This window comes from Hermetia illucens, chromosome 1 (assembly GCF_905115235.1).
Source record: "Hermetia illucens chromosome 1, iHerIll2.2.curated.20191125, whole genome shotgun sequence".
In the NCBI taxonomy this organism is placed as follows: Eukaryota; Metazoa; Arthropoda; class Insecta; order Diptera; family Stratiomyidae; genus Hermetia; species Hermetia illucens.
The window spans coordinates 10,010,576-10,138,522 of NC_051849.1; the positions used below are offsets into that span (position 1 = coordinate 10,010,576).

The 127,947-nt window shown below is 45.8% G+C and overlaps 4 protein-coding genes across 4 annotated transcripts; all 4 read right to left on the reverse strand.

The window, feature by feature from the left end:
- Positions 1-3,018: 3,018 nt before the first annotated feature.
- On the reverse strand, positions 3,019-16,846 carry LOC119661250 (endoplasmic reticulum junction formation protein lunapark-B). Its single transcript, XM_038070498.1, has 8 exons — positions 16,278-16,846; positions 16,072-16,107; positions 5,393-5,622; positions 5,197-5,329; positions 5,070-5,133; positions 4,579-5,010; positions 4,310-4,510; positions 3,019-4,244 (listed from the first exon to the last, which is right to left on the reverse strand). Exons 2-8 carry the CDS (start codon positions 16,096-16,098, stop codon positions 4,060-4,062), a joined length of 1,272 nt encoding a protein of 423 aa, XP_037926426.1. The 5' UTR covers positions 16,099-16,107; positions 16,278-16,846; the 3' UTR covers positions 3,019-4,059.
- An 11,822-nt stretch (positions 16,847-28,668) lies between these two features.
- On the reverse strand, positions 28,669-56,233 carry LOC119660598 (angiotensin-converting enzyme-like). Its single transcript, XM_038069278.1, has 7 exons — positions 55,989-56,233; positions 46,854-47,344; positions 46,661-46,794; positions 39,033-39,492; positions 29,602-29,726; positions 29,075-29,546; positions 28,669-28,975 (listed from the first exon to the last, which is right to left on the reverse strand). Exons 1-7 carry the CDS (start codon positions 56,070-56,072, stop codon positions 28,690-28,692), a joined length of 2,052 nt encoding a protein of 683 aa, XP_037925206.1. The 5' UTR covers positions 56,073-56,233; the 3' UTR covers positions 28,669-28,689.
- A 12,916-nt stretch (positions 56,234-69,149) lies between these two features.
- Positions 69,150-70,278, reverse strand: LOC119655834 (cdc42 effector protein 1-like). Its single transcript, XM_038061944.1, has 2 exons — positions 70,123-70,278; positions 69,150-69,913 (listed from the first exon to the last, which is right to left on the reverse strand). The coding sequence occupies exons 1-2, from the start codon at positions 70,135-70,137 to the stop codon at positions 69,404-69,406; spliced, it is 525 nt and encodes a 174-aa protein (XP_037917872.1). The 5' UTR covers positions 70,138-70,278; the 3' UTR covers positions 69,150-69,403.
- Positions 70,279-95,574: 25,296 nt separating this feature from the next.
- Positions 95,575-96,578, reverse strand: LOC119655507. The gene is made up of 2 exons (XM_038061415.1): positions 96,422-96,578; positions 95,575-96,353 (listed from the first exon to the last, which is right to left on the reverse strand). The coding sequence occupies exons 1-2, from the start codon at positions 96,434-96,436 to the stop codon at positions 95,721-95,723; spliced, it is 648 nt and encodes a 215-aa protein (XP_037917343.1). The 5' UTR covers positions 96,437-96,578; the 3' UTR covers positions 95,575-95,720.
- Positions 96,579-127,947: the final 31,369 nt, after the last annotated feature.

Here is a 127,947-nt window from a genome sequence, read left to right on the forward strand (position 1 = left end):
ACAGGTCGACCTGATGCCGAGAAAGATGCCTTCTGGCAACTTCTCGATGAAAAGACTTGTCACGTGCCTGCTGACGATTACGTAATCATTGCCGGCGACCTTAATGGTCATGTGGGTGAAAAGGCAGACGATAACAGGTGCCATGGGGGAAAGGGGTTCGGAGCGCGCAATGAAGGTGGCGAACGTATAATCGATTTTGCGGACACCCATGACCTTGTACTTATGAATACATGGTTCATCAAACGGTTGTCTCATCTTCCCACATTTTATAGTGGGAACAATAAAACGCAAATCGACTATATTCTCATAAGACGCCAACATTTTACCACTATCACTGATTGCAAAGTCGTTCCCTATGAGACCATCGCACCTCAACATCGGCCGTTGATTGCTGTCCTGCGAATTAAGCCACCGATAAAACAGCGTGAGGAACGCACTGGCCCGCGGCGCATTAAATGGTGGCGATTTGGTGAGAAGAACGAAGAAACGGTCTCACTCATACGATTGCCAACCATTACGAATGTGGAAGAATCATGGAACCAAATGAAAGACACGATCCACAAAGCGGCCTCTGCAACCCTCGGGGTCACCAAGCCGGGTAAGCGGTACATCAACCGAGATACTTGGCTTTGGAGTGATGATGTTGAAATGAAGGTCCGTGAAAAGAAACGCCTGTACCATAAATTTCTCGACGATAGAACGCCTGCTAAGTGGCAAATTTATAAGAATGCCAACCGGGAAGCAAAGAAAGCGGTCGCTGTCACCCGAGCGAACCATTTCAAAAATCTTTACGATAAACTGGACACTCGCGATGGCGAGAGAGATCTGTATCGACTTGCTAAAAGCCGTGATGAACGCACACAGGATATCGAACACTTCTGTTGTGTTAATGACAAGAACGGTACTTTGCTTACCAACCGTCGAGCCGCAACGGATAGATGGCGAGAATACTTCGAGCAGATTTCAACTGAAGAATTTGCTCATCCTCCACTTCCACAATCATTGCCGACATTTGGAGCAGTTCCACCAGTCAGCGCAACTGAAGTCGAGGAGGCAATAAAACAAATGAAATCGGGGAAAGCAACAGGACCTGACGACATCGCATCTGAGCTCTGGAAAGCGAAGAGCTGGGACCCAACACTGTGGCTCAGTGAATTCTTTAACCGGGTTATTCAGGAAGGAAGAACACCATCTGACTGGCAAGAAACTACAACTGTTCCAATATAGAAAAAGAAAGGTAGCCCAGTAGAATGTTCAAATTACCGTCCAATCCGGTTACCGATTCTTGACAACCGTATTCGCGAAATCGTTGAAATAACCGTGAATCAAGCCGGATTTGTCAAGAACTGCGGAACTACTGACGCAATACACGCTGTGGGTTACTCATGGAGAAACACCGTGAGAAGCATCGCCCTCTTTACATTGCCTTTCTGGATCTAGAGAAAGCGTTTGACCGTGTACCACACGAACTCATCTGGTATGCTTTACGACAACATTTCGTGCCAGAAGAACTCGTGCGCTGGATTCAATTGCTCTACCACGATCCGAAAAGTAAAGTTCGAAGTATGGCGGGTGTATCAAAACCGCTTCGTGTCTCTGTTGGAGTTCATCAAGGGAGTGCCCTCTCACCACTCCTCTTTGTGCTTCTTATGGACACCGTCACACGGGATATCCAATGTCCAGCGCCCTACACACTGCTTTATGCAGATGATGTTTTCCTAGCATCTGATAGCAAAAATGATCTCGAGCAATTTGTTCAAAAATGGAATGATCGCCTCATGCAACACGGTCTCAGATTGAATTTAAACAAAACTGAATTTTTGACGACCGATCCCCATGAAACACGCACAATCACTGTCAGCCGCAGTGATTTGCCCAGAACTGAGCGACTTAAATACCTCGGGTCAACGCTATCAGCCAATGGAGAGCTGCGTTATGAAATTGCTTCATGCATTAACGCAACCTGGATGAAGTGGCGTTCCACAACTGGTGTCCTTTGTTTTCGACGTATCAACGAACATCTCAAATCTAAAATTTACCGCAATGTCGTCCGTCCAGTCGCTCTCTATGGTTCTGAGTGTTGGCCGACTATAAAAGACAATGAACGGCGTCTTGCGGTAATGGAGACGAAGATGCTACTTTGGACTAGTGGCATCACACGTTTAGATCACATCCGAAATGAGGATATCCGCGATCGTTATGGTATGTACTCGTATGGTATGGTATGGTCACGCAATTCGTGCAAACGAGAATTCACTTGCAAAGATTGGTCTGAACATCGAAGTCGATGGTAAACGTCCAAAAGGCAGACCTAAGCAACGGTGGTTTGATACGCTGGATGGGGATTTGAAAGCCTCGAGATTGCACCCAGATCAGGCATTCGATAGAGCTAAATGGCGAAGCCGATCACGACGAGCCGACCCCGCTTGTGAACGGGACAAAGGCTGAAGAAAAAGAAGATGATAGAGCATCCCCTTGTCATAGACCGTTGTTGATGTCGAATGGTCCTTCTTGAGAGTGATCCTGCTGCTTTTATCTGGCCTCGCACAGTGGTCAGGGTCAGCCTAGTCAGTCTTATCAATTTCGTCGGGATACCGAATTCTCTCATGACCGTGTACAGTTTTACCCACGTTTAGCTTGCATGTGTTTATTTCGTTAGGTGCACGTGAATCCCCGCGTTTGTTGATGTTTTCTTTGTATCCGATGACACATGAGGGATCGAAGTCTTCAAAGGACTCCCCACATTCCCGAGCCTGGCTAGCACAGAGGCGTGCAAGCAAGTATTTGCGGGCGAATGTTCACGTCAGTTTCGCCATCTTTTTAGGTCTTTGGGATAGCTCTTCCCTCTAGGTCGTCTCCGGCCACTCAGGAGTCATTACAAAATCCATCCAAAATGATTGCGTATTTCTAAAAAGCCACCAGAAAGGAGCTGTAAAGGATAATGTTTCCGGACAGGGGTCTCAAAGGGGTTCAAGAATATTCTCATTTCTACTGAGGTAGAAATAAAAACAAATGCCATTTTCAATTATAAAAAATATATTATTTTAAAAATCGCTTGTTAGCTCAGTCCTAAATAAAATTACTACACATTATATCAACTACATGTATATTCATTCACTTATCTATTCAATTTCTCTCTTTTCACAATTAACAAGTCGAAAAAGGCAATTTTCTTCAACGTTATTATCTACTACTCGTTACGGCTAAATTAAAGCGACAAAAAACAAAACAGTTCAAGCATAATCAGTGTAATAACGATATGACAGTAAGTAAATGTTCTGGTTCGGTCCCTCGAGGGTACATTGGATCGCAATTAACATTACAAATACAAATAAATTCCACTTAAAAATCTATGAAATAAATAAGCATGTGTGAATTTATAAATTTACTTTCGTCTCCTGGTTTCATTGCTGCAACCTCATTGGGGAAAATGCGAGAAAATGCTGCACTCTGGGAATCAATGTGAACTGGAATTTCTTCTGGATTTCAATGTGAATGCTTCTCTTGGCTCTAACTTTCCTTTCTATTTGCAGTAATCATGTCAAGTGCGGGATCAGCCAGCATTAAATGCAATCGCTACAGAGACTAGCGTGGATTCTAACTCAAGTTCAATTCAATTTACTTCTGGTGGTCAAAAATTTACTGAGAACAGGGATCAGCTTAAAGATTAACATTTGTTGAGGTCACTTTTCTCAGAAAAGCAGAGTCAACTTTTCAGTAACAAGAAGCATCAATTAGGGGAGCTGCCTGCAGTGATGATGAGAATGGGCTGAGGTTCTATCAAACAAATTTTACCACCGCGAAGCAATTGTTGCCTAACGCTCTATAACAAAATCCATGAATGGCAAACAGAAAATGTTAGAAAGGAAAGGGATGGGATATGTCTGCAATTAAATAAATTGAAGTCGGACCTGCAATTTCTGTGTTTTTCGATGTTAATATTTTTCATTGAAGAGAGAAGTGTATTGTCTAGCTATGGATGAGAAATTTGTCGATCTAACATATTTTTTCGTGGGAAAAAGAGGGGGTAAAACAAGTGAGCAAAAGAGGTTGATCCGACTAATCATTTTTCTTGTCTTCATCATCTTTCTCAGTCATCGGCTCATCATCTACGCCATTTTCACCAACTGGAGCTTCAGCTGGATTATTATCTGCCAAAACGGTAGCGATATTTTCGGTGCTATTTGATGGCTTGATATCATCGTTCTTTGGCACCCGTCTAGCTTCGTCATCTGTGTCGGGACCTGTAAGGATTACAAATGAATGTGAAGCGGAAAAGATAAGATCATCGAGCCCCAATCCAGCTTACCTGAGTCTTTTTCTGAGGTTGATGTCGATGAGCTTGAACTTTCGCGTCGTCTCTTCATATCATCTCCGCTGGCAATAGCATGCGTTGGGGTAGCCATCGGAAGTTTCGGTGCGATAGGACGTGATTTACGTGATGGGTTCATCGTTCCACAGAAAGCACAGCGGAAGGCTGCATATTCATACTCTTCCTGAAGAGCCATACCTGAAGTTGAACAAAATAGGAAACATCAACCATTTTCCTCTCATGGTGCTAGTATATCCAATCCCTACCGTTATGTCCATAGCATTCCTTACAAATCATTGCAAATCGATTGTGTGGCCCGTCTCCTATTAGATAGTCCACCATCTTCTCAAGAACACCTTTATTGCCTTGATTGATTATGGGATATGGAGTGCGTTTTCGTTGCTGTATTGGCTGAACCTGCAGATTTGTATTTCTTTGTGCAACAATACCCGTTCCTGCCTGTGCGGCTGGGGTTAGATTCCCGCTACTATTAATGGTGTTATTGTTGTTGAATATTGTATTTCGGATTGGTGTCCGAGGGGATATTGACGGGCTAAGATTCGGATTTATGGTCACTTGTTGGATCGTTGTTTTCGGTTGTTGGAATGACGATGGTCCACGATACGTGGTCAATGACTGTGACTGCGCTTGCATTTTTATGGGAGTCGCAGACGTCGTTGTTAAACGAGGGGTAAGGCCTGGATAATATAACACAGTAAGCAACTAATGACTATCGAAAAAACAACATTTTGCTTACTCCCAGGAGATTTCAAATCAGTCTTTGGCACGCCACCGAATCTGTTCAGGATTTCAATTGCAACCTAGAAAATAAAGACGAACCAGGTAAATCAAATTCAAAGGGTTACAGACTACAGGACGCCTACCTTATATGTTTCTGTGTCCAATACTTTTTCAATTATTTTCTTCTTTTCCGCTCGCATCGATGTCAATTTTCTTGAGTTTTTATTCAATTTCCGTTGGAAATACCACGCTACTAATCGTTTTATTAAAAATATTCTGTAATTAGAAGGCATTGTTCATTTTTACCGTACATAATAGCACGCACGGGCTTATACTCACAGTAGAGGTATGATTAACATTGGTACTGAATATGTGATACGTTCCGTCCATGTTGGCGGGAAAAATACAAAATAGAATATGATAAAACCTATCACATAAAGGCCAATGGATATCACAAGAAAATTTCCAACAAAACGTTTTTGTTGTGCCTGCGTACTAACAGAATATTCTTCAATGTCTTTTATGTCCTGTTCGAGCTTCTCTAAAACTTCATATGTTGTTTTCTCTTTCTGAAATTTTTTTTAAAATATCAATTAAATTAGTTAAAATTTGGTGTATTTTAAACAATCTCTCTACACCAGGCGTTCTGCGGGCAGTATTGTTGTGTTAATGCTGTTTGGATTAAGATTAGAGCTACCTGGAAGATGGGACTAGTGGAGGACTTTAAACCTCTTATGGTAATTGTGGACAATTGACTCGACCATATTCACCAATAATCATTAAGAAGTGGAATATAACTTGATCAGAGAAATTTGACGTTAGTTTCCAGCTAACAAGAGTAGTCGCTATTTGGGTCCCGTACAAATGTCGGAAAGTATTTGTATTAAAAATGAAACCGAACATTTTTTCATGAAATTTCTTTCCCTATTTAACATAATCGTTTTTAGGACGCTACACTTTTCCTAAGACTTCAAATCCACCTCCGACTTTTAGTAATCAGGTTGTGGCACGGATTTGGGAGGCCTCACCAGATTCATGCTCCTCCACGGAGAAATCTGTGGGAGACAAACAGGCTCTCCACTTCAGTGGAAAACCTACACATGGTGTATACGGCGCGAGCAGCCAGAAAGCATAGTACAGCAACTCCCTTAATAAGAGCAACTGGAAACCTGACTACGGCCGGCCTGGCGGTGACACTGTTGTCTAACTCTTCCAAAAAAAAAAACGGAGGAGGAAAGCTCGACAGAAGGAAACTTCAGCCGTAAAGGAGAATGGACTACAGACTTGCTTGTCAGAACCTTCTCCTCAGCCTCTACCAGGAAAAAAGGAAGAAAGGGAAGCTGGTGATGTGGACCCATCTGGTGTAATTCCGGTATGTGGAAACAGAGCCATGCAGCCCGGACATCGTAAATCTGGGAGGACTTCCAAGCGACGATAACGGAATGTACTGCGAATGAAGGCGACGTTTTTTGGGTATGAAAACATGAGCGTTGCTGCACCACCAAGTGTGGCGATGTCCACAGAAATCGGACGCAAGAAAGCGGAACTTTCGGCGGAAGGTAAGGACAAGCTGGTAGCCCCGGTGAGATCCACACTGAACGCAGCAGACTTTTCAGTTAGCAGCGGTTTTCATATTAGACTGCACTTATGGCTACAAACATAAGAGTTAGTCAAATCAGCCTGCAGTATGCCAAAGCTTCTTCCTATCTACTGGTGGCAAAACTGGGAAAGTTGCAGGACTGTCCTTATATATTTCTGGTTCAAGAGCCATGAGTTCGTTTTAACAAAATCTGTGACATTGGATCAATCAAGGGGACTAGAATCTTCTTCGATGAAAGATCCCCGTGACCGAGGGCCTGCGTTCTGACGTCAAAAATTAAGTGGATCTACGCTATGCTAACCCAGAGATTGCTGTGTACTAAAGTGGGTGTCGATCGCTACCTAAAAACGGAAGCGACGAAAGTCTGCCCTCAAGAAGGAGTGCTATCGTCACTTCTGTGGAGTATGTTGCAAAATTTGCCAATACGCGCTCAAGATTATGCAGATGACATGGCCGTTCTAGTTGTTGGTCGAAGTCTCGGAACGGTGTGTAGAAATACACAACATGCCGTTGATTTGATTGACAGTTGGTGCCTCAGGCATGGACGTTCAGTAAATTCAACTAAAACTATAATGGTATTATTTACAAAAAGAGTGAAACTGAAGAGATGAGGGGTACAACGCTTCAACTCTCCGAGAAAGTGAAACATCTGGAGAAGAAGCTTACATAAACATGTAGAAGGAAAGATGAAACTTGCTCTCACACTGATGGGCCGTCTAGGCGGATCTTTGCCTCGACATGGGGACTCAAGCCTCATGTGGTAGTAATTAGGATATATGTTGTTATCATTAGGCAGATGTTTGTTTATGAATGCGGAGTGTGGTGAGTTAAGGTGAAACAAAAGAGTTTTCGATGTAAACCAGCCGCACCTCAAAGAACTGTTTGTCTGGGTATCATGGGTGCCATGAGCACAACATACGACGGAGCTCTGAATGCATTACTCAATTTGCAGCCCCTGGGATTTGTTTATTCAGAGCACTGCAATGAGAGCAGCTCATAGAATAATTCGATTTAATCTATGGGAAAACAATGGATATGGGGGGCCCAGAGCATTGGAATAGTTATTGGGAGAACTGAATCCAGTTTTCGGAATTACTTCAGATTCCCATATATGTTTGGTAGAAGATATGAAGTTACCTTGAAACGAAGAGAAAACTGAAACGAACCAGAAGAATGTGTGTCAGGATATACTGACGTGATCTACACCGATGGCTAAAAATTAGAGCAGGGTTCTGGAGCGGGAATCTACCTCTCGAATAAAAACAAGTGGGCTTTTCCCTTAGGACAATATACAACGGTCTTTCAGGCTGAGGTGTATGCGATCCTAAGGGCGGCAATGTGGATGATTGGCGAGCGGTTGAAGGGCAGGCGCAACGCAATCTGTAGCGATGGTCAAGCTGCATTTAGGGCGTTGAACAGTTCTTTGATCCCTTCAAACATGGTTCAGGAATGCAGAAATTGATTGATTGATTGATGATTGATGAAACTACTCTGGGTACCCGGTAATGTGGAATACCACTCGACGCAAAGAACGACGCATACAGACAATATATTCAACGTGCAACCAGAGATAAGAAAGAAAACTATGATGAGCTACGGCGAATTTCGAATACAATAATTATACGTAAGAAACGGAAATATTTTGTCAGCGATGCCAACAGCATCAAAGAACGCTGCGAGTTCTATTTTGAAGAGCTTCTGAATTCGACACCTGGCGTCCCCTACTAATAGCCCAAACCGATGGCGGCATTGGTGATCCTAATCCTACTACACATCCTCCGACAGCAGAAATTCATTTTGCCGTGTGGTCACTGAAATCAAACAAAGCGCTCCACAACCGAGCTGCTTGTTACCGGTAAACTAATTCTGCAAAAGTGCTGGAAATATAACGTTGACGTGTACCAAATCTTTGTCGACACCAAGCAAGCATACGAAAGTATAGATTGTGAAGTACTGCACAACATTACGTCTGACGAAGATGACTATGACCAACTCCATCTCACAGGTCAGGATCCAGAACAGGTTAACTGATCCTTTTGAAATACGTACTGGTTTGAAACATGGCGACGGATTGACAACACAATTGTTAGCGTACGCAGATGACATCAACATCATGTCCCGAAAACTGACCTACGTGGATTTTCATATCAAGTGACGGATACAGCTAGCGAATAAGACGTTCTTCTCGGTCCTTCCCATAATGAAATCGAAGTACGTGCAAAGAAACACGAATGATGGTTTTGTTTACGCGGAGGCGTATACAAAACCATCATACGACCAGTGCTATTTTACGGGTGCAAAACCTGGACCCTAACCAAAGCCTCCGAAAATTTGTTAAACACATGCCACAGAAAAGTCCTCTGGTGAATTTTCGGAGCAGTTCGCGACCGTGTTGGATGGCGAATCCGGTACAATCATGAGTCGTATGATGAACTAGCAATATCGGAACTTAACGCCTACAGTGGGCAGAGCATTTTCAGCGACGACCGCATGCCTAAAAAGGTTATGAATGGATGACGTGTCGACGGCGCGAGACTACCAGGAAGACCGAGAGCACAATATATTTGCATGTCGGGTAACTACTGGGCTTCCAAGATTTGAGGACGCGTTCAAGTGGCCGAGCTAATTGGAGAACAACGATCCAGGCGGAAATGTTTATTCATACACATCATAGACACTAAAACACATGTGATTACTGTCAGATGTTGAGGGCCTATGATGTGTGCGAATAAGCTTTTCCAATACATTCGCAAGTCCGGTCCATTTAGTGTGGGTACTGGATTTCAAAAGAGGAACAAGTAGAGTTGGACTGAAGATGAAAAACAACAAAACAAAGTTTGTCAGCCTGGCGGACGCATTAATGGGCAGAGATCGAGATCCACTAATTTGTATATCTAGGAAAAGTCGTTTGTGCTGGCGTTGGCATCGAAGTGCATGTTGCCCCACGCATCAACAGCGCTAGATATGCGTCGAAAATCTGGAAATGCAGTTATGTCAACATCAGTGTCCTTTCTGCGTTCCTATATGGGAGTGTCATTGGATAGTGAACCCTCTACTATCACGGAAGTCTTCGTGAAAACTCGCGTCATATTATCGAAGTACGCTGGCATGATACTATCTCAAACAAAGAACCTGGTCGGCCCACAGGTCTGGCACCCGTACGCACTGTGATCAGCAAGCGAAAGTGGCAGCAGATAGGTCACATATTGAGAGGTGACAATTGCATTATAATCCACTCTTCCAAGATGGTGGGCGGGTGGGTCGGGCAAGGGCATTTGGTGCAGAGCAATTGTGAAAACTTGCAGGGATCTCAGGAAACCGCGGCGGGAGCTTAACGATATTTCAGGTAACCGCTGCGCAGTGTCGTTCACCCTGTCGCCCTCTATGGCTCTGAGTGTTGGCCAACTATAAAGTATAATGAACGGCGTCTCGTGATAATGGAGACAAAGATGTTGCGTTGGACAAATGGCGTAATCAGATCAGAAATGGGGATATCCCCAGTCGATGTGGGGTTACACCGGTCGTAGTGAAATTGCGAAAGAGGAATATTCGATAATATGGACACGTAATTCGTACTCACTTTCCAAGATTTGTATGAGCATCGAAGTTAATGGGAAACGACCAAAACGTTGGTTGATACGCTAGAAGAGAAGTCTTGAGAGCCTCTCGACCCTATCCAGATCAGGCAAATGGCCGAGAAAAAAGGTATAACCGATCAAGACGAGCCGACTCCATTTCTGAAATTGACAAAGGCTGAAGAATAGAAGGAGTCTGGTTCTACTAAAAAATAATCTTTCTGGAAAAAAGGGCAAGAAAACTGACACAAAAGTCGCATAGCTACACCATTAAAAAGGGTAAGAATGAACCGCCTGATGTAGAGGCTAAGCTGCTTGAAGCACAGATAAATTTATCACATCGTATTGACAATGAACTGTATATAAATTGGAGACAATAACAAAACCTTATTAAAATCGATTCAATGTCTGTCTGTCACACCCGATTACTCCGACACCGCTAAATCGATTGTTACGAAATTTGATGAAAACATTTGGTCTATGTGTCCCTTTACATGCAGCGGCGCCATTTTGTGTTGGGTCTGAAGGGGGCTCCCCATATATGCGAAAGATTGGTGTACAATTGTATGGTCATGTGTAGCATCAAATGAAAGACGGACGACCTGCGCGAGGTGGAACCGAAGGTGATGGCGGCATCGTAGGTTCCGGCACACGTAAATCCTCGAAATTCTGGATCTGCCGTCTTCATTTTACCGAGGCGTTTTGTCTCGTGGTCTAAAATCGCTCACAACTTAACTTGGGCTTACGACGTTCCTTCGTGTTGAGTTTCATCATTGCGGACGTAAGCACCGCCATCATCGGAGCTGGTGCGCTAAAGCAATATGGTTTTCTAGTCGACCTGCGCCACCTCCTAGACGGCCGCACTAGCTTGCGCTTCTGGACCCGCGTCGCAAGTTAGATTAAAATTAGATTTTCGTCTGTAGTGCAGCCTAAAATTAATAGATAAGGAGTAACTTTCTCCAAACTACAAAGCTTTGTACTGTCCCTTAAATTTTCAATGTCAGAATCGCGCACGCTCTCATCCCAGATGGCCCTCTTGCCGAGTTGTACACTCAACTCGCCGGATAATTTCCGGATCCTGTTTGTTCCGATGGACCACTGGTTTTTGTCTAGCCCCGCCTCCTAGCTGCCGAGCGTCTCGCAGCATCTAAACAGGAGTTTGGAATGCTGAGAGGCATTATCAGTTCGTCCTCAAACCAGTGAGCCAGCCCGCTGCACCTAGTGCCTAAGCTGGCGCGTTACTCGTTTAAACAGCTGCACGAAGCCAAACCGTTACCCGCTGCTAGTGCTCGAAAACCTGTTCCAGGATTGCCGGTTTCCTCTGTTCTTGACCTCCATCGCACTTTTTTTCAAATATCGGTCGCATCGGGGGACCTCCAGAAAGTTGCCGTAACACCTTTCGGCCTTTTCGAGTTTGTTGGCATGCCGTTGGGACAATGAATCACTTGCTCCGAAAGCTCTCGGTTGTAAAGTGCTACGAGGAGCATATCCAAGCATCGACAGCAGCGCCGTCAATTGTTTTCCGCGCTGCGTAAAGTGAAGCTCTCCGTTAACTGGGCGTAGTGTCATCTTTTGAAGAACACATTTACCTTCGCTGGATATCAGGTCGACGCGAATGGCGTGCTCCCATCGTCGTTTAAAAGGCAGGCAATAGCTGACTTCGCTAGGCCAGCAGATTCTTGTCAATTATGGCGTTTTCTCGACATGCTCAACTTTTATTGACGTTGCATCCCGAACGCCGCAGACATGCCAGCTCGGTTCACTGGATTTATGAAAGGCTAGTCTTCAAAACGCGCGGCTCTAGCATAAAGGACAACCGTCATTGACGCCTTCCAACGCTATAAAAATAGCATTCCTAACCCCACAGCTACATCTTTTCGCTCCCCGTCAGGCCCCCTCGCCTTTCGAACGGACGCCTCTAGCCACGCCATAGGCCTCCCTTTGGACCAGCGCCGCCCGGATGGAAATTGGGTCCCATTGGGATTCTTTTCTAGAAAGCTATCGACGACAGAACAGGGGTACTCGACGTACGACCGCGAGCTTCTTGCGGGTTTCGCTGCCATTGAACACTTCTAATGTCTCTTGAAAAGTAGGTAGTTTACACTCCTCACTGACCATCCCCAGAGAGGAGAGAAAATGTCGCCACACTACTGGTGACAGCTGGACTACCTCCTACAATTTAACATGAAATTTGCATTCACACCGGTTGCACATAATCTCGTCGCGGACGCGCTCTCGTGAGTTAACACTTTGGAGATACCTACGGGACTGGGCACCAAATGCATTAGTGAGGCGTTAGTTTCGGACGAGCCGCATTTATTAAACAACCAATGTGTCAAGCTGCAGAGACTCGCTTTACTACGTCGTCGGCGATACGCTCAGGTCTTACTTGCCCGCACGCCCTTACCGAAAGGCTTTCGACATCGCTCATTGATCTTCCCACCCTAGCGGCCGAGCGATGGCCACGCAGGTTGAGTTACGTTTTTCCTTGCCAGGGCTCCATAAACACGTCCTTCGTTGGACTAAGCAATGTGTTCCCTGCCAACAAGCCAAAGTACATCGGCACAAGTTTGTAATAATCGACCGCTATGCCGAACATGAAATCCCGCACTTTTACTCGACCTTCGGATTAAGGTCCCAGTTCGAAGCTGATCTTTTCTCAGATCTTGCTCGTTTCGTCTGCGCCACCCACGTTCATACGACACCCTATCATTTTGAGGCGAACGGTATGCTAGAGCGCATGCACCGAACGCTCAACGCCTCGCTCAAATGCTCAACTCCATAGCCACAAGCCCTGCCGGCCGCTCTTTTAGGCCTGCGCATGACTTGGAAGGAGGACCTTGAAGCCTCAACGGCAAAGATGGTCTGTGGTACTTGCTGCTCTTCGACCGTAACTTGTGCTGAGATGGGTTTGTTCGTGCTGCTCCTCGCTGAAGCTGCTGCTCTTCGGCCGGAACTTGTGATGGGCTGTGGCTGGACGTTATCCTGCAAGCGGGCTGCGGAAGACGTAGCACACAATGTAGCAAAATCACGAAATGATTAGCGACTCGAATCCGGAGAGTAACCTCACCACAATATTCACGAACCGTGGCCAGATGGTGACTTCTTTGTGTGAATTTTCACGTTTTCCTTTCAAGGGAAAGCGGGCGCGAGCCGAATTGTGCGACACAATTTGTGCACGAGGTGCTTTCCGTGGTTTTTACTGTTTTACTTCGCTTCCAACCCTTTATTTGGGTTCAGTCTGCAATCAGCACGATCTGCACGGGACGGGAAAGTTTGACGTCCAAGTAGGCGGGTTGTAAGTTCGGCGAAGATCAAAAGTCGGGGACGTTTCGAAGGATCCCCTCGGCGGCGACTCACATGTTCAATTGAACACCAAGCGATCGGTTGGGTTTTTCGTCGGGACTCCTCAGATGAAATTGCGCCGACACACCTAGGAGGTATCGTTCCTTCAATTCAAGAGTGTACGATTGTTCCGCGCGAATCCTGTCGCGACACACTTCGCTGCGAATTCCGAGAGAGCTTGTCTCAATGACAGAGCAACCAACAAAGAGCACTGTTTTCGCGGGGCCCCTGGAAGCCCCATTTTTCTGGACCTCATTGAGTTGTCTGTCGTGGGCATTAACGGCGTTTTTAAGACGCTCTCGACAAACCAGCTGTGCCAGCAGATGCACCACCATCGTCGGCCCTACTTCGAATTCCGCCAACAAGTTCAGCGCCTATTCGCCATCCTCGACGTCGATTCAGGCGGGGACGAGATCGACATGAACTCGTTCTCAATTTAAATATTTTGTTTAGCAATATATGACGGAATATTTGGCACTCTTAGCTATGTATTAATGGAAAACGTGCATAGAGAAATGTCAGGCGATGTCGGCTTTACGGTTTCTTATCAGGGCAGATCGTCAGACTCTGCCTCACATCTCTGTTTGAAGCTTGGGTGCTAAGCGTAAACGAGGGATCCTAAGTCCACATCCACTTGATATCGAATGGGACCAATTGGGGAGCAACTTACTCTCTGTTTTTTTAGTCCACGGAACCCTCGTTTGGGCTTAGCACCCAAACTTTAAACAAAGAGGTGAGGCAGCGTCCGACGATTTGCCTCTGCCCTGGTACGAAACCGTAAAGCCGTCATCGGCTGACATTTTTGTAAAGTTTGGGTGCTAACCCTTAAACGAGGGGTCCGTGGACCAAAAAAAACAGGGAGTAAGTTGCTCCCCATTTGGTCCGGTCCAACATTAAGTTGATGCGGACTTAGGACCCAACAATCCTCAAAAAAAAAAAAGTGCATAGAGAGTTCGTGACATAAGATGGACACAAAACCTTTATAGCTGAAGCGCCGAGCTTCCGATATTCCGACTTCTGTTTTTTTAGTCCAAGCAGAGATAGTTTCTATTTAATTGGTCCAATCCGTCATCAAGTGAATGCGGATTCAGAATTCCAACAAAACACAATATTGGTATCAGAAAAAGTCAATTTCAACACAACTTTTATCGCAGTTTAGATTGATGACTTGATAACCGCTCGCAAAATCGGAATGCCTGCCAACTTCTACAAAAACCGACTCGATGGACGGTTCAATTGAGATGGCATCGTATGTTATTACCCAAAATTAGACTAATACATCTCCTCCAAAATAATCTTCTCAACTCTGCTAATATTTTTCTGCTCTTTTTAAGATTTCTAGTGTTTTCATAACAATTGTGTCCATGAAATTCTCTGACTGCATCGATGCCAAGCAACTGCGTAAAATATGGTAAAATGTTTTCGAAATAGCTCGACTTTGGCATAATAAAATTACACAAAACCAGACCATTCCATTTCGATGAAAACAGACCAAGCGATCGTTTGTCCACTTGAATCCGTAGCGCAAAACCAAGTCTTCTGTGTGAATTTTCATAGACCAATTAGCGATTTATGACTCATTTGGCGTCTCATTCCCCAGCAATGTGTTCACCTCGCCGGCTTCTGCCATGGATATCGTAATTCAACATTGGCCAACTACATCTTCAGCGGCTTTAAATCCGATCGGAACAATGAACTCGGCTAAGTGTAGCACTCAAATGAAAAGTTGCGGCATTAGAGCCGATGGTGAAAGTTGCATATTGCACCTGCGACCGTTTAACCGCTCTGGCCGCCAATTCACGCCATTTAAGGCGAGCAAAGTGAGCAATCCAGTGAAGATTTGCTCCCGCCCAAATATTATTGCCTGTTGTTTGGTTGTAAATCATTTTACAAGGGGTGAGGGTGGGTTCTATTGTTCGATATTTTCATTCCTATGAACTGTGCACTTTCCCGCTGATAAGGAAGCTGCGCATTTTCCATCTGCCCGCAGCAAGGTGTAAATTGCTTTCAGGTGAGCTTGCACTTTTGTGAACTCGGACGTACTTCGAACTGTTGGGCAAATCGGAAGCAATCGTCGTATTTTCTGATATGAGTCTTATGTTACGCATGAAAACTTGTTGGCGTCGAGCAGTGGTTTTGCGGTCGGCCGGGTCGCATTTCAATTGCACACGGCTAACGTCGAGCCACTGCCTTTTGTAACGAAGAGAATTGAGCGAAAGTCAAGCATTGTCCCGTCGCATCTACGTGACTTTCTTTCGAGTTTTTCCCGTTTCACGGTATCAACCCCATCCGCACGCGTGGCGAGATTCCGTTGCTTCACATATCAAAGGAATTTCGATGATAAGCGATGACGTCTGGCGTGGTTGGGACGGACAAACATTTAGTAAACACACTTGCCGGCTAGAATGACAACACGAAGTCGAGAGACTGCCCGCAGAACACCTGCGGCGGCGTGGACCGCACAGTATCACAAACAAAACAATTCTTGTTAGTCTTACCCGAAATTTCGCCAGAATGACACCCATCTTGCTGCCCTAAAATGAGACCAAAAATAAGAAAAAAACACATTTAGAGACTGGGCTGCCAAAAACACATCTGAAGGCATAATTGCGAGCTATTTTTACACCGGGACAGCTGCATGTCTACGTGATTTTGCAATTTACTGACACGTTCGGCAGAATTTAGAATTTCAAATTCAACTAACCTTAAATTGGAGTCACGACGCAGGGAATCTCGCACTGGCCTGCCTTGAACGCCGGCCACAACTTCTTAACGCGGATGTCTCGCGAAACTGGGAAAGCAACTCCGCAGCGATGACACCGTCTTTTGCGCCCCCGGAATCGTCGTTACGCACACACCGATCGCGTCGTCTTCACTCGCCACGATGACGACTCGCATTAGAGAATTAAATTTATTAACAATTCCATTCGCCCGAGGTTTATGGACACGGCCGATGGCGACTCACGGCTTGGATCGCAAATGCCTTGAAGGAAGGAACTGACGACCCTCGACAAGATTCAAAATCGCAATTTCCGCGTCCTTCAATTTGTACACAAAAAGTCCTAGGCACTGCACTTCGGAACTCTAATCGGCCGGGATGTGGACACTCGCAGCACTGACTGCACTTGGTCAACCACCGCTTTCCGTTACCGACTTACAACCCAATTGGCTACCGCTTTTCCCACGCTTTGTGCCGCTTTTCGAGAAAAATTTGCCCTTCTTCGCCGTTGTGGCGATGACGAGATGTTGCTGTTGACAAATATATTTTGAATTCGCTGTGACATTGGCCATCGGCGAAATTGGCTGTTTTGACAGTTGCGATTTGAAGGCAACGAACCGAACGGTTGGTATGGGGTCGGGTTTTGTGTAGACATTTGTAGAATGTGGAACGGAAATGATTTTGAATGAGCAGTTTATAAGAGTTCTCAGTCAAATTTAGGAGCTTGTATTTAACCTTTTATTCTTTTATTATTCGAAATAGGTTTTTGACATATTTTTCGTATGTTGCAAAGTTTAATACACAATTTCAAGAAATTACTCTTATGATAACTCCGCGAGATTAGAAATAATACTGATTTCCGTATGTAACTGTTTTCTTTCTGCACGAAAATCTTTCCTTTTACCGTGACTGCCAACCAACTATCTTTTTTCCTATTTGACGTTTTTCGTCACCTACTCTGTTCTTCACTCTTGTAGCGAGTTCTGAACTGAGTAGAGCGCCGGTGACGTCATCTGTCCGCTGGTATTCGCGACATTCGAAATAAATTTCAAATGCCGCGAATCCTCTCGCACCACATCACTCCGCCCCCAGATGAAACCGAGGGGTTTCAGCGACCGAATCCGGAACTGTGTTCCCCATCAGTCCTTGAAGCGAACGTGCCGTTGTTTAGGGTTGCACACGGGCTTCAGCCTGGACAGGTAGACCGTCTTTTTGTGTCCCCCGATCTCGAGCTGGAAGAAATGTTCTCCACGCTCGAGAACCCGGTACGGGCCTTCGTAAGGAGGCTGCAGCGGTTTCCGGACGGCATCCGTCCTGACCAGGACGTGCGTGCACGTGTCCATTTCCTTGGGCGCACAGACAGATGCGGACGAGTGTTGGGTGGGAGGAGTGGCCTTGATGCGCCGGAGATTGTCTCTCAACAGGCGCACCAACCCCGACTCCGTGAGACCCGATCTCTTGTCGAAGACCGGATCGCTTGGGAGTCTTGGGTTCTCCCCGTATACCAGCTCCGCGGGGCTGGCAGCAAATTCCTCTCGGCGGGTTGTACGTAGGCCGAGTAGGACGAGATGCAAGACTTGAGTCCAGGACGGGTCGTCGCGTGCCATAATGGCGGCTTTCAGCGTCCGGTGCCAACGTTCTAGCATCCCATTGGATTGCGGGTGGTATGCAGTAGTCCGCTGGCGTTTAAAACCCAGGAGTTTGCCTAACTCGGAGAAAAGGGTGGATTCAAATTGCATTCCCTGGTCAGTGATAACCACTGCAGGGACGCCAAAGCGAGGTATCCACTCTCGGCAGAGGGCTTTGGCACAAGATTGTGCCGTAATGTCTTTCAGAGGTATTGCCTCAGGCCACCGCGTGAACCTGTCGATGATTGTGAGGCAATACTTGTAACCGTGCGAGTCTCGCAAAGGCCCTATTATGTCGAGGTGTATCGTGTGGAAACGCTTGGTAGTGCGGAGGAATGAGCCCACTTCTTTCCTTACATCCCTGGAGACTTTACATTTCTGGCATGCGATGCACTCTCTGGCCCAGGAATTGATATCCTTGTTCATGGAGGGCCAGAAGTATTTTCCGGTGACTAACCGGTTTGTTGTCCTGATGCCTGGATGCGCCAAGTCGTGAACTGCGTGGAACACTTCCTTGCGAAATGTGGCCGGAATGTATGGCCGAGGTCACTTTTCCGAGTCTTCGCAGCAGAGCGAGAGGTTTGAGCCGAAGATGGGCAACTCCCGAAATTTGAATTTGGGGTTGGATTTGAGGCTCTGAAGTGCTGCGTCATCCTTCTGCGCCTTGGCAATAGCCGAGAAATCGAGTGAGGCGGAGATGTTAACCTCGGAGACACGAGACAAAGCGTCAGCAACTATGTTGTCCTTGCCGGACACGTGCTGGATGTCTTACGTAAACTGGCTTATGAAGCTCAGGTGTCGAAACTGACGAGGGGACGCTTTGTCGGGCTTCTGTTTCAAAGCATACGTGAGAGGCTTATGATCCGTGAACACTGTGAACGGCCTGCCTACTAGGGAGAAACGGAAGTATTTGATGCTCAAGTACGCGGCGAGCAGTTCGCGATCGTAGGTACTGTAGTTCCGTTGAGCGGAATTCAACTGCTTCGAGAAGAAGCTCAACGGCTGCCAAACTTCATCCACCTTTTGGTGAAGGGCAGCACCTTCTGCGATGTCAGAGGCATCAACAAAAACGGCTAGGGGTGCATCTTGCAGAGGGAATGCCAAGAGTGTAGCGTCGGCCAATTGTTGACGGGATTTGTGAAACGCGCGGATAGCCTCTTCAGACCACACGATCTCTCGTGTGTCCTTAGTTTTGGGGCCAGACAAGTACGCGTTCAAAATGGACTGGTGATGGGCGGCCTTGGGTAGGAAACGACGGTAGAAGTTCAGCATGCCCAAGAACCTCCTCAACTCCCTCACTGTCTTTGGACGCGGGAAGCTTGTTATCGCTTGCACCTTGTCTGGGTCGGGCTGTATTTCTTCAGGGGAAATGAACTGGCCGAGGAATCTCACTTGTTTTTGGAGAAATTTGCATTTCTCAACGTTTAGGATTAAACCGGCCTCAAGGAGACGTTGAAAAATGCACTCGAGATGGGCTAAGTGCTCAGACTCAGTGGAAGAAGCGACCAAAACATCATCCAAATATACGAAACAGAAGTCGAGGTTTCGCAGGACCGAGTGGATGAACCTTTGAAAGGTTTGCGCCGCATTGCACAAGCCGAAAGTCATCCGGGTGAACTCGAAGAGTCCAAAGGGTGTACATATTGCCGTCTTTGTAATGTCTTGAGGAGCTACTGGGATTTGGTGATAAGCATTGGTTAAGTTCAAGTTCGAAAAGATGCGGCAATTCGCGAGGTGATGCGCAAAGTCATGGATGAGTGGAATTGGATATCGGTCAGGAACAGTCTGTGCATTTAGTCTTCTGTAATCCCCACATGGGCGCCATTCGCCGTTTGGATTAGGGACCATATGCAGTGGGGAAGACCAACAGCTGTTTGAGGGCCTGCAGATACCCTGTTGAACGAGTTGTTCAAATTCTTTCCGTGCAATAGCCAGTTTTTGGGATGGTAGAGGTCGCACCTTCGAGAAGATCGGGGAACCAGTAGTGATAATGTGGTGCTGCACATTGTGCTTCACTGGTTTGTAGAGACTACACTCGGTAGTAATCTGTCTGAACTTTTGGAGAAGGGTCCGAACACGAGAGTCGGTAATGTCTTCTAAAAGAACGGAAAGATTATTGCCTGAGTGAGATACCATTTGTCCCGACGAATTAAGGTTGGTCGTGGAATTTATAAGAGACTTGTTTTGCAAGTCTACCAGCAATCCATAGTGACACAGGAAGTCTGCGCCTAGTATGGGGAAGCTGACATCCGCCAGGATAAAACGCCACGAAAATGTCCTATGCAAGCCAAGACTCATGTCCACTTACCTATACCCGTATGTGTTTATGCGGGAGGAATTTGCTGCCGCCAGTTTGAGCGGTTGTGGAAATAGTTGAAGTTGCCGAGGTACGGGAAGAACCGAAACTTCCCCACCATTATCGATAAGGTAGTTGCGCCTGCTGAGAGGGTCGTAAATTGTTAGGCGACGTGGCGCTGCGTTCTGGGTGGCCGTCGCCAGGACCCCCCGCGGACCTAGTTTTTTGCGGCAGGCGTGAATTTGCAAGGGATTGTACACTTGGTGGCTTTATCGCCGAATCTGCAGTGGTACCAGCAAATCCCTCGGTCCGTGGACTGTCCTGACGACCTGCTACCTGATCGCCCTTTTCGGGTGGCAGACCGCGAGTGAACTCGTGATCTGGCGCCCGAACGCTGAGCGTCCAGCGTCGCCCACATCTCAGCCACACTGGGTGTTAAGGCGGCTATTTCGCGCCTTAAGTCGCCCACTTCGTCCGATGGCTGTTGAAAGGCCGCTATGGTCGGGCGTACGTGCACCTCGTGCACTTTGTCGGCCGCAGCTGCCAGTGCCTCCAAGGAACCTGAAACACACGCGAGGACCGCCTGGGTGCCTTCCGGGAGCCGACGCAGCCAAAGGGACTTCATCAACTCGTCGTCGATCTTACTCCCTCCCAATTGCTTCATTTCGCGCAGCAATTGGCTGGGAGTCCGATCTCCCAACGTTAGGCCTGCCAGCAAGTGATCCAGTTTTGCTGACTCACTTACTGACAGGCGCCTGATTAATTCAGTTTTGAGTAGTGAATATGAAGCTGATTTCATTACGTCAGACACGAGCACGATGGACTCCTCGTCCAGGCCGACCACCGCGTGATTAAAACGGGTCGCGTCCGCTGTGATCCCGGACATCTGGAACTGTGCTTCCTAATGCACGAACCACAGTTCGGGGTTCCGCCGTCAAAACTTTATTTTATTGAATCAGTAGAAGTTTCCTAGAAATGGGAGCATTTTTTTCTTACTTTTTAACGACGAGAATCGATTACAAAGTGGGTAAATTTAAACATCTCTAAAAATGCCCTGGAGAAAATCGAGTTCCAACGAACGCTGCTTTGGCATGACACATCTAAATGGAATTATGATTTAAACGCTTTGTTTAATTTAATTTTGATATTTTCGCTGTCAAAAATTGCTTTTCGATGTTGTAACCAACTCAATTCGCATTTGCGTTGTTCGCTCTGCCACAACAGTCCACCCCCAACTGAAATCAAAGGTAAGTTTCAGTGAGGAACTAGACACACAGCTCCCTCAACTCGACTGCCTGTTTCGTACGTTGGCGCCCAACGTGTGGCCCGAAAGGTAGCATTCCCGCTATCTTTTAGGGTTTACGCTCATGGGGATTGTTATTACTAGGGTCGAAGCTTCCTTCGCTTGCGAATACTCTGATGCCTGAACGAACGTACGAGGATTTTGTTCACTAGGTGAACATCCTCTATAAGTTCGAGCTCGGCGCTCAAAAAAGAGCTCTTCCGCGGATTGCTCTCCATAATCGGCTGAAACTATTGTCAAGGTGCCTGAGTAGAGGATATAGAAAGAAGTAGAATGGACTTTGCCCAATCAGAAACTTAGGAACTCCACCTTTTAAATATTTGCCGAGGAGTTAGCTCAAATCAATGATTGAACATTTTAAATTTCATCGTCACATTCTGTTGATTTTGTGGGTGTCCGGTTGGGATCGTGGCTTTCCCCCTCCTCAGTCTGGGAGGGATTTAGGTCTGCGATTCTGGGCAGATTCCTAGCAAAACACAGAGTTTCACAAAAAGCTTTGGGCCCATTAATCTATTTGGTTGGCGGGTGGTCGTGGACTTTCCTCTTCATGGAAGATTTTGCTTATGAGCACTGACGTTTTCTGGGAGTTGGAAAGGAGCATAAATACCGTGAACTATCGCAGCAGATAGATCCTCTGTGCTCATCCAGCAGATCGAGTGGTTACAGGAGGAGAGCCGGGAACTTAGGTTCCCGCCGGAGCACTGCACGGTTCGCTCTTCAGCGATCGTATCCAATGAGGACTCGCCGGGTCGCCAGTCGTACCGGAATACCTCTACTCCTCGAGCTGGAGCATCGCATTTGCAATCTGCGAATTCGGTTGGAAGACCAATCACCGACCTGAACAGATTCTCCAGAGGAGGGAATTACCCGGACGACCACGTAAGAAAGATAGTGTTCGAATGGGGCCTGAAGTTCTTCGGAGTCTCTGACTCCATGCCGATTGACAGTTTCTTGGATCGGGTGGCAATGCTGACGAAAGATACCGTGGGAGAGCAGCTTCACTTCCTGATTCGGCATCTCCACTTATTATTATCAGCACCTGCACTGGAATGGTATTCGCGTTGTCGGCGGAGGGCTGGTCCTCTGCCCTGGATTCTGCTGTGCGACGAACTGCTAGAGAAACCGAACCCTTCACCCCATCCATCCTCGAGGTCTCCAGCTATTCGGAATTTCCACATTCGAGCGTCGAGGATGATAACCAGCTGGAGGCTATAACGCCTTCTCCACTGCGCTGGAACTGTCGAAAGCCTGGCCATCGCCGAAGGCGCCTCGTAGATTATTTTACTACAGACGCTTTTAAACCTGATTGCACTGCGTTTGTATCAAAAAACGATCAGAAGGGGAGCACCCTACCACCAGTGGCTTCCCATCGTCAAGCTGGCGGTGGTCCCAGAACATAGGAGACGCTGTAGTAACTAATTTACAGATTTCGGTCCATAGTGTCTTCCAACGGTAACTTCATAAAAGTTACTCAGATTCGTCGATAAGCATTGCAGCCACCACTGGCAATTTAAATAAACATTCAATAAATTATATTACGCCCGTTAAACCAGCGACGCCTCCAGCAGATTTGTCTGGGGAGGAGACCTATGAACACGTACCTAGACACTGGCCCCCGTACCATATTCAGCTGCGGAGATATCAGGTAGCTCAAGAGCGAATCATGGGCATCTCGGAGCTATATGACACCTAAACGCTTAAGTGTCCCATTCTCCTTGTCCGCGCCTACTGGGCTACACGAAATAGAGCACATCAATTCCTTTCGTTGGTAGTGTTAGCGGACAAGCCGAAGCGAGAATTACGACCATATGCGAACATTACCCTATGAGGTAAGGATGCGCTGGGCTTGGTGGACACCGGAGTTGTATCTCCGCTGAACTGGCTGAGCAAGTCCGACGTGAAAAATTAGTCCCCATTCCATCATTATGCTTGACGTTGAAGACGGCAAATGGGACTCTTCATTCGAAACTAGGAAAGGTTTCCGCTCGGATCATGTTCAGAGGATTTAAAGCTGACCTGGAGTTCTGGATCATCCCCAGCCTAAGTTAAAACATGTTAGGGGAGTTTGGTTAGTTGATAGCCTTGCTGACCGTGTTGGTGCCAAGGCTATGCAACGCTGGATTTTTATCGTAAAAAATTTGGGGTCCAACGTGCAAACGTAACAGTCAAAACGGACCCGTTGCGTGCTTCTAGCCTTGGTCGCGTTTTCTTGCTGGGAGAAGGGCTGTTGCTAGATGATCTCAAACGCGTGATCCCCAGCGAATAAATCTCTGCCAACGAGCCGGTAGTTAAAGATAAGAATAAAATTAGCTTTCTCCCCCCCGATTTTTCTGCATGGATTGACTGCTAGGGCACTGAGCCTTGTTATCAAGAATATCGACAAAGCATTCAAATTTGAGATTACCGACATAGTTTCCGACAGGCTAAAAGTCCGGCTCAATTACCCCAATACCCAGAAGAGACTTCTCCACCTAATCAAGATCATCAAACTGGAAGGTCATTCCTTCACCTTGTTTCCGACAGGCTAAAAGTCCGGCTCAATTACCCCAATACCCAGAAGAGACTTGTCCACTTAATCAAGATCATCAAACTGGAAGGTCATTCCTGCACCATGAAGAGGGAGAGGAAGCCAACCTTCTATCCTCAGAGGAATCTCCTCTCACGAACTCACTCCCAATGACGTGGCAGCGCAAATCAAGGGGGTTAACACACACGTCCCAAGGCTTTCCACTCCGTGGTCACGGGTAAACTATACCAAGTTAGGTCTCTTTCGCGTCATCCTTAATTCCGAGACGGATGCCGCCCTCGTCACTAAATAAAATACCCTACTTCATCAGCGGATCAGCTGGGAGAAAACCAGAAAAGGGGACGTCACCGTTAACTGCTAATAATTTGGCTACGTTTCCTCAAACTGCGATACGACCCCAGATGTGTTAAGTGTGCGAGCCCACACGCCTCTGGGGACTGCCCTCATTCGACTGTACAAGACAACGCCGACAAGGAACTTAGCCCTCATTGCAACTGGACCACCCTTTCTTTCGCTACAGTGGCCAGAGGACAAATAAGGCCTGAAACCCTCACCTCTTCATCGCCCCATCATTGTTCCATTTCAGGGGCTTCTTCATGAAAGCCAGGTCCCTTTCCAAAATGTCATTCTCCTCCCTCTGCAACACACTCCTACCACAAGACAAACAAGCTCCTCGAGGAAACAGATCCCAGTCTCGTTCTCCTAAAAGAAACCAGACTGGGGGAAGCTCCCAACGTAAAACTACATGCTCCCAGTTACATAACATTCCGCAATGACGCGAGCAGAGGCACAGCCATCATAGTCACATCGGGACTAAGGGCAAATATCATCCCGTCGGATGCACTGGCATTAAACTGTCTGTTAATAATGGTCAGACTACCTGTTACGGGCGGAGGCGTCCTCCGAGCCTTATTCGGCTCTTTCTACTTCCCGGGCGGCCCAGGTCGCCACGAACATTGGGAAACCGTGCCCAGTTTCGACGCTTTCATCCTCGGCCGTGACCTCAACGCCAGGCACGTAACTTGGAGCGACTCAGCTAACAAACAAAAGTGCTCTTCGATTGGTTCCAGTCAGGCCCATTCCTTAGCGCGGACATCATTAACTCTGGAGTACCATCCATTTCTCGAGGGGCTTTCTCCCTAGACGGCTTTATAATCTCGACCAATCTCTCAGCATGTATCACTAGCTGCTCCTCTTTGGCAGCCCACGCCGATCACCATGTCCTCAGCCTCTCTTTGCATCTACAGCAAATTCCCCCTTCTCTCCACCATCCGCATAAATGCAGACCCTTCAATCTGATAAACTGGGACGATTTTCAACGCGAATTATCCAATGCATTGAGTCCTCTCTTGCACAAATCCCGTATTCACTCTAATGATGAGCTAGACACTTAAGTCTGGAAATTCAACTCTGCCTCCGAAACTATGTTCAACAAACATGCTTCATCCTGGTTCCCCTTCAATCCTCGTCTTAATCCGTGATAAAAACAGACTACTCCAGGGCAGGAAACAATTATTTCACCGGCTACCGAACAGATGCAACGCTGACCAGCGTCTCCTCTCCAATGGAGTTATGCGGTCCGAACTGAATGCATCCTACAAGAAACTTCTGAAATCCCTCAAACCTGACCCACAAGTTTTCTCAATAATTAATCGATTGGCTGGAAGGGAAAAATCTTCGTTCAACGTCAACTACTCCCCGATAAAAGTCTTTAACCTTGAGTTCCACTCCCCTAAGGGAAAAATATTTCTCTGCGTAGACTACTTCAGCCACTTATTCAGAGCCAAATCCCCCGTGTATCCCATCTGAACGTTCAACTCTTACTTCATCTCCCTAGAAGAAGTCGAAATTTCAATCATCCGGTCCAACAATAAAAAATCATCGGGCCCCGAAAGTATCTTTAACTTTGTCCTGCAGAAGTGTGCGCCTACCATCAGCGAACGTCACGCCATCCTCTTCAACAACTGCCTGAACAACGAACACTTCCCGGTATCATGAAAATCAGCTCTCTTAATATCTATCCCGAAGAAGGGCTGCTCTGGCGATCTCAAAGATATGAGGCCAATCTCTTTTCTTGCCAATATTGAAAAAATCTTCGAACGTATCGTACTAAGTCACCTCAATGGGCACTACTTCTCTATTATTCCACTAAATAAATTCGGCTTCGGAAAGCTTCGGTCCACCGAACAGGCAATCCTGTACCTGCAAGAAGACATCCTAATCACCTGGAAAATAGGCATTGCACCGTAGCCTGCGTCTTAGACCTTGAAAAGGCATTCGATTCAGGTTGAAAAGACGGCTTGCTCTACAAACTAATTCAGACCAATTGCCCCCCCCCACCATTTTTTAGAGTCCTTGGAGACTTTATCTCCAACAGAACCTGTCACGTGCGCTTCGATGGACTTTGCTCCATCGACTTCCCGGTAAACTCAGGAGTCTCTCAGGGATCCATTCTTGGTACCAAACTTTTTAACATCTTCCTCCACGACAGTCCTCTCCCTCCCGTGAACTTATCCCCTAAGTCAACGGCAGCTCAGGCGGATCTTCACCCGCCCTTTCTCTCTAACGGCAACGGTGCTCTCGCTCCTCTTCGCTGACGACACCATCCTACATGCGAGTGGGCTTTGGCACTTACTAACCTCTCTCTCTCTCTCTCTCAAACTCCTAACCAATGGGGTCATTGCGTGTTTCCACCGATGGGCCCCCACCATTAATTTTCTTAAGTCTGAGAACTCCCAGGGGGAAGTGCCACTGGCGCACAGTGCCAGAAAGTAAAAACCTTTATTTACGCATTACCCACCACATTCTCAAGCCAAAACCAAACCTTGAATACCTGGGAATTTCTCTCTACAACAACCTTAAATCCAACCTTCACGTCAGATCTTCTATTGCCAAAGCTTCTAAGACCTCAGCTGTCTTAAAAAACCTCCACTCATCTTGGGTGCTGTTCCCTGCCAGCAAACCCTTCTTATACAAAACTCAAACTCGACCAATACTGATCTATGGTTTTTCAGCATGGGCTACAATGTCGCCCAACGTAGCAGAAGTCCTCCAACGCTTCGAAAGGACGATACTCTGGAAATGCATGGCCAAATACAGAAGGTCGACTCTAAAATTTCACAAGGATTTTCTCCTGTACGGCTTCTCCGGAGTTTGTCCCATAGTTTCGCATATGATGAAACTGTCGCGCGACAGACTGAAGAAGTGGCTGCCCCACCCTAACCCACTGATAAAAAATCTTCCTGTCAAACTGGAGTAGTCCCCTTCCTGTCAGCATTCCTGAATCCCGGACTCCAATCGGCGCTACCTGCTGAGGTTAAAGTCTTACCTGCGGGTCAGCATCTGACTTCGGGCTGCAAACAGCGTTCGGGCAAACAGCGTCCGGGCAAAACAATGCCTCCGGCATAAAGCCTTCGTGTAAATCGCCTTCGGTTAAACCGCCTCCTGGCAAAACACACAAAACATCCCAACTCTTCAGCTCAAATGGCTGCAAAAAAGGCGCGGCCAACAACGGCTAAATCTTCATTTGCATTTTTTTGTTGAGGATGCTGGGAGTCCAGAGTCTGCACCCAATTAATGACGGACCGGACCACTTGGAAAGCAACTTTCTTCCTCTCATGGGGCCAACGGAGTCCTCTTTTTTGGATTAAACACCCAAGTTTTTCAAAGAAGTTGTCTGAAGGTTTCGTCCATGGCAGAGGCAACTCATCAGACGCTGCCTCACCTCTACCCTGGGAGGAGCGTGACCCTCTGCAATTAGCTGGTTTTTGGCCCTTACAATTTACACATTTCGCCGGGGAAGCTCTGTTGTTTGGACATTTTGAAGATTCATGGTCACCAGCTTTTTTCAACGGCTTGGATTTCGATTACAATACCTTGGTGTGTCGCTGACTTTCCTCAGTGCTTCTATCTAGAGCACAAGGCTGTCATACGGACGGTGGCGGTTCAAATCTCATTGGTGGGATCAGTGGGATTTATATCGTGATTTAACGTCGGATACCAGTTGACTCAGCTGTGAATGAGTACCTGAGTCAAATTAGGGTAATAATCTCAAGCGAGCGCATTTGGGTTACCTTTTTGATCGATGGTGGTGATCTTGTAACTATCGAACTCCTACAAAAAGGTTCGAACAATGTAATAAAAGGCCCTCCTTAGAAACCGTAGGACCGACTTCCTGAGGGATTGGATTTTCCAGTAAAACTGGTCGACCACCTGAGGTATATATTTCATTGTTTTGTTCCATTGCATATGGGTGGGTCCAATGTATACCTCTTGCCAGATTCAGCGGTCTCTGTATTAGAGTGTGCGCTGAGACTTCCAGGGCTACCACTGGGAGTTGTGAGTCGACTTGATCCAGACATGGATAAGGATTATCACTGGCCGACGATCAGGAACTTTACCTTGTGTATCTGAACTTATTGAACCCTTAAAAACTTAGTGATCATTTTTCTGAGAGGGTATAACAGACGTCATAGGCCCTAGTTATAGTCCCAAGGAATGGATCCAATCCGCATACTGTAACCCACAATATAACATTGGGGGTGTGTCACCTAGGTTAGGTTCATTGGACATTTTCTTGTCTTTACAAAAATATTCAGTAAATTTCAAAAAAGTTGTTTATATTTATTAACAGCAAACCCCACTTATCTACAAAACAATACAATATAAATAGTAAAACTAAAAACGATAATGTTTGATATCTCTGTCCCCATTTTGGCAGAGCTATGTAGGGGTTGGTATAGTGCGACATCTTCCATGTTCGAGTTCCAACCAGTAATTGGTTCATCCCGGTTTTGTATTTCCAGCCAAGCTTCTAGGGGTCTAAAATACTCCAGTAGTGGAGCGACAGATAGTTTGGATGTCTTTCCGCGTGTGAGAATTTTCATGATTTGTCCTGAAGTCACGGACGATCCTTTTTGCATAACATCCCTATAAAGTAGGGTGGACAAAAATTAAAATCAAAAATAGCATTGCCAATAATTGCAATTTATGTAGGGAGCAGTTGTAGGAGCTCTTCTTGCTACTCACATCAACAGCCGCCCTGCTTCCCGTGACCTATAAAAATCACAAGTATGCAGAGGTCCTAAATGGTTCGCAACACTGCATAGTTCAGCGAAGATTTGAAATTGAAGGATGGTCGATACAAAGTATTTTATATAGTCCTGATCAGATATGACATGATACTTGGCACCGGCATCAAATTGTTCATTTGTGCGAGCGGTAGGCGGAGTAATTCCCATATAACGAAGGTTCAGTTCCCACCACCTGGAGTTCATGTTAACTGGTCCTTTTTCAAAAACATCCCAACGCCATTTCTCCAGTGTTAGGCTGAACGCCATCAGAGGAAGTTGACCAAGGGCCATCGAAAGTAAGTACTCAATGTTGACTATTGAGTTGCCACTTGCAGTTTCAATGGCGGCTGAGAGAAGTCCGATCTTTTGGAGGTGGACCGGGCCTGATACGCAAAGTCCAATTGCTTGAGAAATAGCTTCATGGAATGCTGAAAAGAAATAAGTGCATTATCGCTTGCGTTATTTGATCATATTCTTACTTACCAGGATTAGGCCCATCACGAAACATATAAGGTTGTCCAGTGTACTGCATGAAATATTGAATACGAGCCACTTCCTGATGTGCATTCACATAGTCCTCAATGGTGATTTCTGTGCACTGTTTGATCCTGAAACGTTATTTGTGGAAATAGAAGCTGAAAATCTGAATTTTTTTTTTGAGGATTGAGGGATCCTAAGTCCGCAACCATTTGATTTCGGACCGAACCAAATGGGGAGCAACTTACTCCCTTTTTGGTGCACGAATCCAAACGAGGAGTCTTAGCATCCAAGCTTCAAAGAGTTAAAAGCGAAGATGGCTTTACGGTTTCGTACTAGGGAAGAGGCAACTCGTCAGACGCTGCCTCACCTCTTTTTTTTGAAGCTTGGGTGTTAAGCCCAAACGAGGGGTCCGCGGACCAAAAAAAGAGAGTAAGTTGCTCCCCATAGATGCGGACTTAGGATCCATCAATCCTTCGTTCGTTATGCAACTGGGTTTCAAACCCGTGGCAACACGATCGAAAGACTCACGCTTAACCAACAGGACCATTGCATCATATTTTTGAAAAATTATCAGTCGTTATTGAAACTTATTCAACTAGAAGGCGTTCTTTTGTATATTTCACAGGGTCTCCTTGTGGAAAATTTGAAAAACTGCCGCTGACCAAAGCGTCGATTAGAATATTTTTAGTTCATATCGCAATCATCTGAGTTTGCACTTACCCAGAATTTATCTCCCTCGACGTTAATCTACCTTCTCATAGTGAAATAGCTCAGTAACCAAGAACCCCTTGGAAGCCAGAGATAACACCTGAAGTTTAGCGGTAATCAAAACCCAAAGCCAAAGTGTACTACCGTGCCGAGGGCACAGGAGTTAAGATGTGACTGCGAACGGTGAACTCTGAGTACCAAGCGATCCCCAGTTTCAAGTGGCCTTCTCTCGGCAAAAAGGGGCCGAGGTCGATTTGCTTTCCCTAGTGAAACTTGTAATGACAAATAGAAATTGCGATGGTCACAAGACGATCCTGAGTCGCCAGAGATGACCAAGAGGGGAAAGCTATCCCAAAAACCTAAAAAGTTGGCGAAATTGACCGTGAAGGCCCGCCCGCAAACTTTGAAGCTTCATCGTACTTGCATGGAATTTGGGGGAAGGGGTCCTTTGAGCGCTTCGATCCCTCATATGTCATTTTTACAATAAATACCCCAATCCCTCTCTGGTGATCACATTTTCTTTTCCCAATAAGTGTCCTTAATTACTACTGCAATTAACGAGTGGAAAATATTCAGTAATCCAATGAGAGAAACAAAAAAAATAATAAACCTTGAATCCTCCTAAACTTGTTAATGATCCGTCTTGGGGATCACTCTCGGAGGATGCTTCAATGTTTCTTTAACTTTCTAGTTTATGCGCTTCTTTAAAGAATTCCTTAAAAATGTGAATTCAGCACGATACACGTCAGAAAACCAAATTTTCAGTGACCGTCAGGAAAAAGTGAATAGTTCCAGGTTTTGGCGGACGTGAAACAGTCTAACTAGCAACATGGTTGCACGGGGTTAGCGGGACTAACCTCTTGGTCGCAAATCCTTCCATGCCGGTGATTTATTCCCCGATCAATGCGCAGGTAGCACTACTTGTGGCTGTCCTGTCTTGGTCCCGGACGGAGCCGAGGGCGGATTGTCCTGGCCTGAAAGAGCACATCAAACAAGCAGGCGAAGGCACAACCTTTTCCAGCTGCACACTCTCGAGTATAGAAAAACTAAGCGATTTTTTTATTTTTAATTTCTGCTAAATTCCATCCATTCCAGGGCTCTTTCCATTACCAGAAAAATGACAAAAAAAAAGAAGTCAATACTGGCACGCAATCCTTTTCAATGGCCTCCCTCGGATCACACCTGATGTTCTCTAATCACCGGGGTTTTATAATTCACAATTTCCTTTACTCCATCTGGAGACAACTTCACTGTCCGATAATCTTCTACAAATTCAAGAACAATATTCCCCACTTTACATGGATTTACTTACATACAATTATCAATTTCCCAAAAGATGCACACCCTTTCTTTGAAGAAACCATTTCACTCAGCGAGACTCACTGATAGAATTATGACCCAGTCCAGTTCATCAGCTGTTCTTCCAGTCAGCTGGTCCCCGGTTCCGCTAGTCTTTGCAAGAAAAATGCATTTTCACTGGCCCCAACCAAACCATCCGTTAGGTCTGCGCTCCGAAATATATGAACTGGTCAAGTCTAAATACAAAGTTGATGTTCCTTTTTGACCGGTCGTGGAACATTCAACATTGTTATTATATATAAATTGAAAATTTGTATTGGCAATTTGTATATAAGTATATAAACGAGCTTTAGAATTTTTAGGGAGGGGTGGTAGGTTTTTAAAAATTAAATAATGAAATAATTGATTTTTAAAATTTCAGTGCAAATTTATGTTGGAAAGGAAAAGAGAAAATTGGGAGAAGTATATCGCGAAAGGTAAGGGGATTGTTGCATATTAGCGGATGCATTCCTTTTTGCTTGTCTCCGAAAAGGCGAAGGAAGGACTGCACATGTCGCACAGACGCGGACACTAAAAGCTATGGCGGCCAATTATGAAAAGCCACAAAGCAAAAAACCTATAAAAAACAAAAACTAAAACCAAATGTCAATCGTGACGATCCAATCCTGAGTGGGGGAGAATACAGTAGCTTTGTACTGATGAAGGGAGTAAGTTGCTCCCGAAATATATATACATAATAAAATAAAATTGTAGTTTGGAGTTAGCTACTGGTCTATCAATTTGAGAATACCTAAGTTCATCGATTGAGAACATGAGTCCAGACTCAAATTTTCCACTTATTCAAGTTGAAACTAATCCAATTGGGACCCAGTCCTTAACGGACGAGCCCAAGTAGGCCCCTTCTGTCAGCACTCCTGACTCGGGTCTCCTATCGACATCATCTGCTGGCGCTAAAGTCTTGTCCACGGGTAAGCATTTGCCCTCGGACAGTAAACAGCTTTCGGGCAAATCGCCCTCAGGCAAATCGTTTCGGGCAAACCGGTTCCTGGCACCTGGTAAACCACCTTCGGGCAAACTGCCTCCGGGAAAATCACAACTCATGGGTTGTGCCAAGCTTGAAATTAGGAAAGAAGTATCTAGGGAACCTGCGGCTAAGGGTAAACCAAAGCGGCAGCGGCTCTCGAACAATCCCAACTCTTCAATACAAAAGGCAGCAAAGAGAGTTCGATCGGCAACGGCTAAGTCCTCATTTGCAGTCAATATTATCGAAGCCGATGGATAGGTCTTGTATGATAACACCAATCCATCCTATTACGACACTGAGCAATGCGAACATTTTCGCAAGCCATTAAGCTTCGTTTTGAGTCGGTAGGTGTATATTGTAAAATGTTACGGCTAAACTTTCCCGAGGAAAACACGAACGAGTGGCTTAGGCAGCATTGCTCCTCTTTCAATGACGTGACGCAGGGTGCGCAACTAATCCTGAAAAGGGTCTCTGAGGTACCGTCGATCGAAAAGTGCTTCCACTGGCTTTCAGAAGAGGAGCGTAATGGTGCTGAGGTTTCGGAACAACTTGGTCTCCAGAACAACTTCAAAACTTCCACTTGGTTGCTGCTAAGCAGTAAAGCAGGAGAAAGAGCCAATATGCTAGGAACTTTCCTTTCTACTGGCGTTCCTGAACTGGATATTAAGAAGGTTGGGGAATAAACGAACTGCCGGCCCTACTATTCGCCTGGGATCGTCACGTTACAAGTGTCGACTCCTTAAAACCATTGAAGGGGACGTTCAGCCCACTGCATCTTCATTTGAACCGTAGAGGAGGTGCCATATTTTTCAAATATATTTGGCAAACTTGGTTAACGGACTATGTAATAACGACACCACAACGAGATGAACAAACTAACCATAAAAAGTTAACAAGGAGATAAGGAGATTCTATGGTGCTCTGCATATTTCCCCTATGACGTAGAAGAAGTTCCCACTGGATCATTCATCAGAACTATCCAATATGGTAAAAGTAGAAGGAAGAGGTAATAGCAGGATGTAGTCTCAACTCCCATCACATACGCTGGATAAGTTCCAACATCAACCCAAGACGATCGAGGCTATTAGGGTATCTGGTAGAAACCGTTTTGCAGCTCCTCAATGTGGGTAATGAACTCACTTTCTTCAACGTGTTCAACGTGGTCACGCGGAAGCGCATCGATATCACGGTACCATCCCCTGACATAGCGGCTTTTGTCGGAGAGTGGAGAGAATCAAACGGTATCACATTTTCGGATCACAGGCGCATTGATTTCATAAAGGGCATGAATCTACCTCCGACCACCCCATTCCGGAATCTGCGGAAGACAGATTGCGCGACGTATCCTTGGAAGGTACATCAACTTCATTGCTGGAATTGAGAAAACAACCCAGATTATCACAACTAGCATGAGAGGAACTTTCGAAGAGAGCTGTCAACTCAAGATGGCGAAGAAGGGTTAAACACCATGGTAGAACTTGGATTTGGTAAAAGAGAGAGAACTTCAGGAGTGTTCTTCATTCGTGGTCTGAAGTCTGATTCAGCCTCTGCCTGGAATCAATACAAGCAGACTCAGAACACTCTAGAGAAGAGCATAGCGTCGGCTAAACGATCATCACATCATGGAAACGCTTTTGCGAAGAGACTAACCCTCTCTTAAAGCTGAAGCGGATCCTTGTTAAAGAGCGTAGCCAACAGCTAAGAAATCTACGTTTATAGAGCGGGAGGTACACAGAAAGCGATGAAAAAACGGCAAACCATTTGCTTAAACTGCACTCCCTAGGCAGCATCCAAAATCTCATCTCAAGAGATTCCGACCAATGAGTCTAACATCCATTCTTCTAAAAGTACTGGGAAGACTAGTAGATCGATTTATAAGTGTTACACTAATTCCTAAGTGCCAACTTCACTATAGACAACACGCCTACCAGAAAGACAAATCCACGAAGACAGCACCCCAGAAGTAGGGTAGGTGAATGCATTTATGCACACAGTGTTGGACTCCCGATTCGGTACGTCGTCGGACTATCAACTAAACACCTCCCCATCGTCAGAGAGCTGGCCTGGAACCGTTTGTCACATTACTTCGGGCCAGCCCCCGAACTCTCCCGCCTTGCGGAGCCTTCAAATCAGGGAATTCCTTTCACCAACGGGAGGGGAGAGGAGGAAGGGAACTGTCAGTTCAAGGAGTCCCCTGCCATCCGGCTCCTCCTTCTTAGCAACGAGAAGGGCCCGAACGTAATGGGCAACACGGTTCCACAATGTTGTTTGGAGAGAGATCCCCCGTGTTTAAATAGAGTTGCTGACGAACCCCATCCCACCTTCCATAAGAAAAAAAAAGTGTGATGGGCATCGTCCACAACTCCATTGTAAAACACACAATCCGGAGAACGCGTCTTTCCAATCTTGTGCAGGTAAGACTGAAAACTTCCATGCCCACTTAAAAATTGGGTAAGGAAATAGTCAGTCTCACCATGCTTCCGATTCAGCCACGCACCTAAGTTGCCGATGAGCCGCGCAGTCCATCTGCCTCTAGTTTCATTTCGCCAAGAGAGCTGCCACTCGTCTAGAGTGTGTTGCCGTTCTTCGCGAGCAACCACCTCCCTTGGCTCATCTCCCTTGCGCTTGTATATGGCCTGACGCTCCCTAGTAAGAAGGGCAACGGGGATAACTCCCGAGATCACCATCACGGCCGGTTCAGAGACAGTGCGGTACGCCGACGCCATCCGTAAAGCTCCCCGTCTCTGTACTTGCGCAAGGCGTTTACGATATATCTCCTTGTTAAGAGCGCCAGCCCATACCTCTGCGCCGTAGAGCAGAGCAGACTGCGTTGAGCTCATCAGGAGACGTTGCCTACTAGACGTAGGACCCCCAATGTTTGCCATTAGCCTACTTAACGCCGAAACTCCAGCCGCAGCCTTGTTCCCTGCTGCTTGGATTTGCTCAGAAAAGCTCATCTTTGAGTCAAGAGTCAACCCGAGGTACTTTACCGCTGATTTTGACTCGATTATCGACTCGCCGAACGATATGGGACGCAGGGTCGGAATTCTCTTTTTAGTCAGGATGACTACTTCGGTTTTTTCCAGTGCAAGGTTAAAACCATGAGTAGTCATCCATCCGCTTACCCGTCGCATCAATATGCCGAGTCTGCTTTGCGCCTGTTCGATAGTGCGTCCAACAACAAGCGCTGCAACATCATCTGCGTAGCCGACCAGGCGCGACTCTTCTGGCATGTCGAGTTTAAGCAGACTGTCATAGGTAGCGTTCCAGAGGTCCGGCCCTAGGATGGATCCCTGTGCTACCCCCGACGTGACCTCCATCCACCTTTGACCCTCTAGTGTTTCATAGAGCAGGGAGCGGTTCCTCAGATAGTCCCTCAAAATCCGTAAGAGATAGTTCGGCACGTTGAAGGTATTGTCTAGTGTGCCTAGAATGTCTTTCCATCTTACGGAATTGAAGGCGTTTCTGACGTCAAGCGTTACGAGGAGCACCACCCGTCGAATTCGGCGGCTATGTGTCTCTGCTCGTCGAACGGCGTCCACGACCTGCATGACAGCATCAGTTGTCGATCTCCCTGCCCTAAAACCAAACTGCCGGGGAGATAAATATCCGGCAGCGCGTATCGCTTCAGCGAGTCTACTTCTGATGAGCCTTTCGAGCACTTTCCCAGTAGTATCAAGCATACATAGTGGGCGGTATGAAGACGGCAGTTCGGGATCGCGTTTCCCTTTAGGGATCAGCGCAAGCCTCGCAACTTTCCAACGAGCAGGGAAAATGCCCTCTTTCAGGCAAGTGTTGAATGCGCCGGGCAGTAGGTCTGGCCGGTGTTGGAATACCAGTTTGTATACCTCTGCTGGAATACCATCGGGTCCTGGCGCCTTCTTGTTTTTCATAGAGAGGACTGCCTGTTCCAACTCTTTTACAGAGAAAAGTGGACAGTCCTCTGCGCTCTCCGCGCCGACGTCACCATCCCATACGGGGTGTGCAGGGAAGAGTGGCCTCACAATGCGGTCCATCTGCTCGGCCTTAAGTGAACAGGGTTGCCGCAGAGCCCCGATTTTTCGGGTTACAAGTTTGTAACCGAGTCCCCACGGATCCCCATTCACCTCGTCGATCAGATCTTGCCAACAGCGAGCTTTGCTCTTGTTTATTGCGCTGCGGAGTCTCCTTTTGGCTGATTTGTACTCCATCATTATTGTACATGCCTCCTCCCGGTTGCCTAGACGTTGTGTTAAGCGGCGGAGCCTATGACACTCCTTCCGGAGCTCTGCCATTTCCACTGTCCACCAATACATGGAAGGTTTGCCACGCCTCGATGTCTTCCTGGGCATGGAGGCTCCACAGACCGTCATTATCAGGTTCATAACTGAATTTACGACAGTGTCAGCTGCGGCGCCACCGACCCCAGGAGTACCCTTCAGTGTGGCCCCACCTGTTCCCAGAGTTTCGACAAACTTCCCGGTGTTCACTTTCGCGACGTTCCATACACAGAAAGATCGCTGGGGTGGCGCACACCGAGAGTTTGTGTCCACCACTTCGAAAGCAATGTATTGGTGGTCACTTGCCGAAAAGTCTTCCAGAACTCGCCACCCGTCCACCAGCGACACCAGTGATTCCGATGCGAAGGTTAAATCTGGAATGCTTCCTTCGCAGCCCGGGCGCCGGAACGCTGGGGTGGATCCGGTGTTTAGAACTACCAGTCCTGTTCTCGCCGCCATTTCCAGAATTCGTTTCCCTCTGGAATCTGTGTGAGGCATGCCCCATTCAAGTGCCCTAGCATTGAAGTCACCCCCGACCAGGATCCGCCTATCCGTGCTTAAGATAGCGTCCTCCAAAGCCTCAAGCCTCCGACGAAAGTCCGGCATCGTCTCATTCGGCGTAAGATAGACACTAAAAAACGTTATCCCTGAACACCGAATCCAGACAAAGCCGTCCCCTCGGCCTTGGGCAAGAACCCCCAGGAGGGTGTCGTCCCGAACCCAGATGGCAGCGGTACCTGATATGTCTGGGTGCCATGAAACTGGGCCCTTGTTTCGGTACTGCTCACTGATGAGTACTAAATCAGCTTTGGTCTCCGCAGCGAACTGCGCTAGCAACTCGTGAGCGGTTGCACTCCTGTGCATATTGATTTGTAGGATGCGAATCATGTTGACCGTATCCTAGCTCTTTCCAGTTCTGCTCTGAAAACTGGACACCGTCCCGATCCCGCAGTGTGTGCAATGCTCTCATCAGTCACGCCACGGTCCCTGCATAGGACGTAGCTTTCTTTTTCATTGCAGCTGTTCGCTTTATGGCCTGCCTGACCGCATTTACGGCATGTTGCCCTTCTGTCAGGTCCCCGACAGTTTGCAGATGTGTGCCCATAATCCAAACATCCGTAAGATAAGGCAACATGGAACCAATCCGCTGTTTATCAGTTGGAACCTGAGAACCCAGACTGAACTTTGCTAACAGCGGGAAGCAGCTGGCGCCGCATCAAAGGCCCGGTTGCCTAAGCAAAATCATCAAAAGAGAAGAATGATCGATAAACGGCCACGTGTCTTCTGGGAGTACCCAGTAAATTCACCGACGGGTCAGTTAAAGAAGATGGATCAGCCCCTCGGAAAAAAGACGACCATATTCCAGACCAGTCATAAAAATGGCGGGGTCGCAACATTTAAATCTGTTCCGACAGTTGGGCATCGTTATTAGCAATAAACAGGGCACAATATTTCAAGCCAGTTGGGGTGGACTTGCATTCAGTTGCTATTAAAACCGACTAAACGAAATATTCCTGATGTGGATGCCAGGACACGCAAACATCGCTGCTAATGCGGAAGCTGACAGACTGACTCGTTAAGGGTCTGGATCCACAATGGCGGGGCCGAAGTCAGCATTTGGCATCCGGCCATTCACTGTTAAGTCTACATTAAAGGGTGAAGTTACAAGGATTCACGCATCCGAGTGGAGAAACTTGAACTTTTGCTGGTAGGGTAAAACCTTTGTGAAAGAACCCAGGAGCGCTAGAGCGGCGTTTTTGATGTCCTTTAAAAAGTGCAATATGAAAACCCTAGTAGGGCTTTTAACGGGATACTGTTCCTTAAAGTACCATATGGTGAAGTTTAAGGTGGTGATTTCTGCTATATGCAGCTAATGTGAGGAGAAGTAGGTGATAACCCTGCATGGCCTCCTTGGATCTCAGACGAAGACACCTCGGTAAGTTTTCCATCAAAGAAGAATCTGCGCACTCTTTGCCTCTGAGGAATGTTCTCAGATTCGCAAAAGCCGCAGGCGGGATGAAATTGAATAAGCGATTTCCAGGAATAGTACAAAGGGCCTAACAAAAGCCTGAGTGCTTGGAGCTGCGACTCCCCCCACTAAACTAAATGAACTAACTACCCATAATTTAAATTCATATACATACCGAAAATCAACATTATTGCAAAAGTCCCACGAAGACGGAGCTGAACAATCTTTGAAAGTATCTGATGGTCTTTGTAGCAAAGAATTCCTCCAGAACTCGGGTAGCATAGGAGGCAACCCCATTGATGTGAAAAACTCTTCTGCTGCCTGAAATATCCTGAGCGGGGTATACCCTTGTCTGATTAGCTCATCTGAAATATTCGGGATATGGCTGCGTCCTGTATTGACTAGATCCATGATATTCCGCCAGTCCTGCGCCCAAACATTTCCAAGTACATGGGCTGGTATTGGGCCGTCTTTTCGGATTAGTTTATCTCCATAGAATTTAACAAGACCTTTACGGACAAATGTGAAGAGTTGCTTGTAGAGTGGTTGGACTTGGGACCAAAGATCTTGGACGGTGAAGAAAAAGTCAGGGTCATCGTAGAATGATCGCATTTGTGCTCCAGCGTCGGAGAAACCTGTAAAATGTAAGTTTTTTAATCTATATGTAGATATGATTTAGATAATTTAGCGCCAATTCTAACAAGAAGGTGATACTACAGGTGACCTAACAGTCATGGCCAAGGAAGTATTATGTACACTTTCCATATCGTAACAAGAGCGCGAAAACTGCAGCTTTACTAAAGAGGGAGTAAATGGTTCCCAACATGTTATATATGCAGTAATTAAATTCATTGCGTAAAATCCTGGGCCTAGATGGAAATTATCTGAAAAATCCGAGCCTCCAGATATTATTTGTTTGTGATGTGTCACCTTATGTGGTTGTTGCCAGTCCACTTGGCAATCCCTGTGATGTGCCACCTTATGTGATTGTTGCCAGTCCACTCGGCAATACCTTATTCTTCTTTCTTTCTAGATTAGATTATGGTTAGTCGGAGCAGCTAAATGCCAAAACTCCAGACTAACCAGTTATGGGAGCAGCAATTGCCTGAACTCCACAATGACCTAATCAAGCAGTGTAAATTATGGGAGCAGCGAATTGCTTGGACTCCACAGAATGAAACACGTTAAGCTTGAGTTTGATAGTTCCAACGAACTACGTATTTTTAATTTATATTTCCTTTTTTATACAATTTTTACCTATACTTAGTAGGCCGGTACATATCAATTTACAGTATTTTAGGAAAAATATTACATAGTAGGCAATGATAAGTTTACAGTATTTTTAGAGAAAATAATACATAGTAGGCGATGATAAAGTGAATAAGTTTACAGTATTTTACACCTTACCCCTTTTGAAAAAAATGAATTGTCTTTAGGAACGGTAGACAATTCGTTTTTTCTTTATTGTTTATATTATGTATAGTTAGAAGTTTTTTTTTTTCTTTTTTAACAATAATGAGTAATATTTTTAAAGTCTACTTATTGTAATAGTATTGTATTGGTATTGATTAATTAGGTGGTATATTTATATTTATAACAGTATAGGCAATTTCAAAGCAATTTTGTTTATTTTATTTATTTATTTATTCGTCTTAACCTATTTTTGTGAATTTTAGATATTTTATTGTCCTGGTCTTTTATCAGGCAATTTACATTGTCAATTGATATTATGCTATAAGGACCTTCATACAATGGGTCTAGTTTTCGTCTGTTTTCGACGGATAACAAAACTTGATCTCCTATTTTCAATGATAATGGGTTACATTTTGGGTCATTTTGGTTTTTTGTCTTTTTCTTTGCTTTTTCTAGAAGTTGTTTGGCTTTGCTAATGGAATTTTGTAATCTGTATTTTAGTTCATTATTGTACAAATCGTAATTATATATTGGTTCTGGTTTTGTTTTAGAGAGTTCTGAGGGTATATTTACTTTTTTTCCAAACACTAACTCGAATGGTGTGTAACCATGTATGGAATTGGGTGACGTGTTGTAACAGAAAGAGTAGTATTGTACCCAATCATCCCAATCGTCTTTGTTTTCGTTAACGAAACTTCGTAGGTATTCGTTTAGACACTTATGGTTACGTTCTAGAGCTCCTATGGTTTCAGGATGAGCTGGTGTTGCAAATATTTGTTCAATTTTTAGCAATTTACATATCTCTGAGAATACTTGATTTTTGTATTCAGTACCGAGATCTGTTTTTATTTTGTTCATGGGTCCGTAGTTTAATATGAATCCATGGACAATTGCTCTTGCAACAGTGTTCGCTTCTTTGTTTGGAATAGGTATTATTATCACATATTTGCTCAGATCACACTGCATAGTTACAGCGTATTTATTACCTTGGTTGGTTTTGGTAAACGGTCCAACTGTGTCTATGGACATGGTATCGAATACTTTGGTTGGTGTTGTTGTTATCTCTAGTAATTCCCTATTTTGTTTTTGATGTTTATTTTTTGTACATGAACTACAGTTTTTAATATAATTAGCGATTGTTTTTTTCATGTTTTTCCATTTGTATATTTCACGAAGTTTTTTATACATTCTACTCTGTCCAATGTGTCCTGCTGTTGGAGTAGAGTGATTATTATGCAATATTTCTATTATTTTCGATTTGTCCGTTATCGTAATTAGTGGTTTGTATATTTGGATATCCATATTTTTCAAAGTATGATTCGCTAGCGTTTTAAATGCGGTTGTATTTAATATAGTGAATAATTCACTTTCGGCCGATAGTTTCAGAGTCTTGATCTGAAACCTATTGTTTAGATATTTTTCCAACTTTGTGAGTTCCTGCACTAATGCGGGTTCAATTGATTGGTTATTATTTAGATTTATATACCGCTTTATTTGGACTTTATTTTTATGTATTATGTTTATCTCTATATCAGTATTTTTATTTTTATATTGCGCAATATTAAATTTCAATTCCGGTAAATGCATTACTTCATTAGGTGATAGAACCTCGAAAACGTGCAGTTGATCAGGCTGCATGTTTTTGTTAGTAATGTGGTTTTCTGAAGTATTGTGAATGAGTTTTGATTGATTTGTGTTTTTGGTCATTGCTCTTGTTTGTATTTGCAAGATATTTTTCAGGTTTGTCAGGTCTGTTATATCTAGTTCTATTCTAGATAATGTATCTGGGCCAATGTTCTCTTTACCTTTAATGTACTGTATGTCAAATTGATATTCTTCTAGATCAAGCCTCATCCGTGTTAGTTTCGATGATGGGTTTTTCATCCCAAATAAGTAAATAAGTGGCCTATGATCTGTTCTTACTATAAAATGTCTTCCATAAACATATGGTTTGAAATACATTATTGCCCAATGAATTGCTGTTAGTTCTTTTTCTATGGTAGATTTATTTTTTTCACCTTTAGTGAATGTTTTGCTAGCGAAAGCTATTGGCAATTCAGTTCCATCTATTGTCTGTGATAGTATTGCTCCACATGCATTTTCGGATGCATCTGTGGATATTGTAAACTGTTGTTTAAAATCAGGGTACTGAAGTATGGGTGGGGACATTAATATTGTTTTAAGGATGTCGAATGCAGTGCTACACAGTGGTGTCCATTCGAATTTCACATTTTTACGCAACAATTGATTTAAAGGTAGGGCAATTTCAGCGAAATTTGGGACAAAACGTCTGTAATAATTACAGAATGCGACGAATCGTCTTACTTCGTCTGGGTTTTTTGGTACTGGAAATTGTTTAATGACTTCGAATTTTGAAGGATCAGGTTGTATTCCTTCGGCAGAGATCTGATGTCCAAGATATGTTACTTCTGATTGAAAGAATTTACACTTATCAGGGTTTAACTTTAAATTTTTGGCTCGTAAGCACTGAAATACTGACGTTAGATTTTTTAAGTGATGGTTTTTCGAACATCCAGTGACTATTATGTCGTCAATGTATAAGAAAGCTGTGTCGGGTGATAAACCTGATAATGCTATGGTCATCATTCTCTGAAAGCTATTGGGACTAATATTTAGTCCGAAGGGTAGGCGGGTAAATTGGTAATGTCCCTGGTTTGTAGAAAAAGCTGTGTATTTTCGCGATGATTGTTTTAGAGGTATTTGATGAAATCCAGATAGTAAATCTAAAGTGGAAAAATATTTGGCTCGACCCATTTGGTCAAGAATTTCATCTATTCTGGGAAGTGGGAATTTATCTGCTACCACTTTTTTGTTAAGATTACGAAAATCAACTACCAAACGCCATTTCTTATCTCCTGTTGATGACTTTTTAGGGACTAGTAGTATAGGTGAGTTGAAATGCGATGTTGAGTGCTCAATGATATCGTCGTCCAACATTTGTTTGACTTGACGATTTATTTCTGTTTTGTGGGCTTCAGGTATACGGTAATTTTTTGTGTATACCGCTGAGTTATCACTCAACTGGATATGTTGGCTATAAAAGTTGTTGGTGGTTAATGGCTCATTTTCCATATTAAAAATATCCGCGAATTCTCGGCATAGTGTTTTAAGGTCTTTTATTGCATATTCTGGTACGTGTTCTACGTTCAATGTATTTAACAATTTTTGCATTCTTTGTGTGTTATGCAATTTATCGGTATTGTTGTATACAGAATAATCCGAAAGGTGTTCCCATTGAGGGTTGAGGTTTTTGATTTTTACCGTACTTGAAGTGGTGTTTAGGATTTTAACTAGTGGGTTTTGAGGAGAAATAATTGATCCTGCTAAGAATATTCCGGGTTGTATTTCTTGTCCGGGTATAACTATGTCGTTTAAGAATTGATTGTTTAGTTTGCGTATTACTTCGCATCTGGGCGGGATTAAGATTGTGTTCCGTGTAGGACCATCTAGAATTGGAATTTCATGAAGAATATTATTGATATTAATTGTCAATATCCAGGTGTCATAGTCGATTATTGCCCTATGTTTAGTAAGGAAGTCTAAACCTAGAATTGCATCTGCGTCTAGTGGAAAGTCATTAGCAACTATTTGGAATGTGTGCTCAATTGAAAGAGTACTATCAAATTTTATATGGGTTTTTGTTGCACCAATTGATTCTTTTTGTACCCCAGTAATGCCCTGTATTGTGCATGTGTTATTTGGATAGTATATTTGATTATTGTCAATTTTTCCCCGTTTAAATATAGAAATGTCAGCTCCTGTGTCTATTATAAAGGTACATGTTGTGTTGCACATGTCAACGAAAGCTCGTACAAAGCTTGTGAGCGATGGATTTATAGTATGGAATGTGACCTTTCTTATTGATTTCCCCCCAACCGATTTTGGTTGGTTTCTAGCACCGACTGAGGGGGTTGGGATTCCCCCGAACTCAAATGGTTTATATTTTGTCGGTTGTTACTGTTGTTCCAGAAGGGTCTTCGGTAATTGTTGTTATTATTTCTGAACCTGTTATTTTGGTTGCGGTTATAATTTTGGTTTCTATTTGGAGTATTGTTTCTGTTAAAATTTTCATATGAATTTCTATTTGCGGTATTATTAAAACTTTGATTATTACGTCGGTTTTGGTTATTGAAGTTATTATTGTGATTGTTACCTCTTCTGTTTGTTTTGTAATGATAGACATTTTTGGGAATTGGTTTATCGACTGCAATTGCCTTTGCAATTGTGTCGGATAGATTTGTAAGATTACCGGCACGCAAAATTAATGAGGTTTCGCTGTTCGAAACATTTTCCGCTATTGTTTGCATTGCAAATTTTTCGGCTAATTTCTCTGCAGTTTCGCCCTCTGCGACTTTTTCTGATATAAAGGCTCTTGTCAATTGCCTTGACAAGTCCTCTATTTTATTTGTAAAATCAGTTAATTTGGTATTTCCCTGTTTACAACTTTTAAGTTGTGCCAGAACGGCATCAGACGATATTTTTATAGAGAATTTTACTCTCAGTTTATCGATTAGTTTAGTTATTGTGTTTAATTCCTCGGATACCGTGTATTTGGCTTTGCCGGTTATCCGGGTTTTCACAAATTTAAGTAGAATACCTTTGTGTTCTACTGGTGTGAGTTCGTTCAATAGTGAAACTGACTCAATGAAGGATTCTGTTTCCTCTGGGTTTCCGTCAAAGTATTTGACTAAAGCTGTGGCTGTTTTAATGTCGAAAGCCATGTTCCCTAATTGTTGTTTGTCTAATATTGAAAGTATTTCAGCAGATAGTTGCTGTATTTCCTTGCAAACTCCCTTAATTAGAGTTGCTGTTTTAACGTCTGTTCGTATATTTTGTTCAGTCGATTTTGCGTCTATTAGTGTTTGTTCAATTAATTCGCGTTTTTCACGTATAGTTTTTTCACTGTAAGGACGATTTACACTTTTCCGTAGATTTATTAGTGTAATTTGAAGTTTCTCTTTTAGAGATTCTAATTTGTCCATTTAGAAAAAGCAAAGAATAACATTTTCAGACATCTACTTTTATATTGTTATATTGTCGTGCTTTCAATCATGTGATATAAATACTAACATTATTTAGAACAAACAAAAAAATCATTTATTATTTATTACTATTACATTTATTAAACTATCATAATTCTAATTTGGAACAAACATTTTTTTTTTTTTATATTATTTTACTGATTAACTTTATTATTTTTTTTTTTTGCATTTTTTTTAAATAATTTATTTCTTTTTTAACTTTGGTTATTAAATATTTATACTTGTTGGTCTCTTCTGGTGTAGCTGCGATTTCCTCTAACCGTTTATATTTTATGAACTGCCGCTGGAGTTCTCTTCTTCGTCCTCCTTTAGCGCTGACAGATTCGTTATTGGATAGTCGTTTCGTACGTTTCTTATATTCTTCTATCGTAAGGCGTCGAGGTCCCGCAAGTTTATCATCAACCGTAGTTGTCGATGTTGATTCTGACGGCTTCCAGCGTGGTGGTTGCTCTCCAATTTTATATAGTGTTATGCCTCCATTGTTTTGCTCTGGTTTTTTGAGCAATTGCCAGATTTTCCGGTAAAGCTGGTCGAACTTTTCCCCAATGTCGTTCATTTACACGACCTTGATTTCCAAATTTTCACGATAATAAGTAGAAACGCTAGTAAGCAGAAGTCTTTAGACTGTTACTTATGTATGAAGTCTTTAGACTGTCACGGTCGCCATGTGATGTGTCACCTTATGTGGTTGTTGCCAGTCCACTTGGCAATCCCTGTGATGTGCCACCTTATGTGATTGTTGCCAGTCCACTCGGCAATACCTTATTCTTCTTTCTTTCTAGATTAGATTATGGTTAGTCGGAGCAGCTAAATGCCAAAACTCCAGACTAACCAGTTATGGGAGCAGCAATTGCCTGAACTCCACAATGACCTAATCAAGCAGTGTAAATTATGGGAGCAGCGAATTGCTTGGACTCCACAGAATGAAACACGTTAAGCTTGAGTTTGATAGTTCCAACGAACTACGTATTTTTAATTTATATTTCCTTTTTTATACAATTTTTACCTATACTTAGTAGGCCGGTACATATCAATTTACAGTATTTTAGGAAAAATATTACATAGTAGGCAATGATAAGTTTACAGTATTTTTAGAGAAAATAATACATAGTAGGCGATGATAAAGTGAATAAGTTTACAGTATTTTACAGTTCATTTCATTACTCCAGTCCCCCGAGAAAACTCGGTGATTCCCCGTTCTTTGGATAGGCCTGGCGATAACTTAATGAAGCAAAAACAAGACACTTCTTCTGTTGATTTACGTTGAAGTAATATTAGTAAATTTTGAGAATTCCTAATCAAAAAACCAAATAGCGGAAAGGCTCACCGTGAAAACGAGCTGCTTGGTTGGCAATATCTAAATACCGCATAAAAGTATTTTTAATAGGCGGTCCTGTGGATTCCCTCCAAATATTCCAGAAATACCGTAGTTCCTGTTCTGATCGACTCCTTTGCATTATTCTAGAAATTTCAATATAAAATAATTGGATATATCGAAAAAATTAAATATTCATTACTACCGTATGATATCAGGATCTAATTTCAAATCACAGTAGTCAGCCTTTGGAGCGACATGAGCTCGTCTTTGATCATTGGGTGAATAAGGAGCAGTTTCTGAAAACACTGTAGACTTATCCCCTCTGTATCCACAGACCTTCACATTGTTGTAACTCTCCTTTATTAAATTCAACACGTGATTCAACTCCTGATATTTGGTTTCACTGAGACCGCAATGTCCTTGTTTAAGAATTCGGTCGAATTGGCGCCGAATCGTTGTGTCGGTGGGAATCGAGGAATTGGCAGAGTAAGCTCGTCGCCAACTGATACAAGCGAATTTCGTTGCTACCGATTGTTGCTCCTTTAGTCTTCGTTTGTTATAATCGGTTGAGTTCACGGAATAACGCCACTCTGCATTCGATACCCGATTGCACATTTCTGTAGCTTCACGATCGAATTCACGTAGAAAAAGGACCGCTTCGGTTTTTACTCCGAGTGGGGTAGACGCAGTTGACTGAAAATAAAGTGAAATTAGTTTATTTTTTTAGGAAAAACTGGATCGGAAAATAGATGATTGTCTATCAGCTACCATGGATTTTATATCACTACGGAGATTTAATCTAGTGCAGCAGCAGTATGTGGGATTCTCACCCACTAAAAGCACCCCCCCCTTCGGGGCCCATATCACTGGGGAACCACCGTGAAGTATTACTCCGCGAGGAAGACTCTGGTTTACACCAGCGCAACTAAGTCACGCGTCCGTTGCGCTTTTCGGGCTCGTTCCAGTTCTTGCAGCTTTACCTGTATTGCAGTTACTGTTGTGTTTATCGCACTCCAATTTGCTGCGGACCTCAGCATCTCCTTGTCGGGTGTCATCCCTCGTCGCGAATCTCGAATATAACTTGCTCCGGGTCTTCGGGTGTAGCGGTCCACTTGGAACAGTCTGGGGACTCATTCAATCCAAAGCCTAGTGGTCACTTCGGCTGGATTCACCCTCCTTCTCTGGTAGAGACAGTGTGCCTCATTGGCTAGAAGATCCAAGGGAATCATCTCCGTCATGATGCACATTGCCTCACCAAATACTGTCCTATATGCACCGCACATCCTCAACGCGATTGGAGGGTATGCGGAACCTGCCCTTCGTGGTTCACTGTTTTATCCAGTACGGTAGCAGTCCCGTATGATGGAGCCATCCGTCGTAAATTTATGTTCCACAGCAGGGCTCCAATACGGAGACTTGGGGAACACCTGCTGTTACAACATATTCGGCACGTCGTCCGTCTCATACCAAAGAAGTCTCTCCGAAAGGTAACCCTCGGTTATCCGAGCTAAGTAACCAGAGACGCCCAGTTTAGCCAGGGTGCTCTTAATCCAACCCCAGTTGGCCAAGTTGAGGGCATTCCTGACATCCAGCGCTACCACCACGCAGCACTTACCAGCGAGCGTGGACCGCGCTCTGCGAAACACGTCCTGCCGCTTCGATAGACCACCCGCTAGCTCGCCGAACGAAAGCAGCCTGTTGTACCCTCCTCTCCAAGATCTTCCCCATAGTGTCTAAAAGATAGATATGGTGATACGAACAGGGTGTTGCCATCTTCAGGGCTTTGCTTTCCTTGCTCGCAGACACGATGCCCTCAACAGCGCGATTTGTTGGTTCCACCAGCAGTTTGGTTTCCTACTGTGGTGAAACTTCCGTCGCGGCATGGTTATAGTCGCATGTCTCAGTTACCCGTTGACATAACTGACTTGCTTTTTCCAGCGCCGTACCATTCGGGTCGTAACCTCCTTCTAAAGCCGCCAGGAATGTCTCTTCTTCGAAAACTCCAATGGATCACCCAGCTTCCCTGTTTTTTCGGCTTCTGTTGCTCACTCAACTATTGCCTCCCCCGATCCTGATGTCGATGTGGTTGTCACTGTGAGTGTATTGTTCACTCACCCGTCAGACCATCCCTCCCGCCAACGAAGCACTGAGGTAAGTCAAATCGACGATCCAGCATCCCTAGTACGATGTCCACGTCCGCGAAGATTTCAAGCAAGATTTGGCCCGTGGGGTTCGTTACTCGACTTCCCCAGTTTAAGGTCTACACGTTGAAATCGCCGGCAATGATTTTGGAGCTGTGGTCCCTAGTGTCGAACAGTGAGCTGCCTACCATCTCCTCATATTCCGCTAATGTTGCACTTCGGGGAGCATAACCCCTGTGAATATGGACTCCGTTGGCTTTGCCCTTGCAAAGCCGGCCCTTGGGAATACCATTGTTTCTTGAACGGCTTGCCGTCCAAATGCCCATATCGCTGCGTTTCCCGTAAGGTAATTTCGGTAAGGTTCACATATTAGGTCCACATTTGACTCTCGCATGGTTTGCAAGAGCAAATCTTGAGCTGCCTTGCAATGGTTGAGGTTGATTTGCATCAATCTTATTTAGACCTATGCAGCTTCCTCCTATATGCCGGGCACTTGCCACCACCTGCAACGTACCGGTCGTCCACTTTTTCCCTCTGCATAACATGCATCGTGTATCTCCCGTGCAGTCTTTAATAAGGTGGCCCTCTTCTCCACATTTCGTGCTCACCAGTATATGCTACGACAATGTAACCGAAATCTAAGCATGTGAAGCAACGCTTGAGGGATATTTGCTCCCTAAGTCGGCACACGACCCAACCTATTCTTACTTTGCCGCAGTAATCAGTTTAATCCCTGAATCCGCCGGCAAGCTAATACCTGTACCTGCATAGGCCTTCTTCATCCTTTTGATAGCACTTTCTTCTAGATCGATAAGGGGAAATTGTTCCCTTAGCGCAGCACAGATATCCTCTCGTGATGTGAGCTCGTCTAGGTCTCTTTGCACTCGATTACCATCTGTTGCTTTTGAACTTTCACGTCTGCTTGCTCGCCTAGCACCTTCTCTACCTGACCGCGAAAACTATCCACTATCTTCCCGCTAGATTTTTTTGGCTCCAGCATCAGATCCCGCTTTTGCGTACGCCTGATATGATATTGGCGTAGGACATATCTCCTTTCTTGGAAATAATGATTATTTTCGGACGAATCTTCTTTTTCACCTTCTGCCGCTCACCTTTGCCAATTGTTCGGGTTTACGGGCTGTAGGCTCTTCCCTTTTTTTTAAAGTTGGGGCCGTAATCGAAGAACTATCCGAAACTTTCTCCGACACAACTTTCTTCGCGAAGTGGCTTTTTCTTCTTTGCCACTTGTTAGACACCAACTATTCCAGCACTTGTTGGAGACCACTTATTCCATCCCTACTTTGTTTGCCCGCGTTCACACCTACCTTATGTTGAGAAGGCGTTACCTGCGTCTCCCGCGTGATTTTGCCGCACGACGCTTGGACGTTTTTCTCCTCCACCACCTTAATATTGGGCAACTTAATACCACGTATTAGAGCCTTGATATTCCTCCTCTCAATGAACTCACAGAGTTAATTTATGCGTGTCTCCACTTAGAGTTTGCCTTCCACGATTGTTTTTTACAGTATCGGTAATTATGTCAGTCCAGGGACTTTCCAAATTCGGTTCCGAGTCCCGCGATGAACCTCGACTGTCTATGGGTAATGTTGCCCTCAGTGGTGACCTCCCAAGTTTTGAGCTTTTGTGGAAAGGGTCCAATGTAAATCTGATTTCCACTCTACTAAGATCTCTTGTAGCATTAAATACCAAAGTAGCCAAAACTTGACTACTGAGGCACTGCCGTCGCTGGATATCAACGACCGGGAATACGTTTGCCCACTCCCAAAAACCGCTGGCGCTGGGTTTCCGATTTATCAAATGCCTGATCTGGGTGCAATCGCGAGACATTTAAATCTCCATCTAGCGTATCAAGCCACCGTTGTTTCGACCGGCCTTTTGGTCGAATACCATCGACTTCGATGTTCAGACGAATCTTGGCAACCATCGAAAATGGACCATACCATCGAAAACGCCTTCTCGCGGCTTTTCCACGATCGGTGCAATCCCATATCGATCGCAGATATCCTCGTTTCGAATGTGATCAAAACGTATCACGCCTCTAGTCCAACGCAACATTTTCGTCTCCATTACCTTTGAAGTGAAATTCGTCGTAAGTTCAGCCCTAAACCAGGGCGAAGTGAATTTCTTGCTGATGATGCTGGGAGTCCTGAGTCCGCACCCACTTGATGACGGACCGGACCACTTGAGAAGCAACTTACTCCCTCTCTTGGGGTCTACGGACTCCTGTTTTTTGGGTTAAACACCCAAGTTTTCTTAGATAGTTAACTGACGATTTCCTCCAAGGCAAAGGCCTATACCCTTTTTGCGCTGATGTGGGAGAAGCGTCATATAATTGGGGTGTTCTGACCTGAGGCAATATCAAATGGAAAGCTTCATTCTCTTACGGGCCAAATAACTGTGAAAGTGGTGACCAGAAGGTGGAATTGGCGGTAAATAGGTCGTACATTGAGGAAGGGCATCTAAACATTCACAGTAGAATGCGATGAAACCTTTACACAACTAACTCTTTAAACGCAAGAAATTGTGGCGCGGCAGGATTCGCGGCATTCGAAATTTATTTCGAATGTCGCGAATACCAGCGGACAGATGACGTCACCGGCGCTCTACTCAGTTCAGAACTCGCTACAAGAGTGAAAAACGTCAGATAGGAAAAATGATAATTAGAAGAAAAGTAAAAACAGTTGGTTGGCTGTCACGGTGAAAAAAAAGATTTTCGTGCAGAAAGAAAACAGTTACATACAGAAATCAGTATTATTTCTAATATCTCGAAGTTATAATAAGAGTAATTTCTTGAAATTGTGCATTGAACTTTGCAACATATGAAAAATATGTCGAAAAAACCTATTTCGAATAATAGAAGAATAAAAGTTTAAATACAAGCTCCTGAATTTGACTGAAAACTCTTATAGTCCATTAGTACAAAAAGGAGCGATAACTTGTTCGACTGAGAACCTTAGTTTTGTTGGTGTTTATCTTCAGTCCAACTCTGCTGGTTTCCTTCTATTTGAGCTATTTGAGTCATATGGCTGAGTTGTATGACTCGGTGGAAGAACGAGTAAATATCATCAGCATAATCGCAGTATTTGAGGAAAGAGGATATCGTCAATTGAACTCATCTACGTTTATCGGACTTTGTCATGGTAACGGCTCGCGACTCGTTCGCGACTCGCTCGTAGGGTAGTCAGCCAGGCATTGTGACTTCTTTTGAGACATGCCCAACACCTTCACCCATACCATAGATAGATAAAGGTATAATATCTTTGATGGCGGCCACTCACCAATTTTTCCAATGAGTTATTTATAGTTTTTGCCGTTTAAGCAACAAGAAAGTTTTTCCACAACAGAAAAAGGAATGGGGGAGGCTGCGTGTATTTAACTTAGGAGGCTGACGCTCAGTTCAATTTAAGGGGGGTTCTCATACAAGCGAAAAGATGGTGTAAATGCTTTTCGTCCGAACACAACCGTGTTGCGTATCAAACGAAAGGTATCGGTAAGCACTTTTAGTTGCAAAGTAGAGGATTGAGGGTTCAAAAAATACACAAATTAAGGACTCATTCTCGGAAACTATTTAGCCGAAAAAAACCTTAAAAAATTCATGAGGATGGGTCCATGTAAAATTTAGACTTCAAAATACAGTTCATACCGATTTCTGTTCAAATAAAGTTAATACTTTTGTATATTTTCTATATTTTATTTTGAAATGTATATTTTAATGAAAAGCCACTCCTCAGTCGTAAGAAACATAAAGTTCAATATTGGAAAGTTTGAAGGAAACCGTACTATTGTTAAGCAAGTTATTGTAGGTCGGAATTGTCAATTTTCTGTCAAATTAAAATTAAAATTCATATTCACACATAACGTTATGTACAAAATATTTTCAGATGTAAAATAAATAGTAATATAATAATAATCGTTGGCGCAACAATCCATATTGGATCAGGGCCTTGAAGTGTGTAAGAGCACTTCATTCAACACCGTAACGGTACACTACAAAATAGCCTGTAGGAGATAATGTGGTCAGCATTGTGCTCGACCGAGATTATTACCCTAATTTGAGCTGAGTCGACTGGTATCCGACGGCAAATCACGATACAAATTCCACTGAAGCAGTGAGATTTGAACCGCGACCTTCCGTACGATAGCCTTGTGCTCTAACCACTCAGCTATCCGGAACACAAAATAAATAAACCTTTCATAACTGAAGCTTCAACTCCGACATATTTATCGAAGTTTTCAAAATTAATCGCTGTCAAGTTACGAAAGATTACATTGGCAAATATAAGGCCTACAAATAAGTTCTGTCGGTTTTCACAATAGATGGCGTAGCTTGTTTTTTATTCCATTGATCCACATTTCCAAACATTCATCGAAAAGCTACTGTCAATAGGCACAAACGTCATCATCGACGGCCAAAGCGAATATTCATGGTGAGAAAATCATGCTGTGTATATGGGTGTGGTATACTATGAGCTGTTAAAACCGAACCAAACGGTCACGGGCAAACTCTACCGACGTCAAATGATGCGTTTGAGCCGCGAACTCAAGAAAAAACGGCCGCAATACCAGCAAAGGCATGATAAAGTTATTTTGCAACATAATGCTCGTCCACATGTTGCACAGCCCGTTAAAACATATCTAGAAACGTTGAAATGGGAAGTCCTACCCCACCCGCCGTACTCTCCAGACATTGCTCCTTCTGATTACTATTTGTTCCGGTCGATGCAGCATGGCCTGGCTGACCAGCACTTCTCCAATTACGACGAACTCAAAAAATGGCTCAATGAGTGGATTGCGGCCAAGCCGGTCAATTTTTGGCGCAATGGTATCTATGAATTGCCTGAAAGATGGAAGAAAATTGTGGCTAGCGATGGGCAATACTTTGAACAATGAATGTATAACCAATTTTTCACAATAAAGCTTCAAATTTAAAAAAAAAAAACCGACAGAACTTATTTGTAGGCCCTTATACCTGCATTGGATATCGACTATCAAGTCCAAAGAGCAAGCAACTATGAATGGCTTTGAACGAAGAAACCAGTTTGGATTTTGTATTCAGAGAGCAGCCAACTTGCTGGTCTTCAGATCACAGCAAAATCCCAGACCTCCTCCAAATGGCTGTTAAATAAAAGGGATGTTTCTTCAATCATCCATACCTTGCCTTCGAAGTGGTTGATACAAACTCTCGGTGTGCGCCACACCGGCGTTCTTTCCTTATATTTATCGAAATTCTTGGAGCAGGTGGGGCCGCGCTGGAGGGTACTCTTGGGGATGGTGGCGGTGAAGCTGAAGCTGTTGTAAATTCAGCTATGAACCTGACAACGGCGGCCTGCGGAGCTTCCGAGCCCAGGAGGACATCGAGACGTGGCAAGCCTTATATATATTGGTAGACGGCGGAAATTGTTGTGCTGTGCTGCTGGAGACTTATCCCCACGACAGTTCGGCTTTAGAGCAGGGAGATCCACAGTTGATGTGGTCATGCAAGTCGTGAATACCGTTCGCCGAGCGGACGTCAGAAAGGCCTTCAATTCCGTAAGATGGAAAGACATTCTAGGCACACGAGACAGCACTTTCCACGTGCCGAATTATCTCTTACGGATATTGACGGATTAGCTGAGGAATCGCTCCTTGCTCTATGAGATGCTAGAGACTCAGAAGAGTCAGGAGTAGCGCAGGGATCCATCTTAGGGCCGGACCTTTGAAACGCTTCCTATGATAGTCTGCTTAGACTCGACATGCTAGAAGAATTCCGTCTACTCGGTTATGCAAATAATTTCGCGGTGCTTGTTGCTGGACGCACTATCGAACAGGCGCAAAGCAAACTTGGCATATTGATGCGACGGGTAAGCGGAAGGATGACTGCTGGTTGCAGCCCTGCGCTAGAAAAAACCGAAGTAGTCATTCTGACTAAAAGCAGAATTCCAACCCTACGTCCCATATCGATCGGTGAGTCGATAATCGGGTACAACGAACGACTCTTGATGAAAGATGAGTTTTTTCGAGCAAACCAAATCAGCAGCGAACAAGGTTGCAGCTGGAATTTTGGCCTTAAGTCGCCTAATGGTAAATATTGGGGTCCTTTCGTCTAGCAGGCGACATCTCCGGATGAGTTCAAAGCAACCTGTCCTGTTCTATGACGGAGAGGTATGGGCTGACGTTCTTGTCAAGGAGGTATGTCCCACACAAGTAAGAGACAGTTCTTAGCAACCTCCCATCGAAAAATACTCTTACCGCGTTGATATGGCTTTCTTCAGTATATAGGCGTCATGTAATTGGGGTACTCTGACCTGAGCCAATATCAAATGGAAAGCTTCCTTCTCATATGGGCCAAATAACTACGAAAGTGGTGACCAGAAGGTAGAATTGGCGGTAAATAGGTCGTACATTGAGAAAGGGCATCTGAACATTCACAGTAGAAAACGATGAAACCTTTACACAACTAACTCTTTAAACGCAAGAAATAATCTACAAGCCCCTCCTCTATCAGATACTAATTGAACACCAGCAAAGGGACGGGATATGAAAAAAAATCCATTATCGTGAGAAGGAGGTGAACTAAGAGTTCGAATAAACAATAGGCTTATGTTACAGTGCGATGAGTGAGATGGAGCAATAGTTCGGCGGCTTCGACATAGTGCCCCGAGTCTGAGTGGGTATACCAGTATACTAGCTAAGGGTAACAATGAATGCCAGGAAATTCGGCGATGAATCACTCAAACTAGACATCTAAAAGATAATAATGCGCTCTTCGCCAATGCATGTCAAAGGGCCTATGGATATCAGACGTCGAGGTTAGCGCAGATGTTGATAAAGCTGATTGACACAGTTGGACGAACAATTCAAATGAAGCAATCAAGGTCCTGGCAAACTTATACAGTCATGAGTTGTACCAACTATTTGACGATCCACTAGTATCTACTTTGATCAAATTCCATAAGTTGGAATGCGTCCACTATAATAGAGAGAATGCACGAGGGTCGACTCCCGATAAAAACTCTAGTTTGCTTCGGCAAGGACTTTGTCATAGCACACAGGGAACGACTAGTGGTCTTACTTCATGATAAGGTATATCAAATGAGTCTACTATTTGAGTAAACGATGGATCACGAAGTGCTTAGACCGTAAGAGTATTGACACATCCTTTAAGCGGCCCAAAGTATATCCTTGAACTTCTGTACCTCGTTGGGGTATTCCACATATTCGTACTGTCCTGATATGGTCTGGATTCCAGCAATCAGAAAGGTTATTAGAACTTTCCACATTTTTCAATCTAAATTCCAATCACGGTTAATTTGAAATCAGTTAAAGGACGAACACGGAGCTCTACAGGAGAACACTGCACGCCTTCACTACACTAAACCGAAATCTGGTCACAATCCTTCGCATTTGAATTTAAAATTTTCGAGACTTCTTCAACTCAACCGACGGGAACTGACTAACTAAGCCCAAGACAGTGTCTCCCCTTTTTGAAATCGCAAGATGCACTCATCTGTTCAGCCATTGTGACGAATTACAAAAAACACAGAAGACGAATTATAGTCGGTAACATTTATGGATGAACAATATGCCAAGATTGCCCTTGCCTGTGATTTGTTCAGATATGAGTGACTCAAATGGATATAGTTCGTAGCCAAGTCGGAATGTCGGGGTATGGAAAATTATCCAAAGTGTATGAAGATACAGATCTACGTTTGGTACTAGCAGAAGTACGCTCGTTTATGGGTTGAGAATGCGAACCCTTGTGAGTTTTTAGTTTCGGTTGGTGGATCATCTTAAACTGCGTTACGTGATGGATAATTGGAAGTTGCAGGCGAGATGTCACCGTAGGAGAAACATTCGTTAGGAATTCCGATTCAGTTAGTTGACTTAATTTGCTTTTGTTTGCTTGTAGGCATTTGGTGAAAATCGGAAATACATAGAAAGCCGAGATGTGTTCCTACTCAATGCGTTACTATTGTTAGAGAAATCAACAAGATTCCAAACAATTTCATTCCAATGGAAGCAGCGGAAGGTAAACCATACTAAAGAGTCCATAGTCTAATGAATGCTCAATTTGGTTTGCTTATTGCTTCTCGGAGTAGATATTAAAGACACCAATCCTTAGGGTAACCTCATTACGCATCACGATCAATAGAGCGTAAAACGACGGGAATGAGAATAATTTAAAAGTCGCATTCGTAACTTGGATTCTAAGAAGACTGACTAAGATTGCTTGAGACTTGAGGGAGGAGAAAAAAACACTCAAGCGTTCCAAGTGTTGTAACATAGAAACATCATTTTTGTTTTCAAAATTACTTGCGAACCTCAGATTTTCTCTGAATACCTCACCGAAGAGTGCCAAGAGTGGGATGTCAACAGGCCTTTACTACTGCCACAATCGCCCCATCGCTCGAAATAGCAGTCGCTTTAATCATCACCGAATCTTCCCTGATATTCCTCGGCAACCTCTACTGTTCTGTCTTATCTTTAGATCTACCTGGCATAGTCAAACTATCGTATCACAAATCCCTTCGGGCGCCTTGAAAGCAACGATCCTCCCTTATACTTTGGGGGCGGTCTGACTACCAAATATAATTGTTGTATAATACCACTATAAACCCAGCAGTAGGTGAGTTAACAGATACTCAGCTGACAGTCCCATTAACTAACCATCCGACTCCAAACCAGTCTACTTTACACGTACTAACTACCCACTCACATACTAATTAATTTCACGTGACTAACAGACCTCCTCACTCAGTTCTGCGTTATAGTCGCCCGACATGACCTCCCCTCCCAACAATTTCACGTCTTTAGTTGGTGTAACTCTTAATATCAACACCTCTGAATAACTCTCAAAATTCAGAAGGGTAGACTCTCGAAACCGTAGGTATACCCCTCACATGTAACCTAAACCTCTAACTGCCAACGTCATCCCCCACAATACGTCCTAGAAAACCACGCCAACCAGATTGGATATGCTTTTTGAAAGTCCATCACATATCCGATCCCAGGTCGGCCACCATATTGACAACACCACAATCAACTAACTTGAATTATTGCACTTCCCAATCAGGTCCTTCAAGTCGACACCTCACTACTGTTTGGTCGTCCAAATCTTCATCTCCCAGACAGTTTTTTTTTGTCAGGAGGTGGAAATCTTTTCAAATCATCTAGCCTGGACATGCCAGAGTGTGGTATTTTTTTCCATTAAAACCACTCCCAATTCCCCCTTACTCCTCACCTTTTCCGCTTTTTGCAGTTTGCCCTGAATTGTTGCGATCATTGAGTTAATCGTATCCCAATCCTTCTGCGATGTTAGCATTCTCTTCGTCAGATCTTCCGGCATTATTACTTCACTTAAAGTTTCCTCTAGGGCCACCTAGATGTCGACTGTCATTATTCTGGAGATGACGAATGCAGCCTCATTTGTTACGGTTCCGACGTTTTGTGATGAAGACCGCTATCGTTTTTGTCCTTCGCGAGTGCCAGTCCAGCGCTCTTTAACCAGACCTTAACAGGACTGATTGCTTCGCAAGAGAATGAATCAACGATCAACGTCCTCTAAGTGCTTTGCGGCTACAACCAACGTTATGTCATCGGCGTAACCCACTAGTGTGGTCTCGGCGGGAACCGGAAGGTTAAGTACATCATTATACATGATGTTCCACATTAGTAGGCCCAGTACAAAGCCCTATGGGACACCCGCTGAGACAACGTACTCCATGGGTACGTCATCGGTGTCATACCAGAGTGTCCATTCTCGCAGGTAACTATCGACAATAGCTGCGAATTAGGTGGGAAGACCAATCGTCGCCCCATCCAGGATCCCCACCATACAAAATTTGTTGTTACAACCCCTTCCGTGAGTTGTATATTGGGACAAGCCAGTAACCATATTGATGTCATCAATGGTTGATTTGACTTTACGGAACCCAAACTGCCTATCTGAAAAGCCTCCTTGGCTTTCGACGGTTGGGAGTAATTTTTTGTAAATTACGCACTCCAACATTTTCCCTATAGCTTCTAGAAGATATATTGGTCTATAGGAGGATGGTCCACCTGGAGGATTACCAGTCTTAGGCAGAGGTACCAGCTTCTGCCGCTTCCATGTTGTAGGGAATATCCCCGCCGACATGCACGCTTCGAACAATTCCTATTCAGTACACCATCCAGACCCGGAGCTTTATTATTTCCAATTTTAGCGCAGATCTCCAGCAGCTTGTCACTGACGACTGGCGGTGTTGTCGTCACATTCAGAGATCGCTGGAAGTTGTAGTGCCCTCCTCTTGCCGGGGGAATAACCCTGGATAATTTTTAACAAGAATGAAAGTGACCTGATCTGAGGAAATGAACGGGCTCTGAATCGCTCAATCACGATTCTACAATCGTTCCTTAACGGGCTTATGTCCGCTTCTGAACAAAGCTCCTTAAAGCATTCATGGTCGATTCTGCCTACTGCCCTCTGAGCCACTCTTCTGGCTCGGTGGCAGGCTGATCGAAGACTGACCAGTTCAGTATTCCACCGGCAGTTTGGTCTGCTACTGGGGAATGAGCACCTTTTAAGCATGGACGCGTCACATGCTTTGGCGATGTATTGGTCTACATGTAGAGGAGCCAGCTTCATTAGATTAGTCTAGCCACACTTGTATGAACGTCTGCTCATCCAGAGCTTTCGCAGACCAGCTTGACATTTTCCTCGGTTTCGGGCATGATGGTCTTCTGTCAGGTGACTTCACTTATAACCCAAAGAAGATTGCTTGGTGATCGCTGTGGGTGTAGTCCTTGCTGACGCACCAGGACATACCACGTGTCAAAACATGGCTAACAAAGGTTAGGCACGATCGAGGCAGACCCCTCTTTCTGAATGGTGTTTATATAACCTTTGTAGGCCAGAACTATATCCAACTGTGCAAAAGTGTCTAATAGTCTGGGCCCCCTTGTATTTGTCTCTCTGCTACTTCATTCACGGGCCCAAGCATTGCAGCAAGCAATCACCCTTGCGTCGAGAACAAAACTGTCAAGCATTTCCTCGAATTTCGACAGTGTCAGACTTGGTGGCGCGTAGCAGCTGTACACATATACTCCGTTTATTTTCGCCCACACAAAACCGCTAGCTATCTGACTCCCAGTACATGGTATGGCTTGCCGACCGCATACTCATATCGCCGGTCCGCTAGTCGAATCTGTAACCCATACGCCACCGTGGCGGTTGCTATAGGGTTTACTAATGATGGCAGTTTCCACCTCTGATTCGTAGGTGGTCTGCTCGAGTAAATCCTGAGCGACCTTGCAATGATTGAGTTTTATTTGAATCATCGTTATTTTTTCATTGAAATCAGCGCCTTCTTAAATTCCGGGCATTTAGAATTTCCAGCAATATGTCGGTCATCCCGTCCCTCCCTTCCTTCGCATAATAAACATTTGCACTCTTTGGCAATGTGGTCTTTCTCCCCACACCTTCTGTATCGATCGAACCGATGGATGCCGGTGGTGCGTGCCTTCGCGAAATGACCAAACGCGAGGCGCTTAAAGCACCTCTTTAGATAAATCTGCTTTTTCAAACGGTAAATAACCCATCCAATTCGAACTTTCCCGGCTGCCAATAACTTCTGCGCTGTGTCCACTGGAAATCGCAATGTCGGATGTCACTTCATCGAGATCTTTGCACTGTATATAGACCTCCTGTTTTTGGGTCCGTAGTGTGACATTCTTTCCAAGTGAGTTCTTAACTTGAGTTCGGAAGACTTCAGTTTTTCCCAAGCGGGATTTTATCAGCTCAAACATGAGGTCACCTTTCTGGATTCTTCGAATCTTGCTGACATTTTCGCCTAGAACTTTTAGGTCGGGGCCAGCTTTGACCTTCTTCAGTATCTCCACGTAAAACAAATTTCCTTTGCTGAAGATCACAATCGCTTCTGGGCGAATTCGCACTTTTGCCTTTTTCTTTGCATTTTTATTAACTACCTTGGTCCATCCACCATTTTCATTCCCCTTGAATTTTGCCGATTCGATTACGCCTGCTGATTTCCCAGAGGATCCACATATTTTTCCTGCACTCTTTTAATTGGTGGCAGGTTGATTGCAATACGATTAGGTGTCACTTGGGCCGCCTGTGACACTGTTGGAGTTTCGTCCCTCCGACTGCGATTTATTGTAGAGCACTCTAATAGCTCTCACCATATTTTTATGGCTTGTTGAACGGTGTGCTTGTCTTTGATGAACTCGGACAGCTCAACTATGTTTTCAACAAGCTGTGTGAAGGGTAATCTCTCTGGATCAGGGTTCTGCTCGCCGCGAGTCCTAACCGTATTATTACTTTTAAATAGACCTTCACATTTGACATTCACTGACCTTCCCTCCGTTTTATCTTTCATGATGTTTGGCATAGGCGGGGGCCTCTAAAATTTGACGAACTTCTTCTCAATGGGTCCTTTTTCTGGTTCTGGAGCACCTCCTACTGTTCCTCCTCTTGAATATGTGCGGTCGATATTGTTGCTGTTTTTGTCGTCCAGCGATCGTTTTTCAACTCATCTTTCGTTGATTTTGTTACTGGTGTTCTCATTAGAGTGGTGCTTCGTTTAAACACCTCCTTTGCCAAATCGAAAACACTTGTAACATTAGATGCCATGGTCAAGTTGTCCACCATTGAGACACTGCGGTCGAGGGACATCGACGGCTGGGAGTCCACTTGCACACTCCCAAAAGCTGCCGGTACTGGGGTTCCGGGCCCCTGCACCGTAAGTTTCCTCCTTCTCACGTCTTTCATAGTGGTTTTATGTTCTGGACCATTTTGGTCGTGCAACAGAGATAAGCAAACACTAGCCCATTCACAGTCAGAAAAGAATAGTGCATGAACACATAGTTATACATCAATAGGTATGCCCCAATGCGCCGGCTGGGATCGCGCCTGATGGGCGCCTATCTTATTAGGCATTTTTTGTGTAAAATAAAACATTATTAAAAACGGTTTACTGTCTGTCTTTCTGTCTTTTTTACATTGGAAGGTGGAAAGGTTCAAAATCTACCGCTGGCTCCTGCCATACGGTTATGTGAGACTTTTACTCACTAAAACCACCTCTTTCTCCTTCACTTACCCCGCGGGACTCGGTATTACATCGCGGGGCAGGATCAGTTACAAACTGCGGCTCCTGTCGTTATTTGTAACTTTCCTCCAAAGCTCTTCCCTCCTCAGCAGATTGTGGATCGCCTTCATTAATTTTTTCCCCGTCCTCCAAGAAGTTTCAGAGGCTAGCATGTGATCCATCATATTCTCGGGTCTCAATCGTGCCCCGGCATCAATTTCCGTCTCCGCTCTGTGTGCCGCGAACCGTGGGCAGTTAAAAACAGCATGCTCGGTATCCTCCGGAATAATCAGGCATGTCGGGGAATACGGGGAGTCGTCACGCCCGAAGCGATAAAGGTATGCACGGTACCCCCCGAGTCCGCTTAGTAATTGAGTTAGGTGGTAACTAACCTCAACATGCCTTCGTTTAATCCATTTAGAGACATTTGGAATAATCCTGTGTGTCCAGCGTCCTTTAGGTGATATCTTTTGTCATTTAAAAGTAGATTCACTTCATGCCAATTGCAGACGATAGGTATAGGACTCGCCGATTGCATATGGTGGGTGATAGAGGCGTCGACCCTCGTTCGCCGAGATATCGATGGGGATCATGCCTGCTATTACACAAGCTGCTTCGTCTGATGTACGGTAAGCGCACTATGTTCGCAATGCACTTAATCGGTATGGGGCTGCGATTTTTCTTTTATTTGCTTCCAACTTCAAAAACGGTGTACAGACTGGAGCTGCATAAAGCAAGATGCTTTGCCTAAGACCACTTATATTTGGTAACATTCTTGCCAACAATGTAGCCGCTCCGGAAGCTTTGGTTGCCAAATCTTCAAGATGGGACTTGAATTTCAGTATTTGGTCAACCATGACTCCTAGGTATTTAAGGGTTGGCTGCGACTGTATTATGTGTTTTCTTTTGAGAATTGCCGGTTCCTAAGTCCGCATCAACTTATTGCCAGACCGGACCAAATGGGGAGCAACTTACTCCCTCTTTTTTTAGTTCACGGATCCCTCGTTTAGAGATTAGAATCCAAACTTTAAAAAAATGTCAGACGATGACGGCTTTACGGCTTCTTACCAGGGCAGAGTCAAATCGTCAAACATTGCCTCACCTCTGCTCTGGGAGCAGCGTGACCGAAGCGGCCCACAGATTTGCCTTCGCCCTGATTGATGGTCGTTTGAATTATTATTAGAATATTATTATTAGAATATAATATCAAGTACGATTTCGAGAAGTTTGGATGAAATCCTACTATCATTAACATAGTTATTATTAGTGAAATCTACCTCTTTTGGAAAAATTTACTGTACTCTCCTCATTCAACAGTAGTGTTAGTAGTACATCAAAATGAATATTGTTGGCTCGTAAACACTATGAACGATCAAATAGAACCGGCATGTACTGAAATGTGTACCATAGGTACTTCAGAGAATCGGGTGAGCTTTTAAACATTGCTCTTTCCAGTGTTAAGTACTCGTAGGTACTGCGAAGGTGCTACGTTCGACCTCTATTTTCTCAGTGTGCATCCTATTAGATATTGGCTTTTGGGTAACTGAAGAACGTTATCGTGGAGACGGCCACAAACATACTTGGCCCCAGCCGCAAAAGGAGTCGGAACGGCTGGTTTGACGATGAATGTAAGCTAACAACGGAACGGAAGAATGCCGCATACCGAGTAATGTTGCATTCTCAAAGAACGCAGGCACGCGCAGAGACTTATCATGAACTTCATCGAGCGGAGAAGCGTCTTCACAGGCGAAAAAAGGAAGTCTGGGAGAACCAACAAGTCTGTGAACTCGAAAAGTACAGGGAGCAACCGCAGTAGGCGCGGAATTTTTACCAAATACTGCCACCACCAAGCTTAGGAGAAACGGTCCGTGCAATTCATCGGCTAAAAAATCATAAGTCGCCTGGGGCCGATGGAATTACAGCCGAATTGGTTAAATATGGAGGCGACCAGTTATACCAAGTGGTTCATCAACTTGTGTTCAAGGTATGTGACAGCGGGTCAATGCCTGACGATTGGCAACGAGGCATTATCTATCTCATACATAAGAAGGGAGATATCACACAATGCAGCAATTATAGAGGTATCAAGTTGCTGAGTACCATCTATAAGATATTCTCCGCTATATTGCTAGGTCGGATAGCCCCATACGCTCAGAACAACATTCACTCCAGGCAAATCAGCAACATATCAGATTTTTTCTGTGCGGCAACCGATGGAAAAGCTGTTGAAACATAGACATCAGCTGCACCATCTGTTCATCGACTTTAAAGCCGCCTATGATAGTATAGCTAGGGTAAAACGTTACATGGCCATGAGAGAATTTGGCATCCCGACGAAATTGATAAGACTGACTGGGCTGACCCTGATCAATGTGCGAGGCTAGATAAAAGCAGCAGGATCGTTTTCAAGACCATTCGACATCAACAACGGTCTAAGACAAGGGAATGCCTTATCATGCGCCCTCTTTAACCTGGCCCTCGAGAAAGCGATCCGTGATGCCGATGTAAATGCTCTTTAAGTCCACCCAACTACTAGCCAATGCCGACAATATCGACATCATGGGAAGAACCACCCGAGACGTACAAACTGCCTTCATCCAGATCGAGCAGGCGCTGATTGGCACGAGATCTTGGGCTGCACATCTATGAAGGCAAGACAAAATATATGGTGGCAACTGATGATAATTTCTCCTATCTACTGTCGAAAATCACAACTGATAACAGCTACGATGATGAAATCCGCGCACGGTTGTTGTCAGCCAACAGAGCCTATTTCAGCTTACAAAGACTGTTCCGCTCGAAACGTCTCACCATAGGGTCAAAGCTCTTACTGTACAAGACAATGATCTTGCCAGTCCTCATGTATTCCTCGGAAACTTGGGTTCTTAGCAAGAAAAATTGCGAACTCTTGGCCGCGTTCGAGAGAAGAATCCTCCGAAGAATTTTTGGCCCCCTACATGAGAATGGACGATTAGTAACCTACATAACGACGAAATCTATGAGCGATACCATGACCGTCAGGTCGTGGATAAAATCCGGCTCAATAGGTTACGGTGGGCCTAGACCGGATACCGGTTGTTGGCCCGTTGATGATGATGATCCACTTAGGGGCAAGCCCCAACATCATTAGTTCAACTCTAGACGTGGAAGGGTTTGAGACGAGAATTTGAGTAATTTTTGCGTGTGAACATTTATCAAAAATATTCACCAGCGATAAAAATGCCCATGAAATTCTCGTTCATATCCTAAACAAATAAGAAATTCTCGCTCACACGTCTAAGCAAACATGTCTGACCGGTTGACCGAATCATTTTTTATTCGATCGCCGGCCGCTTGAAGAGTTCAAACTGACAGACCAAAACCTCCCACCCACGTTAGGGCCACCGGTCAAATGCAGACTATTCAGGCGTAGCTGATAGGCGAACTGTACGTGGATGGCAGGCTATATAATTTTTCCTATTTAAGTGTATATCCAACCGGCAAATGCACATCTGCATCAATGATTCTCATGATACCTATACAAAGGATCAGTATGGTCAATAACCCTTTTCTCTTTATACAGTCGACATACTTTTACATGCTATGAACACTTCTCACACTGTCAAACCAATCCAATACGCTGACGGCTTAATCCTGCAACTCCCAGCGTATTATTCGAAATTTTATGGGAAGAAAAATCATTGCGCATCTTCGACTGCGACGGTAATAGCGGGAGGAAAATTCGGAATACAAGATGTGATGTTAATACCGCGAATGGGCCTGGTCCTTAGTATTAGATTGTTTGGATCTATTAACCACAAAGTCCGGGAGTATTGCTAATCTATTCCGCGTCAAGAAGGACCAAGCTCCACAGGATCTAATGGACGGTATGTTGAAGTGCGGTTAATGTACTCCTTCACAACCCCTCCTATTTAAATACATATTAAATATGCTGGCCATGATAATATCCCAGACGAAATACGACGAGAACTCCAGGCAGTCCCAACGGACTACACCAGACGGAAGTTGAGCATCAAGAGGAATTTCGCAACTAAAGCAGAGTGCAAGTGATGTGTTGTAGCGATTCAACATATCGTTCTTTACCGAAGATCTGGGGAGCCGGTTGCAGAGTATTCTCGGATACACACAGTGGAGCCGAGTCGTCGAGGATACGCCAGTGTATACCAAGCGGCGGTACTGGTAATACTGGAACGCATGTTGTTAGTTCCGGTATAATCCAAATCCCAAGCGTAACAAACTCATTCAAACCGACAACCAAACGGTTATTAAGGCGCTGAACTCAGCGGGGTACCCTGCAAGCTGGTGAGGCAGCGTAGAGACAGGCTAAACCATCTGTGCGATACGCTCAAAGCCACCTTCCTCTAGTTTCCTGGAACATAGGAACATAGAGGGTGAATGGCTGGCCGTCGGAAAGGAGGGAGACATCTTCAGGCATATTTAGGACCTTTTTCTTTTAAGACCTCAAATATATCTTTGATTGTAGGGTGGGGGAGCTGCTATCGAGCTAGCTCTGAAGGTCTAACCCGATTAGATTTTGTTTTCCTTGTTCTTCCAACAGCAATCATGGTCGTAAGTTGTTGCGGTATCAAAATGCACACCACAGAGTTGGTTGAGTTCTTTGGTCCGGCCACTTATACCTATCTACTCCATTTTCTCTAGTAAAGTAATAATTAGTCAGCACCAGTGGCAAGTATGTATAAACATAAGTATGCGTGGTCAAAGGATAGTATAGGTCCCAGGGCGAAACGTGGCTTGGTACCCACGATGGAGCATAAAACCTGGGAAATGCCTGCTGAACCAACACCAACAGCTCTACTACCAAACCCTATCTCCACCTCCACGTGGTGACCGCTAGGAGCTCTTTCTTAACGAAAAGCTGCAGACGGAGAAGGATGAAGGCGAGTCTCCCGCGCCTAAAAACGGGACAAAATGCACCAACTGGTCCTCCAGGTTGGGGGATGGGTAGGGCTGACAACCCTACACGGAAGACAACTTGTTACGAAGCCACAACAGGAACCTCGGACTGGACGGATTATACAACGACGAACCCGACAACGGAATAACGATTTGCTCATTTTCTCATGGAACGTGCGCTCCCTGTGCAGAGATGAAGCTGATGAGCAGCTAGCTAATACCCTGCCCCAATATAGGGCTGATGTAACAGCGGTGCAGGAGATGCGCTGGACAGGAACCGGTTTCTTGGAGAAGAGCAACTACACCATATATTATAGTGGCCATCCAGTCAACGATGTGCTCGGAGTAGGTTTCTTAGTCAGCAAAACAATGAAACCTGCTGTTATCGGCATTGAAAACATAAGCGAACGGCTATGCACTCTGCGCTTGCCAGGCAAGTTTAGAAATATAAACCTCATTAATGTTCACGCCCCTACAGAGGAGACTGCAGAGTCGGAGAAGGATACCTTCTATGAGGCAGTAGAACGAACCCTCGAAGCCTGTCCCAGATATGATATCAAAATCATACTTGCGGATTTTAACAGTCAAGTAGGGTCGGAGCCCGTATTCAGGTGATACGTTGGGTCCCATAGCTTACACGAAAATACAAATGATAACGGACTGCGGATTATTCAATTAGCAGTGTCACACGAAATGGTTGTTGGAAGTACCTGGTTTGCGCGGAAAGCGGTCCACAAACATACGTGGGCCTCTCCAGACGGGACCACTTTCAACCAAATTGACCACGTGTTGATCGAACGCCGCCACCTCTCAGCCTGGGTTTGGGTTCTTAGCAAGAAGAATTGCGAACTCTTGGTCACGTTCGAGAGAAGAATCCTCTGAAGAATTTTTGGCCCCCTACATGAGGATGGACGATTCCGTAGCCTACACAAAGACGAAATCTATGAGCGATACCATGACCGTCCGGTTGTGGATAAAATCCGGCTCAACAGGTTGCGGTGGGCGGGTCACTTAATCCGTATGGATGAGGATGATCCCACCCGGAAAGTCTATAAGGGCAATATCTATGGTAGAAAAAGAAGACGAGGCAGACCCTGCGTAGGTCAGGATGCTAGACAGCTTTTAGGGATATCGAATTGGTGGACCTCGTCGCAAACCCGGGATGTCTGGAGTTCCTTATGAAGGCAGGCCTAGACCGGATACCGGTTGTTGCGCCGTTGATGATGATGATGAAGGTCCAGGGAGATGAGTTTGCAATGCTTTCCCGAGAAAATGCTGCATTCTTCTTTTATCACAAATTAAAATGTGTATCATGGGTACCTTAGAGTATCGGGTGAACCTTTAAACATTGCTCTTTCCACTGCTAAGTACGTGATGAGGAGAAGCTACGTTCGTACTCTATTTGGTCAGTGTGCATCCTATTAGATATTGGCTTTTTAGTAACTGTCTAGAGACGCTTATATTCCTAGAGATTTAAAAACCTATTAATTAGCTTTTTTATCTTATCAGTTATAAGCCAGAAGATACTACTATTCCCAGATGACACCAGAAGTCATACGCGGTAATCATTGCAGTTAACATAGCCAACATTACCGTCATGGTCAGCACTAAGCGCCGACCATGCACCAAAAGACTAAATCGCTCGCCCTCCAGCTATTTCGGAAATGGCCTTTAGTAGCTTACTAGCATCTATTTACGCTATCAATGAGATCTACTTAGGCGATTAAGCCCCAGGTCAATTTTATACCAGCGTCTTACATCAGGTAACAATTATTCAGTGCTGCCGGTGTTTTTCTTACCTCATTATGGCCAATGGGCGATTTCCTGTTTGGTGACAAACATTACCCACTTGGTTTCGTTAGCTTGAATCTGACTGAGCCAGGCTTAGCTACAGATTGATCGCGATTAGTTCAAGCACGGGCGAAGACAGACCTTGATAATCAGCCATTAACGCAACACCACGCTGACTGGTTAATACTCCAAGCTTGCGATCACTATGCGTTTAATGCTGGAGTGGTAGGAAGTTGTGAACAATGGCTTGGTAGATTCTGGTCTAATGGTTATGTTGATGACTTTGATACCATTTTCCTGGAGTCGAGAACTTTGAGCATGTCTTGGGTGGGTGTTTGTCACCCAGTTTTTTAGATGACTTACAGGGTAAATGATCAATTAGTCCAGGTACTAAGAGAAATAGGAAAAAGGCCCTCTCCCAGATATGGGCAGAAGTCAATAGAGCTCTTTGGTTCCCGGCACCTATTTTGGTTGTTAGGAGTACTTCAAGTCGAAGAAATAGGAAGAAGTCTTTGGATAGTGGGTATCTAAGCCATATCAGCAAATAAAGTTGTCCATAAAAATCACAAATTCGCTTCGAATGCTTTTCTTTTATTTTCATCAAGGAGGACGCAAAACAATGTTCATAATTTATAAATTAAATAAAGAATGAGGAACCACCCTTACTGTTGAAATATGTAAAAACTCAGTGGATGATGGCAAGGACCAACTTCGTAGAAAATAGTAGGCAGGGCGGGCAAGGGCGAGTGCAACGAAAATAGACGAAACGGAGAAGAGAAAATCATCACAAAGACAGAAACTAAGGATGAGAAAGGACAGGACATTTAAGAGCAGTATGGGAAGTTGGGGCAAGTGTGTGGCGAAACACCAGCTGGGTATTGTCTTTCAGTCCATCCTGGCAGTGGAGCGACTTGTGGGGCGTGTCCCGCAGCAGCGGTATCGCAGAATGGATAGTTGGGGCATGAGTGTGGGTTGACTCCGGCTGGGAATTTGTCTGCTGGTGGAAGAGCATTGCCTGCTGGTCCAGTTAAGGCTGGTGCTCCCCAGGCTGGAGCAGCTGGAGCTCCCCAATGTCCGGCTGGAGCTGGGTTGTTCCATGCTGGGGCTGGATTGTTCCATGATGGAGCTGGGTTATTCCAGGATGGAGCTGGGTTATTCCAGGCTGGAGCTGGTGCTCCCCAGTGTCCGGATTGGTGTGGTTGCGGGTTGTGCAAGAGGGCATTGTCGCAAACTGGGAATCCTGGGCATAGGGCTGGGTTCACTCCAGCTGGGAATTGTGCGGCTGGTGGATGTTGGGGAGCAGCTGCTGCAAATGCAACTAAGCAAACAAAGGCCTGCAATTAGGAGAAGAAAGAGAATAATTAGAAAATGGAAATGGAAATCACATATCGGACGATTTCACTTCCTTCAAAACGTTAATATCTTTCTTTTTACTTCGTCCACTAAGTTACACTAACTTTCACTTGATGGATACTAGGCACCGATATAAACATACAAACACCCCAGCTGAAGTCCCCTTTCATCCCCAATACCATCTACTCACCAATTTTGAGAACATTTTGAAAGAACTATCCTGTCTTGGACTATAGTCGGAAAAATCTAAACTTCCAATGGTAAACTCAGTCGATACCGAACTGCTTTGATGTCTAACGGTCTGATCAGCTTTTATATCAAAATTTGTATTCAATCGGAAAAAAAATCACTGTGACACCACACCCCAACAGAATTTGTCGGTATGTACGTGGTGTTGTATCTAAACTCAAACTAGAATAACAACAATGAGAGTGAGTACTTACTTTGTTGTTTTAATGGATTTTTTGCTGATCGGCATTCTTTCAAATTGTACGCGACGGCCACCAAGTCCAGTTGAGTTAGTCAAGATTTTTCATTACCCTCGGAAGAAAAGTGTCTCACATTCAAATGCCCACTGTAATGCGGCAGGTAACTGGTCTAATGTGTCTCTAACGTACTCCAGGTAACTCTCACCTCCGTCTTCATTATAAACAGACTCCAACCAACATAACTCTATAAGATATGTTGTTCGAGATTGTTGCAGAAACTTATGTTAGCGATCGCATCTGTGGAGTTCTAGAGCGAAAGATAAAATTGGTTATTAGGTAAATAGGAATATGAAGGTATGGAAGTCATTAAAAGTAGGTGATAGAAGGGAAAACCCGATCATAGTAAGATTAGCGAAACATTTCCGGAAAAGGGCTTACCAGTTGATCTCATCTCAATCTAAGATCAGATACGTGCCAATGTTATCAAAAAAGATGGCCCCCAGGACAGGACTCATAGTCCTTAATACCGGTAGCACTCCGGCATTCCGACGTCCTGGTTGCAAGGGCACTATCCCTTACGCAACTTTTGCTACGGGGCCTTATTGTCAGCGGTCCAACGATAGAAGGTATTGGAAGATTTTCCGGCTAGTAATCATCAGCACTTCTTATTCGAAGTGACAAACGGCTCTTCCCAATGTTCTACCATCCGGCAAATACCTACCGGGTAGAACATCGGGAAAAGCGACGTGTCAAAATTTGTCGGAGCTCTCTCAAAGGGGGTAAATCAGCGGCAAGACCCAGGCGCAGAGGTCACGCTTAGATCCGCGGAGTATAAGAGTGGGAAAAAAGAACTCCGTCGCGAAATCAACAGTTAGAAGGCACGCTACTGGCAGGTGCTAATCAACAACATAAAGAGAGAGCCATGGCTCGTTACCAAAAAAACCTGGTGCCCATCGTCACCATATTCTATGGAAGCAGCGAAGATGGAAGAAATCGCACCAGCCTGTTTTCCTGTCCACCCCATCTAGGTCTTGCATCCACCAGTGTGAATGTTAAGCCATGTACTTGCATAGACTGGTACCGTTGTTGCTGGTCACAGCGGGGCTCTGATTGTGGTCCCAAAATCAATCCGTGTCTTAAGAAGACCGTAGGGTTAAGTCTCCACGACAGGTACCTACGTTAAAACTTCAAGGACTTAACTGTCCACCCCATCTGAACTGACTCTGTCGGTCAAAGGATGAATACTGAGGAATTCCCACTATTCACTGCAAAGGAACTAGAGGAGGCGGTCCTGCCCATGAAAGACAAAAAGCACCTGAACCGAATAGTATTTCCGGCGAAATGGTGAAACTCATGTGTAAATACAACTGGCTGAGGCACAGTCTTCACTGTCGGTGGATGGTACTCCTTGCGACCTTGCAGGTGGTGTGCTTGAGGCACAGGAAAATCGGTTCCATGCTCCAAGCTACCCATAGCGGATGTTGAGGGACTATTTGAAGGACAGTGCTGTACTCTACGAGACCCGGGAAGGACAGCGCCAAATAAAGGTGACATCGGAGATGACTGAGGGGTCTGTCTTCGGTCCGGACCCTTTGAACGCCTTATACGATAGGCTTCCACGACTTGAGACGCCTGATGATTCGCATCTGGCCGGATACGCGGATGATGTTGCGGCACTGGTTACCATACACACAGTTGAGCAAGCTCATCGCACACTGGGAATGGTTAGCAAGCGGGAATGCTACCAGAAGCTCTGCATGGAGGCTAATACGAATCCGTGGGGTACAGCCTACCAAGTTGTAATGAAGAAGATCCGCGGGCGAAAATCACCTCAAGTGACATGCCCACGGCTCTTGTTGCAAATAATTACAACTCTTTTCCCGCAATAGGAGCAGGACGAAAGAGAACCCCAACTGGCAGCTCAGCAGGACGTCTTCTCGATCCCTGATGTTAGCGAAGAGGAAATTTGGGAAATCTGCAGACATATTAGGGACAGCAAGGCTTCGGCATTGGACGGAATTCCGAACAGGGCTCTGAAGGTGGCGGCCAAGGGCAGACCAAGGTGGTTCGCAAGCACATTCGAATCGTGCATGGCGGAAGGAGTGTTTTCCGCCCAGTGGAAGAGGCAGAAGCTGGTGTTGCTACCGAAGCCCCGAAAACCACCCGGCGTGCTCTCTTCATATCGCCCTATTTGTCTCTTAGACACCATGGGGAAGATGTTGGAGAGGGTGATATACAACAGGCTGCTCCCGTTCATCGAGCTTGCGGGTGGTCTTTCAGAGCGGCAATGTGGCTTTCGGCGAGCCCGTTCTACGGTCGATGCAGTAGCAAAGGTCGTGGAATTGGCTCGAAATGCAATGGCCATGGGCAAATGCTGTGCTCTGGTGACGCTCGACGTCAAAAATGCTTTTAACTCAACGAACTGGGGCTGGATTAAGGGCGCTTTGGCCAAACTGGGTGTTCCTAGCTACTTGGCTCGGCTCTTTGAGAGTTACTTTTCGGACAGACTTCTCTGGTACGAGACGGACGACGGGCCGAAGGAGTACATTGTGACAGCAGGTGTGCCTCAAGGTTCTGTATTGGGACCGCTGCTGTGGAACATAATGTACGACGGAGGGCTTGGCCTTCGCGTGCCGGAGGAGACAACGCAGATTGGTTTTGCGGACGACTTGGCGGTAGTTACAATTGCAAAGCATCCCGAGGACGTGGAGCTTTATGCAAATGAAGCCATTCATACCATCAAGTCATGGTTACGAATGGTCAAGCTGGACCTGGCGGACGAAAAGACGGAGGCGGTCCTCATTACCAACCGTAGGAAGAACAACACGGTTACCATCCGGGTTGGTAATCGTGAGGCCGTCTCAAAATCGGCTGTCAAATACCTGGGGGTGATGATCGATGCCAAGCTGAGTTTCAAGGGACACTTGGATTATGCGCGAGAGAAGGCAGCAAATGCCACCTCATCCCTTGCAAGGATGATGCCTAACGTGGGAGGGCCGAAGTATAGTCGCAGGCTACTCATCGCGGGAGTAGTGAGGTCGATCCTGCTATACGCGGCCCCTGTCTGGGCGGGAGCGTTGAACCACGCTGTCAACCGGAGGAAGATAAGTTCGGCATACCGACCAATTGCGCTAAGGGTGTGCAGCGCATTTAGGACGGCGTCGACGGAGGCAGTGTGCGTCATCGCAGGAATGATCCCTATAGATCTTCTTGCGGGCGAGGCATACTGGCTCCACGAAAAACGGAAGGCAAATCCAGTCGAGGTGAATGGGGATTTCCAAAAAGTCATCAGGAGAAAGTTGTGTGGCAAGTGGCAACAACGATGGGATAACTCCGACAAGGGCAGGTGGACCTATACATTGATCCCACGTATCGAGAAATGGGTCAGCGGAAAGCACGGAGAATTGAATTACCACCTGACACAGTTCCTTACGGGACACGGTGACTATAGGAAGTACTTGCATCGCTTCGAGTTGGACGAGTCTCCCAACTGTCCTGAATGCGGTGCTACACCCGAGCACCCGGAGCACGTTAAGTTCCATTGTCCCAGATTTCTGCAGCAGAAAAGGAGGTTGAACAGCATCTTAGGGGCGGACATCGAGCCCTCCAACCTGGTGGAAGAGATGCTGAAGTCGGAGGAAAACTGGATGGCGGTAAATGAGGCAGTAGCAGTGGTGCAGACAAAACTCCTAGAGTTGGATCGAGCTCGGAAGGCGGCGCGACGGAGACATGACATGGACGAGCTGGTATAGCGAACCAGAGCCTCCTCCGCGAAGTAATACTTCACGGTGGTCCCGCGGGGAGGGGCGGAAGAGTGGGGGTGGTTTTAGTGGGTGCGAATCCCATACACTGCTGCAACCTGGCGCAGCAGCGTGTTTCTAAGATTTCCACCTCCATCCATAAAAAAAAAAAAAAACACTGGGAATGGTGTTGCGGCGGGTAAGCAGATGAATGATTGACCATGGATTCTCTCTAGCTTTGGAGAAAGTCGAAATCATGCTCACCAAGGAGAGAGTTACCACAGTCCTCCCTATTCAAGTTGGTGAAACCATGGTCTTGTCGAAACGGTGAAATACTTTGACATCATGATAGATACGAAGATGAGCTTCTCTACACAGTTTCACAAGACCGCAGACAAGGTTCCAGCTAGAATATTTACAATTTACGGGCTGATGACTAACGCCAGAGGTTCCTTATCTATCAGTCGTCGCTTGCTTATGAGCGCGGTTCAGTCCGTCATCCTTTGCAGTTCCGAAGTATGGGCTGACTCCCTCAGCAAAGAAATGCACCGTAACCGCCTAGCGAGGGGCTCCGCTAGTTATGACCGCTTATCGAATCGTCTGGAAGCCAACTGTAATGATTACAGCCGGAGTTATTCCAATCGCTCTCTTGCACTCCGAACACGGTAATTGAGGCCATACTGCAAAGTGAGGACACGTGGCCCAATATATTCGAGGCATCCTTAAGGCGAAAAAGATGGAAATGAATAGGTGGTATACCAGAGAAGCTAGGACATCCTGAATCAACGTGTTTTTGAATAGGGCTGATCTAAGGTAATGTGTCGGTTCCAGGTCTGAATCCGAGATGCTTCAGGGGGTGTTTTAACCAGTAGTCTGCCTGAGGTAGGTGCGTAAATAGATTCCACCAGCATTTCCGGCATCATATTGTGAAAATTCTTGCATTGCGTTCGATAGAAGCCCACCGTAATCCGCCGATGTCGTTTTTTACCAATTTTTGCGGACCGATGGTCGTGGTAATTTCCAATTTTCCTCCATTTCGCCCAGGGCCTTCCTGCGTCGTCTTTCTGCCACCTCCCCGTTCGAACGAGGTATCACCCACCGCAATCCGCCGATTTGGTATTTTTGCCCATTTTTGCGACCCGGGGTTTGTGGAAATTTCCAATTTTCCCCCATTTCACCCAGGGCCTTCTTCCGTCGATTTTCCGCGATATCATAGTGTGAAAATTCTTGGATTTGATGAATTTAGGCCACCTCCCCGTTCGAACGAGGTATTACCCACCGCAATCCGCCGATTTTGCATTTTTGCCCATTTTTGCGACCCGAGGGTTGTAGAAATCCCCAAGTTTTCTCCATTTCACCCAGGGCCTTCCTCCGTCGTCTGTCTGTGATATCTCGCGTCCCCGACATCGCAGCGTGAAAATTCGTACATTTGGTGAATTTGGGCCGCCTGCCCGTTCGAACGAGGTATCACCCACCGCAATCCGCCGATTTTGCATTTTTTTCCCATTTTTGCGACCCGAGGGTCGTGGAAATTCTCAATTTTCCTCGCCCTTCGCTCAGGGCCTTCCTGCGTCGTCTTTCTGCGATATCTCGCGTCCCCGACATCGCAGTGTGACAATTTTTGGATTTGGTGAATTTAGGCCACCTCCCCGTTCAAACAAGGTATCAACCACCGCAATCCGCCGGTTTTTCATTTTTGCCAATTTTTGCGACCCGGGGGTTGTAGAAATTTCCAATTTTCCTCCATTTCGCCCAGGACCTTCTTCCATCGATTTTCTGCGACATCTCGCGTCCCCGACATCGCAGCGTGAAAATTCTTGGATTTGGTAAATCCCCGTTCGAACCCACCAGCGATTTTGCATTTTTGTCAATTTTTGTGAAAACTCTACTGGTCCTATCGCAAACCTTTCTCATACGAAAGGGAGGTGTGAAATTTTTTTCACAGAACTTTGTCATGTGGGGTATCAGATGAAAGGGCTCAATTGGTACTTTTCGAAACTGATCCTATTTGTCATGCTAGATGAAGTATAGGAGTGAGGGCTCAAAATGTGTGCCCCGTAAAGAGTGACAGGTCTCATTCTCAGAACCTATCTTCTTTTTCTCGTTATTGGATGACAATCGCATTGCCAACTATGCCAGCCAATACCAGCATGTAATGCGCTGAGCCTAAGATTTCATGGTAAATCTGGAGTATACGTCAGCCTTTCTTATAACACAGTCCTTTGATGGACCCAAAGCTCTTCGATGCATTTGTTGTTTATGTACCCTCTTTTGTCAGTTTGTAAACATTTCGAGATGGGAAGGTATAGGAAGACTCCATTTTCTAGAGGTATTGCGTGAAGTTAAATGGAATGGTTATGATTTCTTTTGATACCACGGAGTTCTTCTGGTATTCGTAGCGTATCCAGAACATATTCGTCCATTCTTAACTTCTCAGACACACAACTGCTTCTCCTACACCTTAGACTCGTAAAAGCATGCCATACGGCAAGTGGACAAAGACTTGAAGCCGTGGACAGCAACAGGTTGCCCTTGATCATTGGTCCGGAAAAGTTAGTAAAATGCAACATTCAGTCCATTTACGTATCTGAGTGTATCACACTCATGAACTCCATACACATGAGATCATACTTCTAATCCCGTCAAATGCAATGGAGAAAAAACTCCAACAATCGAACGAGTGGAAGCTAAATTGGAAACCAATGAAATCGAAACTGAGGTTGCCAAGACCAAAAGTCAGAGTGGACTGGACTGGACCCTGGTGGCTCTCGCATTCGCCCGTTGTTTGGGCATTCCTTCGACTCAATGCAAGTGACTCCAACTCAATCCAGTTATGTGACATTCACGTGCGGAATGTTAATATCAGCAATGTTGTTGTTGCGCGGTACCACGAGCTGACCTGGGCTAAGAAACAACTAGACGCGCTCCACTGCTGCGCCAGCCCCAAGATCATGTGCACATGTTCCTCCGTAAACATTCGTTGTTGCTGGTATTCTTGGTTTGTCTACTACCTTTACGGCTATCTCAGTTGGACAAGTGGCTCGAGGCAAACTATTTGCGATCGTTATCATGTGAATAAAAATTTGTCATAGTCATTTGTGTAGTTTGGGTGCAGGGAAAGTGATGTAACTGGTTGTAATGCACTTCAGGCTGTCGTCACGGAGAGCCGTATGAATGGTATGACTGGTTCATTGACTAGTAACCATCTTGACGTGGTTTATCCTAGCTTCCGCACATTTCCAGTTTTGATTGGTATCTTTCGTTCAATAGGGTCCAAAACAGCTGGATGCTTTTCAATGCCAGGTCATGTTCCTAGGTCAGTACCCAAATCATTGGCTGGAGAACATTTGGACAGTTGCATTAATCAATCTGGGTTTAATGGCATTATTGACCACCAGCTTAACAATTTATGCCTTCTTTGCTGAAAAAAATATTTAAGCAGGCCAGCGGAAAAATCATAATGGCTTTTCGATGAAAACATTATATGAGTACGGTGGTGATCCCAAGGGGTTTAATTTATAGCATAAGGAGGTCTACCAGTATCTGTTCGTTCTGGCGATTGAAGTAGAAGCTTAACATACAGAGAAATCAGGTGCATACTTAAGTAAACGGTTGAACTACGTTGGGAGAGTGGTAACAAGTGGTGGAGTAGAGTACCTTGAAATATTTGAGTGCAACTTTGCAATTCTTAATTCAACCCCTGGGGATTCAAGAAGGAAATGTCTTTACCTTATCTCTTCGATAAGTATTGGGACCGAACTTTTGAGCAAGGAAAAATTATTCAAACATTTTTGCGAGAAAACCTTTAAGATCATAAAAAGTAAACTGGGGAGAACTGGGGAGATATGAAAGAAAACTTTGACTGCAGCACGATGGGACATACTCGATTATAGAATCACCATCATTATCACCAAAGGGGCAACAATCGGTATCCAGTCTAGGTCTGCTTTAGTAAGGAACTCTAGATATGCCGGTCTTGTGAGGAGGTCTACCAATTCGGTATCTCTAGAAGCTGTGTTGAGTCCTAACCTACTTCATCACTCCACCTCAGGCAGGGTTTGACATGTTTTTTTTTCTACTGTAGATATTGCCCTTACAGATTTTCCGGGCTGGGTCAACCCACAGAAACATGCTGAATGGTCTGGGCAGCATACTCAAGGCCACCTTCCTCTAGTTTCCCGGTCATAGGAACATAGAGGGGATCGAGCGAATTGGCGGACTGGCGAGGTGGGGCTCTGCTCTTGATAGTCCTTCAGTGAGCACAGTTTGTGTCCCGCTGGCAACTGCTAAGGGTGGAATCTATTCACACTACTTAGAGGTCGCGGACCTCAGATGCCACCTATAGGGAACCAAATCCTCAAACTCGGCATATCGAGCAATTCGCATTGCCAAAACTATGGGGAAAAGGGAAATCCTCAGCATTTCCTTTGCGACTCCTCAGCTAGGTAAACCATTCTTTGAGAACCTCAGAGAGATCTCTAGTTTCAGATTGTGAGAGCTGTTTACCCCTTGAGTTGGACGGATTCTGCCCCTTTGCTCTAACCACAGCAGTCATGATCTTAAGACTTTGTAACATCAAAATGATGCACCGCAATGTTAATTGGGCTCCTCGGAGCGGCCGCTGATATCTACCATCCTCACCTATACGGATTATGTGACGCACTCATCGCAATCTGTTGACCCCAATTTTATCTTTAACCAGGCGGTCGTGGTATGGCTCAGAGTCGACCATCTCCTTGCAGGGAACCAAAAATCCTTCGAAGAATTCTTTTATCAACCGCGGCTAAGTGTTCGCAATTTTTCTTGTTAAGAACCTAAGTCATCATTGCCACAGTAAGAGCTTTGACCCTATGGTGAGACATTTCGGGCGGAGCAATTTTTGTAAGCTTCCTTCTATTTTTGATGCTGACATTGCCATCATATATTTCGTTTTCATCATCGTCATCAACGGGGGTATCCGGTCTAGGCCTCTCTTAATAAGGAACTCCAGACATCCTGGTTTTGCACCGAAGACCAGGAGTTCGATATTCCTAAAAGCTCCTGGTCTACGCCATCGCTCCAACTCAGGCAGAGTCTGCTTCGTCTTCTTTTTCTACCATAGACATTGTCCTTATAGACTTTCCGGGCTGGATCATCCTTATCCATACGGATTAGGTGACGCGCCCAACGCAACCTGTTCAGCGGGATTTAATCCACAACCAGTCGGTCTTGGTATCGCTCCTAGATTTCGTCGTTATGTAGGCTAAGGAATCGTCCATCCTTATGTAGGGGGCCAAAAATTGTCGAAATCTAAATTATCGCTCTGATAGTCCATTCTTATATTCTATGATAGAGAGAAGTCTATTGTAGATGGCCTTTTCGAGCATTTTTGCTACCGTGCCGATAAGGCAAATCGAGCTTTATGTGGATGGATGTTTTGGTTGCTTATTGGGCTTCGGGAGCAAAACTAGTTTTTGTCTCTTCCACAGAGTGGAGAAAACTCCTTCTCCCATGCATGTTTCAAATACGCCGATAAACCAGTCTGGTCTGGTCTTAGCAGCAAGTTTAAGAGTTCTATTGGGAACAGTATCTAAACAATAACAGTTTGTTATCACCGATACTCCGGCAAATCTGCGCAAGTACCTCCTCAGTTACCGCAAGTATGGTGTAGGCGTCCAATGCTTGCTTACCTTTTTTGCGCTTTCCTCTTTAGGCGCCATCACGATATCAAGCGGAAGATGCGGGCAGGCCACTTGTGGTGTTTGTTTTCTTATCTGCTTCATAGCCACTATGTACGCTGTTCTCCAGGGGCTTTGGTTTGTCTCTGCCCAAAGTTCCTTGAAGCATTCTCGCTCGCTGGTCCGTATAGCCTACTTGAGCCTACCTCGAAGATTCGCATATACTTGCTGTTTCTCTTCGAAGTCTGGTCTTCCTCTAGATCATTGGCAGGTCCTTTCAGCTCGAAAATATAATAATAATCGTTGGCGCAACAATCCATATTGGATCAGGGCCTTGAAGTGTGTTAGAGCACTTCATTCATTCCGCGAACTCCTCATTCCACCAATAGTTTCACCGTCTTTTTGTGAGGAATCGCCATCTCGGCATAGCATCGTCACATGCTCCCATTATGCGTTTCATCATTTGCTTTATTTTTCATGAAGCCGTACCACCGGGATTGTGAGCTCCCAGTTGCATTTCTATGAATGTATCCCCTTCAAACTTTTGTTGTTTCCAACTTTGGGGAACGCACATCGCGGCATGGCCCATATTCTATCTGGAGGAAAATTTCGCGGTGGTCGCTATGAGTATAATGTTTACTGACAAACCAGGCAATTTTCCACGCCAATGTGGTACTTACATATGTCAGATCGACTATTAAGCCCGATCCTGTCCCACGAAAAGTGGACACATTTCCCATATTTGCAAAACAAACTCCGCGAAAGCCTCGAAGAAATACGGCCCCTGGTGTTCGTAGTTCGACTGTCCCAATCCACAGTGCACGCAGTGAAATCACCTGCTATGATCCAGGGGTTTCGACTTCTTGCTTCGATTCCTTTCTCATAGATTGTTTGCGAGACTGTGGTTGAGCTTGATTTGCATCAACCTCATTTCTTTACTGCATTCCAGGCTCTCCACGGGGCATCTGCTGCTGCAGCAACGTGCCGACAGTGGACGCCTTTTTCCCCTTCCAAAGCGTGCACATACACACCCATTCAGGCTTAGCCTTGCATTCCCTGAACATATGAAATTCTCTCCCACATTTTCTGCATCTTTTTGACCTGTCACAGTCGCCGGTGCTATATGGCCAAATTCAAGGCATCTAAAGCGCTTGAGGGGCACCTGCTCCCTGAGTTTATAAATGACCGAACCTATTTTTACTTTTCCAGGGTCCGAACTGTGTCCGAATAGCTCAGTGGTTAGAGCACTAGGCTGTCATACGGAAGGTCGCATTTCAAATCTCACTGGTGGCAGTAGAATTTGCATCGTGATTTGACGCCGGATACCAGTCGACTGAGCTGTGAATGAGTACCTGAGTCTAATCAGGGTAATAATCTCGGGCGAGCGCAATGCTGACCACATTACCTCCTACAGGCTATTCTGTAGTGTACCGTTACGGTCTTGAATGAAGTGCTCTAACACACTTCAAGGCCCTGATCCAATATGGATTGTTGCGCCAGCGATTATTATTAGTAGGGTCCGAACTGCTTTTCTAAGGCCTCGAGGTTATCCTCCTTGGTCGTGATTTCATCAATGTCTTTACATTGTATCACAATCTCTTGCTTTCTGGCCGGTACTTGCGCCTCTTCGCCTAAGGACTTCTATACTTAAACGAGGAAATTTTCAGTCGGATTTTTCGGAGCCTTTGATTCGGCTGACGCTTTCTCCAATCTCCATCACCTCCAGATCGGATTTGACCTTCCTGAGGATATCAACATGTGTTATATCATCTTTTTTTCGAGATTATAATCAATTTGGGCCGTAATCTTCTTTTACGTGTCTCAGTTTTATTTTCGTCACCCTTGATCCATGCTTTCTTGGTTCCTTTTTAGGGCTTTACCTTCCTTGGGTTGATTGGAGCCGACGCCGTTGTTGCACAATCAGAACGCTTTTTCAAATTGTGGATTCCTCCAGGAGTAGAATCTATATCATCCTGAGATAATCATGTTTTCACAAAGGGGTGGTTTTGAGGTATGCATTTAAGGTCAATTTGGAGTAGTTGCAAAGCTGAGTTTTGAATAGATTTGGATCAATCGATACGCTAGATACTTTGTGAAAAATAAAATAAGGTAATGTTGTCTAATGGACCATAGAGGCGGAAAGGAATGGATCAACCAGGGAAGTAGACCTGCTGCCCAGTGAAGAACAGAAGCTGGACCACCTAGACCTGGGACTTCTAGGGCTCAGGGTGGACAGCGACGAAACAATAACGCACCCAATGGTTAGCACTAAGATTACCCAGATAAACCTCCACCATGCGAAAGCTGCATCTGCGGTAATTGCAAGGGCAAATTGCAAGGAGAACATTGGAATAGTGCTGGCTCAGGAGCCCTGGGTGTACTGGGGCAGATTCGCAGTTAGCAAGGAGGAAGCATGCAGGTAATATGAGACCCTTCTTGTGGAAAGTTAAGGCCTTGAATTATTCTTAAACGTGATTTTAAATACATATGCCTTCCAGAGTTCTTGACCGGGGGCCTTGTGGCTATCCAAGTCTCATTGAAAGCCGGGAGGAGCACTCGAAATGCAGTCATGGCAGCGATATACTTCTCAGGAGACGAAATCCGGGCTCCACCGGAACAAGTCGCTAAACTGGCGAATTACTGTGAGGAGAGGGCGTTACCACTTCTCCTCGGCTGCGATGTCAACTCCCATCACGAAGTCTGGGGAAGCAGCGACACGAATCGAAGAAGTGAGTTCCTTCTTGAATTTATTCTTAGCAATAAGTTAGAAATATATAACTTAGGGAAAACTCCAACAGCAACCAGGCTTCACAAAGCTGTAGCCAAAGACGGGGCAATATCCTCTGTCTGTTTGAAGAAGGAAGATGGGACATTTACCGAGAATGAGGAGGACAGGATACACCTGTTTCTCAGAACTCGTTTCCCGCGGTCCTACCCCACGGTGGCAGGCGACAACATTCTGCTTGATACTTGTCGGAAAGCCACGAAGACTCTGGTGACTTGTAGGTCCATAGCAGGAAAAAAATGAGGTTGCAGCCCGAGGATACTACTTTTAATATACACTGCAATAGTAAGGCCAATGATTGCCTATGGAACGGTAATCTGGGCAGAAAGAACCGAACTCAACACACAAGCCAGGGAATTACACAAACTCCAAAGACTGGCTTGCGTGTGTATCAGTTTGAAAATGAGGACATGCAGGCAAGGAGGGCAACATTCAGATAGGCCTGGAGTATCAATAAGGCGGGGAGTTGCCTAAACCGAAGGAAGATTGATATTCTTTCTAGGTGGTATCCCGAATTACTGATACCAAGGGATAATATGAGAATGAGATTCCACTTTGATAAGAAGTTTGAAGCACGTTAGAATAACAAGGTAAACTGGCAGAGCGTGGCTGTGACATACGGCTTAAACTAGGAATTGATTACTTGGTATACTGACGGATCCCTCACAGCAGAGGGAGCGGGCGCCGGTGTCATTGGTCCAAGGAAAATGTACTGGGAGCCAATGGGTAGGTATACTAGCATATTCCAGTCGGAAATATACGCCATAGACAGAAGTGCCTCCTTTAATCTCCAAAGGAAGTACAGGGAGCAGAACATTGTTATTCTCACCGGCAGCCAAGCAGAGATCAAGGCACTTAGGTCCAACCAGGTGAATTCTAAACTGGTATGGGAATGCCTTGAGAGACTGAATACGCTCGGCTCGTTCAACAAGGTCTGGATACTCTGGGATCCAGGTCATGCTGGGTCCTGGGACAATGTCCGGTACTTATCCACAGTAGGTCGAGGCATCTGGGAGAACACTTAATACCAGATGCAAAGTTGAAAGATCTTGAAGTAGGGAACATACTAAAGTTCCTGACGGTTATAGGCTTGCTTGAGGTACTATGATTAAAAGGTGCACTGTAACCAGCAAAAGGGGCACAATAGTTCTCTAAGGACGCGGTGCGACTTTCCCTTAACAGAATAATAATAATAATATCTAATGGACAGGGAAATGCGTTCAAGTACGAATAATTAGAAGGTGACCATTCTGCCTGAGGTGCTGACCATATCTCCAACTTTGTCTTTAGTTTGTCGCCTAGTGACTACCGAGGAAACTTATTTATTCTATTCTACATGCATATATGGCTAATGTATGCAGTGACAGTAAATAATTTCTTGAGTAGTTTGAAAATGGTCTCTGAGTTATGTATCAGTGATTGGCAATTGGGTACCAGCACAAGGCATTACTCCATCCCATAAAGCTCCACCAACGACCTGCACAACGCGAGCCAATTAGATTACTGGAGCCATGAGCACGGCCAACACGAAATGGTGGCCAATCCGCTAAACGGTCGAGCGTAATCGTAATTCGTTTCCATTTAACCGTGAAATCGCGTGTTCTAATCTAATTTCACACATTGCAACGGCAATTCTTAATGGACATTTTGCAATATGACAAATTGTAATGATGTGACAAGACGACAAATTGTAATAACCGACTTTTGGGCTTTCTGCGGCACTGACTCCGCACCCTAGGAACCTTCCGTCCAATCGAATTAGCCCCAGTAGGCAAGTGATCCGTTTATTGATCGCGACATCTATTGCGGCATAAGGTTCCACGGATCAGCGGATATAGCATTGCAACGCCTTGACCAAATGGTTTGGTGGTTGCAGACATTGTTCCATTGTCCGCTCACCTCATGGCTGGGCCAATGCAATCACAATCCTATTTTTAGCGCTTCTATGGAAAACAACGTGAACGTTTAAAAGTTGATTTAGAGGCGATCACCTTTTCGATTTCATATCTGTCCGCGGTGGCGGCTAATAAAATAACTCTATTTGCTGGGCCTGCATGCGAACGGTGCGCCAATTAATGAGCAGTTTGGATAATTGCCCAAGATAAGCGTGGTTTCTACATAATTTCTGGCAATTAGAAATATCTGTCGATATTTGTTGAGAAGAAAGTGAAAAATATTATGTTTGCATATTCCTTCCCAGCCCAGGATCGTGATTGCGATGTATAGGGAGCAGGTGTATCGCCACGTGTACTCCTTTCTTTACAAAGAAAACACGGGGAGCTATTTCTAAATACAAACCACTTTCTTCCATCCGAGAATACTAAAACTAAACTAGAAGGTTACGCGTTGTTGCGGCATGCGTCTCTATACCTCTCTTTGCCGATGCTGCTGCCTCTCCTGGCAAAATTGTTAATCAGGTGGGTTTATTCAGCTGAGTTGGCACAGTACTCCCCCCCCCCCCTGAGTTAGGAAGTCCGCGCAGTCTTTTATTCGCTTCCACGGCTAGTGAATAAGTTCGGACGTTAAGATTTGGAGGTGTGTTGACTGACGTCCATCGAATCGTCCTGTCACTGAATACTTTTGGTTGGTGCAGTTGTTGATTTGCTTGCTGATGTCGATATGTTGTTTCCTTCGAATGCTGCAGTCTCGGGGAATGCAGGCTTCAGGCGTTCCATAGAAACGTTGATTTCCTTTGAAGTAAATTTTATATACGACTTGGGATATTCTGCTCAGGATCTTATGAGGTCCAGAGTATGGTTGTACTAGCGATTTGCGGAAGGAGTTCACTCAAATAGAAACCTGAGTGCAAATTTCCAAACTCTTGCTTCGAAAAACTTTACGTTGTCAATGATGTCCTGCTTCCTCGAAGTTGTTCGATGAATGCGTTCGGCTCAATGTGTTTATCTCAGGACGTTATGAACTCCTCTGGAAGCATAAGTGTTGTCCCGTAGAGCATCTTCGCACCGTATCCTCCGATGTTGCCTTTGTAACTATTCCATAATCTAAGTAAAACCTTTGGGAGTCCACGCTGGGTTTCGCTCGCGGCATATTATGGAGGCCTTAGAAGACAGATGCCAGCGTTACAAGACAGACCCCAGCGATGTGGTCGTTTGATCCGGGAGTGATACTGCTTCGGCCCATCTTGAGTACCAAACCATCATGGTCAGACACTATCTGAAACCATTAGATGATATTATCGGGCCGACTGTTCTTAGTGTACGTGTTGAAATCTGCCGGCTGCTACTGAGAACGGTTGGATCGGGTTAACTGGGTGTTTTCCGATTTTGGAACGCTGGCAGGGTTCACCGCAACGAGCTCAACTATGCATGTCCTAACCGCGTTCTAACCCAAAGGAATTGATGGCTCGTGGAAAGTAAGCAAGATGTGTCTGTGCAAGGCTAGCACCTGGAGTTCCCTGGTAAATTCCTGTGGCAGGCAAGCTGTCCTCGATAACGCATAAACCACTTTCTTTTCGTTATCCTGAATATGATTTATATTGTTGGTGAACTCCAAGAAGAAGCTTATCTGCCGGGTTTGTCGTGGTGTTGCTTTTTCTGTTTTCTCCTGGAGTGCGTACGTAAGGGGCTTGTGATTCGTCTGGATAGAAAAACCTCTGCCCCCCATGCAATGTCTGAAATGTTTGATGCTGTCGTGAATAGCGAGGAGCTCCCTATCATAAACGCTGTAACGTTTTTCCGTACCAGAAAGATTGGGTTGGAAGAACGCAGGTGGTAGCCAACGGTTGTCTTGCAGCTGTTGCAGAACTGAACCGGTTGCGTCGTCCGATGCATTCGCTACTAACGAGGGAAACTTAGAATTGCTTTCCCCAAGGATTTTTTGCAGTCTAAGATGCCTTTCTCTGACTTAAGCACTTTACTGGTGTCTTATTGCCTTTATTTACGTTAGCTACTCGTTCAAAGGCACTTGAAGGTGTGTTGCCTTTTTTTAAAAACGTCCGTAGAAGTTCAGTGTTCCGGGGAATATTCAAAGTTTTTTGATATTTTCCGCTCTCTTGAAATTGTGGATTACTTCAACGCGGGACTCTGGTGGGCTTATGCCATCTTGGCCTATTGTGTGCCCCAGATATTCTATTTTATTAACGCCAAAAGCACATTTCGTTACATTTATAACGAACTCCAAAGTTGTTAAGTCGCTCAAGAACGATTCGTATGTGTTCCAGATGCTCTTCCTGATTGCTTTGTGCGATTAAAATGTCGGCAATGTACTATCAGCAGAAATCAAGTCCTTTTAGCACCTTATCCATGAAGCGTTGAAAGGGCTGGGCGGCATTTTGGAGGCCAAGGATCATTACCACGAACTCATAGAGCCCGAACGGCGTTGTTACCGCTGTGTTAGGAATTTTCTGTTCTGGTATTGGGATGTGATGGAGTGCGCCTAGTAGATCCAATTTCGTAAAGATTTTCTTATCGGTGAGGTTGGCCATTATGTCTTCGATATGTCAAAGTTGCTAACGATCCGGTTGTGTCACTGAATTAAGGCGACGTAAATCGTCACATGGGCGCCAGTCTCCTTTCTTTGGCACCAAATGTACACAGTCAAAAGCCCCTTCAATGCCCACGAACACCCCCATCGCGTACTCACCCTTCAGAATTGTATCCTCTATCTTTGAAACCAAAGAATGAAAAGCAGACTCACAGGACTTTCCACGTTGGTAAGCATGTTGTTTTTCATTTAGTGGGGGCGACTTTAGCGCCTTCTCGCGAATGTGACCCTCAACCAGTCTATCCAGACATTTCAGCGAAAATGATGTTAAGATTATTTGCCTGAAGTTCTTTGGATTTGAATAGTCATATTTCCCAGGCTTTGGTATGAAGACTACCTTCACCTTCTGTCAAAAGGAAGGCACGTAGCCCAGAGCAAGTCATCCTCGAAAAATATTTCTTAGAAGTTGCTCCTCCTTCTTTTCATTGGTAACATCCGCTCTCGCAGCGTGCAAATTCCCCTTGCAACACCTTTGTTTTGAAGGGTTTGCAGAAACCGCCAATTCACTTCCTCCCACTTCTGACACCTGTTCTCCCGGGTGGTGTACTATCAAGAGAGTCTGGATAGACTCAACTCTGGAGATCGTGAAAGTACCATCCGATTTTCTAAGAGAGTTGAACTTGGCCGACTCATCCTTATTAGGGACTCTGCACAACCTGGAAGTCTCCCTTTTAACTTCAAGTTCCTCACAGTATGCTCTACAAGAGTCTTGTTTCGGAAGTTTTACGGGCCACTTAGATTAACGCTGTGAGTTCCGGAAGTTTAGCTAGTCTTCATCTTCATTGCTTTTGCAAGCACGATTTAGAAGTCGTCTGGTTGATTTCCTGAGTCTTTGCAGTTATCGGTTTCACCATGGAACCGTTTTGTCACGTTGGCCTCGGGAAATTGGACAAGCCTCTTCAAAACACTCTCAAAGTGTGCGATTCAGAGTTTTCAATTGATCTACTATCGTCAAAGGAGTCATTAGTCGCCTAGGGAGCTCAACCTTGCCACCATGAAGTTCATTGAACTTCATCCAAACCATTTTCCTAGGATTCCGTCTTTGTGTTTCAGGCTGTTCGCCTGCAATAGTCGAATCATAGGGTAAGTAGACAGAGGCAACTATGACGTTTCTCCTCTTACCATTAACCTGGTATTGTAAGTTGACCGCAACAAGGTCCTGGGAACAGAATTACCTCAGCATGTTTGCCTCTAACAAGTTTGACATCCTAGTCCCCTTGACTGATCCAATACCACAGATTCTGTTAAAACGAACCCATGGCTCTTGAACCAGGAATATGTAAGGACAGTCCTGCAACTTTGCAGCTTTGCCGCCAGCAAGTAGGAAGAAACTTTGGCATACTGCAGGTTGATTTGACTACGTAACGTTTGTAACCATAAGTGCAGTCTAATATCAAAACCGCCGCTAACTGAAAAATCTGCTGTGTTTAGTGTGGATCTCACCGGGGTTTACAGCTTGTCCTCACCTTTTGCCGAAAGTTCCGCTTTATTGCGTCCGATTTCTCTGGATATCGCCACACTTAGTGGCGTAGCAACGTCTATGTCCTCATTCCCAAAAAATTTCGGCTGCTTTCCCAGTGGCTTCCGTTGTCGTTGGCTAGAAGCCCTCCCAAGTTCACGGAGTCCGGAATGCATGGATCTGTTTTCACATACCGGCGTTAGACCAGTTGCGCCCACTTTCACAGCTTTCTTTTCTTCCGTTTTTACGTACAGGTGGAGGATAAGGTTCTGATAAGCAAGCCTGTACTCCCTTCTCTTTTGCGGGTAAAGTTTCCTGCTGCCGCGCCTTCCTCCCTCGTATTTTAAAAGAGTTAGGCAATAGTTTCACCGACAAGTCGGCCGTAGTCAGATTTCCAGTTCCTCTCATTAAGGGAGTTGCTGTACTATCCTTTTTGGCTTACCGCGCCGTAGACACCGGGTGTAGGTTTTGCACTGAAGTGGAGAGCCTCTCTTCGTGGGGGTGTGGCGCGGCAGGATTCGCGGCATTGGAAATTTATTTCGAATGTTGCGAAACCTCTCTCTCTGTTGCGAAGACTCGGAAAAGGGACCTCGGCCTTACATTCCGACCACCTTTTGCAAGGAAGTGTTCCACGCGGTTCACGACTTAGCGCATCCAGGCATTAGGTCAACAAATCGGTTAGTCACCGATAAATATTTCTGGCCCTCTATGAACAAGGATGTCATTTCCTGGGCTAGAGAGTGCATCGAATGCCAAAAGTGTAAAGTCTCCGGGCATGTAAGGAAAGAAGTGGGCTCATTCCTCCGCAATACCAAGCGGTTCCACACAATACACCTCGACATAGTAGGGCCTTTGCGAGACTCGCACGGTTATAGGTATTGTCTCACAATCATCGACAGGTTGACGCGGTGGCCTGAGGCAATACCTCTGAAAGACATTACGGCGCAATCTTGTGCCGAAGCTCTCGGTCGAGAGTAGATACCTCGCTTTGGCGTCCCTACAGTGGTCATCACTGACCAGGGAATGCGATTTGAGTCCACCCTTTTCTCGGAGTTAGGAAAACTCCTGGGGTTTAAACGCCAGCGGACTACTGCATACCACCCGCAATCCAATGGAATGCTAGAACGTTGGCACCGGACGCTGTAAGTCGCCATTATGGCACGCGACGATCCGTCCTGGACTCAAGCCTTGCCTCTCGTTCTATCCGGCCTACGTACAACCCGCCGAGAGGAATTTGCTGCCAGCCCCGCGAAGCTGGTATACGCGGAAAACCCGAGACTCCAAGTGATCCGGTCTTCGACAAGAGATCGGGTCTCACAGAGTTGGGGTTGGTGCGTCTGCTGAGAGACAATCTCCGACGCATCAAGGCCACTCCTTCCACCCAACACTCGTCCGCACCTGTCTGTGCGCCCAAGGAACTGGACACGTGTACGCACGTCCTGGCCAGGACGGATGCCGTCCGGAAGCCGCTGCAGCCTCCTTATGAAGGTCTGTACCGCGTTCTCGAGCGGGTAGAGCATTTCTTCCAACTCGAGATCGGCAGACACAAAAAGGCGGTCTCCCTGTCCAGACTTAAGCCCGTGTGCACCCCTAAACAACGGCGCGTTCGCTTCAGGGACTGATGGGGGAACACGGTTCCAGATTCAGTCGCTGAAACCTCTCGGTTTCATCTGGGGCGGAGTGATGTGGCGCGACAGGATTCGCGGCATTCGAAATTTATTTCGAATGTTGCGAATACCAGCGGACAGATGACGTCACCGGCGCATTTCACTCAGTTTAGAGTTCGCCATAGGAGTAGAGAGCAGGCGGTGGAAGAGTGCCATTAGTAGGCGGCGGAATGATAAAAAAATAATGGAATCTTCCTTCAGCTGTCAAAGAGAAAAGAGGATATTACCAAAAAAAAAGATTTATGTATCTTAATTGTACTTTTAACTATTTGTAAAAATTAACTAGAATCTTTATAATAGTGTTAGCTATAATGTGAAATAAAGTTGTGTTCACTAAATCAGTATTATTAGGTAAAGGAGAACATGAATTAGATGAGGCCTCTAAAATCCGTGCCTTGATCACGGCCTGATTTCTCAGAGTCGCGGGTGGATTCCAGGTCTGTGACTTCTTATCACTTGGAGAGTTATATTTCTTTGTTTTCATCTTCGTGTGTTTTTGGACACTCTTAGTGCAGTAATAAACTACAATAAGCTCCCCCACCACGAAAAGGTTGTGTCCGAGGGGACGACTGTAGGTAATCACTCCATCCCTGGGCAACAGGGGTGAGGCAGCGTCTGATGAGTTGCCTCTGGCCTGGACGAAATCGTCTGTCAACTTTTTTGATAAACTTGGGTATTTAACCCAAAAAAGAGCGGTCCGTGGACCACAAGAGAGGAAATAAGTTGCTTCCCAAGTGGCGGCCCGGTCTGATTATGCTTCAGGTTAAAGTTGCATAATTCAGCAAGTCCTCACACGACCTCCGCGTGGTGGCCGCTGGAAACCATCTTCGGGTGGGCCAAGAGTGTGTAGGGCCGGGCTGGGAGTAGGCTCATCCAACTGACGACGATCTGTTTGTCGGCTGGTCATGTGTTAGGGGCAAGTAGATCTGGCGGGGGGATGGACCCTGCACCGGAGAAGGTGCTAATAGGACCCCAAGCCAAGATGGAACAACATACGCCGAGGGCTGCGTAGCCAATGGGGAGCATGGTCTTTAGTATGTGAACTCTGAATACCTTGGGCACCTTCAGTTTCAAATAAGACCCTTACCCTGGTAGCCGGGCCAGCCAGGAGACAGTGGCCGTCGAGAGCAGTACACTCGGTGCCAGCCGTAGCACCGTTGTGCTGAAACCAACCGCAGGCGCCTCCCGGAGCGAGGCGTCAGACGGATTAGTGGCTTCCAGCCTGGAACCTATTGCCGTCAAGTTAGGTGTAGCGGGTACCAGACATAGTACTCCTGACTCGAAGCCCTCAGCGTCGGGGGATCCCTCGAAAGCGAAAACCGACAAGAATGTCGGTCGACGGAAACCGGCTAAGAAGCGAAGGTCCACGGGTGTCCTGCTCAAGAGCCAGTACCAGAAGGCCATGCATATTCTCGGCAAGATTGCCAAGAATAAGGAGGCCGGTACTGTTGACGAGCGGGATGAAAAACACTTCGCTAAATACCAGGCGATTGTTGATGAATACAACAGCAAACGCCGGGCTGACGAGCAGAAGGCGAAGCCCATCGCTCTAAAACGCAACCGATCTCAAGACGAGGTCGAACAAGATAAGAAGCGGAGCAGAGTGGGCAAGAGCGTAGACGCCAAGCAACATACGAAGGAAATTGTACAGCAACCGTCAGCCGGCGAGCCACGTACTGCGAAGCCCTTCAGCGACGTGGCCTTACGTGTGGCGCTGACGGATGGCAATTCTGCTAGCGGCAAACTAACGCTGGAGGTGTGGACCAGCGTTGAGGCTAAGCTGTCGGGCATGGTCTATGAACATCTCCTGGAGACCGGAGGCAAACACCCAGGACTCACTCCCCACTTTGATTCATCTCAGGTGGTCCGTGGGTTCCACGTAATAGCTTGCATGGACCAGTTCTCTAAGGACTTTCTCGGTTCGTGTGTCGCTAAGATCAGCGACTCCTGGGAGGGCGTTAAGCTCAAGATTATCTCTTACGACGAGATTCCCAGGAGACCGGTCGTTCGCATCTGGTTGCCGAAGATCCACATGGAGAAGGACAAGCTCGTCCATTTCCTGCACCTTCACAACCCCGTGATTCCCATGGACGACTGGGTTGTTATAAAGGAGGAGGAACCTCAGATAAACAGCCAGCCCGTACTACTCCGCATAAACGAGGAGTGCCTGGAGGCACTGAAAAAGGCTGATTATAAAGTGTGGTTCGGAATCAGGAATGCCAAAGTAAAAGTGTTCCGCTCTGCAAAACCGGACGACGACCTTGACCCAATTGACGCCGCCAACGAGCTGTTGGAGGAGGTGACGATCGACGGACCGACGGGGGCTGACAAACCCCCCACGCAAGCAGATCATGCTGAGGGTAACGCAAATAAATCTGCAGCACTCGAAGTGCGCCTCGGCTAATCTGCTCGTCTTCCTCTTAGAGGAAAACATCGACATCGCATTAATACAGGAACCATCAAAGGGCTCCAAAGCAAATATTTTAATTTATTCTACAGCACAGGAGACGCTGATCAGGCTAAACCTAGAGCATGTATTCTTGCGAGGAAGAGTCTGCACGCTTTCCTGTGCCCGGACCTGAGTTCCAGTGACCTAGTTGTGGTCAAGCTGGAACAGGTGGGGGCAGAGAACGTGTATATTTTCTCGGCGTACATGGCTCACGACCGATCAGCTCCGCCAGAAGAACTACAACATCTGACCACCACCATAACAGCAAAGAAAGCCAACCTGCTGATAAGCTGCGACGCAAATGCAAGGCACACGCTTTGGGGCAGCTCCGAAATCAACGAAAGAGGTGAGTCATTCTTTGATTTTGTTATTATAATACTTCAAATCTATCGGTGTGTAACAGGGGCAGTACATCAACCTTTCATTTCCCCTGCTCGGAGAACTTTGACGGTTGGGAGGAGGTTCTTGATATCACCCTAATAACCGACAACGGGATTCTTAGGGTGGAGGACTGGAGAGTGTTTGACCAGAGATCCTTCTCTGATCACAGTTGGATACTCTTCAGTCTAGATCTCGCCGCAGATGTTTCCAAGCCCTTTAGAGACCCCAGGAGGATCGACTGGAGAAAGTTTGGTCAGGTAATTAAGAACAAACTCTCCGGTGCGCAAATTGGTAGGATTGGCACGACAGACGAACTAGAGTCAAAGGCATTTGATACCGCCTTCAAAGTCTCGTGCCCTGCTAAGTACAGCAAAAAGATCCTACCACCGTGGTGGAACGAAGATCTCTCTAGTCTCAGGAAGCTACCCAGAGAAATCTTCAACATCTGCTACAGGCAAAAATACTGGCAGCCATACAAGGACTGCCTAAAGAAGTACAAGTCGGCCATCAGGACCACCAAGAGGCGGTCTTAGCTAGACTATTGTCAGAACATTGAAAGCACTAGTGAATCCGCGAGGCTCAGTAAGATTCTGTCCAAGGAACATAAGAGTCCATCCTTCCTTAAAAAGTCGGAAGGCTCCTGGACGGAATCTTCTAGCGAAACCTTGGAGTTGTTGGTGCAAACGCACTTTCCCTCCAGCGAGGAGGACTGTGAGTCAAAACCTCGCTTGGAGGGTTTGCGGCAACCCCCGCTGTGCGGGACTATCAAATCGGTAATTACCTGGGATAGGATCGGCTGGGCTATAAACAGCTTCTCCGCATACAAATCTCCAGGCCCAGATGGCATAATGCCATTCATGCTACAGAAGCAGCAGGAAAGGGTTGTGCCGTGGCTTGTTGAGATTTACCGGAGCTGCATCACTTTAGGATACGTACCGCAGTACTGGAGGCGCGCACGGGTGGTTTTCATACCGAAAGCGGGCAGGCGCGGTCATGAATCCGCGAAGGACTTTCGGCCAATCAGCCTGACCTCTTTCGTGCTGAAGACCCTAGAACGCATCCTGGACATTCACTTAAGGACGATTATGGAGAGAACGCCTTTCTCTAAGTCCCAGCATGCCTACCTCAAAGGAAAATCCACAGAAACCGCCCTCCACGAGGTAATTGGCACGGTTGAGCGGTCGCTGCAGTACAAGCAGTATACCCTTGCTGCCTTCTTGGATATAGAAGAAGCTTTCAACAACGTCAGTACCAACGCCATCAAGGAAGCCTTGACCGGTATTGGATTGGAGGGGTATCTCACGCATTGGATTATATCCATGCTGAGTACCAGGATAATCCAGTCCGATCTGGGAGGCAACCACTTGACCAGAGCTGTGAACAGAGGCACGCCCCAAGGTGGTGCCAAATCACCGATGCTCTGGTTAATAGTAATGGACAAAATTTTACGTACATTGGACAGCAGCGGGGTGAAGGTGGAGGCGTATGCCGACGACTTGGTGATATTAGTATCAGGGATGTTTCTGTCCATTATGAGCGACATCATGGAAGGAGCGTTGCGAAAGGTGTGCCTGTGGACTGCAAGATGCGGACTCAGTATAAACCCAACCAAAACGGAACTGATGCTATTCACCACCAAGACAAGGATACCTGAATTCCATCTACCACCGCTGAATGAACAAAGATTGGTTCCTGTAATGTAAAGTATCTGGGTGTAATCCTGGATCTTAAGCTAAATTGGAGGTTGAACATAGAACTGAGGGTTAAGAAGACCTGTATAGCCTTCTATGCCTGTAAGAGAACCTTTGTAAAGAAATGGGGTCTCCGGCCGAGGATGGTTCTTTGGATGTACATCGCTGTAGTGCGTCCGATCCTGACGTACGGCTCTATTGTATGGTGGCAGGGTTTGAGGAAGAAATACAATAGAACGAAGCTTAGTAGGATTCAAAGAACCGCGTGTACGGGTGCTACGGGGGCTCTGCAGTCCTGACGGATTGGCCAGGCAAGGCTCTGCTCTTGGCAGTCCCTCATGCACTTTCTGTGCGATTGCCCAGCTCTGGCTCGAGTCAGGCTGCGGACACTGGGTAAACCATTCTTTGGGGACCTCAGTGAGATTTCTAGCTGCAGGGTCGGAGAGCTGATTTCCTTCGTGAATGCTACGGGCTGGCTCTGAAGATCCGAACCAGCTGGACTCTGCTTCCCTGTTCCTATAACAACAGTCACGGTCTTAGGAGTTTGTGGCATCAAAACGGCGCACCAAAGCGCTAATTGGGCTCCTCAGAGCGGCCACTGATACCTACCTACCTACCCCTGCTTTCCAAGTGATCAGGACTCCCCGCATCCTCAACTCAGTGTCAGAATGCAACCAAGCAGGGGTGATTTTTTTCGGGATGTTAATAATCATCGCTTTCTCCTAAGGGAAAGATTTCACATTCTTAAGATTTTCGAATAACCAGAAGCAGCAATTCAGCGGGAACTGAAAAGGATAGAAGCAATAATTACGCAGGAAGGCCATCAAGCCCCGCAAACCCACCACAAGCTACCTAATTCGATGATTGAATTCTAAACACATATTCTCGGAATATATTAACAGAAAATATATTTGCATAAATACAATGACGGATAGGAGAAAGTAGAAATATCATAATTTGAATGTAAAACTCAAATTAGATCACAATAATTTCAGGCACTTAAGGATCCAAAAAGTCTCCAGAAAAATTTAAGAGCAATATGGGAAATTTGGGCATTGTTGAGCAGAAACTCCGGCCGGATATTGTCGTTCAGTGTATCCAGGAAGTGGAGCAACTTGAGGAGCAGCTGGAGCGCCACCAGTGACTGGGGTACTACAGTATGGATAGTTGGGGCAAGATTGTGGGTTGATTCCAGCAGGATATTTGTCTCCGCCATCCAAATGGTTTGAGGCTGGTGGATTGTAAGCAGGTTGAGCTGGTGCGGCCCAGTTTGGTGCGGGAGCATTCCATTGAGGAGCTGGATTATTCCATTGGTTTTGTGGTTGAGCTTGATGAGCAGCTGGATTCCATTGTCCTGATTGATCGGCAGCTGGATTCCATTGTCCTGATTGATCAGCGGCTGGATTCCATTGTCCTGATTGGTCAGCAGCGGGATTCCATTGTCCTGATTGGTCATCAGCTGGATTCCATTGTCCATTATGTTGAGCAGCTGGGTTCCATTGTCCTCCTTGTTGTGCTGGTTGTGGATTGTGCAACAAAGCGTTATCACAGATCGGGAATCCTGGACAAAGAGCGGGGTTCACTCCGGCCGGGAATTGGCTAGCGGGTTGTTGATGTTGAGGTGCTGCGGTCGCCAAGGCGATCAGAGAAATCAAAGAAGCCTGTAATCCACGGAATAGGCTTAGAAATCACTGATCGAAAAATAACACAAGAATCCAAGAGAACTTACCAATTTCGAGAACATTTTGTTAAGAATAGTTAGTCTCGGACTATAGCGTATCAATCTATACTTCCAATCGAGTGTTGTTACTCAGCCAGCACCAAGCTGCTATGATTACTCAATACCATCGAGTGCTCTTATATAGGGAAATGCTTTCCGATCTAGATGGCAAATTTATCGGTCGGTCACACACTAGCCGGTTTACACCCGCACGTATATGCACAAATCAAAGATCAGGGGAGGAAGCTTGACCAACAAAACGGTGGCTACAGCCCCTTCCAAAACTTTCCGAAATCTTCTTGTTTGCATGCCAGTGTAAAGGTGGAAAACTGCTTTCGTCACTAAAGTCAATTGACTTGAGTCAGGACCTTGATAGTGCACTGACCAATTCAGCATTGTCGCGTCAACTACTGGTTTCGCACTTCTTGGTCATATGCACGTATGTAACGTATTCAGCTCCACTTGCAGAACGAATGGAGAAATGGAAGATTTTCAGGCTTGGCTCGCAGATATATTTTTAATTGACCTTACGGTTTTGTGCGTTTTTCAATGGCGACTTATCCGTGGTTACAATAGCATTGGTCAATCGGTCGACTTACATCTGGAATCAATTCTTTGGCTGCCCAACTCGGCGTCTCCTTGACTTTGGGGCCGTTTAATTCGTCAGTGTGAAACGTTTAACGGCCATTCCGGACAGTTGACTCTAAATTGCCCAATAATAAAAACGGTTGAAATGGCGTCAGATCGATGCTAAAATAAATAGCTTGCAATAATTTTAATTACATATGTTCCGAAATGATTGGTGTTATTCCACAATGTGGCGGTGCCAAGGTGAAATTCCACGTTGGATGGTGAGAGTTCGGGAAGTTGATTCATTCATTTTCAATTATTTGACGTTACAGAAACGAAAAAATTATAATTGCCTAAATATATCATTGGGCGGAAAAAAATGTTAACGCTTAGTATTGTGGGATTACAGAGAATCAACTTGTAAGGGGCGGAAAAAATATAAATAAAATTAGAGTAGGTCAAGCTTCTTGTCGACAAATTGGTGACCTTTTCCTTCTGGGTGGCTTGAATTAATCAGATTATTATCGGCTGTGAACACAAAAGTTTGCTTGGTTTGCCATATATGCGCGTCCTTATATGTGCATGGTTACAAATATGGTTGAATTGTTAAGGATTTTTTACTCACATCATGTGTTGACAAAAGCCTCAGATTTTGTCAATACATGGTGAAGAGTGTCGAAATAATCTTTATTCGATCACAGCTTTAAGTTATGTAAGTCTTGATCAAGGCACTTAGGTCCAACCAGGTGAACTCTAAACTGGTATGGGAATGCCTTGAGAGACTGAATACACTCGGCTCCCCTTTACACGGGCCAGAACCCTTCTGTGGAATCGGAAACGGTTTCATGACTATGAATCTAAGAAACGAAGAGAAACGGTCGAGGGAACTATATTGGGCGGGCCTACCAGGGATGGAGCAGTCCAGGGTGCTTATTGGGGGATACCAACCCATGCGTACAAAGGATTGCTTAAACCTCACCAAAAATAACCTCCGAATCATAGTGAGAATTCTCACTGGTCATTGTCGGCTGAACTATCACCTAGGGAAGCTAGGGAAATCTACGGACACTGCCTGCAGGTTTTGTGAGGAGGAGGACGAAACCTCTATGCACGTCCTGGGACAGTGTCCGGCACTTGTGCAAAGTAGGTCGATACATCTGGGAGAACACTTAATACCAGATGCAAAGCTGAAACCTAACGGTTTCAAGTCTTTTTTTTTTTTTGAAGAGGTCGAAATCTTCAAAAGACACTGGCCTGGACACGCCAGCGTGTGGGATTCTTACTCACTAAAACCACCCCCGACTCCCTCCAAGCCCCGTGGAACCACCGTACGGTATTACATCACAGGGCGGAGTCAGCTCATTTTAGCTTCGTTCCCTTTCGTCTCTACGCGGCGTACGTAACCGCGCTTTTCTGATCTCCTCAGCCTTTCGCAGTTTGCTCTGGATAGATACGACCATGGAGTTGATCGCATCCCAGTCTTCCTGACATGTTAGCATTCTTCGCACCACATTCTCTGGCACAAGCACCTCTCCTAGAGTCTCCTCGAGGCTCTTCCTTTCCTCCACAAACCTTGGACAGGGGATGAATACATGCTCTGGGTCCTCTGGGACTCCATCGCAGTTTGGACAATGGGGTGAGGTATCCAGTTTAAACCTGAACAGGTACTGGCGATATCCTCCATGCCCCGTGAGAAACTGAGTAAGATTATAATTAATCTCACCGTGCCGTCTCTCCAACCATCTTTGATGGCAGGGATGAGCCTGTGTGTCCACCGACCCTTTCCCGAGCGTTCCCAACGCTCTTGCCATCTATTTAACGATCTCTCCCTTTCGGCGTTCTTCATCTGCGATAAAGGAGAGATAGTCTTCGCATTATATATATTCGTCATCTCGTCTGCCAAGATGTCAATGGGCATCATTCCAGAAATGACGAATGCTGCACCATCTGAGACAGCCCTGAATGCCGAGCACACTCTTAGGGCTGTTCTTCTGTAGACTGAACTCAGTTTGTTACCGTTAAATGTAACCTGCATTGCCTTTCCCCAAACTGGAGCTGCATAGACCAGGATCGAACTCACTAGCCTAACTATAAGCAATCTGGAAGCATGCCGTGGCCCTCCCACGTTCGGCATCATTCTTGCCAGGGCCACACTCGCAGCGGATGCTTTGTCATAGACATACTGCACATGTGCTTTATAGCTAAGCTTCCCATCTATCATCACTCCCAAGTATTTGATCGCAGGCTTAGAAGTGATGATATGATTCCCAATTTGAATACGGGCAAAATTTCTTTTACGGCGCTTGGTGATAAGGACCGCTTCCGTTTTTTCCTCTGCAAGTGTCAGACCAGAACTCTCAAGCCAACCCTTAACAGCACTGATCGCTTCGCATGAGTATAACTCAGTATCTTCGAGATGCTTTGCGACAACAACCAGCGCTATATCATCGGCGTAGCCCACCACCGTGGCTTCCTCTGGAAGGGGAAGATTTAGAACATCGTTGTACATGATGTTCCACAGCAGTGGGCCCAGTACGGAGCCCTGTGGGACATCCGCGGAGACAACGTACTCTTGGGGTCCGTCATCGGTGTCATACTAAAGTCTCTGTTCTTGTAAATAGCTGTTGATAATAGCTGCAAGATAAGCGAGAACACCAATCTTCGCCAGAGATTCCCGTATTAGATTCCAATTGGCCGAATTGAATGCATTTCTCACATCCATGGTCACCACTATGCAGTATTTGCTAGTACTGCCCCTTCCGTGGATTGCATTTTCGGCCAAGCCAGTAACCATTTTGATGGCATCAATGGTTGATCTGGCTTTACGGAACCCATACTGCCGATCTGAGAGACCTCCCTGGCTCTCAACAACCGGGAGTAATCCATTATAGATTACGCGCTCTAACATTTTGCCCACAGTGTCCAAAAAACAAATAGGTCTGTAAGAGGTTGGCTCACCTGGTGGTTTGCCAGCCTTAGGCAGTAGCACCAACTTCTGTCGTTTCCATGATGCAGGAAATATCCCCTCGGACATGCACGCTTCGAACAACTCAGCGAACATGTCCGGTCTGGATTTCACGGCAAGCTTAAGGGCCTTATTCGGCACGCCATCCAGACCCGGAGCTTTATTATATCCTATCCTAGTGCAGATCTCCGGCAGCTCGTCACTAGTGACTGGCGGTATTGCCGTGTCGTTCAGAGGTCGCTGGAAGCTGTCTACGCCCTCCTCTTGCTGAGGGAATAACCCCTGGATGATTTTTAACAAGAGTGTAGGACACGTGATCTGCGGAGATGATCGGCCTCTGAATCGTCCCATCACGATTCTGTAGGCGCTCCCCCACGGATTTACGTCTGCTTCTAAACAGAGCTCCTTAAAGCATTCCCTCTTGCTCCGTTGGATGGCGAGCTTGAAGGTTTTGCGGGCTTCCTTATAGGCGCGCTCTTTTTGCCCTTGGTCGATTCTGCCTACCGCTCTTTGAGCCGCTCTTCTGGCTCGGTGACAGGCTGATCGAAGGCTGGCCAGTTCAGCATTCCACCAGTAGTTTGGTCTTCTACTGGGGAATGAGCACCTCCTCGGCATGCACGCATCACACGCTTTGGCGATGCATTCGGCCACATGGACAGCTCGTTCCGTAGAGGCGCCTGCTTTATTAGGTTGGACTAACCACACCCCCATGAAGGTCTGCTCATCCAGAGCTTTAACGGACGAGCCTGACATCTTTCTCGGTTTCGGGCATGATGATCTTATGCCCGGTGACTCCACCCATAGCCCAAAGAAGATTGCCTGGTGATCGCTGTGGGTGTAGTGGTTGCTGACACACCAAGACATACCACGTGCCAGTGCAGGGCTGTCAAAAGTTAGGTCTACGATTGAGGTAGACCCCCCTTTCTGAAAGGTGTTTACATCTCCCTCGTTGGCCAGAACGACATCCAACTGTGCGAAAGTGTCTAATAGACTGCGACCCCTTGCATTTGTCTCTCTGCTACCCCACTCACGGGCCCAAGCATTGAAGTCACCAGCTATCACCGTTGAACTACGACCCCTTGCGTCGAGAACAAGGCTGTCAAGCATTTCATCGAATTCGGGCAGTGTCAGGCTTGGTGGGGCGTAACAGCTGTACACATATACCCCGTTTATTTTCGCCCACACAAAGCCGTTGTATGTCTGATTCCCAGTACATTGGATGGCTTGTCGACCGCGTGCCCATATCGCCGCTCCACCAGACGAATCTATAACCCACACGCCACCGTGACGGTTTTTATAGGGTTCGCTAATGATGGCAATTTCCACCTCGGATTCGTAGATGGTCTGCTCGAGTAAATCTTGAGCGACCCTACAATGATTGAGGTTTATTTGGATAAACCTCATTTTTTCATTGAAGTCAGCGCTTTCCTAAATTCCGGGCATTTAGCACTTCCGGCAATATGCCGGTAATCCCGTCCCTCATTTCCTTCGCATAATAAGCATTTGGCGTCCCTATTGCACGCTTTGGCAATATGGCCTTTCTCCCCACACCTTCTGCATCGATCGGACCGATCAATGCCGCTGGTGCATGCCTTCGCGAAATGACCAAACGCGAGGCACTTGAAGCACCTCTTTAGAGAAATCTGCTCTCTCAGACCGCAAACAACCCATCCGATTCGAACCTTCCCGGCCGCCAATAACTGCTGCGCGGCGTCCACTGGCAATCGCAATGTGACCGTCTGAGTATTGCCATAGGCTTTCCGCAAACTCACAATGGACTCTTCGGCAAGTTCCTCCAACTTGAACTGTTCCATCAAGGCAGTGCAAATTTCTCCTTTGGATGTCACTCCATCGAGATCCTTGCACTGTATATAGACCTCATGTTTTTGGGTCCGTACTGTGACATTCTCCCCAAGTGAACTCTTAACCTGAGCTCGGAAGCCATCAGTTTTCCCCAAGCTGGTTTTTTTCAGTTCAAACATGAGGTCACCCTTTTGGGTCCTTCGAATCTTGCTGACATTTCCGCCTAGATCTTTTAGATCGGGGTGAGCTTTGACCTTTTTCAGTATCTCAGCGTAAGACAAACTTCCATTGCTGGAGATTAGAATCGCTTCTGGGCGAATCCGCACTTTTGCCTTTTTCTTCGCCTTTTTCCTAACTATGATACTTTGGTCCAACCACCTTTTCCATTCCCCTTGGATTTCGTCGAGTCGATTGCCGTAGCTCGCACTTAGGGGACCTGCTTTCTCTCTTCGGTGCCTTTAGTTCCGTTTTTCGGAGCTATTTGCATAATTTTTTTCCTCTTAGGCGCCTGTTGACTTTCCAGAGGATCCACATCTCCTTCCCGCACTCTCTTGTTTGGTGGCAGGCCGATTGCAACACGATTAGGTGTCACTTGAGTCGCTTGTGACACCGTTGGGGCAACAGATTTCGACTTACCCTTGGAATTTTGTTCCTCCTGCTGCGATTTGTTGTAGAGCACTCTAATTGCTCTCACCATATTTTTTATGGCTTGGTGGAGGTTGTGCTTGTCCTTGATGAACTCAGACAGCTCCACTATTTTTGCACCAAGCTGTGTGAAGGGTAATTCCTCTGCTTCAGGGCTCTGCTTTCCATGATGATTCCTAACCAGATTACTACTTTTAAATACTCCTTCACATTTGGCATTCATTGACCTTCCCTCCGTTTTATCTTTTTTGATGTTTGGCATTGGCGGAGATTTCAAAGTTGACGAACTTCTTCTGAATGGGTCCTTTTCCTGGTCCTGGAGTACCTCCTGCTGCTGCTCCTCTTGAATATGTGCGGTCGATGTTGTTGCTGTTTTGTTGTCCAACGATCTGCTTTCAATTCACCCTTCTTCGGTTTTGTTACTGGTGTCCTTGGTAGAGTGGTACTTCGCTTGAACACTTCCTTTTCCAAATCTAAAACACTTGTAGCATTAGTTGCCACGGTGGCCAAGCTATCCACCACCGAGGCACTGCGGTCGAGGGATATCGACGGCCGGGAGCCCGCTTACTCACTCCCAAAAGCCGCCGGTACTGGGGTTCCGAGCCCCTGCACCGTAACTTTACTCCTTCTCAATTCGTCCATGTTGGTTTCATTTTCTGGGTGTCCTTCCCATAGCCATTTTGGTCCGCGCGCCAGAGATGAGCAAACACTAGCCCATGCACAGTCAGAAAAGAAAAGTGCATGAGCACATATTTACACATCAATAGGTATGCCCCAATCCGCCAGCTGGGGTCGCGCCTGATGGGAGATCTGGCTACTCCTCACAGGAACGGTTACAGGTCTGCTTGAGATACTATGATCAACAGATACACTATAACCAGTAAAAGGGGCACAATAGCTCTTCAAGGACGCGGTGCGACTTTCCCTTAACAGAATAATAATAATATTTAAGTCTTAGTTGGGAGCCAAGTTTAGACGCTTCCTTGCCGTTCGTTCAAGGGACCCTTTTCAAGAAAAGCATAGTGGACAGAATCCTTCATTATTGAAAGGGTAACATTTCATTTTTCTTGTCAATCGCTTCCAGGCACTCATCACTGAACCATTCACTAGGGTTCCTCCGTTCTACATGGCGAATGGTATTTGTAGCAGCACTCTGAATACCATCCCTAATTTTTCGCCACATTTCGTCACTACTTTCCTCAGGATCATCATAAGGCAGTGCATCGAAATGTGCCTTGATTGTGGACGTGTAAACCACTTTGACCGTGTCGTCTTTCAACTTTTTTACATTGATTCTAGGAGTCTAGCTCCTGCGGCTGTTGTTGGCTATTCGGCAGTAGCATTTCCCTTTAACCATGTATGTATTCCTCTATTTAAAGACAGGGGATCTCTCTCCAGACAACATTGCGAGGAGATGCTGAGGAGCGCTGATAGGTGGAGCCGTGTTAGCCATTATTCTCGGGTCTTTCCCGTCGCAAAGAAGAGAGAGCTCGATCGGCGGAGGAGCCGGATGGCAGGGGGTTCCTTGAACTGACTCCCTTTCCGTTGGTGAAAACTATGCCCTGGCTTGAAGGCTCCCAAAGCCGGGAGAGCGGGAGGGTTAGCCCGAAGTAATGTGTCAAACTGTTCCAGGCAAGTTCTCTCATGACAGGGAGGTGTTGGTAGTTAGTTGGTAGTCTGACAGCGTACTGTTGTGGGAGTCCAACAATCTGTGCGTAAAGGCATTCACCTACCCTACTCCAAAAAGAAAAACAAGGACCTTGTATATATGTTCTTTTAGGGGAAGCAAGTTTAGCTCACGAATAAATTTTTGCTGCTGGCAAAGTCAATGAGTCGTTGGCCATTATCGTTTGTTTCCTTATGGAGGCTCTGCCCTTTTAGTGTGCTTCTATGGAACAATTTGTTCTCAACCTTAGCATTGGAGTCTCCGAACAATAAATACTTTGATGTCATTGGAGGGCGACGTGTCAAAAATTTTGTCCAGTTGGATGTAGAATTCGTCGTTAATGACATTATCCGGACCTCCGTTGGTGCATGGCAGTTGGTATACCACTTATTGAGAAACTTCATTTTGAAACGTATTAAGCAGATTCGTTCCTTAAAGTAAGGTTCGTGTTTAAGGTCCATAATCCTTTCCGAGTCATTTCGTTTCTTGCAGTGCGAGGATGTTAATGTTGTTACAGAGAAAGCGTTGTCAGCGCTTCGCTCAACTCCCTACCAGGAGGATCGATCTGGATACTTTTTTTCGTTTTAAGGCGCAGAAATCTCACCTTCACCCTCCTCCGTCTGTTGTTTCAATGGTAAAACACCTAGTGGTCACCGCGTGGAGGTGGAGATAGGATTTGATAGCATAGCTGCCGATGTTAAAATACAGGACGACCCACACCTTCGACTTTGTACAAAGTGGAGGGCCCTTTGTTTAAACTAAAATCAAATAAAACTCCCAGAATGGATAGCATTCCAGGCGATCCTTTAAAAAAAAAGGATCACCTGGAATGCTATCCATTCTGGGAGTTTTATTTGATTTTAGTTTAAACAAAGGGCCCTCCACTCCACTTCACTCCACTGTTCTGATCCTTTGAAAAAAAGAGGGAACAGAGCTTACCAGTCGAAGCTACAACCTGATCAGCAGAATCTGGACAACCGAACAAATACCTGACAACTAGAGGAAAAGTGTAATTTGTCCAGTGTACAAAATCGGTGATCGTCTGTGTTGCGAAAACTACAAGGAGATCTAATTACTGTGCACGTGCTACAGGGTGCTGACGAATATAATTGAACAACGACAAAGAGAGTATACAGACGACATCGTCGAGGAATACAAAGGTAGCTTCAAGCCTGGACGTTGGACAATGGATCAGATATTTGCAGATAAGCAGATACTTGAAAAGTACTAGAAATGACACCGATGTGCACCAACTGTTCGTTGAATTCTGCCAGGCATACGATACTGTAAATCATAATGTCCTGTGTAGGATAAAGATCGAGCTAAAAATCCCACCGAAGCTAGTCCGGCTAGTGAAACCCACAGAGATAACAGCGAGGACCACGTAAAAATCCAAAATGAACTGACGCAAAGTTTTCCTATAGTGTCAGGACTTAAGCAAGGGAATGGTCTCGCCTCCCCCCCCATTTTAACTTGCTCGAATACGACGTCATCAGGAAGTTAGCATCAATTGATACCAGAGATACCTACCTGGTAAAATCCCCGCAACTGCTGGCATACGCAGACGATGTGGGTGGAATTGTTCGAGTAGTTTGAGTCACTAGTGAGTGAAGTGGGGTTCAGGGTCAATGAATCCAAAACGAAATACATGATTCAAACATTGCAATGGGCGCGCATAATTTCGAACAGGTGGACCCATTCGTCTATCCAGGAGCCCTACTCTCGAAGGCCGAAAATGAAAAATACGAAACCCAAAGGCGGATTACTACTGCTCATAAGGCATTTTATGCGGTCCTCCACATAATTAGATTAAGAAAAGTACACAGACGCCAGAAACTACGAATCTACAAGATATTAATTGGTCCCGTGCTAGAGTATGGATATCTTCGAGAGAAACGTCCTCGGAAAGATTTTCGGAGCCGTAATGTAAGGGAATGCCTGGCAAATCAGATAAATCATGAATTGTATGAATTATTTGACGACCCATCAGCTTCAACACTAGTCAAAATCAGGAAATGGCAATGGGTTGACCAATCCAATCGTTCATTGAACTTCTTCACGTCTGTGAAGAACGTTTCCGATAACAAGAAAAAATAACATCGGTGACGAAAAGCAACCTTGGTGCTTCGGACATCAAATTGCTCTGAATGTTTACTTGGGATAATACATGGCATTTTGCGCCATCATATGCAGTCCTTCGGAATGCCCCTCTTGCAGCGGCAGAGGCGAATTCACGATGGCGATCAGGTTCTCGCCTCCGATATACAGCCAGGTTCAGGTTCAGCGAAGCAAACCGCCCACATGCTCCAGCCAATAGGGTCACTGAGTGCTGGGTCTGATGCTTCGCGCCTCGACAAGAAGACCCGCTTAGGCCGCATCGAACGTCGAGCTTGAACGAGTGATCGCCTTTTTCCAGAAGTTTAAAAGAGTCCTCGTATAATGGTTGCAGCAGCCTCCGAGGAGCGTCCACCCTAATGAGGACTTAGGTACACGTCTCGAGGTCACCGGGGGTATTGACCTCCGCTTTCGCGTATTGGGGCGGTCGGGTTGGCCGCATCTTCGGAACCGCTTCTCTGAGCAGACGCAGCACTCCAGCGTCGCTTAACCCTGCTCTGATGTCCAGCACAGGGTCGGCGGGGAGTCGCAGATTCTCCCCGTACACCATCTCCACGGGCCTGGCCGTGAACTCCTCTTCCGGAGCCCGATGATACATGGTGAAGAGTGTTGAAATAATTTTTATCCGATTACAGCTTTAAATTATGTAGGTCTCAGTTGGGAGCCAAGTTTAGACGCTTCCTTGTCGTTCGTTCGAGGGACCCTTTTTCAAGAAAAGCATAGTGGTCACTATTGTTGTCTATTGTTTCGTTTAACGCTTCCAGGCACTCATTATTGAACCATTCATTAGAGTTCTCCCGTTCTATTATACATGCCCAAGGATGTTTGTAGCAGTACTCTGAACATCATCCCTAAGTTTTCGCCATATTTCGTCACTACTTTCCTCAGGATCATCATGAGGTAGTGCGTCGAAATGTGTCTTGATTGTGGACATGTAACTCAGTTTTAGGAGTCTAGTTCCTGTGGCTACGGCAGTGACATTTCCCTTTAACCATAAATGTATTCCCCTCACGTAGGTCAAAGGGATTCCCTGACTTGAAGGCTCCCAAAGCCGGGAGAGCGAGAGCGGTAGGTTGAAGTAATGTGTCAAACGATTCTAGGCTAGTTCTCTGATGATAGGGAGGTTTTTAGTTGGTAGCCCGACAGGGTACTGTTGCGGAAATCTATGCGTAAAGGCCTACCCTACTCCAAAAAAGAAAAACCATGTATGTATGTTCTTTTGGGAAAAGTAAGTGGAGATTACGACAATTTTTTTGGCAAAGTCGGTGAGTCGTTGGTCATTATCTTTTGTTTGCTTATGGAGGCTCCGCCCTGCTGTTATGCTTCTATTGAACAATTTGTTATCAATTTTAGCGTTGAAGTCTCCCAACAATAAATACTTTAAAGTCATTGGACACCAACTCGTAAAAAATGCCGTCCAGTTGGGTGTAAAATTCTTCTTTAATGACGTCATCTTTGTCCTTCGTTGGTGCATGGCAGTTGGTATACCACTTATTGAGAAACTTCATATTCAAGCGGGTTAAGCAGATTCGTCCCTTAACGTAACGTTCGTGTTTAAGAGCACCCATTCACTTCGCTCCCACGCCATTCCGTTTTTAATATTGTTACGAAGAAAGCGTTGTCAGCCCCCCTACCAGGAGGCCCGATCTGGGTATTTTTTTTTTCGTTTTAAGGCGCGGAAATCTCACTTCCACCCTTCTCCCTCTGTCGTTTTGATGGTAAAACACCTAGCGGTTACCGCGTGAAGGTGGAGGTAGGATTTGATAGCATAGCTACCGATGTTAAAATACAGGACGACTCCGACGTGAAGCTCCCGGAATCGATCGCATACCAACCGAGCTCTTAAAAGAAGGGGGAACAGTGCTCACTAGTCGAATCAGCAGAATCTGGACAACCGAACAAATACCTGACGACTGGACGAAAAAGTGTAATTTGTCCAGTGTACGTCTACGTTGCGAAAATTACAGGAGGATCTTATTGCTGTGCACGTGCTACAAGGTGCTGACGAATATAATTGAACGGCTAGTGAAACGCACAATGATTAACAACGAGGGATAGGAAAAATCTAAAATGAACTAACATAAAGCTTTCCTATAGTGTCAGGACTTATGCAAGGGGATGGTCACACTTCCACCTCAGTATGGATGCGAGACGTAGACTTTGACGCAAGTGTCGGAAAAGTAAATCAATGTCTGAGAGAAAAGTTCTCTGAAAGAAATTCGGAGCTATAAGGTAAGGGGAATCAGATGTAATCATCAATTGTATGGCCAATCCAACCGTCCATTGAAATTCTTCACATCTATGAAGAACGTTACCGATAACAAGAAAAAATAAGATCGGTGACGAGAAGCAACCTTGGCGCTTCGGAGCTCAAATTGCTCTGCATTTTTACTTCGAGTAACAAAAGGCATGTTGCGCCATCATATGCATTTTCTCCGGAGTGTTCCTGCTGCAATGGCATCTTCATATAATTCGTGGTAATGAGAATTCACTTGCTTAAATTGCTCTGAGCGTGGAGGTTGCTGGAAAACGACCAAAAGGCCGATACGCTGGATGGTGATTTGAAAGTCTCGCGACTCCAATCAGTTGAAACCTTTGACAGAGCAAAATGATGCAACCGATCAAGACGAGCCGACCTCACTTCTGAATAGGTCAAATGGTAAACAAGAGTAAGTCCTGCTACGAAAAGCACACTATTTACAATCCTTGCTGACGCTGTCGAAAGTCTACTTGAAATCGATGAAGAACGCATGAAGGGGAGATCTCAGCTCCATGGATTGAAAACCAGCCTGATCTCTGTAGAAAAAGCTTTCGAGATCTTCTTCGATGCGTTTCAAGATTACGTCCTTTTTTGGTATCTTAACGTTTATCCCCTTCTTCTACTCTCTGGAAAAGATATCGGATTCCCGAGCGCAAGTAGCAGATCTGCAGAAAATGCAAGAGCAACGATGAATCGCTCTGCGGAGAAACTGTCAAATCCAGCAGCTTTACTCCGTTTGAGTTCGTTGATGGCCAAAATGATTTCTCTTCAGTTTGGAGGAGTACTCTCCAGAGTCCTCGATATTTCGCTTAGAGCCGGAATGTCCAGCTTTTATCGCTGGAATTTTCGCTCGAAATGAAGAAAATGTGCATTCTGTGCATTGTGGAGACTATCGATACCATTATCAAGGAGCGTGCCCACATTTTACAAATCAGTCATAAACCGTTTTCTATCGACAAAGGTCATAGCCATAAGATCAGTTCCTATCTGAGGCATTGTCCATGCTTCAGTAGCACTAAAGTTTCGAAATTTGCAGGTTGCTATCCCACAACAGCAAGTAGGGAAGACTTTGACTGTCTTCTTAAACCCTAACTCACAGGGCTCGGCTCGTTCGGAAATGTGTGCGCAAAAATATTTGCGTCCACCAGGATTCCCTAGAAAGTGCCCCTTACCAGGACCCATAACAAAGAAGAGACTTCTTGCCTCAATATACTTCCAGTTGACCAACATGTGGATCTTTATCTGCAGAAGCTATTTTGCACAAATTTCACTCACCAGCTGAATGGGACTTCAGAGTCTGTTTTGGAAGTGGCCTTGCTGTTCTCCTCTATTTGCCAAATCCGAGTTTTGCCATGGTGTTTGACCCTTCTTTGAGGTCCATTGTTGTGTGTATGTCGCTGAATCTGTCTGCTGAGGATTTCGAACAAGGGGGGTGGGGAGGCGGCTGTGAACTGAGCCATTTGAAGATCTGCAGGTCGGCCCATACCAAATGTTCTAATTGTCTGGATCCCCTCGTTGATGTTAGAACTTATAATAATAATAATCGTTGGCGCAACAATCCATGTTGGATCAGGGCCTTGAAGTGTGTTAGAGCACTTCATTCAAGACCGTAACGATGTTAGAACTCCCCCGGCAAATATTGCTTTTACCCACTGAATGTTCCACTGGGAATTTCAATCTGGCGCGTGATTTGTGCAGTGTAAGATCAGCGTTATTGGACGCTAGAGATCACCGCCCCAAAATTATTGCAGGCGATTTCAACGCGTAAAGTCGAGTGACGAACACCAAGGGCCAAATCCTGCTTGAAACCTTCGCGGAGCTGTACATCCTACTAGCCAAAGTCGGATGCTTGTCCAGCATTCGAGGCAGAGGACTTCGTTCGACCGTCTATCTGGTTCACTCCAGTACCTCGTTTGCGATAGGGACGTTCTAGTGGGTGTGTCAACACTAGACTCATTCACAGTTGGGTCGACTGGTATCCGACATCTAGTCACAATAACAAATTCCTCTGCCACCAGTGAGATTTGAACCGCGACCTACCATGGCCCAGCGCTCTAACCACTTGAGTCATCCGGAGTCAGCTATGTCAGTGGAAAGCTGAGGCATGCGACTCTACCATGCCACGACGGAAGATCCACCACAGTAGGAAATCAAACTACTAGTGAAACCAAATAATTGTGCTGGTGAGAGCTTCGTGCCTTTGAGCGAGGAGGCTTTGCCAAAGGACAAGAAGGAAGCCGGAACATCAGCAGTCGGAGAAAGAAACTTAAGAAGGCGCTACGGGAAAGTAAGCGTCGAGCTAGCAGGTGATCTATCAGAGCGAAAGTATGGGTTTCGCAGACCGCGGTGTAGGGTCGACGAAGTAGTAACGGTCGTGGACCTGGTCACAACCAGCATCCATTAAACGAAGTTGAGATGGTCCAACCTGATGCTTGCCTCAGTGGTACTTAGAAGCCGTCTCCTGGCAAGCAGCTGACTGATTTGCAGGTAGTTCCGCTAACTTGCAAGCTTACTTGGACCAGTACTTGATCTTTGTAAGGCATTTATACATGCATTGTGGGAGTTCTTGATTTTTTGCAAGATGTAATTTGGAGCCTTCCTCCAATGTAAGAGCCTCCCCCAACATAACACTCATCCGCAACTCACTGCTTTAGTCGAGATCATCGATCTTCTTTTCTTCACTAGACAACAAGTTGCCTTCTACCCTTTTCACCCCATTTCTTTAGTAAATGGTGCTTCAGGGCTTCTGTCTGTATCTTCGTTATCAGTATTGTGGAAATATGGCTCCGTCAGAAAGGCCCTAGGCGACTTTCTGCAGGATCTCCCACTCAATCGACTTCGAGACATGTGGTCTCAGCATGATGGCTGTCCTGTGCATTTCAGGAGAAGTGTTAGAGAATGGCTAGACACACATTATCCTAACAAATGGATTGGAGGAGGTGGGCCTTTATCCTGGCCAGCCAGAAGTCTAGACCTAACCCCTATGGATTTTTATGTGTGGGGCCACATGAAGAGCCTCGTGTACAGTAAGCCCAAAATAATTTAATCAGTTGAAGTTTTGAAATAAAAAATAATTAATGCGGCGAATAAAATAAAAAGGACTTTGGCAACTGGTATGTCTGAGTGGATAAGCAACATTACGACAACCTAGTAATGGAAAAGTTGACTGGGGAAAACTACTTTGAATTGAGGAAGGACCCGTTACCAGGAGAACGAGTAGAGAAGGCTCTAAAATAATGCTCTCTAGTGGTTGATAACCCAACCCGGATGCGGATGCCAAACCCCTATTTACCCAGAATTAGATGCCAAACAAAAATACACAAATCAGGCAATGAGATGAGGGAGATTATTGCAGATTCTAACTCCCCTACTTACAACATTGTGAAATGGTTGGTTGAGGAATGCCAAAAATTGGGGTCCATCAACGAGAAACAATCTGTCAAAAATTGGAAAGAATTGATTGAAAGATTGAGTGTAGTGGGGGTTTTGGCGGATAATGAACGCCTAGTGTCATTTGATGTCAAAGCTCTATTTCCCAGTACGCCTGCAAAAGAGGCAATAACAAAATTTGAAGAATGGCTACTACGGTTTGGTTCGTCACCAGAATGGAGGAGAAAGGCTAAACAATATGCGAGGTTGGCTTCCCTCTGCATGAATGAAAATTATTTCACATTCAGGGGAAAATACTTCAAGACAACCTCGAGTGTAGCGATTGGCAATCCTCTCTCCCCACTCCTGAGTGAAATCTTTATGGCATCACTGGAGGAAGGAGGAAAGTTTGGCCTCTACCGCTCTAAAAAGATCAAGTGTCACCTTCTCAAATCTGTCCAAGCATATAAAACGGACATTGAAAAGGTTCGACATACAACTGGTAGGATCAAGTCGTATCTACCAGCTAAAATCGCAGCTGGCTAGGGAAAAGGTCCGAAAAACGGTAGAGGAGATGAGCGGTATATATAAAATTGCTTGCTTTGATTGTCCGAAGGTGTATATCGGACAAACGAAAAGACTGGTAACTACCAGATTTAGGGAGCATACGAAGGAGGCAGAGTTGGCTGTCAAGTACTCCCGAAAACCTACAAAATCTATGGTGGCTAAACATATGATTGATGATGATTTGAAAGTGTTAAAACAGGTAAGGAAAATTAACCAACTGGACGGGGGGACGGAATACATAGTGGGGTATTGGAAAAATGTTAGAAAGGAACGAATTATCAGAAAAACCCACGACGGATTCTATCTTCATTTCCGAGCGCATTGAGCAGTTTTCCTCAACTCCTCCACTTTTAGGAAGTAAGAAAGTGCGGTGTCAACTTACATTGTTACAAACTCCAATTAGAGGAAATAAGAACCCGCCTAACACGTTACTCTGGTTCTTAGCATTCAATTTACCTTCATTTCCATTCTACGGCGGCCAGAAAACCTGTAATCATTTCGATGAAAATAAAACTGTTTCCAGCTCGATCAGTAAAAAGCTGTAAATACTTGGCGCATATTTCGTCATACTTCCAGCGTACAATTGTTCTTGAGATCACTTGCTTGTTTACCTGATAGACTCCGCTAATGGCTACGTATTGATAGAAGAGTTTAGAAGAAAAAAAAGTTCCAGCCAAGTCGATTGACTTTCACAAAATAGCAGTCCAACTGGGAGTCAAGTTGTTTGGGGCACGCTTCCATGCCTGCATTCCGATTGCCCGCCGCGGACAACAACGAGGGCCTCAAAAAAAACTTGATAAGTCGATAAGTACCCGGCAACAATGGCAGAAATTAATATAACTGAAAAGTTTTATTGTGCGGCTTTATTGATGGCGTTAGCCACTAGATAAATATGTGGACACATGTTCGAAAATGATTACTACGCCCGTTTAGCGCTCAAAGTACTTATGGACAATATACTCGTATTCAATGTCAAAACGACTAATTTATGGTCAGAGGAGGTTCAGGTTGCAAGAAGTCGCTGGTGGTGTCTCCAGCCAGTAACCACTTTTCATTTTCACGACCAATAATCGAAGGTCATGAGCGTTTGTTTTGGTTACCGGCGTACGGACTTCCCTCTGTGGACTGGGGCATGATATCATTGTTCTGGAGGAGGCATTGGGCCTGGCCCGGGAAGTAAGACATCGGAAGGAGGCAATCTTTCAAGCTATAATCTCGCCACTTACAGTATATTGTGTCGGAGCTAGCTCTAGCCCGATATTAGGGTATCTTAATGTCATGCTCCAATCACTGTTATTCCATCCCACGCGAATGTACCAACGGATTAGACGGATAAGTCTCTGTACGAGGACTAATTACTGGGTCACGATTTTCTGCGCCTAAGCAATTAGGCTGTGATGTAAGAATGCGCAGATGACTAAGTTCTTGTTTAGTGCGAAAATGCTGCAACCAAATAGACGGCAATTTGGACCAAAATGGTATTACTAACGTACTCCAAATGCGAACATGCAAATTATCTTATTTTCGGATAAGTTTATCTCCAGTTGAACCTGGAAATCTTACGAGGAAACCGTATCATTAGCTTTGTTGCCTTATATTCTGCTTTCTTTGATATGCTTGAAGAAATACAGTAATGGTAAGATCTGAGGAAGAGTACTCCACCATGTGATTATATCCGATGATCCGATTTGATCTGGTGATAACTGGAGGAAAATTAAACTATCTAATATGCTTGAGATTTAGGTTCAGTTTTAACTCGGGCGGCCTATTATTATTATTATTCTGTTAAGGGAAAGTCGCACCACGTCCTTCAAGAACTATTGTGCTCCTTTTACTAGTTTTTTTTTTTTTTTGTGCGTAGACGGAGGTGGAAAATCTTAGAAAGACACGTCTGCCGCAGCTCGCCGCCCGAACGGCGGAACTACAGCGGGCGCGTGTGGGATTCACACCCACTAAAAACCACCCCCGGTCTCTCCAGCCCCAGCTCCGCAGGACCACCATTGAGGTATTACTTCGCGGGGTAGGTTTGCTCTTAGGCACTCATCCTTCTCCTATTTGTAGCTTTCTTCCTTCTTTGTTCCTTCTGCAACTCCTTCTGCATTTGGATGATTGCGGAGCCAACCGCAAGCCACTTCTCCTCGGACTCTAGCATCTCAGTAACCAAGCTCTCCGGGGTCCCGCTCCTGCCCAGCACCTGGTTTAAGCTCCTTCTCTCCATCGCAAATCGTGGGCAGTGAAACATCACATGCTCTGGATCCTCCGGTATGCCATCGCATCTGGGACAGTTCGGAAAATCATCCAACCCAAAGCAGTGCAGATACTGCCTGTAGAAACCACCGTGTCCCGTGAGGAACTAGGTAATGTGGTAGTTGGTATCCCCATGTTTTCGCTCAAGCCACACCCTAATGTTGGGAATGAGCCTGTGCGTCCACCGACCTTTCGCAGACTCGTCCCATCTGCGTTGCCAGAGATCAAGCGACTCTGACCTTGCCGCATTTCTACGCTGTGCATGCCCCTCCATATGTCTTGCATTGTACAGGACACTCATTTCTTTGGCCAGAATGTCAACCGGGATCATGCCTACCACCACCAATACTGCCTCATCTTATGTGGTTCTAAAAGCACTGCAAACCCTCAAAGCCATCCGCCGGTAAACCGAGTTCACCTGCTTCCGTCTCTGAGAGTTTGCAAGTGCCTCTGCCCACACAAGCGACGAGTAGAGCAGGATGGAGCGCACCACTCCGGCTAGCACCAACCTCCGGCAATGTTTCGGCCCGCCAATATTTGGCAACATTTTTGCAAGTGCCGTGGTGGCACTGGCTACCTTTTGGCATGCATACTCTAGGTGCTCACTAAAACTCAATTTGGTGTCAATTATTACCCCCAGGTATTTGATAGCCGGCTTTGATACGACCGTATGTCCACCGACCTCCACTTTAACAGTGTTATTTTCCTGCGTTTCGTTATTAAGACCGCTTCCGTTTTCGCGTCCGCCAAGGTCAGCCCGGCCTTTTCTAGCCAGGACTATACCGCTCTCACTGTTTCCGTTGCGTAAACCTCCACATCTTCTGGGTGTTTTGCTGCAACAACCACAGCTACGTCATCAGCAAAGCCGACAATCGTAGTCCCCTCTGGGACGGGAAGAGCAAGCACCCCATTATACACGATATTCCACAACAGGGGACCAAGTACCGATCCCTGTGGTAACCCGGCTGTGAAAATGTACTCTTTGGGGCCCTCATCCGTCCCGTACCAGAGAGTCCTCTCCGAGAGGTAGTTTTCCACCAAATTCTCTAAGTATCCGGGGACACCTATGTCAGCCAACGCCCGTTTAATTCTATTCCAGTTGGCCGAGTTGAATGCGTTTTTAACATCCAACGCCACCACGGCACAGCAGCCGCCAGAAATCAGTGCACCTTTTGCCAGGTTTACCACCATGCCAATTGCGTCCACCGTAGAGTGGGCGCGTCGGAAACCAAAGTGGCGCTCCAACAAATCATTGCTGGCTTCGACGATGGGCAGGAGTCTGTTGTAGATGACTCTCTCCATCATCTTCCCCATTGTATCCAACAGGCAGATAGGACGATATGACGCTGGGTTTCCAGGTGGCTTGCCAGGCTTCGGAAGCAACACCAACTTTTGCTTTTTCCACTGGGCAGGGAATATTCCTTCTTTTAGGTACGCCTCGAAGGTGTTGGCGAAAAGGTCGGGCCTAGTATTCACTGCTAGTTTCAAAGCTCGGTTGGGGATGCAATCCAAACTTGGGGCCTTGTTGTCACCGAACCTACCACATATTTCCCGCAGCTCCTCCACAGTTACAGGCGGTATTATGCCGTCATTTCGCCGGACAAAAATTTGCCTTCCCCTATTTTCGTGGTGAGGGAACAGAGTGGTAACAATCTGTTTCAGGAGGCGCGGACAGGTCACCTGGGGTGATTTCCGCAACCTTTTCATCACCACTCTGTAAGCCTCGCCCCAAGGGTTTATGTCGGCATGGTCGCACAGCTGTTTCAAGCAGTTCTTTTTGCTCCTCCGAATGGCTTCCTTTAGGCGGCCACGCAATTGCTTGTGTGCCTCCTCTCGACCGTCGCCACCGGGTTTTCCCCTGAGCCTCTGGCAAAGCCACCCGGCATTGTGCGAAAACTCTTTTTCGAGCTCGATCCGCCCTTGATGTCTATGCAGATTGCCTGGTGGTCGCTGTGAGTATAGTCCTCACTGACATGCCAAGCGATTCTACTGGCTAAAGTGGCACTCACGTATGTAAGGTCCACTATAGACCCCAGGCCCCTTCCCCGGAAAGTGTACGAAGACCCAACATTCGCCAGCACCACGTCTAGCTCCGCGAATGCTTCGAGGAGAACACGTGACATTAGTTATCCGGCTGCCCCATTCAAGAGCCCACGCATTGAAATCGCCTCCTATTATGATCGGCCAACGTCCTCTTGCATCCAAAACAAGAGCAGCAAGCATCCGCTCATACTCGTCGAGTGTAGCGCTGGGTGGAGCATAGCAGCTGTAGATGTGGATGCCCTTCACCTTCGCTCTGATGAAGCCCTCCTCCGGGTGCTCCATTATTTCCTGGAATGCTTGTACTCCACAAGTCCACAGCGCTGCTTAGCCCGTTTGGTCTTTGACCCAAACGCTACCACCGCGGTTTCGGTATGGTTCACTTAGTATGGCCACATCGATGTTTTTCTCGCGGATGGTTTGCGCAAGTAGATCCTGCGCCGCCTCGCAGTGGTTGAGGTTGATTTGTATCAACCTCATCTGCGATTTGTGCTAAGGGCTCTCCTGTATTCCGGGCACCTGCTGCTGCCCGCAATGTGCCGATGGTCCACACCCTCCTTTCCTTTGCACAGTAGACAATTTGGGTCAGCTCCGCAGTCCTTGCTGATATGGCCTTCCACTCCGCATCTCCTGCATTGCTTTGACCTGTCATTTGGGTTAGTGCATGACTTCGCAATGTGACCAAAGCCAAGGCATCTAAAGCACCGTTTTAACGCCACCTGTTCCCTAAGGCGACACATAACCCAGCCTATTCTCACTCTCCCTGCTGCTAACAGTTTGAGTGCGTTCTCCACTGGTAGGCTGATGATGGCGGTTTGTGTTCCCCCATAGGCTTTCCTTAGCGTTTTCACCGCTGACTCTTGTAGTCCGGCAAGATCGAACTGTTTCTCCAACGCTTCGCGAACCTCCTCCCTCGTCGTGATTTCATCTATATCTTTGCAGATTATAGTAATCTCCGGCCTGCTAGCTCTTATGTCGGCTTCCTGCCCTAAAGTCTTGGCTTAAGAATTTGTCTGCGGTTACATCCTTGGATTTCTTAAGTTCCAACATAAGATCTCCCTTCTGCGACCGTCTAATACGGCTGACGTTGTCTCCCAAATTGGTGAGTTCGGGGTCTGCCTTCACTTTCCTGAGAATGTCGGCGTATGACCCTTCGCCTCGTTTGGAAATGAAAATCACCTCCGGTCTAATCTTCCTCCGATAATTTCTTTTCCGCGGTGCTACCTTCCGCCAAGCTTCCGCAGCCGCCTTTGAAGGTTCAATCCCTTTTCTCGAGGTAGCCACTGCAGTATTTTCCCTGGTAGCTTGAGACGTACTTTTCATGAACTCCGCCTTTTTGGGAGTTGGGTCCTTTTTTCTTTTCGGGGTTTGCTGGCCTGTTGAGTCATTCAGCTTCTCGCGCAGCCTCTTTCCCGGTTTCTCCTCTTTTGTGTTTTGAACCGGCGTTACTTGAGTTGCCTGGTTCACTTTTCCAATCGACGACTTCCCTACTCGTTCATCCTGGGCCTTGCCGTACGTCAAACGGATGCCTCTTATCATGGCCCTTATATTTTGGTGAATGTTCCTGCGCTCCTTTATAAACTCACACAGCTCCATGAACTTTTTACCGAGGGCAGTAAAGGCAGCTCCAGACTGATCATTGCCCAAAACATCGCTCGGGTGGATCGGCGTCAATGATTCTTCCTCATCGAAGACTCCCGCTATACGCTTCCCACTGGGGGTAGCGATCGTGGAGGCTTGTGCCTGTGTGGGAGGGGATCTGTGAAAAATCGAGCTCCTTCTGAACGGATCCATCACTGGAGCCAGTTCAAGTTCCTCCCGTACGCTTGTAACATTAGATGCCACAGTAGCCAAGGTTCCCACTACTGAGGCACTGCGGTCGTTGGATATCGACGGCCGGGAGCCCGCTTGCTCACTCCCAAAAACCGCCGGCACTGGGTTTCCGAAGCCCTGCACCGTAACTTCATTCTTCTTCTGCTCCTCCATGTTTGGTTTTATTTCTGGGTATCCCATAGCCAACTTTTTATCCACGGGTGGGCGTTTACTTCCCACCTACCCGGCCTGCGCATAAACATGCCCATACACGCACATCTCCGGATGCGTGCATGTGCATGGCCATGACACATTCGCCGATTATTCCCTGATCCGCACGAAGGGACGCGCCTGATGGGAGATTTGGCAACTCCACACCCTTTTACTAGTTATAGTGTACCTATTGATCATAGTATCTCAAGCAGGCCTATAACCGTTAGGAACTTTAGTATGTTCCCCACTTCCAGATCTTTCGGCTTTGCATCTAATATTAAGTGTTCTCCCAGATGTCTCGACCTACTTTGCACAAGTGCCGGACACTGTTCCTTAACGTGTATTGAGGTTTTAACACCTCCGCACAGAACCTGCAGGTAGTGACCGTAGAGATTCCTAGCTTCCCTAGGTGATAGCTTAGTCAGCAGTGACCAGTGAGAATTCCCACTATGATTCAGAGGTTATTCTTGGTGAGGTTTAAACAGTTTTTGTGCGCTTCGGTTCGCATGCTCTAATATGGACCCTAGACTGTTCCATTCCTGGTAGACCCACCCAGTGTATTAAACTCAGCCGTTCCTCTTCATTTTTTAATGTCATAGGCCCGTGTAAAGGTGTCCATGCTCCCTTCTTGGCTAGTTCGTCCGCTGCCTCATTGCCTTACAACCTATCATCGCCTGGATCCCAGAGTATCCAGACCTTGTTGGACGAGCCGAGTGTATTCAGTCTCTCAAGGCATTCCCATACCAGTTTAGAGTTCACCTGGTTGGACCTAAGTGCCTTGATCGCTGCTTGGCTATCGGTGAGAATAGCAATGTTCTGCCCCCTGTAGTTCCTTTGCAGATTAAAGGAGGCACATTTGTCTATGGCGTAAATTTCCGCCTGGAATATGCTAGTGTACCTGCCCATTGGCTCAAAGTACATTTTCCTTGGACCAATGACACCGGCGCCCGCTCCCTCTGCTGTGAGGGATCCATCAGTGTACCAAGTAATCAGTTGCTGGTTTAAGCCGTATGTCGCAGCCACGCTCTCCCAGTTTGCCTTGTTACTCCAACGTGTTTCAAACTTCTTATCGAAGTGAAACCTCGTTGTCATGTTGTCCCTCGGTATCAGTAATTCGGGATACCGCCTAGAAAGAATATCAATCTTCCTTCGATTTAGGCAGCTCCCCTCCTCACTCATACTACCGGCCATCCTGAATATTGATCTACTTGCCTGCATCTGTATGTGCAGATGGAGAGAGGTTAATGCCAGAAGGACCTCCAGGGATGCCGTTGGGCATGTCCTCATTGCCCCACTGATACACACGCGAGCCAGCGTTTGGAGCTTATATAATTCCCTGGCTGATGTGCTGAGTTCGGCTCGTTCTGCCCAGATTACCGCTCCATAGGTAATCATTGGCCTTACTATTGCAGTATATATCCAAAGTAGTATCTTCGGGCTGCAACGCCATTATTTCCTGCTATGGATCTGCAACTCATCAGAGCCCTCGTGGCTTTTCGACAAGTGTTTCCGACATGTGTCTTCCAGAGTAATTTTTGGTCTAACGTAATTCCCAAATATTTGACCTCTGTTTCTCATTTCACCTCCATATCATGTAATGTTATGGCTTTCAGATGATCCAGCTTATGCCTCCTAGTGAATGGTACTATGGTGGTTTTGGTTGGGTTGATCTGCAGTCCCACCTTCCTGCACCAGGCACTAGTAACCCTCAATCCAGTTTGGATTCTATCACATAGGGTATCTTCATATTTGCCCCTACAGATTAGAACAATGTCGTCCGCGTACCCCTGGACGTGTATTCCAGTATTTGTTAACACGTCCAGGAGTTCATCCCCTACCATACTCCACATCAGCGGCGATAGTACTCCACTCTGTGGACAGCCTTGAGTGGTGTTCATGATAATAGAATTTATACCTGTCGGAACCTCTATTTGCCTGCTTTCTAGCATTTTGCCCATCCAGAGTGCCAGGGTGTTTCCCATTCCTTTGCGGCTCAGGGCATCCTGTATCTCTGTGTGCGATGTGTTGTCGAATGCTCCTTCGATATCCAAAAACGCGCACAGTGCAATTTCTTTTGTTTCTATAGCATCCCGTAGTACCTCTGTCAGCTGATACAGAGCAGTTTCAGTTGACCGTCCTGCCCGGTAAGCGTGTTGAGAGTGATGTAAGGGATTACGCTTTAGAACGTTAGTTCTAATATAGTTGTCTATGACGTTCTCCACCGTTTTGAGTACGAACCATGTTAGGCAAATTGGTCTGAAAGATTTAGGGTGAAAAGGATCCTTTTTACCCGCTTTCGGAATAAAGACCACTTTTGCCCGTCTCCATGCCCTTGCTATGTATCATGTGCTATGCTCCCCCTTACCACCCTCAGAAGAGACTAAGATAATTCCTACGCCTCTCTGGATAAGTGCTGGGAAAATGCCATCTACTCCGGGAGACTCCAGTGGTTTAAAAGTTCCCACTTCTGACCATACCTCTTTTGCTAGTTTCCAGCTCTCCTTTCTTCCCCTTCTATTCGTTGTTGGGGTGTCAGGCAGAATGTTGTCGCCTGCCACCATGGGGTAGGACCCCGGGAAATGAGTTCTGAGAAGCAGGTGTACCCTGCCCTCCTCATTCTCGGTAAATGTTCCATCTTCCTTTTTCAAGGAGACAGAGGATATTCCCCCGTCTTTGGCTACAGCCTTGTACAGCCTGGTTGCTTCTGTGATCTGTTCGATCCCTTCACACAATTCCCTGAAGCTGTTCCGTTTCGCTTCCCTGATCGCGTTGCTATACGCAGTCAGTGCATTTTTATACCTCTGCCAGTTCCCGGTTTGTTTTGCCCGGTTAAAGAGTTTTCGTGCCTCTGTTCTCATTCTGGCTAGGTTCTTGTTCCACCATGGTACATCCCTTGATGACTTAACTGTCTTAACCGGATGGCTGGCCTCATATGCATCAATGACCATTGTGTTGAGATTTTCCACCACCGTTTCTAATTCCAGTTCGCTCCTGATGTCACCGCCCCCTTGAAGGTGGGCAATGTTTGCACTTTGGTCTTCTATCAATTGTCAAAACTCAGCTTCGAAAAGTACTAACCGAGACCTTTTGTTTGATACTGCACATGACTATATTTAGTGAAAAAAAATGTACACCCCCTTTTGCATGTATGGAGACACCCTTAAATCCGACGTAGAATGATGTAACTCGTGACGTGAGCGTGCACAGTTCCTACAGTTCCACCAAATTTGGTGACAATCGCTATAACCATTTTCGGGAGAAATGCGTGTGGCAGATTTCCCATTGTGCGAATAAGGGGATTCCCGATATTATACGAACATGCACTTGCATGCATTTGGAGATGTGCTTGCATGGGCATATTTGCCCTCCCTTATGTGCAGATTTGGTAGATGGGGGGGAAAACGCCCACCCGTGGACAAAAATGGCTATGGAAAGGATATGCAGAACAGAAAGCCAAAAGTCTTTGGTTATGTGAAGACTGGCAGTAACTGCATCCCAGGCACATTACCACGCACTAGTTACTCACGCAAGCTGGTACAGTAACCATCTGTATCGCCTGGTAAGCGGACTTCTCACCCGCACTTGTCAGTGAGACGACCAGGTTCCTCCCCGCATGGGCGATACAGCGACCCGAGTAGGGTTGTGACTAGTCGGTTGAGCTGAACGTTTCCTGTGGATTTCGGAACCCAACACGCCACTTTGTCGCAATCCCGAGATAGTTGAACCGCGGTTTAATGGAGGTACCACGCCCTAAACTAGGGGAAACACCTGAGTTAATCTAGCTAATTCAGGAGATGTGCAGCGGGAACTATTACTAAAAGCCTACGGAACTTTGGGCGGCTGCCTATTGTTTGGTAGGTGGGCAGTTCAATGAGAAGAAAGGACGACTGGTGGAATGAGACTATGGAGCCCAGGACCAGCGGGAGACGGAAAGCTGGCGACTGCCACGGCTGTGTACTCCGTGAACGCGAGCCTGTGACTGAATTTGACCGACATCAACCAGTAATGACTAAGTTGAAAGGAAGCAGGGCCCCACAGATAAAGTGACCAGTTTTGCTGCAAAGAATAGTGACCATCCTATTACCACAGCAAAGCAAGTGCATTATTGCAGTCGAAAGAGAGCATCCCACAAAGGATATTCCACGTATAACAGAGGATGAGCTTACCTTTGCCTGCGAAAAGGTAGGAGTTAAAAAAGCACCCGGGCTGGACGGAATGACGAACGTGACTTGAAAGGCAGCGATAAACCGGAGTGGTCCATTTCCATTTTTAATACTTACTTGGACTTACTCGCGAGCCAGTGGAAAAGGCAAATGCTGGTGCTGCTACCAAAGAATGTAAAACCACCTGGAGAGCCACGTCGAATCCTTCCATTTGTTTGCTGGACATTGTGGAACGGTGGATGTTATCAACGCAGTAGTCAATCTGGCAGAGAAAACAATTACAGGCATAAGATGGCATGGCAGTACCAAAAAATACTGTGCCATCATCACCCTCGACTTGAGGAATGCCTCCAATTCAGCGGAATGACAGCATATAATAAGATCCTTAAACCAGCTGAATGCTCCCCCGTATATTCAGCTAACCATCAGGAATTAGTTCGTGGATAGAAAGCTCCTCTATGACACTGACGTAGGCCCAATTAATATTTCCTCAAAGATCAGTGCTAGGCCCACTGCTTTGGAACGTGATATATGATCAGGTGCTGCGCATCAAACTCCCGCGACAAGCTACTCTTATCGGCTATGCAGACGACATCGCAATTGTTGTAATAAACAAACACCTGGATGATGTTAACTGGGCATGTGAGACATATGTTAGGCTGATCAAGGATCGGTTGGTATCACCTGGATTAGAGTTGGTCAGCAGCCGCAAACTGAAAGAAATTCTACGGTTTCGTGTGGGACAGCATGAGATTGAGTCCAAGTCTTTCATCAAATACCTCAGCGTTATGCTGGATCATTGATTGACCTTCAAGGAACAGTTGAGTTACGCGGACGAGAAAGCAACGAAAGTTGTAGCTACGTTAACTGGAATCATGCCCAACATTGGAGGACCAAAACCACCGAAGAGGCTGTTGTTAGCCAGAGTGTGTTCATCCATTTTATTGTATTCAGCGCCAGTTTGGACAAAAGCCCTTAATATTCAGGCGTATAGAAGAAAATGATCGTCAGTATATCACCTGAGTGCGTTAAGAGTCACTAGCAGACGTAGCAGCTTTCATAGTGGCGGGAATGGTGCCCATTAATATTTTGGATGAGGAGATGCGAACACTATGCAGTTGGAAAGCACGCAGTGACCATAATGCCAAAAATCGACGACGAGAAGAGAGAGCGCGCACAATCAGGGTCTGGCAGGAACGTCGGGATAATTCTCACTAGGGGAGGTGGACGACAGACTGATTCCAAATATCCAGCTTGCGAGTATTTGGAGCTATGGAAATGTCCACTATAACTTGCTCCAGTTTCTAGCTGGGCATGGTGGATATCGTAGGTATTCACATCGGTTTGGACATGACGATTCTCCCTTCTGTCCTGAGTGTGTAAAGGAATACGAGGACCCGGAGATTTGCAAATGAGAGGGAACAGCTTCAACTTCTCTTGACAAGATCCTTACAAGTGGAGACGATCATTCCGCAAATGCTCGAATCCCAAGAAGTGTGGAATGCTGTTAGTGGCACCATATGCCGTATTCAGGAGAAGCTTCGAAGGTTAAAGCGCTTACGCAAAAGCGGCACGAAGGGCTTTAAACTGCCTCACGATGTAATGTCTCTAGATAGTTCCGCGGGGCGCAGCGGGTAAGGAGAAGTGGTGTTAGTGGGTTGAGTTCCACACTGTGGCTTTCGATGCTTTCTACCGCTATAAAAAAACACAAAGCCATACGGACAGATAGTAAACCAATTTTAATAAGGTTTTGTCTTACGCAAAACCTTAAAAATATGGACACAAATTTCAACTTAGTTGTGCCCGGACCTGAGTTCCAGTGACCTAGTTGTCAAACTGGAGCAAGCGGATGCAGAGGGCATATATAATTTCTGGGCTTGCATGGCTCATGACTGATCAGCTCCGCCAGAAGAACTATAGCATTTGACAACCTTCATAACAACAAAGAAGCCCAACCTATTGGTAGGCTGCGACGCATAGGCTTTGGGGCAGTTCGAAAATCAACGAAAGAAGTGAATCATTCTTTGATTTTATTATTAATACAAGCCTATCGGTGTGTAACAGGGGCAGTACACCAACCTTCCATTTTTCCTGCTCTGAAAACTGTGATGGTTTGGACCAACTCCTTGATTTCACCCCACTAACCGACAACGGGATTCTTAGAATAGAGCGCTGGAGACTGTCTGACCAGAAATCCTTCTCAAATCATAGTTGGATACTTTCTAGTCTAGATCTCGTCGCAGAGATCTGCAAAACTTCAGAGACCCCAGGAGAATCGACTGAAGGAAGTTTGGTCAAGTTGTCAAGAGCAAACTCTCCGGTGCGCAAATTGGGAAGATAGGCTCGATAGACGAACTGGAGTCAAAGGTCGAGGCACTGGAAAAAGCATTCAATATCGCCTTTAAAGCCTCATGCCTTGCTGAAGACTGAGCAAGAAGACACTGCCACCGTGGTGAAATGAAGATCTGTCCAGCCTCCGGAAGCTGACCAGGGAGATCTGGAACAGCCACAAATATTGACAGTCATACAAGGACTGCCAGAAGTAGTACATACCGGCCATCAAGACCGCTAGGAGGCGGTTATAGTTGGACTACTGTCAGAACTTTGGAAGCACGAGCGAATCTGGCTCAGTAGGATCCTGTCCAAGGACCATAGGAGCCCATCCTTTCTTAAAAAGTCGGAAGACTGCCGGGTGGAATCTTCTGGTGAAACGTTGGAGCCTCTGGTCCAAACGCACTTCCCTGCCAGCGGGCAGGATTGTGAGTCAGAGCCTTGCATGGAGGGTATGCAGCCACCTCAGCCGTGTGAGACTATCAAACCGGTAATTACCGAGGATAAGATCGTCTAAGTGACATAATGCCAGTCATGCTATAAAACCAGCAGGAAAGAGTTGTGCGGTGGCTTGCCGAGATTTACCGCAACTGTATCTCTACCAGAGTCTTGGAGACGTGCACCCGTGGAAAGACTTTCGACCAATCAGCGTTACCTCTTTTATATAGAAGACCCCCCCCCCTCGGTTATGGAGAAAACGCCCTTCTCTAAAATGAAAAAAAAAACACAAATTTTATTTTTTAATGCCGAATATAAAATTTGTCTTTTTTTCATTATAAAATAAGCCGGAAAAACGACGCACACAACCGAAGAAATAACAACGGCCTTTCTCTTGGTCCCAGCATGCCCACCTCAAAGGCAAATCCAACGTAATTGGCACGGTTGAGTGTTCACTGCAGTACAAGGAGGAGAATCTTATGCATAGGATAATATCCATCCTGAAAACTTATCCTGGTTCCCAGGCGGATCTGGGAGACAACCACTTGACCAGAGTTGTAAACAGAGGCACGCCCCAGGGTGGCGCAGTTTCTCCGGTACTCTGGTTGATAGTGATGGACGAAACTTTGTGAATATTGGACAAAAGCCGTTGAAAGTGGTGGCGAATCCCTACGACTTGGTGATATTAGTGTCAGGTGATGGCGTATGCCGACTACTTGGTGATATTAGTGTCAGGGATGCTTTCCTCGTTTATGAGTGACATCATAGAAGGTGCGTTGGGAAAGGGGCCGCAATACTTGGGCTCGACATAAACCCAGCCAAAACAGAACTGATGCTATTTACCACCAAGGCACCTGAATTCAATCTACCGCGGCTGAATGAACAAAGATTGGCTCTTTCCTCTAGTGTAAAGTATCTGGGTGTAATCCTGGATCCAAAACTGGAGATTGAACATAGAATTGAGGGTTAAGAAGGCCTGTGTAGCCTTCTTTGTCTACAAGAGAACCTTTGCAAAGAAATGGCGTCCCCTGTCGAGGAAACTTCTCCCGATGTTTACCGCTGTGGTGCGTTCCACCCTAACGTACGGTTTCAGTGTATGGTGGCAGGCTTCGAGCATAAGTACAATGGAACGAAGCTTAATAGGATTCAAATAACCGCGTGTGCAAGTGCTACCGAGGCTCTGTAGTCCTGTCCGGCAAGTGTTCTCAATGTACTCCTGCAGTGTTGTCAGACTACGTGAGTCCGGATGCTGGACAGCGAAGCGCATCGGCCATAGTTGCATCCTAGACGAAATACCTCGAGAAATCTGGGCATTCCCCACCGACTACGCCGCACGCAGACCGCTGGCTTGTTGCAAGGCTATGACTCAGTATTCTTTACCAAAGGTGGTCTGTGAAGTCGGTGCGGGTCTACACACAGTGTATCCGAGTCGTATTGTCTCCCAGGTTTCGCCAGTATGTTCCAAGCGGAAGTGCTGACGATACTAGAAGCCTGTAGATGGCTGATGCATGATCTGAGCCACAAGCGTAACATAGCCATACTGACCGACAGCCAAGCGGCAATTAGGGCCTTGTACTCAACAAGGGCATCCTCCAGGCTGGTGAGGCAGTGCAGTAATGCGCTGAACAGTCTGGGCTGCACGCTCAAGGTCACCTTCCTCTGAGTTCCCGGTCATAGGAACATAGAGGGGAATGAGCGGGCTGACGGATTGTCCAGGCGGGGCTCTGCTCCTAGGAGTCATCCTGTCAAGGGCGGAATCTACTCGCACTACTTAACAGCCCCGGACTTCAGATGGCGAATGCTCGCCACTTATTGCTTATAGCAAAACCCGAACACGAGAGCTCTTTTGTCAAACACGGGTAAATACATACATGTTTAAGGCGGTCTGGGCGGGGCACTGGCTCATAGGGGACCATGTCGCCAGGCTCGACACACCCTACAATTCGTATTGCCGTAGCTGCGGAGAAGAGGGAGAAACTCTTAGGCACGTCCTTTGCGATTGCCTAGCTCTAGCTAGAGCCAAGCTACGAACACTGGGTAAACCATTCTTTGAGAACCCCACACAACCTTGAGGGAGGAGCAGTACTGTCTGAGCCACTCGTTCGTATTTTCGTCGGCAAAGTTTAGTCGTAACGTTTTACGATATACACCTAGCGACTCAAAGCGAAGCTTAGTGCCTTGCGAAGATGCAGCCTTTACTGCTAGGCGGAGTTTCGTCCTAAGCTATTCGCACTGCTCGGTATCGTAACTGGATGAATTCGTTTCGTCATATAAGACCCATCCATCGACTTCAATAGCCTTGGCTGCAAATGAAGGTCTAGCCGTTGTCGG

Bases quoted from the DNA above. Each gene is read 5' to 3' on its own strand.
- LOC119661250 (XM_038070498.1), bottom strand. From the start codon at position 16,098: ATGGGTGTCATTCTGGCGAAATTTCGG. The intron at 5,623-16,071 runs GTAAGACTAACA...AAAAAATTTCAG, and splicing joins TCATTCTGGCGAAATTTCGG to AAAGAGAAAACAACATATGA. The intron at 5,134-5,196 runs GTAGGCGTCCTG...TTTATTTTCTAG, and splicing joins TGGACACAGAAACATATAAG to GTTGCAATTGAAATCCTGAA.
- LOC119660598 (XM_038069278.1), bottom strand. From the start codon at position 56,072: ATGTGGAAAGTTCTAATAACCTTTCTGATTGCTGGAATCCAGACCATA. The intron at 46,795-46,853 runs GTAGTAATGAAT...TGAAATTTCTAG, and splicing joins TTAGATCCTGATATCATACG to AATAATGCAAAGGAGTCGAT. The intron at 29,727-39,032 runs GTATGTATATGA...ATAACGTTTCAG, and splicing joins TGCAATAATGTTGATTTTCG to GATCAAACAGTGCACAGAAA.